Below are 144,179 nucleotides of genomic sequence, written 5' to 3'. Positions count from 1 at the left end.
AGCACCTGCCGAGCATGCCGGAAGCACCTGCTCGACTCGCCAGAACCACCTGTCGGACACGCCAAAATCACCTGCCGGCTACGCCACAGCCAGTTGGTGAACACTCCGGAAACACCTGCCGGGCTGGCTGGAACCACCTGCCAGTCACGCCAACATCACCTGCCAGCTACGCCAGAACCACTTGGCGGAGACTCCAGAAACACCTGTTGGGCCAGCCGGAACCACCTCTCAGACGTGCCAGAACCATGTGCCTGAGATGCTGGAACCACACCCCGAACAGACCGAAACCACCTGCCAGACCCAACTGAACCACCTGCCGAGCACGCAGGAACAACCTGCTCGCCTCGCCGGAACCACCTGCCGGGCGAAGCGGAAGCACCTGCGGAGCGTGCCGGAGCCACCTGCTCGCCTCGCCGGAACCACCTGCCGGGCGCAGCGGAAGCACCTGCCGGGCGCGCCGGAGCCACCTGCTCGGCTCGCCGGAACCACCTGCCGGGCCCTAACCCTAACCCTAACCCTAACCCTATCCCCAAACCCTAACCCTAACCCTAACCCCTAACCCTAAGCCTAACCCTAAACCCTAACCCAACCGTAACCCTAACCCTAACCCTACCCCTAACCCTAACCCCTAACCCCAAACCCTAAACCCTAACCCTAACCGTAACCCTAACCCTATCCCTAACCCTAACCTGACGGACAGGCTGGAACCAGCTGCTCAACTCGCCGGAACCACCTGCCAGACATGCCAGAACCACCTGCCGAGCACGCCGGAGCCACCTGCTGGACTCACCAGAACCACCTGCCTGACAGGCCAAAATCAACAGCTGGCTATGAGAGAACCACCTGGCAGACAATCCGCAATAACCTGCCAGGCATGCAGGAACCACCTCTCAGACGTAAGAGAACCACGTGCCGGACACGCTGGAACCACGTCCTGGACAGACTGGAACCACCTGCCGGACATGCCTGGACCACCTGCCGAGCACGCCGGAACCACCTGCTCGACTCGCAGGACCCATGTGCCAGACACGCCAAAATGAACTGCCGGCTACACCAGAACCACTTACCGGACACTCCGGAATAACCTGCCCGGCATGCCAGAACCACCTCTCAGAAGTGCCAGAAGCACGTGCTGGACATGCCGGAACAACCTATCGGACAGAACGGAACAACCTGCCGGACACACCAAAATCACCTGCGGGCTACGCCAGAACCACTTGGAGGACTCTCCGGGAAAACCTGCCGGGCATGCTGGAACCACCTCTCAGACGTGCCTGAACCACGTGGCGGACACTCCGGAAACGCATGTCGGGCCGGCCGGAACCACCTCTCAGACGTGCCAGAACCTCATGCCGGACACCCCGGAACCACCTGCTGGACAGACCGGAAACACCTGCCGGACACGCCGGAACCACATGTTCGACTCGCTGGAACCACATTCTGGACATGGCAAAATCACCTGCCGCCTATGCCAGAACCGCTTGGCGAACACTCCGGAATCACCTGTCAGGCATGCCGGAACCACCTCTCAGACCTGCCAGAACCACATGCCAATGACACCGGAAGCACCTGCCGAGCATGCCGGAAGCACCTGCTCGACTCGCCAGAACCACCTGTCGGACACGCCAAAATCACCTGCCGGCTACGCCACAGCCAGTTGGTGAACACTCCGGAAACACCTGCCGGGCTGGCTGGAACCACCTGCCAGTCACGCCAACATCACCTGCCAGCTACGCCAGAACCACTTGGCGGAGACTCCAGAAACACCTGTTGGGCCAGCCTGAACCACCTCTCAGACGTGCCAGAACCATGTGCCTGAGATGCTGGAACCACACCCCGAACAGACCGAAACCACCTGCCAGACCCAACTGAACCACCTGCCGAGCACGCAGGAACAACCTGCTCGCCTCGCCGGAACCACCTGCCGGGCCAGGCAGAAGCACCTGCCGAGCGCGCCGGAGCCACCTGCTCGCCTCGCCGGAACCACGTGCCGGGCCCTAACCCTAACCCTAACCCTATCCCCAAACCCTAACCCCAACCCTAACCCCTAACCCTAAGCCTAACCCTAAACCCTAACCCTACCGTAACCCTAACCCTAACCCTACCCCTAACCCTAACCCCTAACCCCAAACCCTAAACCCTAACCCTAACCGTAACCCTAACCCTATCGCTAACCCTAACCTGACGGACAGGCTGGAACCAGCTGCTCAACTCGCCGGAACCACCTGCCAGACATGCCAGAACCACCTGCCGAGCACGCCGGAGCCACCTGCTGGACTCACCAGAACCACCTGCCTGACAGGCCAAAATCAACAGCTGGCTATGAGAGAACCACCTGGCAGACAATCCGCAATAACCTGCCAGGCATGCAGGAACCACCTCTCAGACGTAAGAGAACCACGTGCCGGACACGCTGGAACCACGTCCTGGACAGACTGGAACCACCTGCCGGACATGCCTGGACCACCTGCCGAGCACGCCGGAACCACCTGCTCGACTCGCAGGACCCATGTGCCAGACACGCCAAAATGAACTGCCGGCTACACCAGAACCACTTACCGGACACTCCGGAATAACCTGCCCGGCATGCCAGAACCACCTCTCAGAAGTGCCAGAAGCACGTGCTGGACATGCCGGAACAACCTATCGGACAGAACGGAACAACCTGCCGGACACACCAAAATCACCTGCGGGCTACGCCAGAACCACTTGGAGGACTCTCCGGGAAAACCTGCCGGGCATGCTGGAACCACCTCTCAGACGTGCCTGAACCACGTGGCGGACACTCCGGAAACGCATGTCGGGCCGGCCGGAACCACCTCTCAGACGTGCCAGAACCTCATGCCGGACACCCCGGAACCACCTGCTGGACAGACCGGAAACACCTGCCGGACACGCCGGAACCACATGTTCGACTCGCTGGAACCACATTCTGGACATGGCAAAATCACCTGCCGCCTATGCCAGAACCGCTTGGCGAACACTCCGGAATCACCTGTCAGGCATGCCGGAACCACCTCTCAGACCTGCCAGAACCACATGCCAATGACACCGGAAGCACCTGCCGAGCATGCCGGAAGCACCTGCTCGACTCGCCAGAACCACCTGTCGGACACGCCAAAATCACCTGCCGGCTACGCCACAGCCAGTTGGTGAACACTCCGGAAACACCTGCCGGGCTGGCTGGAACCACCTGCCAGTCACGCCAACATCACCTGCCAGCTACGCCAGAACCACTTGGCGGAGACTCCAGAAACACCTGTTGGGCCAGCCGGAACCACCTCTCAGACGTGCCAGAACGATGTGCCTGAGATGCTGGAACCACACCCCGAACAGACCGAAACCACCTGCCAGACCCAACTGAACCACCTGCCGAGCACGCAGGAACAACCTGCTCGCCTCGCCGGAACCACCTGCCGGGCGAAGCGGAAGCACCTGCGGAGCGTGCCGGAGCCACCTGCTCGCCTCGCCGGAACCACCTGCCGGGCGCATCGGAAGCACCTGCCGGGCGCGCCGGAGCCACCTGCTCGGCTCGCCGGAACCACCTGCCGGGCCCTAACCCTAACCCTAACCCTAACCCTATCCCCAAACCCTAACCCTAGCCCTAACCCCTAACCCTAAGCCTAACCCTAAACCCTAACCCAACCGTAACCCTAACCCTAACCCTACCCCTAACCCTAACCCCTAACCCCAAACCCTAAACCCTAACCCTAACCGTAACCCTAACCCTATCCCTAACCCTAACCTGACGGACAGGCTGGAACCAGCTGCTCAACTCGCCGGAACCACCTGCCAGACATGCCAGAACCACCTGCCGAGCACGCCGGAGCCACCTGCTGGACTCACCAGAACCACCTGCCTGACAGGCCAAAATCAACAGCTGGCTATGAGAGAACCACCTGGCAGACAATCCGCAATAACCTGCCAGGCATGCAGGAACCACCTCTCAGACGTAAGAGAACCACGTGCCGGACACGCTGGAACCACGTCCTGGACAGACTGGAACCACCTGCCGGACATGCCTGGACCACCTGCCGAGCACGCCGGAACCACCTGCTCGACTCGCAGGACCCATGTGCCAGACACGCCAAAATGAACTGCCGGCTACACCAGAACCACTTACCGGACACTCCGGAATAACCTGCCCGGCATGCCAGAACCACCTCTCAGAAGTGCCAGAAGCACGTGCTGGACATGCCGGAACAACCTATCGGACAGAACGGAACAACCTGCCGGACACACCAAAATCACCTGCGGGCTACGCCAGAACCACTTGGAGGACTCTCCGGGAAAACCTGCCGGGCATGCTGGAACCACCTCTCAGACGTGCCTGAACCACGTGGCGGACACTCCGGAAACGCATGTCGGGCCGGCCGGAACCACCTCTCAGACGTGCCAGAACCTCATGCCGGACACCCCGGAACCACCTGCTGGACAGACCGGAAACACCTGCCGGACACGCCGGAACCACATGTTCGACTCGCTGGAACCACATTCTGGACATGGCAAAATCACCTGCCGCCTATGCCAGAACCGCTTGGCGAACACTCCGGAATCACCTGTCAGGCATGCCGGAACCACCTCTCAGACCTGCCAGAACCACATGCCAATGACACCGGAAGCACCTGCCGAGCATGCCGGAAGCACCTGCTCGACTCGCCAGAACCACCTGTCGGACACGCCAAAATCACCTGCCGGCTACGCCACAGCCAGTTGGTGAACACTCCGGAAACACCTGCCGGGCTGGCTGGAACCACCTGCCAGTCACGCCAACATCACCTGCCAGCTACGCCAGAACCACTTGGCGGAGACTCCAGAAACACCTGTTGGGCCAGCCGGAACCACCTCTCAGACGTGCCAGAACGATGTGCCTGAGATGCTGGAACCACACCCCGAACAGACCGAAACCACCTGCCAGACCCAACTGAACCACCTGCCGAGCACGCAGGAACAACCTGCTCGCCTCGCCGGAACCACCTGCCGGGCGAAGCGGAAGCACCTGCGGAGCGTGCCGGAGCCACCTGCTCGCCTCGCCGGAACCACCTGCCGGGCGCAGCGGAAGCACCTGCCGGGCGCGCCGGAGCCACCTGCTCGGCTCGCCGGAACCACCTGCCGGGCCCTAACCCTAACCCTAACCCTAACCCTATCCCCAAACCCTAACCCTAACCCTAACCCCTAACCCTAAGCCTAACCCTAAACCCTAACCCAACCGTAACCCTAACCCTAACCCTACCCCTAACCCTAACCCCTAACCCCAAACCCTAAACCCTAACCCTAACCGTAACCCTAACCCTATCCCTAACCCTAACCTGACGGACAGGCTGGAACCAGCTGCTCAACTCGCCGGAACCACCTGCCAGACATGCCAGAACCACCTGCCGAGCACGCCGGAGCCACCTGCTGGACTCACCAGAACCACCTGCCTGACAGGCCAAAATCAACAGCTGGCTATGAGAGAACCACCTGGCAGACAATCCGCAATAACCTGCCAGGCATGCAGGAACCACCTCTCAGACGTAAGAGAACCACGTGCCGGACACGCTGGAACCACGTCCTGGACAGACTGGAACCACCTGCCGGACATGCCTGGACCACCTGCCGAGCACGCCGGAACCACCTGCTCGACTCGCAGGACCCATGTGCCAGACACGCCAAAATGAACTGCCGGCTACACCAGAACCACTTACCGGACACTCCGGAATAACCTGCCCGGCATGCCAGAACCACCTCTCAGAAGTGCCAGAAGCACGTGCTGGACATGCCGGAACAACCTATCGGACAGAACGGAACAACCTGCCGGACACACCAAAATCACCTGCGGGCTACGCCAGAACCACTTGGAGGACTCTCCGGGAAAACCTGCCGGGCATGCTGGAACCACCTCTCAGACGTGCCTGAACCACGTGGCGGACACTCCGGAAACGCATGTCGGGCCGGCCGGAACCACCTCTCAGACGTGCCAGAACCTCATGCCGGACACCCCGGAACCACCTGCTGGACAGACCGGAAACACCTGCCGGACACGCCGGAACCACATGTTCGACTCGCTGGAACCACATTCTGGACATGGCAAAATCACCTGCCGCCTATGCCAGAACCGCTTGGCGAACACTCCGGAATCACCTGTCAGGCATGCCGGAACCACCTCTCAGACCTGCCAGAACCACATGCCAATGACACCGGAAGCACCTGCCGAGCATGCCGGAAGCACCTGCTCGACTCGCCAGAACCACCTGTCGGACACGCCAAAATCACCTGCCGGCTACGCCACAGCCAGTTGGTGAACACTCCGGAAACACCTGCCGGGCTGGCTGGAACCACCTGCCAGTCACGCCAACATCACCTGCCAGCTACGCCAGAACCACTTGGCGGAGACTCCAGAAACACCTGTTGGGCCAGCCGGAACCACCTCTCAGACGTGCCAGAACGATGTGCCTGAGATGCTGGAACCACACCCCGAACAGACCGAAACCACCTGCCAGACCCAACTGAACCACCTGCCGAGCACGCAGGAACAACCTGCTCGCCTCGCCGGAACCACCTGCCGGGCGAAGCGGAAGCACCTGCGGAGCGTGCCGGAGCCACCTGCTCGCCTCGCCGGAACCACCAGCCGGGCGCAGCGGAAGCACCTGCCGGGCGCGCCGGAGCCACCTGCTCGGCTCGCCGGAACCACCTGCCGGGCCCTAACCCTAACCCTAACCCTAACCCTATCCCCAAACCCTAACCCTAACCCTAACCCCTAACCCTAAGCCTAACCCTAAACCCTAACCCAACCGTAACCCTAACCCTAACCCTACCCCTAACCCTAACCCCTAACCCCAAACCCTAAACCCTAACCCTAACCGTAACCCTAACCCTATCCCTAACCCTAACCTGACGGACAGGCTGGAACCAGCTGCTCAACTCGCCGGAACCACCTGCCAGACATGCCAGAACCACCTGCCGAGCACGCCGGAGCCACCTGCTGGACTCACCAGAACCACCTGCCTGACAGGCCAAAATCAACAGCTGGCTATGAGAGAACCACCTGGCAGACAATCCGCAATAACCTGCCAGGCATGCAGGAACCACCTCTCAGACGTAAGAGAACCACGTGCCGGACACGCTGGAACCACGTCCTGGACAGACTGGAACCACCTGCCGGACATGCCTGGACCACCTGCCGAGCACGCCGGAACCACCTGCTCGACTCGCAGGACCCATGTGCCAGACACGCCAAAATGAACTGCCGGCTACACCAGAACCACTTACCGGACACTCCGGAATAACCTGCCCGGCATGCCAGAACCACCTCTCAGAAGTGCCAGAAGCACGTGCTGGACATGCCGGAACAACCTATCGGACAGAACGGAACAACCTGCCGGACACACCAAAATCACCTGCGGGCTACGCCAGAACCACTTGGAGGACTCTCCGGGAAAACCTGCCGGGCATGCTGGAACCACCTCTCAGACGTGCCTGAACCACGTGGCGGACACTCCGGAAACGCATGTCGGGCCGGCCGGAACCACCTCTCAGACGTGCCAGAACCTCATGCCGGACACCCCGGAACCACCTGCTGGACAGACCGGAAACACCTGCCGGACACGCCGGAACCACATGTTCGACTCGCTGGAACCACATTCTGGACATGGCAAAATCACCTGCCGCCTATGCCAGAACCGCTTGGCGAACACTCCGGAATCACCTGTCAGGCATGCCGGAACCACCTCTCAGACCTGCCAGAACCACATGCCAATGACACCGGAAGCACCTGCCGAGCATGCCGGAAGCACCTGCTCGACTCGCCAGAACCACCTGTCGGACACGCCAAAATCACCTGCCGGCTACGCCACAGCCAGTTGGTGAACACTCCGGAAACACCTGCCGGGCTGGCTGGAACCACCTGCCAGTCACGCCAACATCACCTGCCAGCTACGCCAGAACCACTTGGCGGAGACTCCAGAAACACCTGTTGGGCCAGCCGGAACCACCTCTCAGACGTGCCAGAACGATGTGCCTGAGATGCTGGAACCACACCCCGAACAGACCGAAACCACCTGCCAGACCCAACTGAACCACCTGCCGAGCACGCAGGAACAACCTGCTCGCCTCGCCGGAACCACCTGCCGGGCGAAGCGGAAGCACCTGCGGAGCGTGCCGGAGCCACCTGCTCGCCTCGCCGGAACCACCTGCCGGGCGCAGCGGAAGCACCTGCCGGGCGCGCCGGAGCCACCTGCTCGGCTCGCCGGAACCACCTGCCGGGCCCTAACCCTAACCCTAACCCTAACCCTATCCCCAAACCCTAACCCTAACCCTAACCCCTAACCCTAAGCCTAACCCTAAACCCTAACCCAACCGTAACCCTAACCCTAACCCTACCCCTAACCCTAACCCCTAACCCCAAACCCTAAACCCTAACCCTAACCGTAACCCTAACCCTATCCCTAACCCTAACCTGACGGACAGGCTGGAACCAGCTGCTCAACTCGCCGGAACCACCTGCCAGACATGCCAGAACCACCTGCCGAGCACGCCGGAGCCACCTGCTGGACTCACCAGAACCACCTGCCTGACAGGCCAAAATCAACAGCTGGCTATGAGAGAACCACCTGGCAGACAATCCGCAATAACCTGCCAGGCATGCAGGAACCACCTCTCAGACGTAAGAGAACCACGTGCCGGACACGCTGGAACCACGTCCTGGACAGACTGGAACCACCTGCCGGACATGCCTGGACCACCTGCCGAGCACGCCGGAACCACCTGCTCGACTCGCAGGACCCATGTGCCAGAAACGCCAAAATGAACTGCCGGCTACACCAGAACCACTTACCGGACACTCCGGAATAACCTGCCCGGCATGCCAGAACCACCTCTCAGAAGTGCCAGAAGCACGTGCTGGACATGCCGGAACAACCTATCGGACAGAACGGAACAACCTGCCGGACACACCAAAATCACCTGCGGGCTACGCCAGAACCACTTGGAGGACTCTCCGGGAAAACCTGCCGGGCATGCTGGAACCACCTCTCAGACGTGCCTGAACCACGTGGCGGACACTCCGGAAACGCATGTCGGGCCGGCCGGAACCACCTCTCAGACGTGCCAGAACCTCATGCCGGACACCCCGGAACCACCTGCTGGACAGACCGGAAACACCTGCCGGACACGCCGGAACCACATGTTCGACTCGCTGGAACCACATTCTGGACATGGCAAAATCACCTGCCGCCTATGCCAGAACCGCTTGGCGAACACTCCGGAATCACCTGTCAGGCATGCCGGAACCACCTCTCAGACCTGCCAGAACCACATGCCAATGACACCGGAAGCACCTGCCGAGCATGCCGGAAGCACCTGCTCGACTCGCCAGAACCACCTGTCGGACACGCCAAAATCACCTGCCGGCTACGCCACAGCCAGTTGGTGAACACTCCGGAAACACCTGCCGGGCTGGCTGGAACCACCTGCCAGTCACGCCAACATCACCTGCCAGCTACGCCAGAACCACTTGGCGGAGACTCCAGAAACACCTGTTGGGCCAGCCGGAACCACCTCTCAGACGTGCCAGAACCATGTGCCTGAGATGCTGGAACCACACCCCGAACAGACCGAAACCACCTGCCAGACCCAACTGAACCACCTGCCGAGCACGCAGGAACAACCTGCTCGCCTCGCCGGAACCACCTGCCGGGCGAAGCGGAAGCACCTGCGGAGCGTGCCGGAGCCACCTGCTCGCCTCGCCGGAACCACCTGCCGGGCGCATCGGAAGCACCTGCCGGGCGCGCCGGAGCCACCTGCTCGGCTCGCCGGAACCACCTGCCGGGCCCTAACCCTAACCCTAACCCTAACCCTATCCCCAAACCCTAACCCTAGCCCTAACCCCTAACCCTAAGCCTAACCCTAAACCCTAACCCAACCGTAACCCTAACCCTAACCCTACCCCTAACCCTAACCCCTAACCCCAAACCCTAAACCCTAACCCTAACCGTAACCCTAACCCTATCCCTAACCCTAACCTGACGGACAGGCTGGAACCAGCTGCTCAACTCGCCGGAACCACCTGCCAGACATGCCAGAACCACCTGCCGAGCACGCCAGAGCCACCTGCTGGACTCACCAGAACCACCTGCCTGACAGGCCAAAATCAACAGCTGGCTATGAGAGAACCACCTGGCAGACAATCCGCAATAACCTGCCAGGCATGCAGGAACCACCTCTCAGACGTAAGAGAACCACGTGCCGGACACGCTGGAACCACGTCCTGGACAGACTGGAACCACCTGCCGGACATGCCTGGACCACCTGCCGAGCACGCCGGAACCACCTGCTCGACTCGCAGGACCCATGTGCCAGACACGCCAAAATGAACTGCCGGCTACACCAGAACCACTTACCGGACACTCCGGAATAACCTGCCCGGCATGCCAGAACCACCTCTCAGAAGTGCCAGAAGCACGTGCTGGACATGCCGGAACAACCTATCGGACAGAACGGAACAACCTGCCGGACACACCAAAATCACCTGCGGGCTACGCCAGAACCACTTGGAGGACTCTCCGGGAAAACCTGCCGGGCATGCTGGAACCACCTCTCAGACGTGCCTGAACCACGTGGCGGACACTCCGGAAACGCATGTCGGGCCGGCCGGAACCACCTCTCAGACGTGCCAGAACCTCATGCCGGACACCCCGGAACCACCTGCTGGACAGACCGGAAACACCTGCCGGACACGCCGGAACCACATGTTCGACTCGCTGGAACCACATTCTGGACATGGCAAAATCACCTGCCGCCTATGCCAGAACCGCTTGGCGAACACTCCGGAATCACCTGTCAGGCATGCCGGAACCACCTCTCAGACCTGCCAGAACCACATGCCAATGACACCGGAAGCACCTGCCGAGCATGCCGGAAGCACCTGCTCGACTCGCCAGAACCACCTGTCGGACACGCCAAAATCACCTGCCGGCTACGCCACAGCCAGTTGGTGAACACTCCGGAAACACCTGCCGGGCTGGCTGGAACCACCTGCCAGTCACGCCAACATCACCTGCCAGCTACGCCACAACCACTTGGCGGAGACTCCAGAAACACCTGTTGGGCCAGCCGGAACCACCTCTCAGACGTGCCAGAACCATGTGCCTGAGATGCTGGAACCACACCCCGAACAGACCGAAACCACCTGCCAGACCCAACTGAACCACCTGCCGAGCACGCAGGAACAACCTGCTCGCCTCGCCGGAACCACCTGCCGGGCGAAGCGGAAGCACCTGCGGAGCGTGCCGGAGCCACCTGCTCGCCTCGCCGGAACCACCAGCCGGGCGCAGCGGAAGCACCTGCCGGGCGCGCCGGAGCCACCTGCTCGGCTCGCCGGAACCACCTGCCGGGCCCTAACCCTAACCCTAACCCTAACCCTATCCCCAAACCCTAACCCTAACCCTAACCCCTAACCCTAAGCCTAACCCTAAACCCTAACCCAACCGTAACCCTAACCCTAACCCTACCCCTAACCCTAACCCCTAACCCCAAACCCTAAACCCTAACCCTAACCGTAACCCTAACCCTATCCCTAACCCTAACCTGACGGACAGGCTGGAACCAGCTGCTCAACTCGCCGGAACCACCTGCCAGACATGCCAGAACCACCTGCCGAGCACGCCGGAGCCACCTGCTGGACTCACCAGAACCACCTGCCTGACAGGCCAAAATCAACAGCTGGCTATGAGAGAACCACCTGGCAGACAATCCGCAATAACCTGCCAGGCATGCAGGAACCACCTCTCAGACGTAAGAGAACCACGTGCCGGACACGCTGGAACCACGTCCTGGACAGACTGGAACCACCTGCCGGACATGCCTGGACCACCTGCCGAGCACGCCGGAACCACCTGCTCGACTCGCAGGACCCATGTGCCAGACACGCCAAAATGAACTGCCGGCTACACCAGAACCACTTACCGGACACTCCGGAATAACCTGCCCGGCATGCCAGAACCACCTCTCAGAAGTGCCAGAAGCACGTGCTGGACATGCCGGAACAACCTATCGGACAGAACGGAACAACCTGCCGGACACACCAAAATCACCTGCGGGCTACGCCAGAACCACTTGGAGGACTCTCCGGGAAAACCTGCCGGGCATGCTGGAACCACCTCTCAGACGTGCCTGAACCACGTGGCGGACACTCCGGAAACGCATGTCGGGCCGGCCGGAACCACCTCTCAGACGTGCCAGAACCTCATGCCGGACACCCCGGAACCACCTGCTGGACAGACCGGAAACACCTGCCGGACACGCCGGAACCACATGTTCGACTCGCTGGAACCACATTCTGGACATGGCAAAATCACCTGCCGCCTATGCCAGAACCGCTTGGCGAACACTCCGGAATCACCTGTCAGGCATGCCGGAACCACCTCTCAGACCTGCCAGAACCACATGCCAATGACACCGGAAGCACCTGCCGAGCATGCCGGAAGCACCTGCTCGACTCGCCAGAACCACCTGCCTGACAGGCCAAAATCAACAGCTGGCTATGAGAGAACCACCTGGCAGACAATCCGCAATAACCTGCCAGGCATGCAGGAACCACCTCTCAGACGTAAGAGAACCACGTGCCGGACACGCTGGAACCACGTCCTGGACAGACTGGAACCACCTGCCGGACATGCCTGGACCACCTGCCGAGCACGCCGGAACCACCTGCTCGACTCGCAGGACCCATGTGCCAGACACGCCAAAATGAACTGCCGGCTACACCAGAACCACTTACCGGACACTCCGGAATAACCTGCCCGGCATGCCAGAACCACCTCTCAGAAGTGCCAGAAGCACGTGCTGGACATGCCGGAACAACCTATCGGACAGAACGGAACAACCTGCCGGACACACCAAAATCACCTGCGGGCTACGCCAGAACCACTTGGAGGACTCTCCGGGAAAACCTGCCGGGCATGCTGGAACCACCTCTCAGACGTGCCTGAACCACGTGGCGGACACTCCGGAAACGCATGTCGGGCCGGCCGGAACCACCTCTCAGACGTGCCAGAACCTCATGCCGGACACCCCGGAACCACCTGCTGGACAGACCGGAAACACCTGCCGGACACGCCGGAACCACATGTTCGACTCGCTGGAACCACATTCTGGACATGGCAAAATCACCTGCCGCCTATGCCAGAACCGCTTGGCGAACACTCCGGAATCACCTGTCAGGCATGCCGGAACCACCTCTCAGACCTGCCAGAACCACATGCCAATGACACCGGAAGCACCTGCCGAGCATGCCGGAAGCACCTGCTCGACTCGCCAGAACCACCTGTCGGACACGCCAAAATCACCTGCCGGCTACGCCACAGCCAGTTGGTGAACACTCCGGAAACACCTGCCGGGCTGGCTGGAACCACCTGCCAGTCACGCCAACATCACCTGCCAGCTACGCCAGAACCACTTGGCGGAGACTCCAGAAACACCTGTTGGGCCAGCCGGAACCACCTCTCAGACGTGCCAGAACCATGTGCCTGAGATGCTGGAACCACACCCCGAACAGACCGAAACCACCTGCCAGACCCAACTGAACCACCTGCCGAGCACGCAGGAACAACCTGCTCGCCTCGCCGGAACCACCTGCCGGGCGAAGCGGAAGCACCTGCGGAGCGTGCCGGAGCCACCTGCTCGCCTCGCCGGAACCACCTGCCGGGCGCAGCGGAAGCACCTGCCGGGCGCGCCGGAGCCACCTGCTCGGCTCGCCGGAACCACCTGCCGGGCCCTAACCCTAACCCTAACCCTAACCCTATCCCCAAACCCTAACCCTAACCCTAACCCCTAACCCTAAGCCTAACCCTAAACCCTAACCCAACCGTAACCCTAACCCTAACCCTACCCCTAACCCTAACCCCTAACCCCAAACCCTAAACCCTAACCCTAACCGTAACCCTAACCCTATCCCTAACCCTAACCTGACGGACAGGCTGGAACCAGCTGCTCAACTCGCCGGAACCACCTGCCAGACATGCCAGAACCACCTGCCGAGCACGCCGGAGCCACCTGCTGGACTCACCAGAACCACCTGCCTGACAGGCCAAAATCAACAGCTGGCTATGAGAGAACCACCTGGCAGACAATCCGCAATAACCTGCCAGGCATGCAGGAACCACCTCTCAGACGTAAGAGAACCACGTGCCGGACACGCTGGAACCACGTCCTGGACAGACTGGAACCACCTGCCGGACATGCCTGGACCACCTGCCGAGCACGCCGGAACCACCTGCTCGACTCGCAGGACCCATGTGCCAGACACGCCAAAATGAACTGCCGGCTACACCAGAACCACTTACCGGACACTCCGGAATAACCTGCCCGGCATGCCAGAACCACCTCTCAGAAGTGCCAGAAGCACGTGCTGGACATGCCGGAACAACCTATCGGACAGAACGGAACAACCTGCCGGACACACCAAAATCACCTGCGGGCTACGCCAGAACCACTTGGAGGACTCTCCGGGAAAACCTGCCGGGCATGCTGGAACCACCTCTCAGACGTGCCTGAACCACGTGGCGGACACTCCGGAAACGCATGTCGGGCCGGCCGGAACCACCTCTCAGACGTGCCAGAACCTCATGCCGGACACCCCGGAACCACCTGCTGGACAGACCGGAAACACCTGCCGGACACGCCGGAACCACATGTTCGACTCGCTGGAACCACATTCTGGACATGGCAAAATCACCTGCCGCCTATGCCAGAACCGCTTGGCGAACACTCCGGAATCACCTGTCAGGCATGCCGGAACCACCTCTCAGACCTGCCAGAACCACATGCCAATGACACCGGAAGCACCTGCCGAGCATGCCGGAAGCACCTGCTCGACTCGCCAGAACCACCTGTCGGACACGCCAAAATCACCTGCCGGCTACGCCACAGCCAGTTGGTGAACACTCCGGAAACACCTGCCGGGCTGGCTGGAACCACCTGCCAGTCACGCCAACATCACCTGCCAGCTACGCCAGAACCACTTGGCGGAGACTCCAGAAACACCTGTTGGGCCAGCCGGAACCACCTCTCAGACGTGCCAGAACCATGTGCCTGAGATGCTGGAACCACACCCCGAACAGACCGAAACCACCTGCCAGACCCAACTGAACCACCTGCCGAGCACGCAGGAACAACCTGCTCGCCTCGCAGGAACCACCTGCTGGGCCAGGCAGAAGCACCTGCCGAGCGCGCCGGAGCCACCTGCTCGCCTCGCCGGAACCACGTGCCGGGCCCTAACCCTAACCCTAACCCTATCCCCAAACCCTAACCCCAACCCTAACCCCTAACCCTAAGCCTAACCCTAAACCCTAACCCTACCGTAACCCTAACCCTAACCCTACCCCTAACCCTAACCCCTAACCCCAAACCCTAAACCCTAACCCTAACCGTAACCCTAACCCTATCGCTAACCCTAACCTGACGGACAGGCTGGAACCAGCTGCTCAACTCGCCGGAACCACCTGCCAGACATGCCAGAACCACCTGCCGAGCACGCCGGAGCCACCTGCTGGACTCACCAGAACCACCTGCCTGACAGGCCAAAATCAACAGCTGGCTATGAGAGAACCACCTGGCAGACAATCCGCAATAACCTGCCAGGCATGCAGGAACCACCTCTCAGACGTAAGAGAACCACGTGCCGGACACGCTGGAACCACGTCCTGGACAGACTGGAACCACCTGCCGGACATGCCTGGACCACCTGCCGAGCACGCCGGAACCACCTGCTCGACTCGCAGGACCCATGTGCCAGACACGCCAAAATGAACTGCCGGCTACACCAGAACCACTTACCGGACACTCCGGAATAACCTGCCCGGCATGCCAGAACCACCTCTCAGAAGTGCCAGAAGCACGTGCTGGACATGCCGGAACAACCTATCGGACAGAACGGAACAACCTGCCGGACACACCAAAATCACCTGCGGGCTACGCCAGAACCACTTGGAGGACTCTCCGGGAAAACCTGCCGGGCATGCTGGAACCACCTCTCAGACGTGCCTGAACCACGTGGCGGACACTCCGGAAACGCATGTCGGGCCGGCCGGAACCACCTCTCAGACGTGCCAGAACCTCATGCCGGACACCCCGGAACCACCTGCTGGACAGACCGGAAACACCTGCCGGACACGCCGGAACCACATGTTCGACTCGCTGGAACCACATTCTGGACATGGCAAAATCACCTGCCGCCTATGCCAGAACCGCTTGGCGAACACTCCGGAATCACCTGTCAGGCATGCCGGAACCACCTCTCAGACCTGCCAGAACCACATGCCAATGACACCGGAAGCACCTGCCGAGCATGCCGGAAGCACCTGCTCGACTCGCCAGAACCACCTGTCGGACACGCCAAAATCACCTGCCGGCTACGCCACAGCCAGTTGGTGAACACTCCGGAAACACCTGCCGGGCTGGCTGGAACCACCTGCCAGTCACGCCAACATCACCTGCCAGCTACGCCAGAACCACTTGGCGGAGACTCCAGAAACACCTGTTGGGCCAGCCGGAACCACCTCTCAGACGTGCCAGAACCATGTGCCTGAGATGCTGGAACCACACCCCGAACAGACCGAAACCACCTGCCAGACCCAACTGAACCACCTGCCGAGCACGCAGGAACAACCTGCTCGCCTCGCCGGAACCACCTGCCGGGCGAAGCGGAAGCACCTGCGGAGCGTGCCGGAGCCACCTGCTCGCCTCGCCGGAACCACCTGCCGGGCGCATCGGAAGCACCTGCCGGGCGCGCCGGAGCCACCTGCTCGGCTCGCCGGAACCACCTGCCGGGCCCTAACCCTAACCCTAACCCTAACCCTATCCCCAAACCCTAACCCTAGCCCTAACCCCTAACCCTAAGCCTAACCCTAAACCCTAACCCAACCGTAACCCTAACCCTAACCCTACCCCTAACCCTAACCCCTAACCCCAAACCCTAAACCCTAACCCTAACCGTAACCCTAACCCTATCCCTAACCCTAACCTGACGGACAGGCTGGAACCAGCTGCTCAACTCGCCGGAACCACCTGCCAGACATGCCAGAACCACCTGCCGAGCACGCCAGAGCCACCTGCTGGACTCACCAGAACCACCTGCCTGACAGGCCAAAATCAACAGCTGGCTATGAGAGAACCACCTGGCAGACAATCCGCAATAACCTGCCAGGCATGCAGGAACCACCTCTCAGACGTAAGAGAACCACGTGCCGGACACGCTGGAACCACGTCCTGGACAGACTGGAACCACCTGCCGGACATGCCTGGACCACCTGCCGAGCACGCCGGAACCACCTGCTCGACTCGCAGGACCCATGTGCCAGACCCGCCAAAATGAACTGCCGGCTACACCAGAACCACTTACCGGACACTCCGGAATAACCTGCCCGGCATGCCAGAACCACCTCTCAGAAGTGCCAGAAGCACGTGCTGGACATGCCGGAACAACCTATCGGACAGAACGGAACAACCTGCCGGACACACCAAAATCACCTGCGGGCTACGCCAGAACCACTTGGAGGACTCTCCGGGAAAACCTGCCGGGCATGCTGGAACCACCTCTCAGACGTGCCTGAACCACGTGGCGGACACTCCGGAAACGCATGTCGGGCCGGCCGGAACCACCTCTCAGACGTGCCAGAACCTCATGCCGGACACCCCGGAACCACCTGCTGGACAGACCGGAAACACCTGCCGGACACGCCGGAACCACATGTTCGACTCGCTGGAACCACATTCTGGACATGGCAAAATCACCTGCCGCCTATGCCAGAACCGCTTGGCGAACACTCCGGAATCACCTGTCAGGCATGCCGGAACCACCTCTCAGACCTGCCAGAACCACATGCCAATGACACCGGAAGCACCTGCCGAGCATGCCGGAAGCACCTGCTCGACTCGCCAGAACCACCTGTCGGACACGCCAAAATCACCTGCCGGCTACGCCACAGCCAGTTGGTGAACACTCCGGAAACACCTGCCGGGCTGGCTGGAACCACCTGCCAGTCACGCCAACATCACCTGCCAGCTACGCCAGAACCACTTGGCGGAGACTCCAGAAACACCTGTTGGGCCAGCCGGAACCACCTCTCAGACGTGCCAGAACCATGTGCCTGAGATGCTGGAACCACACCCCGAACAGACCGAAACCACCTGCCAGACCCAACTGAACCACCTGCCGAGCACGCAGGAACAACCTGCTCGCCTCGCCGGAACCACCTGCCGGGCGAAGCGGAAGCACCTGCGGAGCGTGCCGGAGCCACCTGCTCGCCTCGCCGGAACCACCTGCCGGGCGCAGCGGAAGCACCTGCCGGGCGCGCCGGAGCCACCTGCTCGGCTCGCCGGAACCACCTGCCGGGCCCTAACCCTAACCCTAACCCTAACCCTATCCCCAAACCCTAACCCTAACCCTAACCCCTAACCCTAAGCCTAACCCTAAACCCTAACCCAACCGTAACCCTAACCCTAACCCTACCCCTAACCCTAACCCCTAACCCCAAACCCTAAACCCTAACCCTAACCGTAACCCTAACCCTATCCCTAACCCTAACCTGACGGACAGGCTGGAACCAGCTGCTCAACTCGCCGGAACCACCTGCCAGACATGCCAGAACCACCTGCCGAGCACGCCGGAGCCACCTGCTGGACTCACCAGAACCACCTGCCTGACAGGCCAAAATCAACAGCTGGCTATGAGAGAACCACCTGGCAGACAATCCGCAATAACCTGCCAGGCATGCAGGAACCACCTCTCAGACGTAAGAGAACCACGTGCCGGACACGCTGGAACCACGTCCTGGACAGACTGGAACCACCTGCCGGACATGCCTGGACCACCTGCCGAGCACGCCGGAACCACCTGCTCGACTCGCAGGACCCATGTGCCAGACACGCCAAAATGAACTGCCGGCTACACCAGAACCACTTACCGGACACTCCGGAATAACCTGCCCGGCATGCCAGAACCACCTCTCAGAAGTGCCAGAAGCACGTGCTGGACATGCCGGAACAACCTATCGGACAGAACGGAACAACCTGCCGGACACACCAAAATCACCTGCGGGCTACGCCAGAACCACTTGGAGGACTCTCCGGGAAAACCTGCCGGGCATGCTGGAACCACCTCTCAGACGTGCCTGAACCACGTGGCGGACACTCCGGAAACGCATGTCGGGCCGGCCGGAACCACCTCTCAGACGTGCCAGAACCTCATGCCGGACACCCCGGAACCACCTGCTGGACAGACCGGAAACACCTGCCGGACACGCCGGAACCACATGTTCGACTCGCTGGAACCACATTCTGGACATGGCAAAATCACCTGCCGCCTATGCCAGAACCGCTTGGCGAACACTCCGGAATCACCTGTCAGGCATGCCGGAACCACCTCTCAGACCTGCCAGAACCACATGCCAATGACACCGGAAGCACCTGCCGAGCATGCCGGAAGCACCTGCTCGACTCGCCAGAACCACCTGTCGGACACGCCAAAATCACCTGCCGGCTACGCCACAGCCAGTTGGTGAACACTCCGGAAACACCTGCCGGGCTGGCTGGAACCACCTGCCAGTCACGCCAACATCACCTGCCAGCTACGCCAGAACCACTTGGCGGAGACTCCAGAAACACCTGTTGGGCCAGCCGGAACCACCTCTCAGACGTGCCAGAACCATGTGCCTGAGATGCTGGAACCACACCCCGAACAGACCGAAACCACCTGCCAGACCCAACTGAACCACCTGCCGAGCACGCAGGAACAACCTGCTCGCCTCGCCGGAACCACCTGCCGGGCCAGGCAGAAGCACCTGCCGAGCGCGCCGGAGCCACCTGCTCGCCTCGCCGGAACCACGTGCCGGGCCCTAACCCTAACCCTAACCCTATCCCCAAACCCTAACCCCAACCCTAACCCCTAACCCTAAGCCTAACCCTAAACCCTAACCCTACCGTAACCCTAACCCTAACCCTACCCCTAACCCTAACCCCTAACCCCAAACCCTAAACCCTAACCCTAACCGTAACCCTAACCCTATCGCTAACCCTAACCTGACGGACAGGCTGGAACCAGCTGCTCAACTCGCCGGAACCACCTGCCAGACATGCCAGAACCACCTGCCGAGCACGCCGGAGCCACCTGCTGGACTCACCAGAACCACCTGCCTGACAGGCCAAAATCAACAGCTGGCTATGAGAGAACCACCTGGCAGACAATCCGCAATAACCTGCCAGGCATGCAGGAACCACCTCTCAGACGTAAGAGAACCACGTGCCGGACACGCTGGAACCACGTCCTGGACAGACTGGAACCACCTGCCGGACATGCCTGGACCACCTGCCGAGCACGCCGGAACCACCTGCTCGACTCGCAGGACCCATGTGCCAGACACGCCAAAATGAACTGCCGGCTACACCAGAACCACTTACCGGACACTCCGGAATAACCTGCCCGGCATGCCAGAACCACCTCTCAGAAGTGCCAGAAGCACGTGCTGGACATGCCGGAACAACCTATCGGACAGAACGGAACAACCTGCCGGACACACCAAAATCACCTGCGGGCTACGCCAGAACCACTTGGAGGACTCTCCGGGAAAACCTGCCGGGCATGCTGGAACCACCTCTCAGACGTGCCTGAACCACGTGGCGGACACTCCGGAAACGCATGTCGGGCCGGCCGGAACCACCTCTCAGACGTGCCAGAACCTCATGCCGGACACCCCGGAACCACCTGCTGGACAGACCGGAAACACCTGCCGGACACGCCGGAACCACATGTTCGACTCGCTGGAACCACATTCTGGACATGGCAAAATCACCTGCCGCCTATGCCAGAACCGCTTGGCGAACACTCCGGAATCACCTGTCAGGCATGCCGGAACCACCTCTCAGACCTGCCAGAACCACATGCCAATGACACCGGAAGCACCTGCCGAGCATGCCGGAAGCACCTGCTCGACTCGCCAGAACCACCTGTCGGACACGCCAAAATCACCTGCCGGCTACGCCACAGCCAGTTGGTGAACACTCCGGAAACACCTGCCGGGCTGGCTGGAACCACCTGCCAGTCACGCCAACATCACCTGCCAGCTATGCCAGAACCACTTGGCGGAGACTCCAGAAACACCTGTTGGGCCAGCCGGAACCACCTCTCAGACGTGCCAGAACGATGTGCCTGAGATGCTGGAACCACACCCCGAACAGACCGAAACCACCTGCCAGACCCAACTGAACCACCTGCCGAGCACGCAGGAACAACCTGCTCGCCTCGCCGGAACCACCTGCCGGGCGAAGCGGAAGCACCTGCGGAGCGTGCCGGAGCCACCTGCTCGCCTCGCCGGAACCACCTGCCGGGCGCAGCGGAAGCACCTGCCGGGCGCGCCGGAGCCACCTGCTCGGCTCGCCGGAACCACCTGCCGGGCCCTAACCCTAACCCTAACCCTAACCCTATCCCCAAACCCTAACCCTAGCCCTAACCCCTAACCCTAAGCCTAACCCTAAACCCTAACCCAACCGTAACCCTAACCCTAACCCTACCCCTAACCCTAACCCCTAACCCCAAACCCTAAACCCTAACCCTAACCGTAACCCTAACCCTATCCCTAACCCTAACCTGACGGACAGGCTGGAACCAGCTGCTCAACTCGCCGGAACCACCTGCCAGACATGCCAGAACCACCTGCCGAGCACGCCAGAGCCACCTGCTGGACTCACCAGAACCACCTGCCTGACAGGCCAAAATCAACAGCTGGCTATGAGAGAACCACCTGGCAGACAATCCGCAATAACCTGCCAGGCATGCAGGAACCACCTCTCAGACGTAAGAGAACCACGTGCCGGACACGCTGGAACCACGTCCTGGACAGACTGGAACCACCTGCCGGACATGCCTGGACCACCTGCCGAGCACGCCGGAACCACCTGCTCGACTCGCAGGACCCATGTGCCAGACACGCCAAAATGAACTGCCGGCTACACCAGAACCACTTACCGGACACTCCGGAATAACCTGCCCGGCATGCCAGAACCACCTCTCAGAAGTGCCAGAAGCACGTGCTGGACATGCCGGAACAACCTATCGGACAGAACGGAACAACCTGCCGGACACACCAAAATCACCTGCGGGCTACGCCAGAACCACTTGGAGGACTCTCCGGGAAAACCTGCCGGGCATGCTGGAACCACCTCTCAGACGTGCCTGAACCACGTGGCGGACACTCCGGAAACGCATGTCGGGCCGGCCGGAACCACCTCTCAGACGTGCCAGAACCTCATGCCGGACACCCCGGAACCACCTGCTGGACAGACCGGAAACACCTGCCGGACACGCCGGAACCACATGTTCGACTCGCTGGAACCACATTCTGGACATGGCAAAATCACCTGCCGCCTATGCCAGAACCGCTTGGCGAACACTCCGGAATCACCTGTCAGGCATGCCGGAACCACCTCTCAGACCTGCCAGAACCACATGCCAATGACACCGGAAGCACCTGCCGAGCATGCCGGAAGCACCTGCTCGACTCGCCAGAACCACCTGTCGGACACGCCAAAATCACCTGCCGGCTACGCCACAGCCAGTTGGTGAACACTCCGGAAACACCTGCCGGGCTGGCTGGAACCACCTGCCAGTCACGCCAACATCACCTGCCAGCTACGCCAGAACCACTTGGCGGAGACTCCAGAAACACCTGTTGGGCCAGCCGGAACCACCTCTCAGACGTGCCAGAACGATGTGCCTGAGATACTGGAACCACACCCCGAACAGACCGAAACCACCTGCCAGACCCAACTGAACCACCTGCCGAGCACGCAGGAACAACCTGCTCGCCTCGCCGGAACCACCTGCCGGGCCAGGCAGAAGCACCTGCGGAGCGCGCCGGAGCCACCTGCTCGCCTCGCCGGAACCACGTGCCGGGCCCTAACCCTAACCCTAACCCTATCCCCAAACCCTAACCCCAACCCTAACCCCTAACCCTAAGCCTAACCCTAAACCCTAACCCTACCGTAACCCTAACCCTAACCCTACCCCTAACCCTAACCCCTAACCCCAAACCCTAAACCCTAACCCTAACCGTAACCCTAACCCTATCGCTAACCCTAACCTGACGGACAGGCTGGAACCAGCTGCTCAACTCGCCGGAACCACCTGCCAGACATGCCAGAACCACCTGCCGAGCACGCCGGAGCCACCTGCTGGACTCACCAGAACCACCTGCCTGACAGGCCAAAATCAACAGCTGGCTATGAGAGAACCACCTGGCAGACAATCCGCAATAACCTGCCAGGCATGCAGGAACCACCTCTCAGACGTAAGAGAACCACGTGCCGGACACGCTGGAACCACGTCCTGGACAGACTGGAACCACCTGCCGGACATGCCTGGACCACCTGCCGAGCACGCCGGAACCACCTGCTCGACTCGCAGGACCCATGTGCCAGACACGCCAAAATGAACTGCCGGCTACACCAGAACCACTTACCGGACACTCCGGAATAACCTGCCCGGCATGCCAGAACCACCTCTCAGAAGTGCCAGAAGCACGTGCTGGACATGCCGGAACAACCTATCGGACAGAACGGAACAACCTGCCGGACACACCAAAATCACCTGCGGGCTACGCCAGAACCACTTGGAGGACTCTCCGGGAAAACCTGCCGGGCATGCTGGAACCACCTCTCAGACGTGCCTGAACCACGTGGCGGACACTCCGGAAACGCATGTCGGGCCGGCCGGAACCACCTCTCAGACGTGCCAGAACCTCATGCCGGACACCCCGGAACCACCTGCTGGACAGACCGGAAACACCTGCCGGACACGCCGGAACCACATGTTCGACTCGCTGGAACCACATTCTGGACATGGCAAAATCACCTGCCGCCTATGCCAGAACCGCTTGGCGAACACTCCGGAATCACCTGTCAGGCATGCCGGAACCACCTCTCAGACCTGCCAGAACCACATGCCAATGACACCGGAAGCACCTGCCGAGCATGCCGGAAGCACCTGCTCGACTCGCCAGAACCACCTGTCGGACACGCCAAAATCACCTGCCGGCTACGCCACAGCCAGTTGGTGAACACTCCGGAAACACCTGCCGGGCTGGCTGGAACCACCTGCCAGTCACGCCAACATCACCTGCCAGCTACGCCAGAACCACTTGGCGGAGACTCCAGAAACACCTGTTGGGCCAGCCGGAACCACCTCTCAGACGTGCCAGAACCATGTGCCTGAGATGCTGGAACCACACCCCGAACAGACCGAAACCACCTGCCAGACCCAACTGAACCACCTGCCGAGCACGCAGGAACAACCTGCTCGCCTCGCCGGAACCACCTGCCGGGCGAAGCGGAAGCACCTGCCGAGCACGCCGGAGCCACCTGCTCGCCTCGCCGGAACCACCTGCCCGGCGCGCCGGAGCCACCTGCTCGCCTCGCCGGAACCACCTGCCCGGCGCGCCGGAGCCACCTGCTCGCCTCGCCGGAACCACCTGCCGGGCGCAGCGGAAGCACCTGCCGAGCGCGCCGGAGCCACCTGCTCGCCCCTCCGGAAACACCAGCCGGGCCCAGCGGAAGCACCTGCCGAGCGCGCCGGAGCCACCTGCTCGCCTCGCCGGAACCACCTGCCCGGCGCGCCGGAGCCACCTGCTCGCCTCGCCGGAACCACTTGCCGGGCCCAGCGGAAGCACCTGCCGAGCGCGCCGGAGCCACCTGCTCGCCTCGCCGGAACCACGTGACGGGCCCTAACCCTAACCCTAACCCTAACCCTAACCCTATCCCCAAACCCTAACCCTAACCCTAACCCCTAACCCTAAGCCTAACCCAAACCCTAACCCAACCGTAACCCTAACCCTAACCCTACCCCTAACCCTAACCCCTAACCCCAAACCCTAAACCCTAACCCTAACCGTAACCCTAACCCTATCCCTAACCCTAACCTGACGGACAGGCTGGAACCAGCTGCTCAACTCGCCGGAACCACCTGCCAGACATGCCAGAACCACCTGCCGAGCACGCCGGAGCCACCTGCTGGACTCACCAGAACCACCTGCCTGACAGGCCAAAATCAACAGCTGGCTATGAGAGAACCACCTGGCAGACAATCCGCAATAACCTGCCAGGCATGCAGGAACCACCTCTCAGACGTAAGAGAACCACGTGCCGGACACGCTGGAACCACGTCCTGGACAGACTGGAACCACCTGCCGGACATGCCTGGACCACCTGCCGAGCACGCCGGAACCACCTGCTCGACTCGCAGGACCCATGTGCCAGACACGCCAAAATGAACTGCCGGCTACACCAGAACCACTTACCGGACACTCCGGAATAACCTGCCCGGCATGCCAGAACCACCTCTCAGAAGTGCCAGAAGCACGTGCTGGACATGCCGGAACAACCTATCGGACAGAACGGAACAACCTGCCGGACACACCAAAATCACCTGCGGGCTACGCCAGAACCACTTGGAGGACTCTCTGGGAAAACCTGCCGGGCATGCTGGAACCACCTCTCAGACGTGCCTGAACCACGTGGCGGACACTCCGGAAACGCATGTCGGGCCGGCCGGAACCACCTCTCAGACGTGCCAGAACCTCATGCCGGACACCCCAGAACCACCTGCTGGACAGACCGGAAACACCTGCCGGACACGCCGGAACCACATGTTCGACTCGCTGGAACCACATTCTGGACATGGCAAAATCACCTGCCGCCAATGCCAGAACCGCTTGGCGAACACTCCGGAATCACCTGTCAGGCATGCCGGAACCACCTCTCAGACATGCCAGAACCACATGCCAATGACACCGGAAGCACCTGCCGAGCATGCCGGAAGCACCTGCTCGACTCGCCAGAACCACCTGTCGGACACGCCAAAATCACCTGCCGGCTACGCCACAGCCAGTTGGTGAACACTCCGGAAACACCTGCCGGGCTGGCTGGAACCACCTGCCAGTCACGCCAACATCACCTGCCAGCTACGCCAGAACCACTTGGCGGAGACTCCAGAAACACCTGTTGGGCCAGCCGGAACCACCTCTCAGACGTGCCAGAAACATGTGCCTGAGATGCTGGAACCGCACCCCAAACAGACCGAAACCACCTGCCAGACCCAACTGAACCACCTGCCAAGCACGCAGGAACAACCTGCTCGCCTCGCCGGAACCACATGCCGGGCGCAGCGGAAGCACCTGCCGAGCACGCCGGAGCCACCTGCTCGCCTCGCCGGAACCACCTGCCCGGCGCGCCGGAGCCACCTGCTCGCCTCGCCGGAACCACCTGCCCGGCGCGCCGGAGCCACCTGCTCGCCTCGCCGGAACCACCTGCCGGGCGCAGCGGAAGCACCTGCCGAGCGCGCCGGAGCCACCTGCTCGCCCCTCCGGAAACACCAGCCGGGCCCAGCGGAAGCACCTGCCGAGCGCGCCGGAGCCACCTGCTCGCCTCGCCGGAACCACCTGCCCGGCGCGCCGGAGCCACCTGCTCGCCTCGCCGGAACCACCTGCCGGGCCCAGCGGAAGCACCTGCCGAGCGCGCCGGAGCCACCTGCTCGCCTCGCCGGAACCACGTGACGGGCCCTAACCCTAACCCTAACCCTAACCCTAACCCTATCCCCAAACCCTAACCCTAACCCTAACCCCTAACCCTAAGCCTAACCCAAACCCTAACCCAACCGTAACCCTAACCCTAACCCTACCCCTAACCCTAACCCCTAACCCCAAACCCTAAACCCTAACCCTAACCGTAACCCTAACCCTATCCCTAACCCTAACCTGACGGACAGGCTGGAACCAGCTGCTCAACTCGCCGGAACCACCTGCCAGACATGCCAGAACCACCTGCCGAGCACGCCGGAGCCACCTGCTGGACTCACCAGAACCACCTGCCTGACAGGCCAAAATCAACAGCTGGCTATGAGAGAACCACCTGGCAGACAATCCGCAATAACCTGCCAGGCATGCAGGAACCACCTCTCAGACGTAAGAGAACCACGTGCCGGACACGCTGGAACCACGTCCTGGACAGACTGGAACCACCTGCCGGACATGCCTGGACCACCTGCCGAGCACGCCGGAACCACCTGCTCGACTCGCAGGACCCATGTGCCAGACACGCCAAAATGAACTGCCGGCTACACCAGAACCACTTACCGGACACTCCGGAATAACCTGCCCGGCATGCCAGAACCACCTCTCAGAAGTGCCAGAAGCACGTGCTGGACATGCCGGAACAACCTATCGGACAGAACGGAACAACCTGCCGGACACACCAAAATCACCTGCGGGCTACGCCAGAACCACTTGGAGGACTCTCTGGGAAAACCTGCCGGGCATGCTGGAACCACCTCTCAGACGTGCCTGAACCACGTGGCGGACACTCCGGAAACGCATGTCGGGCCGGCCGGAACCACCTCTCAGACGTGCCAGAACCTCATGCCGGACACCCCAGAACCACCTGCTGGACAGACCGGAAACACCTGCCGGACACGCCGGAACCACATGTTCGACTCGCTGGAACCACATTCTGGACATGGCAAAATCACCTGCCGCCAATGCCAGAACCGCTTGGCGAACACTCCGGAATCACCTGTCAGGCATGCCGGAACCACCTCTCAGACATGCCAGAACCACATGCCAATGACACCGGAAGCACCTGCCGAGCATGCCGGAAGCACCTGCTCGACTCGCCAGAACCACCTGTCGGACACGCCAAAATCACCTGCCGGCTACGCCACAGCCAGTTGGTGAACACTCCGGAAACACCTGCCGGGCTGGCTGGAACCACCTGCCAGTCACGCCAACATCACCTGCCAGCTACGCCAGAACCACTTGGCGGAGACTCCAGAAACACCTGTTGGGCCAGCCGGAACCACCTCTCAGACGTGCCAGAACCATGTGCCTGAGATGCTGGAACCACACCCCAAACAGACCGAAACCACCTGCCAGACCCAACTGAACCACCTGCCAAGCACGCAGGAACAACCTGCTCGCCTCGCCGGAACCACATGCCGGGCGCAGCGGAAGCACCTGCCGAGCACGCCGGAGCCACCTGCTCGCCTCGCCGGAACCACCTGCCCGGCGCGCCGGAGCCACCTGCTCGCCTCGCCGGAACCACCTGCCAGGCCCAGCAGAAGCACCTGCCGGGCGCGCCGGAGCCACCTGCTCGCCTCGCCGGAACCACCTGCCGGGTGCAGCGGAAGCACCTGCCGAGCGCGCCAGAGCCACCTGCTCGCCTCGCCGGAACCACCTGCCGGGCCCAGCGGAAGCACGTGCCAAGCACGCCGGAGCCACCTGCTCGCCTCGCCGGAACCACCTGCCCGGCGCGCCGGAGCCACCTGCTCGCCTCGCCGGAACCACCTGCCGGGCGCAGCGGAAGCACCTGCCGGGCGCGCCGGAGCCACCTGCTCGGCTCGCCGGAACCACGTGCCGGGCCCAAATCTAACCCTAACCCTATCCCTATCCCCAAACCCTAACCCTAACCCTAACCCCTAACCCTAAGCCTAACCCTAAACCCTAACCCAACCGTAACCCTAACCCTAACCCTACCTCTAACCCTAACCCCTAACCCCAAACCCTAAACCCTAACCCTAACCGTAACCCTAACCCTATCCCTAACCCTAACCTGACGGACAGGCTGGAACCAGCTGCTCAACTCGCCGGAACCACCTGCCAGACATGCCAGAACCACCTGCCGAGCACGCCGGAGCCACCTGCTGGACTCACCAGAACCACCTGCCTGACAGGCCAAAATCAACAGCTGGCTATGAGAGAACCACCTGGCAGACAATCCGCAATAACCTGCCAGGCATGCAGGAACCACCTCTCAGACGTAAGAGAACCACGTGCCGGACACGCTGGAACCACGTCCTGGACAGACTGGAACCACCTGCCGGACATGCCTGGACCACCTGCCGAGCACGCCGGAACCACCTGCTCGACTCGCAGGACCCATGTGCCAGACACGCCAAAATGAACTGCCGGCTACACCAGAACCACTTACCGGACACTCCGGAATAACCTGCCCGGCATGCCAGAACCACCTCTCAGAAGTGCCAGAAGCACGTGCTGGACATGCCGGAACAACCTATCGGACAGAACGGAACAACCTGCCGGACACACCAAAATCACCTGCGGGCTACGCCAGAACCACTTGGAGGACTCTCCGGGAAAACCTGCCGGGCATGCTGGAACCACCTCTCAGACGTGCCTGAACCACGTGGCGGACACTCCGGAAACGCATGTCGGGCCGGCCGGAACCACCTCTCAGACGTGCCAGAACCTCATGCCGGACACCCCGGAACCACCTGCTGGACAGACCGGAAACACCTGCCGGACACGCCGGAACCACATGTTCGACTCGCTGGAACCACATTCTGGACATGGCAAAATCACCTGCCGCCAATGCCAGAACCGCTTGGCGAACACTCCGGAATCACCTGTCAGGCATGCCGGAACCACCTCTCAGACCTGCCAGAACCACATGCCAATGACACCGGAAGCACCTGCCGAGCATGCCGGAAGCACCTGCTCGACTCGCCAGAACCACCTGTCGGACACGCCAAAATCACCTGCCGGCTACGCCACAGCCAGTTGGTGAACACTCCGGAAACACCTGCCGGGCTGGCTGGAACCACCTGCCAGTCACGCCAACATCACCTGCCAGCTACGCCAGAACCACTTGGCGGAGACTCCAGAAACACCTGTTGGGCCAGCCGGAACCACCTCTCAGACGTGCCAGAACCATGTGCCTGAGATGCTGGAACCGCACCCCGAACAGACCGAAACCACCTGCCAGACCCAACTGAACCACCTGCCGAGCACGCAGGAACAACCTGCTCGCCTCGCCGGAACCACCTGCCGGGCGCAGCGGAAGCACCTGCCGAGCGCGCCGGAGCCACCTGCTCGCCCCTCCGGAAACACCAGCCGGGCCCAGCGGAAGCACCTGCCGAGCGCGCCGGAGCCACCTGCTCGCCTCGCCGGAACCACGTGACGGGCCCTAACCCTAACCCTAACCCTAACCCTAACCCTATCCCCAAACCCTAACCCTAACCCTAACCCCTAACCCTAAGCCTAACCCAAACCCTAACCCAACCGTAACCCTAACCCTAACCCTACCCCTAACCCTAACCCCTAACCCCAAACCCTAAACCCTAACCCTAACCGTAACCCTAACCCTATCCCTAACCCTAACCTGACGGACAGGCTGGAACCAGCTGCTCAACTCGCCGGAACCACCTGCCAGACATGCCAGAACCACCTGCCGAGCACGCCGGAGCCACCTGCTGGACTCACCAGAACCACCTGCCTGACAGGCCAAAATCAACAGCTGGCTATGAGAGAACCACCTGGCAGACAATCCGCAATAACCTGCCAGGCATGCAGGAACCACCTCTCAGACGTAAGAGAACCACGTGCCGGACACGCTGGAACCACGTCCTGGACAGACTGGAACCACCTGCCGGACATGCCTGGACCACCTGCCGAGCACGCCGGAACCACCTGCTCGACTCGCAGGACCCATGTGCCAGACACGCCAAAATGAACTGCCGGCTACACCAGAACCACTTACCGGACACTCCGGAATAACCTGCCCGGCATGCCAGAACCACCTCTCAGAAGTGCCAGAAGCACGTGCTGGACATGCCGGAACAACCTATCGGACAGAACGGAACAACCTGCCGGACACACCAAAATCACCTGCGGGCTACGCCAGAACCACTTGGAGGACTCTCTGGGAAAACCTGCCGGGCATGCTGGAACCACCTCTCAGACGTGCCTGAACCACGTGGCGGACACTCCGGAAACGCATGTCGGGCCGGCCGGAACCACCTCTCAGACGTGCCAGAACCTCATGCCGGACACCCCAGAACCACCTGCTGGACAGACCGGAAACACCTGCCGGACACGCCGGAACCACATGTTCGACTCGCTGGAACCACATTCTGGACATGGCAAAATCACCTGCCGCCAATGCCAGAACCGCTTGGCGAACACTCCGGAATCACCTGTCAGGCATGCCGGAACCACCTCTCAGACATGCCAGAACCACATGCCAATGACACCGGAAGCACCTGCCGAGCATGCCGGAAGCACCTGCTCGACTCGCCAGAACCACCTGTCGGACACGCCAAAATCACCTGCCGGCTACGCCACAGCCAGTTGGTGAACACTCCGGAAACACCTGCCGGGCTGGCTGGAACCACCTGCCAGTCACGCCAACATCACCTGCCAGCTACGCCAGAACCACTTGGCGGAGACTCCAGAAACACCTGTTGGGCCAGCCGGAACCACCTCTCAGACGTGCCAGAACCATGTGCCTGAGATGCTGGAACCACACCCCAAACAGACCGAAACCACCTGCCAGACCCAACTGAACCACCTGCCAAGCACGCAGGAACAACCTGCTCGCCTCGCCGGAACCACATGCCGGGCGCAGCGGAAGCACCTGCCGAGCACGCCGGAGCCACCTGCTCGCCTCGCCGGAACCACCTGCCCGGCGCGCCGGAGCCACCTGCTCGCCTCGCCGGAACCACCTGCCAGGCCCAGCAGAAGCACCTGCCGGGCGCGCCGGAGCCACCTGCTCGCCTCGCCGGAACCACCTGCCGGGTGCAGCGGAAGCACCTGCCGAGCGCGCCAGAGCCACCTGCTCGCCTCGCCGGAACCACCTGCCGGGCCCAGCGGAAGCACGTGCCAAGCACGCCGGAGCCACCTGCTCGCCTCGCCAGAACCACCTGCCCGGCGCGCCGGAGCCACCTGCTCGCCTCGCCGGAACCACCTGCCGGGCGCAGCGGAAGCACCTGCCGGGCGCGCCGGAGCCACCTGCTCGGCTCGCCGGAACCACCTGCCGGGCCCTAACCCTAACCCTAACCCTAACCCTATCCCCAAACCCTAACCCTAACCCTAACCCCTAACCCTAAGCCTAACCCTAAACCCTAACCCAACCGTAACCCTAACCCTAACCCTACCCCTAACCCTAACCCCTAACCCCAAACCCTAAACCCTAACCCTAACCGTAACCCTAACCCTATCCCTAACCCTAACCTGACGGACAGGCTGGATCCAGCTGCTCAACTCGCCGGAACCACCTGCCAGACATGCCAGAACCACCTGCCGAGCACGCCGGAGCCACCTGCTGGACTCACCAGAACCACCTGCCTGACAGGCCAAAATCAACAGCTGGCTATGAGAGAACCACCTGGCAGACAATCCGCAATAACCTGCCAGGCATGCAGGAACCACCTCTCAGACGTAAGAGAACCACGTGCCGGACACGCTGGAACCACGTCCTGGACAGACTGGAACCACCTGCCGGACATGCCTGGACCACCTGCCGAGCACGCCGGAACCACCTGCTCGACTCGCAGGACCCATGTGCCAGACACGCCAAAATGAACTGCCGGCTACACCAGAACCACTTACCGGACACTCCGGAATAACCTGCCCGGCATGCCAGAACCACCTCTCAGAAGTGCCAGAAGCACGTGCTGGACATGCCGGAACAACCTATCGGACAGAACGGAACAACCTGCCGGACACACCAAAATCACCTGCGGGCTACGCCAGAACCACTTGGAGGACTCTCCGGGAAAACCTGCCGGGCATGCTGGAACCACCTCTCAGACGTGCCTGAACCACGTGGCGGACACTCCGGAAACGCATGTCGGGCCGGCCGGAACCACCTCTCAGACGTGCCAGAACCTCATGCCGGACACGCCGGAACCACATGTTCGACTCGCTGGAACCACATTCTGGACATGGCAAAATCACCTGCCGCCTATGCCAGAACCGCTTGGCGAACACTCCGGAATCACCTGTCAGGCATGCCGGAACCACCTCTCAGACCTGCCAGAACCACATGCCAATGACACCGGAAGCACCTGCCGAGCATGCCGGAAGCACCTGCTCGACTCGCCAGAACCACCTGTCGGACACGCCAAAATCACCTGCCGGCTACGCCACAGCCAGTTGGTGAACACTCCGGAAACACCTGCCGGGCTGGCTGGAACCACCTGCCAGTCACGCCAACATCACCTGCCAGCTACGCCAGAACCACTTGGCGGAGACTCCAGAAACACCTGTTGGGCCAGCCGGAACCACCTCTCAGACGTGCCAGAACCATGTGCCTGAGATGCTGGAACCACACCCCGAACAGACCGAAACCACCTGCCAGACCCAACTGAACCACCTGCCGAGCACGCAGGAACAACCTGCTTGCCTCGCCGGAACCACCTGCCGGGCCCAGCGGAAGCACCTGCCGGGCGCGCCGGAGCCACCTGCTCGGCTCGCCTGAACCACCTGCCGGGCCCTAACCCTAACCCTAACCCTAACCCTATCCCCAAACCCTAACCCTAACCCTAACCCCTAACCCTAAGCCTAACCCTAAACCCTAACCCAACCGTAACCCTAACCCTAACCCTACCCCTAACCCTAACCCCTAACCCCAAACCCTAAACCCTAACCCTAACCGTAACCCTAACCCTATCCCTAACCCTAACCTGACGGACAGGCTGGAACCAGCTGCTCCACTCGCCGGAACCACCTGCCAGACATGCCAGAACCACCTGCCGAGCACGCCGGAGCCACCTGCTGGACTCACCAGAACCACCTGCCTGACAGGCCAAAATCAACAGCTGGCTATGAGAGAACCACCTGGCAGACAATCCGCAATAACCTGCCAGGCATGCAGGAACCACCTCTCAGACGTAAGAGAACCACGTGCTGGACACGCTGGAACCACGTCCTGGACAGACTGGAACCACCTGCCGGACATGCCTGGACCACCTGCCGAGCACGCCGGAACCACCTGCTCGACTCGCAGGACCCATGTGCCAGACACGCCAAAATGAACTGCCGGCTACACCAGAACCACTTACCGGACACTCCGGAATAACCTGCCCGGCATGCCAGAACCACCTCTCAGAAGTGCCAGAAGCACGTGCTGGACATGCCGGAACAACCTATCGGACAGAACGGAACAACCTGCCGGACACACCAAAATCACCTGCGGGCTACGCCAGAACAACTTGGAGGACTCTCCGGGAAAACCTGCCGGGCATGCTGGAACCACCTCTCAGACGTGCCTGAACCACGTGGCGGACACTCCGGAAACGCATGTCGGGCCGGCCGGAACCACCTCTCAGACGTGCCAGAACCTCATGCCGGACACCCCAGAACCACCTGCTGGACAGACCGGAAACACCTGCCGGACACGCCGGAACCACATGTTCGACTCGCTGGAACCACATTCTGGACATGGCAAAATCACCTGCCGCCTATGCCAGAACCGCTTGGCGAACACTCCGGAATCACCTGTCAGGCATGCCGGAACCACCTCTGAGACATGCCAGAACCACATGCCAATGACACCGGAAGCACCTGCCGAGCATGCCGGAAGCACATGCTCGACTCGCCAGAACCACCTGTCGGACACGCCAAAATCACCTGCCGGCTACGCCACAGCCAGTTGGTGAACACTCCGGAAACACCTGCCGGGCTGGCTGGAACCACCTGCCAGTCACGCCAACATCACCTGCCAGCTACGCCAGAACCACTTGGCGGAGACTCCAGAAACACCTGTTGGGCCAGCCGGAACCACCTCTCAGACGTGCCAGAACCATGTGCCTGAGATGCTGGAACCACACCCCGAACAGACCGAAACCACCTGCCAGACCCAACTGAACCACCTGCCGAGCACGCAGGAACAACCTGCTCGCCTCGCCGGAACCACCTGCCGGGCGCAGCGGAAGCACCTGCCGAGCACGCCGGAGCCACCTGCTCGCCTCGCCGGAAACACCAGCCGGGCGCAGCGGAAGCACCTGCCGAGCGCGCCGGAGCCACCTGCTCGCCTCGCCGGAACCAGTTGCCGGGTGCAGTGGAAGCACCTGCCTAGCGCGCCGGAGCCACCTGCTCGCCTCGCCGGAACCACCTGCCGGGCCCTAACCCTAACCCTAAACCTAACCCTATCCCCAAACCCTAACCCTAACCCTAACCCCTAACCCTAAGCCTAACCCTAAACCCTAACCCAACCGTAACCCTAACCCTAACCCTACCCCTAACCCTAACCCCTAACCCCAAACCCTAAACCCTAACCCTAACCGTAACCCTAACCCTATCCCTAACCCTAACCTGACGGACAGGCTGGATCCAGCTGCTCAACTCGCCGGAACCACCTGCCAGACATGCCAGAACCACCTGCCGAGCACGCCGGAGCCACCTGCTGGACTCACCAGAACCACCTGCCTGACAGGCCAAAATCAACAGCTGGCTATGAGAGAACCACCTGGCAGACAATCCGCAATAACCTGCCAGGCATGCAGGAACCACCTCTCAGACGTAAGAGAACCACGTGCCGGACACGCTGGAACCACGTCCTGGACAGACTGGAACCACCTGCCGGACATGCCTGGACCACCTGCCGAGCACGCCGGAACCACCTGCTCGACTCGCAGGACCCATGTGCCAGACACGCCAAAATGAACTGCCGGCTACACCAGAACCACTTACCGGACACTCCGGAATAACCTGCCCGGCATGCCAGAACCACCTCTCAGAAGTGCCAGAAGCACGTGCTGGACATGCCGGAACAACCTATCGGACAGAACGGAACAACCTGCCGGACACACCAAAATCACCTGCGGGCTACGCCAGAACCACTTGGAGGACTCTCCGGGAAAACCTGCCGGGCATGCTGGAACCACCTCTCAGACGTGCCTGAACCACGTGGCGGACACTCCGGAAACGCATGTCGGGCCGGCCGGAACCACCTCTCAGACGTGCCAGAACCTCATGCCGGACACGCCGGAACCACATGTTCGACTCGCTGGAACCACATTCTGGACATGGCAAAATCACCTGCCGCCTATGCCAGAACCGCTTGGCGAACACTCCGGAATCACCTGTCAGGCATGCCGGAACCACCTCTCAGACCTGCCAGAACCACATGCCAATGACACCGGAAGCACCTGCCGAGCATGCCGGAAGCACCTGCTCGACTCGCCAGAACCACCTGTCGGACACGCCAAAATCACCTGCCGGCTACGCCACAGCCAGTTGGTGAACACTCCGGAAACACCTGCCGGGCTGGCTGGAACCACCTGCCAGTCACGCCAACATCACCTGCCAGCTACGCCAGAACCACTTGGCGGAGACTCCAGAAACACCTGTTGGGCCAGCCGGAACCACCTCTCAGACGTGCCAGAACCATGTGCCTGAGATGCTGGAACCACACCCCGAACAGACCGAAACCACCTGCCAGACCCAACTGAACCACCTGCCGAGCACGCAGGAACAACCTGCTTGCCTCGCCGGAACCACCTGCCGGGCCCAGCGGAAGCACCTGCCGAGCGCGCCGGAGCCACCTGCTCGCCTCGCCGGAACCACCTGCCGGGCCCAGCGGAAGCACCTGCCGGGCGCGCCGGAGCCACCTGCTCGGCTCGCCTGAACCACCTGCCGGGCCCTAACCCTAACCCTAACCCTAACCCTATCCCCAAACCCTAACCCTAACCCTAACCCCTAACCCTAAGCCTAACCCTAAACCCTAACCCAACCGTAACCCTAACCCTAACCCTACCCCTAACCCTAACCCCTAACCCCAAACCCTAAACCCTAACCCTAACCGTAACCCTAACCCTATCCCTAACCCTAACCTGACGGACAGGCTGGAACCAGCTGCTCAACTCGCCGGAACCACCTGCCAGACATGCCAGAACCACCTGCCGAGCACGCCGGAGCCACCTGCTGGACTCACCAGAACCACCTGCCTGACAGGCCAAAATCAACAGCTGGCTATGAGAGAACCACCTGGCAGACAATCCGCAATAACCTGCCAGGCATGCAGGAACCACCTCTCAGACGTAAGAGAACCACGTGCCGGACACGCTGGAACCACGTCCTGGACAGACTGGAACCACCTGCCGGACATGCCTGGACCACCTGCCGAGCACGCCGGAACCACCTGCTCGACTCGCAGGACCCATGTGCCAGACACGCCAAAATGAACTGCCGGCTACACCAGAACCACTTACCGGACACTCCGGAATAACCTGCCCGGCATGCCAGAACCACCTCTCAGAAGTGCCAGAAGCACGTGCTGGACATGCCGGAACAACCTATCGGACAGAACGGAACAACCTGCCGGACACACCAAAATCACCTGCGGGCTACGCCAGAACCACTTGGAGGACTCTCCGGGAAAACCTGCCGGGCATGCTGGAACCACCTCTCAGACGTGCCTGAACCACGTGGCGGACACTCCGGAAACGCATGTCGGGCCGGCCGGAACCACCTCTCAGACGTGCCAGAACCTCATGCCGGACACCCCGGAACCACCTGCTGGACAGACCGGAAACACCTGCCGGACACGCCGGAACCACATGTTCGACTCGCTGGAACCACATTCTGGACATGGCAAAATCACCTGCCGCCTATGCCAGAACCGCTTGGCGAACACTCCGGAATCACCTGTCAGGCATGCCGGAACCACCTCTCAGACCTGCCAGAACCACATGCCAATGACACCGGAAGCACCTGCCGAGCATGCCGGAAGCACCTGCTCGACTCGCCAGAACCACCTGTCGGACACGCCAAAATCACCTGCCGGCTACGCCACAGCCAGTTGGTGAACACTCCGGAAACACCTGCCGGGCTGGCTGGAACCACCTGCCAGTCACGCCAACATCACCTGCCAGCTACGCCACAACCACTTGGCGGAGACTCCAGAAACACCTGTTGGGCCAGCCGGAACCACCTCTCAGACGTGCCAGAACCATGTGCCTGAGATGCTGGAACCACACCCCGAACAGACCGAAACCACCTGCCAGACCCAACTGAACCACCTGCCGAGCACGCAGGAACAACCTGCTTGCCTCGCCGGAACCACCTGCCGGGCCCAGCGGAAGCACCTGCCGAGCGCGCCGGAGCCACCTGCTCGCCTCGCCGGAACCACCTGCCGGTCCCAGCGGAAGCACCTGCCGGGCGCGCCGGAGCCACCTGCTCGGCTCGCCTGAACCACCTGCCGGGCCCTAACCCTAACCCTAACCCTAACCCTATCCCCAAACCCTAACCCTAACCCTAACCCCTAACCCTAAGCCTAACCCTAAACCCTAACCCAACCGTAACCCTAACCCTAACCCTACCCCTAACCCTAACCCCTAACCCCAAACCCTAAACCCTAACCCTAACCGTAACCCTAACCCTATCCCTAACCCTAACCTGACGGACAGGCTGGAACCAGCTGCTCAACTCGCCGGAACCACCTGCCAGACATGCCAGAACCACCTGCCGAGCACGCCGGAGCCACCTGCTGGACTCCCCAGAACCACCTGCCTGACAGGCCAAAATCAACAGCTGGCTATGAGAGAACCACCTGGCAGACAATCCGCAATAACCTGCCAGGCATGCAGGAACCACCTCTCAGACGTAAGAGAACCACGTGCTGGACACGCTGGAACCACGTCCTGGACAGACTGGAACCACCTGCCGGACATGCCTGGACCACCTGCCGAGCGCGCCGGAGCCACCTGCTCGCCTCGCCGGAAACACCAGCCGGGCGCAGCGGAAGCACCTGCCGAGCGCGCCGGAGCCACCTGCTCGCCTCGCCGGAACCAGTAGCCGGGTGCAGCGGAAGCACCTGCCTAGCGCGCCGGAGCCACCTGCTCGCCTCGCCGGAACCACCTGCCGGGCCCAGCGGAAGCACCTGCCGAGCGCGCCGGAGCCACCTGCTCGCCTCGCCGGAACCACCTGCCGGGCCGAGCGGAAGCACCTGCCGGGCGCGCCGGAGCCACCTGCTCGGCTCGCCGGAACCACCTGCCGGGCCCTAACCCTAACCCTAAACCTAACCCTATCCCCAAACCCTAACCCTAACCCTAACCCCTAACCCTAAGCCTAACCCTAAACCCTAACCCAACCGTAACCCTAACCCTAACCCTACCCCTAACCCTAACCCCTAACCCCAAACCCTAAACCCTAACCCTAACCGTAACCCTAACCCTATCCCTAACCCTAACCTGACGGACAGGCTGGATCCAGCTGCTCAACTCGCCGGAACCACCTGCCAGACATGCCAGAACCACCTGCCGAGCACGCCGGAGCCACCTGCTGGACTCACCAGAACCACCTGCCTGACAGGCCAAAATCAACAGCTGGCTATGAGAGAACCACCTGGCAGACAATCCGCAATAACCTGCCAGGCATGCAGGAACCACCTCTCAGACGTAAGAGAACCACGTGCCGGACACGCTGGAACCACGTCCTGGACAGACTGGAACCACCTGCCGGACATGCCTGGACCACCTGCCGAGCACGCCGGAACCACCTGCTCGACTCGCAGGACCCATGTGCCAGACACGCCAAAATGAACTGCCGGCTACACCAGAACCACTTACCGGACACTCCGGAATAACCTGCCCGGCATGCCAGAACCACCTCTCAGAAGTGCCAGAAGCACGTGCTGGACATGCCGGAACAACCTATCGGACAGAACGGAACAACCTGCCGGACACACCAAAATCACCTGCGGGCTACGCCAGAACCACTTGGAGGACTCTCCGGGAAAACCTGCCGGGCATGCTGGAACCACCTCTCAGACGTGCCTGAACCACGTGGCGGACACTCCGGAAACGCATGTCGGGCCGGCCGGAACCACCTCTCAGACGTGCCAGAACCTCATGCCGGACACGCCGGAACCACATGTTCGACTCGCTGGAACCACATTCTGGACATGGCAAAATCACCTGCCGCCTATGCCAGAACCGCTTGGCGAACACTCCGGAATCACCTGTCAGGCATGCCGGAACCACCTCTCAGACCTGCCAGAACCACATGCCAATGACACCGGAAGCACCTGCCGAGCATGCCGGAAGCACCTGCTCGACTCGCCAGAACCACCTGTCGGACACGCCAAAATCACCTGCCGGCTACGCCACAGCCAGTTGGTGAACACTCCGGAAACACCTGCCGGGCTGGCTGGAACCACCTGCCAGTCACGCCAACATCACTTGCCAGCTACGCCAGAACCACTTGGCGGAGACTCCAGAAACACCTGTTGGGCCAGCCGGAACCACCTCTCAGACGTGCCAGAACCATGTGCCTGAGATGCTGGAACCACACCCCGAACAGACCGAAACCACCTGCCAGACCCAACTGAACCACCTGCCGAGCACGCAGGAACAACCTGCTTGCCTCGCCGGAACCACCTGCCGGGCCCAGCGGAAGCACCTGCCGAGCGCGCCGGAGCCACCTGCTCGCCTCGCCGGAACCACCTGCCGGGCCCAGCGGAAGCACCTGCCGGGCGCGCCGGAGCCACCTGCTCGGCTCGCCTGAACCACCTGCCGGGCCCTAACCCTAACCCTAACCCTAACCCTATCCCCAAACCCTAACCCTAACCCTAACCCCTAACCCTAAGCCTAACCCTAAACCCTAACCCAACCGTAACCCTAACCCTAACCCTACCCCTAACCCTAACCCCTAACCCCAAACCCTAAACCCTAACCCTAACCGTAACCCTAACCCTATCCCTAACCCTAACCTGACGGACAGGCTGGAACCAGCTGCTCAACTCGCCGGAACCACCTGCCAGACATGCCAGAACCACCTGCCGAGCACGCCGGAGCCACCTGCTGGACTCACCAGAACCACCTGCCTGACAGGCCAAAATCAACAGCTGGCTATGAGAGAACCACCTGGCAGACAATCCGCAATAACCTGCCAGGCATGCAGGAACCACCTCTCAGACGTAAGAGAACCACGTGCCGGACACGCTGGAACCACGTCCTGGACAGACTGGAACCACCTGCCGGACATGCCTGGACCACCTGCCGAGCACGCCGGAACCACCTGCTCGACTCGCAGGACCCATGTGCCAGACACGCCAAAATGAACTGCCGGCTACACCAGAACCACTTACCGGACACTCCGGAATAACCTGCCCGGCATGCCAGAACCACCTCTCAGAAGTGCCAGAAGCACGTGCTGGACATGCCGGAACAACCTATCGGACAGAACGGAACAACCTGCCGGACACACCAAAATCACCTGCGGGCTACGCCAGAACCACTTGGAGGACTCTCCGGGAAAACCTGCCGGGCATGCTGGAACCACCTCTCAGACGTGCCTGAACCACGTGGCGGACACTCCGGAAACGCATGTCGGGCCGGCCGGAACCACCTCTCAGACGTGCCAGAACCTCATGCCGGACACCCCGGAACCACCTGCTGGACAGACCGGAAACACCTGCCGGACACGCCGGAACCACATGTTCGACTCGCTGGAACCACATTCTGGACATGGCAAAATCACCTGCCGCCTATGCCAGAACCGCTTGGCGAACACTCCGGAATCACCTGTCAGGCATGCCGGAACCACCTCTCAGACCTGCCAGAACCACATGCCAATGACACCGGAAGCACCTGCCGAGCATGCCGGAAGCACCTGCTCGACTCGCCAGAACCACCTGTCGGACACGCCAAAATCACCTGCCGGCTACGCCACAGCCAGTTGGTGAACACTCCGGAAACACCTGCCGGGCTGGCTGGAACCACCTGCCAGTCACGCCAACATCACCTGCCAGCTACGCCACAACCACTTGGCGGAGACTCCAGAAACACCTGTTGGGCCAGCCGGAACCACCTCTCAGACGTGCCAGAACCATGTGCCTGAGATGCTGGAACCACACCCCGAACAGACCGAAACCACCTGCCAGACCCAACTGAACCACCTGCCGAGCACGCAGGAACAACCTGCTTGCCTCGCCGGAACCACCTGCCGGGCCCAGCGGAAGCACCTGCCGAGCGCGCCGGAGCCACCTGCTCGCCTCGCCGGAACCACCTGCCGGTCCCAGCGGAAGCACCTGCCGGGCGCGCCGGAGCCACCTGCTCGGCTCGCCTGAACCACCTGCCGGGCCCTAACCCTAACCCTAACCCTAACCCTATCCCCAAACCCTAACCCTAACCCTAACCCCTAACCCTAAGCCTAACCCTAAACCCTAACCCAACCGTAACCCTAACCCTAACCCTACCCCTAACCCTAACCCCTAACCCCAAACCCTAAACCCTAACCCTAACCGTAACCCTAACCCTATCCCTAACCCTAACCTGACGGACAGGCTGGAACCAGCTGCTCAACTCGCCGGAACCACCTGCCAGACATGCCAGAACCACCTGCCGAGCACGCCGGAGCCACCTGCTGGACTCCCCAGAACCACCTGCCTGACAGGCCAAAATCAACAGCTGGCTATGAGAGAACCACCTGGCAGACAATCCGCAATAACCTGCCAGGCATGCAGGAACCACCTCTCAGACGTAAGAGAACCACGTGCTGGACACGCTGGAACCACGTCCTGGACAGACTGGAACCACCTGCCGGACATGCCTGGACCACCTGCCGAGCGCGCCGGAGCCACCTGCTCGCCTCGCCGGAAACACCAGCCGGGCGCAGTGGAAGCACCTGCCGAGCGCGCCGGAGCCACCTGCTCGCCTCGCCGGAACCAGTAGCCGGGTGCAGCGGAAGCACCTGCCTAGCGCGCCGGAGCCACCTGCTCGCCTCGCCGGAACCACCTGCCGGGCCCAGCGGAAGCACCTGCCGAGCGCGCCGGAGCCACCTGCTCGCCTCGCCGGAACCACCTGCCGGGCCGAGCGGAAGCACCTGCCGGGCGCGCCGGAGCCACCTGCTCGGCTCGCCGGAACCACCTGCCGGGCCCTAACCCTAACCCTAAACCTAACCCTATCCCCAAACCCTAACCCTAACCCTAACCCCTAACCCTAAGCCTAACCCTAAACCCTAACCCAACCGTAACCCTAACCCTAACCCTACCCCTAACCCTAACCCCTAACCCCAAACCCTAAACCCTAACCCTAACCGTAACCCTAACCCTATCCCTAACCCTAACCTGACGGACAGGCTGGATCCAGCTGCTCAACTCGCCGGAACCACCTGCCAGACATGCCAGAACCACCTGCCGAGCACGCCGGAGCCACCTGCTGGACTCACCAGAACCACCTGCCTGACAGGCCAAAATCAACAGCTGGCTATGAGAGAACCACCTGGCAGACAATCCGCAATAACCTGCCAGGCATGCAGGAACCACCTCTCAGACGTAAGAGAACCACGTGCCGGACACGCTGGAACCACGTCCTGGACAGACTGGAACCACCTGCCGGACATGCCTGGACCACCTGCCGAGCACGCCGGAACCACCTGCTCGACTCGCAGGACCCATGTGCCAGACACGCCAAAATGAACTGCCGGCTACACCAGAACCACTTACCGGACACTCCGGAATAACCTGCCCGGCATGCCAGAACCACCTCTCAGAAGTGCCAGAAGCACGTGCTGGACATGCCGGAACAACCTATCGGACAGAACGGAACAACCTGCCGGACACACCAAAATCACCTGCGGGCTACGCCAGAACCACTTGGAGGACTCTCCGGGAAAACCTGCCGGGCATGCTGGAACCACCTCTCAGACGTGCCTGAACCACGTGGCGGACACTCCGGAAACGCATGTCGGGCCGGCCGGAACCACCTCTCAGACGTGCCAGAACCTCATGCCGGACACGCCGGAACCACATGTTCGACTCGCTGGAACCACATTCTGGACATGGCAAAATCACCTGCCGCCTATGCCAGAACCGCTTGGCGAACACTCCGGAATCACCTGTCAGGCATGCCGGAACCACCTCTCAGACCTGCCAGAACCACATGCCAATGACACCGGAAGCACCTGCCGAGCATGCCGGAAGCACCTGCTCGACTCGCCAGAACCACCTGTCGGACACGCCAAAATCACCTGCCGGCTACGCCACAGCCAGTTGGTGAACACTCCGGAAACACCTGCCGGGCTGGCTGGAACCACCTGCCAGTCACGCCAACATCACTTGCCAGCTACGCCAGAACCACTTGGCGGAGACTCCAGAAACACCTGTTGGGCCAGCCGGAACCACCTCTCAGACGTGCCAGAACCATGTGCCTGAGATGCTGGAACCACACCCCGAACAGACCGAAACCACCTGCCAGACCCAACTGAACCACCTGCCGAGCACGCAGGAACAACCTGCTTGCCTCGCCGGAACCACCTGCCGGGCCCAGCGGAAGCACCTGCCGAGCGCGCCGGAGCCACCTGCTCGCCTCGCCGGAACCACCTGCCGGGCCCAGCGGAAGCACCTGCCGGGCGCGCCGGAGCCACCTGCTCGGCTCGCCGGAACCACCTGCCGGGCCCTAACCCTAACCCTAACCCTAACCCTATCCCCAAACCCTAACCCTAACCCTAACCCCTAACCCTAAGCCTAACCCTAAACCCTAACCCAACCGTAACCCTAACCCTAACCCTACCCCTAACCCTAACCCCTAACCCCAAACCCTAAACCCTAACCCTAACCGTAACCCTAACCCTATCCCTAACCCTAACCTGACGGACAGGCTGGAACCAGCTGCTCAACTCGCCGGAACCACCTGCCAGACATGCCAGAACCACCTGCCGAGCACGCCGGAGCCACCTGCTGGACTCACCAGAACCACCTGCCTGACAGGCCAAAATCAACAGCTGGCTATGAGAGAACCACCTGGCAGACAATCCGCAATAACCTGCCAGGCATGCAGGAACCACCTCTCAGACGTAAGAGAACCACGTGCCGGACACGCTGGAACCACGTCCTGGACAGACTGGAACCACCTGCCGGACATGCCTGGACCACCTGCCGAGCACGCCGGAACCACCTGCTCGACTCGCAGGACCCATGTGCCAGACACGCCAAAATGAACTGCCGGCTACACCAGAACCACTTACCGGACACTCCGGAATAACCTGCCCGGCATGCCAGAACCACCTCTCAGAAGTGCCAGAAGCACGTGCTGGACATGCCGGAACAACCTATCGGACAGAACGGAACAACCTGCCGGACACACCAAAATCACCTGCGGGCTACGCCAGAACCACTTGGAGGACTCTCCGGGAAAACCTGCCGGGCATGCTGGAACCACCTCTCAGACGTGCCTGAACCACGTGGCGGACACTCCGGAAACGCATGTCGGGCCGGCCGGAACCACCTCTCAGACGTGCCAGAACCTCATGCCGGACACCCCAGAACCACCTGCTGGACAGACCGGAAACACCTGCCGGACACGCCGGAACCACATTTTCGACTCGCTGGAACCACATTCTGGACATGGCAAAATCACCTGCCGCCTATGCCAGAACCGCTTGGCGAACACTCCGGAATCACCTGTCAGGCATGCCGGAACCACCTCTGAGACCTGCCAGAACCACATGCCAATGACACCGGAAGCACCTGCCGAGCATGCCGGAAGCACCTGCTCGACTCGCCAGAACCACCTGTCGGACACGCCAAAATCACCTGCCGGCTACGCCACAGCCAGTTGGTGAACACTCCGGAAACACCTGCCGGGCTGGCTGGAACCACCTGCCAGTCACGCCAACATCACCTGCCAGCTACGCCAGAACCACTTGGCGGAGACTCCAGAAACACCTGTTGGGCCAGCCGGAACCACCTCTCAGACGTGCCAGAACCATGTGCCTGAGATGCTGGAACCACACCCCGAACAGACCGAAACCACCTGCCAGACCCAACTGAACCACCTGCCGAGCACGCAGGAACAACCTGCTCGCCTCGCCGGAACCACCTGCCGGGCGCAGCGGAAGCACCTGCCGGGCGCGCCGGAGCCACCTGCTTGGCTCGCCCGAACCACCTGCCAGGCCCTAACCCTAACCCTAACCCTAACCCTATCCCCAAACCCTAACCCTAACCCTAACCCCTAACCCTAAGCCTAACCCTAAACCCTAACCCAACCGTAACCCTAACCCTAACCCTACCCCTAACCCTAACCCCTAACCCCAAACCCTAAACCCTAACCCTAACCGTAACCCTAACCCTATCCCTAACCCTAACCTGACGGACAGGCTGGAACCAGCTGCTCAACTCGCCGGAACCACCTGCCAGACATGCCAGAACCACCTGCCGAGCACGCCGGAGCCACCTGCTGGACTCACCAGAACCACCTGCCTGACAGGCCAAAATCAACAGCTGGCTATGAGAGAACCACCTGGCAGACAATCCGCAATAACCTGCCAGGCATGCAGGAACCACCTCTCAGACGTAAGAGAACCACGTGCCGGACACGCTGGAACCACGTCCTGGACAGACTGGAACCACCTGCCGGACATGCCTGGACCACCTGCCGAGCACGCCGGAACCACCTGCTCGACTCGCAGGACCCATGTGCCAGACACGCCAAAATGAACTGCCGGCTACACCAGAACCACTTACCGGACACTCCGGAATAACCTGCCCGGCATGCCAGAACCACCTCTCAGAAGTGCCAGAAGCACGTGCTGGACATGCCGGAACAACCTATCGGACAGAACGGAACAACCTGCCGGACACACCAAAATCACCTGCGGGCTACGCCAGAACCACTTGGAGGACTCTCCGGGAAAACCTGCCGGGCATGCTGGAACCACCTCTCAGACGTGCCTGAACCACGTGGCGGACACTCCGGAAACGCATGTCGGGCCGGCCGGAACCACCTCTCAGACGTGCCAGAACCTCATGCCGGACACGCCGGAACCACATGTTCGACTCGCTGGAACCACATTCTGGACATGGCAAAATCACCTGCCGCCTATGCCAGAACCGCTTGGCGAACACTCCGGAATCACCTGTCAGGCATGCCGGAACCACCTCTCAGACCTGCCAGAACCACATGCCAATGACACCGGAAGCACCTGCCGAGCATGCCGGAAGCACCTGCTCGACTCGCCAGAACCACCTGTCGGACACGCCAAAATCACCTGCCGGCTACGCCACAGCCAGTTGGTGAACACTCCGGAAACACCTGCCGGGCTGGCTGGAACCACCTGCCAGTCACGCCAACATCACCTGCCAGCTACGCCAGAACCACTTGGCGGAGACTCCAGAAACACCTGTTGGGCCAGCCGGAACCACCTCTCAGACGTGCCAGAACCATGTGCCTGAGATGCTGGAACCACACCCCGAACAGACCGAAACCACCTGCCAGACCCAACTGAACCACCTGCCGAGCACGCAGGAACAACCTGCTCGCCTCGCCGGAACCATCTGCCGGGCGCAGCGGAAGCACCTGCCGAGCGCGCCGGAGCCACCTGCTCGCCTCGCCGGAACCATCTGCCGGGCCCTAACCCTAACCCTAACCCTAACCCTATCCCCAAACCCTAACCCTAACCCTAACCCCTAACCCTAAGCCTAACCCTAAACCCTAACCCAACCGTAACCCTAACCCTAACCCTACCCCTAACCCTAACCCCTAACCCCAAACCCTAAACCCTAACCCTAACCGTAACCCTAACCCTATCCCTAACCCTAACCTGACGGACAGGCTGGAACCAGCTGCTCAACTCGCCGGAACCACCTGCCAGACATGCCAGAACCACCTGCCGAGCACGCCGGAGCCACCTGCTGGACTCACCAGAACCACCTGCCTGACAGGCCAAAATCAACAGCTGGCTATGAGAGAACCACCTGGCAGACAATCCGCAATAACCTGCCAGGCATGCAGGAACCACCTCTCAGACGTAAGAGAACCACGTGCCGGACACGCTGGAACCACGTCCTGGACAGACTGGAACCACCTGCCGGACATGCCTGGACCACCTGCCGAGCACGCCGGAACCACCTGCTCGACTCGCAGGACCCATGTGCCAGACACGCCAAAATGAACTGCTGGCTACACCAGAACCACTTACCGGACACTCCGGAATAACCTGCCCGGCATGCCAGAACCACCTCTCAGAAGTGCCAGAAGCACGTGCTGGACATGCCGGAACAACCTATCGGACAGAACGGAACAACCTGCCGGACACACCAAAATCACCTGCGGGCTACGCCAGAACCACTTGGAGGACTCTCCGGGAAAACCTGCCGGGCATGCTGGAACCACCTCTCAGACGTGCCTGAACCACGTGGCGGACACTCCGGAAACGCATGTCGGGCCGGCCGGAACCACCTCTCAGACGTGCCAGAACCTCATGCCGGACACCCCAGAACCACCTGCTGGACAGACCGGAAACACCTGCCGGACACGCCAGAACTACATTTTCGACTCGCTGGAACCACATTCTGGACATGGCAAAATCACCTGCCGCCTATGCCAGAACCGCTTGGCGAACACTCCGGAATCACCTGTCAGGCATGCCAGAACCACCTCTCAGACCTGCCAGAACCACATGCCAATGACACCGGAAGCACCTGCCGAGCATGCCGGAAGCACCTGCTCGACTCGCCAGAACCACCTGTCGGACACGCCAAAATCACCTGCCGGCTACGCCACAGCCAGTTGGTGAACACTCCGGAAACACCTGCCGGGCTGGCTGGAACCACCTGCCAGTCACGCCAACATCACCTGCCAGCTACGCCAGAACCACTTGGCGGAGACTCCAGAAACACCTGTTGGGCCAGCCGGAACCACCTCTCAGACGTGCCAGAACCATGTGCCTGAGATGCTGGAACCACACCCCGAACAGACCGAAACCACCTGCCAGACCCAACTGAACCACCTGCCGAGCACGCAGGAACAACCTGCTCGCCTCGCCGGAACCACCTGCCGGGCGCAGCGGAAGCACCTGCCGAGCGCGCCGGAGCCACCTGCTCGCCTCGCCGGAACCACCTGCCGGGCCCTAACCCTAACCCTAACCCTAACCCTATCCCCAAACCCTAACCCTAACCCTAACCCCTAACCCTAAGCCTAACCCTAAACCCTAACCCAACCGTAACCCTAACCCTAACCCTACCCCTAACCCTAACCCCTAACCCCAAACCCTAAACCCTAACCCTAACCGTAACCCTAACCCTATCCCTAACCCTAACCTGACGGACAGGCTGGAACCAGCTGCTCAACTCGCCGGAACCACCTGCCAGACATGCCAGAACCACCTGCCGAGCACGCCGGAGCCACCTGCTGGACTCACCAGAACCACCTGCCTGACAGGCCAAAATCAACAGCTGGCTAGGAGAGAACCACCTGGCAGACAATCCGCAATAACCTGCCAGGCATGCAGGAACCACCTCTCAGACGTAAGAGAACCACGTGCCGGACACGCTGGAACCACGTCCTGGACAGACTGGAACCACCTGCCGGACATGCCTGGACCACCTGCCGAGCACGCCGGAACCACCTGCTCGACTCGCAGGACCCATGTGCCAGACACGCCAAAATGAACTGCCGGCTACACCAGAACCACTTACCGGACACTCCGGAATAACCTGCCCGGCATGCCAGAACCACCTCTCAGAAGTGCCAGAAGCACGTGCTGGACATGCCGGAACAACCTATCGGACAGAACGGAACAACCTGCCGGACACACCAAAATCACCTGCGGGCTACGCCAGAACCACTTGGAGGACTCTCCGGGAAAACCTGCCGGGCATGCTGGAACCACCTCTCAGACGTGCCTGAACCACGTGGCGGACACTCCGGAAACGCATGTCGGGCCGGCCGGAACCACCTCTCAGACGTGCCAGAACCTCATGCCGGACACCCCAGAACCACCTGCTGGACAGACCGGAAACACCTGCCGGACTCGCCGGAACCACATTTTCGACTCGCTGGAACCACATTCTGGACATGGCAAAATCACCTGCCGCCTATGCCAGAACCGCTTGGCGAACACTCCGGAATCACCTGTCAGGCATGCCGGAACCACCTCTCAGACCTGCCAGAACCACATGCCAATGACACCGGAAGCACCTGCCGAGCATGCCGGAAGCACCTGCTCGACTCGCCAGAACCACCTGTCGGACACGCCAAAATCACCTGCCGGCTACGCCACAGCCAGTTGGTGAACACTCCGGAAACACCTGCCGGGCTGGCTGGAACCACCTGCCAGTCACGCCAACATCACCTGCCAGCTACGCCAGAACCACTTGGCGGAGACTCCAGAAACACCTGTTGGGCCAGCCGGAACCACCTCTCAGACGTGCCAGAACCATGTGCCTGAGATGCTGGAACCACACCCCGAACAGACCGAAACCACCTGCCAGACCCAACTGAACCACCTGCCGAGCACGCAGGAACAACCTGCTCGCCTCGCCGGAACCACCTGCCGGGCGCAGCGGAAGCACCTGCCGAGCGCGCCGGAGCCACCTGCTCGCCTCGCCGGAACCACCTGCCCGGCGCGCCGGAGCCACCTGCTCGCCTCGCCAGAACCACCTGCCAGGCCCAGCAGAAGCACCTGCCGGGCACGCCGGAGCCACCTGCTCGCCTCACCGGAACCACCTGCCGGGCCCAGCGGAAGCACGTGCCAAGCACGCCGGAGCCACCTGCTCGGCTCGCCGGAACCACCTGCCGGGCCCAGCGGAAGCACCTGCCGAGCGCGCCGGAGCCACCTGCTCGCCTCGCCGGAACCACGTGCCGGGCCCTAACCCTAACCCTAACCCTAACCCTATCCCCAAACCCTAACCCTAACCCTAACCCCTAACCCTAAGCCTAACCCTAAACCCTAACCCAACCGTAACCCTAACCCTAACCCTAACCCCTAACCCTAAGCCTAACCCAAACCCTAACCCAACCGTAACCCTAACCCTAACCCTACCCCTAACCCTAACCCCTAACCCCAAACCCTAAACCCTAACCCTAACCGTAACCCTAACCCTATCCCTAACCCTAACCTGACGGACAGGCTGGAACCAGCTGCTCAACTCGCCGGAACCACCTGCCAGACATGCCAGAACCACCTGCCGAGCACGCCGGAGCCACCTGCTGGACTCACCAGAACCACCTGCCTGACAGGCCAAAATCAACAGCTGGCTATGAGAGAACCACCTGGCAGACAATCCGCAATAACCTGCCAGGCATGCAGGAACCACCTCTCAGACGTAAGAGAACCACGTGCCGGACACGCTGGAACCACGTCCTGGACAGACTGGAACCACCTGCCGGACATGCCTGGACCACCTGCCGAGCACGCCGGAACCACCTGCTCGACTCGCAGGACCCATGTGCCAGACACGCCAAAATGAACTGCCGGCTACACCAGAACCACTTACCGGACACTCCGGAATAACCTGCCCGGCATGCCAGAACCACCTCTCAGAAGTGCCAGAAGCACGTGCTGGACATGCCGGAACAACCTATCGGACAGAACGGAACAACCTGCCGGACACACCAAAATCACCTGCGGGCTACGCCAGAACCACTTGGAGGACTCTCCGGGAAAACCTGCCGGGCATGCTGGAACCACCTCTCAGACGTGCCTGAACCACGTGGCGGACACTCCGGAAACGCATGTCGGGCCGGCCGGAACCACCTCTCAGACGTGCCAGAACCTCATGCCGGACACCCCAGAACCACCTGCTGGACAGACCGGAAACACCTGCCGGACACGCCGGAACCACATGTTCGACTCGCTGGAACCACATTCTGGACATGGCAAAATCACCTGCCGCCTATGCCAGAACCGCTTGGCGAACACTCCGGAATCACCTGTCAGGCATGCCGGAACCACCTCTCAGACCTGCCAGAACCACATGCCAATGACACCGGAAGCACCTGCCGAGCATGCCGGAAGCACCTGCTCGACTCGCCAGAACCACCTGTCGGACACGCCAAAATCACCTGCCGGCTACGCCACAGCCAGTTGGTGAACACTCCGGAAACACCTGCCGGGCTGGCTGGAACCACCTGTCAGCTACGCCAGAACCACTTGGCGGAGACTCCAGAAACACCTGTTGGGCCAGCCGGAACCACCTCTCAGACGTGCCAGAACCATGTGCCTGAGATGCTGGAACCACACCCCGAACAGACCGAAACCACCTGCCAGACCCAACTGAACCACCTGCCGAGCACGCAGGAACAACCTGCTCGCCTCGCCGGAACCACCTGCCGGGCGCAGCAGAAGCACCTGCCGAGCGCGCCGGAGCCACCTGCTCGTCTCGCCGGAACCACCTGCCGGGTGCAGCGGAAGCACCTGCCTAGCACGCCGGAGCCACCTGCTCGCCTCGCCGGAACCACCTGCCGGGCCCAGCGGAAGCATGTGCCAAGCACGCCGGAGCCACCTGCTCGCCTCGCCGGAACCACCTGCCGGTCCCAGCGGAAGCACCTGCCGAGCGCGCCGGAGCCACCTGCTCGCCTCGCCGGAACCACGTGCCGGGCCCTAACCCTAACCCTAACCCTATCCCCAAACCCTAACCCCAACCCTAACCCCTAACCCTAAGCCTAACCCTAAACCCTAACCCAACCGTAACCCTAACCCTAACCCTACCCCTAACCCTAACCCCTAACCCCAAACCCTAAACCCTAACCCTAACCGTAACCCTAACCCTATCCCTAACCCTAACCTGACGGACAGGCTGGAACCAGCTGCTCAACTCGCCGGAACCACCTGCCAGACATGCCAGAACCACCTGCCGAGCACGCCGGAGCCACCTGCTGGACTCACCAGAACCACCTGCCTGACAGGCCAAAATCAACAGCTGGCTATGAGAGAACCACCTGGCAGACAATCCGCAATAACCTGCCAGGCATGCAGGAACCACCTCTCAGACGTAAGAGAACCACGTGCCGGACACGCTGGAACCACGTCCTGGACAGACTGGAACCACCTGCCGGACATGCCTGGACCACCTGCCGAGCACGCCGGAACCACCTGCTCGACTCGCAGGACCCATGTGCCAGACACGCCAAAATGAACTGCCGGCTACACCAGAACCACTTACCGGACACTCCGGAATAACCTGCCCGGCATGCCAGAACCACCTCTCAGAAGTGCCAGAAGCACGTGCTGGACATGCCGGAACAACCTATCGGACAGAACGGAACAACCTGCCGGACACACCAAAATCACCTGCGGGCTACGCCAGAACCACTTGGAGGACTCTCCGGGAAAACCTGCCGGGCATGCTGGAACCACCTCTCAGACGTGCCTGAACCACGTGGCGGACACTCCGGAAACGCATGTCGGGCCGGCCGGAACCACCTCTCAGACGTGCCAGAACCTCATGCCGGACACCCCAGAACCACCTGCTGGACAGACCGGAAACACCTGCCGGACACGCCGGAACCACATGTTCGACTCGCTGGAACCACATTCTGGACATGGCAAAATCACCTGCCGCCTATGCCAGAACCGCTTGGCGAACACTCCGGAATCACCTGTCAGGCATGCCGGAACCACCTCTCAGACCTGCCAGAACCACATGCCAATGACACCGGAAGCACCTGCCGAGCATGCCGGAAGCACCTGCTCGACTCGCCAGAACCACCTGTCGGACACGCCAAAATCACCTGCCGGCTACGCCACAGCCAGTTGGTGAACACTCCGGAAACACCTGCCGGGCTGGCTGGAACCACCTGTCAGCTACGCCAGAACCACTTGGCGGAGACTCCAGAAACACCTGTTGGGCCAGCCGGAACCACCTCTCAGACGTGCCAGAACCATGTGCCTGAGATGCTGGAACCACACCCCGAACAGACCGAAACCACCTGCCAGACCCAACTGAACCACCTGCCGAGCACGCAGGAACAACCTGCTCGCCTCGCCGGAACCACCTGCCGGGCGCAGCAGAAGCACCTGCCGAGCGCGCCGGAGCCACCTGCTCGTCTCGCCGGAACCACCTGCCGGGTGCAGCGGAAGCACCTGCCTAGCACGCCGGAGCCACCTGCTCGCCTCGCCGGAACCACCTGCCGGGCCCAGCGGAAGCATGTGCCAAGCACGCCGGAGCCACCTGCTCGCCTCGCCGGAACCACCTGCCGGTCCCAGCGGAAGCACCTGCCGAGCGCGCCGGAGCCACCTGCTCGCCTCGCCGGAACCACGTGCCGGGCCCTAACCCTAACCCTAACCCTATCCCCAAACCCTAACCCCAACCCTAACCCCTAACCCTAAGCCTAACCCTAAACCCTAACCCAACCGTAACCCTAACCCTAACCCTACCCCTAACCCTAACCCCTAACCCCAAACCCTAAACCCTAACCCTAACCGTAACCCTAACCCTATCCCTAACCCTAACCTGACGGACAGGCTGGAACCAGCTGCTCAACTCGCCGGAACCACCTGCCAGACATGCCAGAACCACCTGCCGAGCACGCCGGAGCCACCTGCTGGACTCACCAGAACCACCTGCCTGACAGGCCAAAATCAACAGCTGGCTATGAGAGAACCACCTGGCAGACAATCCGCAATAACCTGCCAGGCATGCAGGAACCACCTCTCAGACGTAAGAGAACCACGTGCCGGACACGCTGGAACCACGTCCTGGACAGACTGGAACCACCTGCCGGACATGCCTGGACCACCTGCCGAGCACGCCGGAACCACCTGCTCGACTCGCAGGACCCATGTGCCAGACACGCCAAAATGAACTGCCGGCTACACCAGAACCACTTACCGGACACTCCGGAATAACCTGCCCGGCATGCCAGAACCACCTCTCAGAAGTGCCAGAAGCACGTGCTGGACATGCCGGAACAACCTATCGGACAGAACGGAACAACCTGCCGGACACACCAAAATCACCTGCGGGCTACGCCAGAACCACTTGGAGGACTCTCCGGGAAAACCTGCCGGGCATGCTGGAACCACCTCTCAGACGTGCCTGAACCACGTGGCGGACACTCCGGAAACGCATGTCGGGCCGGCCGGAACCACCTCTCAGACGTGCCAGAACCTCATGCCGGACACCCCAGAACCACCTGCTGGACAGACCGGAAACACCTGCCGGACACGCCGGAACCACATTTTCGACTCGCTGGAACCACATTCTGGACATGGCAAAATCACCTGCCGCCTATGCCAGAACCGCTTGGCGAACACTCCGGAATCACCTGTCAGGCATGCCGGAACCACCTCTCAGACCTGCCAGAACCACATGCCAATGACACCGGAAGCACCTGCTGAGCATGCCGGAAGCACCTGCTCGACTCGCCAGAACCACCTGTCGGACACGCCAAAATCACCTGCCGGCTACGCCACAGCCAGTTGGTGAACACTCCGGAAACACCTGCCGGGCTGGCTGGAACCACCTGCCAGTCACGCCAACATCACCTGCCAGCTACGCCAGAACCACTTGGCGGAGACTCCAGAAACACCTGTTGGGCCAGCCGGAACCACCTCTCAGACGTGCCAGAACCATGTGCCTGAGATGCTGGAACCACACCCCGAACAGACCGAAACCACCTGCCAGACCCAACTGATCCACCTGCCGAGCACGCAGGAACAACCTGCTCGCCTCGCCGGAACCACCTGCCGGGCGCAGCGGAAGCACCTGCCGAGCGCGCCGGAGCCACCTGCTCGCCTCGCCGGAACCACCTGCCGGGCCCAGCGGAAGCACCTGCCGGGCTCGCCGGAGCCACCTGCTCGGCTCGCCGGAACCACCTGCCGGGCCCTAACCCTAACCCTAACCCTAACCCTATCCCCAAACCCTAACCCTAACCCTAACCCCTAACCCTAAGCCTAACCCTAAACCCTAACCCAACCGTAACCCTAACCCTAACCCTACCCCTAACCCTAACCCCTAACCCCAAACCCTAAACCCTAACCCTAACCGTAACCCTAACCCTATCCCTAACCCTAACCTGACGGACAGGCTGGAACCAGCTGCTCAACTCGCCGGAACCACCTGCCAGACATGCCAGAACCACCTGCCGAGCACGCCGGAGCCACCTGCTGGACTCACCAGAACCACCTGCCTGACAGGCCAAAATCAACAGCTGGCTATGAGAGAACCACCTGGCAGACAATCCGCAATAACCTGCCAGGCATGCAGGAACCACCTCTCAGACGTAAGAGAACCACGTGCCGGACACGCTGGAACCACGTCCTGGACAGACTGGAACCACCTGCCGGACATGCCTGGACCACCTGCCGAGCACGCCGGAACCACCTGCTCGACTCGCAGGACCCATGTGCCAGACACGCCAAAATGAACTGCCGGCTACACCAGAACCACTTACCGGACACTCCGGAATAACCTGCCCGGCATGCCAGAACCACCTCTCAGAAGTGCCAGAAGCACGTGCTGGACATGCCGGAACAACCTATCGGACAGAACGGAACAACCTGCCGGACACACCAAAATCACCTGCGGGCTACGCCAGAACCACTTGGAGGACTCTCCGGGAAAACCTGCCGGGCATGCTGGAACCACCTCTCAGACGTGCCTGAACCACGTGGCGGACACTCCGGAAACGCATGTCGGGCCGGCCGGAACCACCTCTCAGACGTGCCAGAACCTCATGCCGGACACCCCAGAACCACCTGCTGGACAGACCGGAAACACCTGCCGGACACGCCGGAACCACATTTTCGACTCGCTGGAACCACATTCTGGACATGGCAAAATCACCTGCCGCCTATGCCAGAACCGCTTGGCGAACACTCCGGAATCACCTGTCAGGCATGCCGGAACCACCTCTCAGACCTGCCAGAACCACATGCCAATGACACCGGAAGCACCTGCTGAGCATGCCGGAAGCACCTGCTCGACTCGCCAGAACCACCTGTCGGACACGCCAAAATCACCTGCCGGCTACGCCACAGCCAGTTGGTGAACACTCCGGAAACACCTGCCGGGCTGGCTGGAACCACCTGCCAGTCACGCCAACATCACCTGCCAGCTACGCCAGAACCACTTGGCGGAGACTCCAGAAACACCTGTTGGGCCAGCCGGAACCACCTCTCAGACGTGCCAGAACCATGTGCCTGAGATGCTGGAACCACACCCCGAACAGACCGAAACCACCTGCCAGACCCAACTGATCCACCTGCCGAGCACGCAGGAACAACCTGCTCGCCTCGCCGGAACCACCTGCCGGGCGCAGCGGAAGCACCTGCCGAGCGCGCCGGAGCCACCTGCTCGCCTCGCCGGAACCACCTGCCGGGCCCAGCGGAAGCACCTGCCGGGCTCGCCGGAGCCACCTGCTCGGCTCGCCGGAACCACCTGCCGGGCCCTAACCCTAACCCTAACCCTAACCCTATCCCCAAACCCTAACCCTAACCCTAACCCCTAACCCTAAGCCTAACCCTAAACCCTAACCCAACCGTAACCCTAACCCTAACCCTACCCCTAACCCTAACCCCTAACCCCAAACCCTAAACCCTAACCCTAACCGTAACCCTAACCCTATCCCTAACCCTAACCTGACGGACAGGCTGGAACCAGCTGCTCAACTCGCCGGAACCACCTGCCAGACATGCCAGAACCACCTGCCGAGCACGCCGGAGCCACCTGCTGGACTCACCAGAACCACCTGCCTGACAGGCCAAAATCAACAGCTGGCTATGAGAGAACCACCTGGCAGACAATCCGCAATAACCTGCCAGGCATGCAGGAACCACCTCTCAGACGTAAGAGAACCACGTGCCGGACACGCTGGAACCACGTCCTGGACAGACTGGAACCACCTGCCGGACATGCCTGGACCACCTGCCGAGCACGCCGGAACCACCTGCTCGACTCGCAGGACCCATGTGCCAGACACGCCAAAATGAACTGCCGGCTACACCAGAACCACTTACCGGACACTCCGGAATAACCTGCCCGGCATGCCAGAACCACCTCTCAGAAGTGCCAGAAGCACGTGCTGGACATGCCGGAACAACCTATCGGACAGAACGGAACAACCTGCCGGACACACCAAAATCACCTGCGGGCTACGCCAGAACCACTTGGAGGACTCTCCGGGAAAACCTGCCGGGCATGCTGGAACCACCTCTCAGACGTGCCTGAACCACGTGGCGGACACTCCGGAAACGCATGTCGGGCCGGCCGGAACCACCTCTCAGACGTGCCAGAACCTCATGCCGGACACCCCAGAACCACCTGCTGGACAGACCGGAAACACCTGCCGGACACGCCGGAACCACATGTTCGACTCGCTGGAACCACATTCTGGACATGGCAAAATCACCTGCCGCCTATGCCAGAACCGCTTGGCGAACACTCCGGAATCACCTGTCAGGCATGCCGGAACCACCTCTCAGACCTGCCAGAACCACATGCCAATGACACCGGAAGCACCTGCCGAGCATGCCGGAAGCACCTGCTCGACTCGCCAGAACCACCTGTCGGACACGCCAAAATCACCTGCCGGCTACGCCACAGCCAGTTGGTGAACACTCCGGAAACACCTGCCGGGCTGGCTGGAACCACCTGTCAGCTACGCCAGAACCACTTGGCGGAGACTCCAGAAACACCTGTTGGGCCAGCCGGAACCACCTCTCAGACGTGCCAGAACCATGTGCCTGAGATGCTGGAACCACACCCCGAACAGACCGAAACCACCTGCCAGACCCAACTGAACCACCTGCCGAGCACGCAGGAACAACCTGCTCGCCTCGCCGGAACCACCTGCCCGGTGCAGCGGAAGCACCTGCCGAGCGCGCCGGAGACACCTGCTCGCCTCGCCGGAACCACCTGCCGGGTGCAGCGGAAGCACCTGCCGAGCGCGCCGGAGCCACCTGCTCGCCTCGCCGGAACCACGTGCCGGGCCCTAACCCTAACCCTAACCCTATCCCCAAACCCTAACCCTAACCCTAACCCCTAACCCTAAGCCTAACCCTAAACCCTAACCCAACCGTAACCCTAACCCTAACCCTACCCCTAACCCTAACCCCTAACCCCAAACCCTAAACCCTAACCCTAACCGTAACCCTAACCCTATCCCTAACCCTAACCTGACGGACAGGCTGGAACCAGCTGCTCAACTCGCCGGAACCACCTGCCAGACATGCCAGAACCACCTGCCGAGCACGCCGGAGCCACCTGCTGGACTCACCAGAACCACCTGCCTGACAGGCCAAAATCAACAGCTGGCTATGAGAGAACCACCTGGCAGACAATCCGCAATAACCTGCCAGGCATGCAGGAACCACCTCTCAGACGTAAGAGAACCACGTGCCGGACACGCTGGAACCACGTCCTGGACAGACTGGAACCACCTGCCGGACATGCCTGGACCACCTGCCGAGCACGCCGGAACCACCTGCTCGACTCGCAGGACCCATGTGCCAGACACGCCAAAATGAACTGCCGGCTACACCAGAACCACTTACCGGACACTCCGGAATAACCTGCCCGGCATGCCAGAACCACCTCTCAGAAGTGCCAGAAGCACGTGCTGGACATGCCGGAACAACCTATCGGACAGAACGGAACAACCTGCCGGACACACCAAAATCACCTGCGGGCTACGCCAGAACCACTTGGAGGACTCTCCGGGAAAACCTGCCGGGCATGCTGGAACCACCTCTCAGACGTGCCTGAACCACGTGGCGGACACTCCGGAAACGCATGTCGGGCCGGCCGGAACCACCTCTCAGACGTGCCAGAACCTCATGCCGGACACCCCAGAACCACCTGCTGGACAGACCGGAAACACCTGCCGGACACGCCGGAACCACATGTTCGACTCGCTGGAACCACATTCTGGACATGGCAAAATCACCTGCCGCCTATGCCAGAACCGCTTGGCGAACACTCCGGAATCACCTGTCAGGCATGCCGGAACCACCTCTCAGACCTGCCAGAACCACATGCCAATGACACCGGAAGCACCTGCCGAGCATGCCGGAAGCACCTGCTCGACTCGCCAGAACCACCTGTCGGACACGCCAAAATCACCTGCCGGCTACGCCACAGCCAGTTGGTGAACACTCCGGAAACACCTGCCGGGCTGGCTGGAACCACCTGCCAGTCACGCCAACATCACCTGCCAGCTACGCCACAACCACTTGGCGGAGACTCCAGAAACACCTGTTGGGCCAGCCGGAACCACCTCTCAGACGTGCCAGAACCATGTGCCTGAGATGCTGGAACCACACCCCGAACAGACCAAAACCACCTGCCAGACCCAACTGAACCACCTGCCGAGCACGCAGGAACAACCTGCTCGCCTCGCCGGAACCACCTGCCGGGCGCAGCGGAAGCACCTGCGGAGCGCGCCGGAGCCACCTGCTCGCCTCGCCGGAACCACGTGCCGGGCCCTAACCCTAACCCTAACCCTTACCCTATCCCCAAACCCTAACCCTAACCCTAACCCCTAACCCTAAGCCTAACCCTAAACCCTAACCCAACCGTAACCCTAACCCTAACCCTACCCCTAACCCTAACCCCTAACCCCAAACCCTAAACCCTAACCCTAACCGTAACCCTAACCCTATCCCTAACCCTAACCTGACGGACAGGCTGGAACCAGCTGCTCAACTCGCCGGAACCACCTGCCAGACATGCCAGAACCACCTGCCGAGCACGCCGGAGCCACCTGCTGGACTCACCAGAACCACCTGCCTGACAGGCCAAAATCAACAGCTGGCTATGAGAGAACCACCTGGCAGACAATCCGCAATAACCTGCCAGGCATGCAGGAACCACCTCTCAGACGTAAGAGAACCACGTGCCGGACACGCTGGAACCACGTCCTGGACAGACTGGAACCACCTGCCGGACATGCCTGGACCACCTGCCGAGCACGCCGGAACCACCTGCTCGACTCGCAGGACCCATGTGCCAGACACACCAAAATGAACTGCCGGCTACACCAGAACCACTTACCGGACACTCCGGAATAACCTGCCCGGCATGCCAGAACCACCTCTCAGAAGTGCCAGAAGCACGTGCTGGACATGCCGGAACAACCTATCGGACAGAACGGAACAACCTGCCGGACACACCAAAATCACCTGCGGGCTACGCCAGAACCACTTGGAGGACTCTCCGGGAAAACCTGCCGGGCATGCTGGAACCACCTCTCAGACGTGCCTGAACCACGTGGCGGACACTCCGGAAACGCATGTCGGGCCGGCCGGAACCACCTCTCAGACGTGCCAGAACCTCATGCCGGACACCCCGGAACCACCTGCTGGACAGACCGGAAACACCTGCCGGACACGCCGGAACCACATGTTCGACTCGCTGGAACCACATTCTGGACATGGCAAAATCACCTGCCGCCTATGCCAGAACCGCTTGGCGAACACTCCGGAATCACCTGTCAGGCATGCCGGAACCACCTCTCAGACCTGCCAGAACCACATGCCAATGACACCGGAAGCACCTGCCGAGCATGCCGGAAGCACCTGCTCGACTCGCCAGAACCACCTGTCGGACACGCCAAAATCACCTGCCGGCTACGCCACAGCCAGTTGGTGAACACTCCGGAAACACCTGCCGGGCTGGCTGGAACCACCTGCCAGTCACGCCAACATCACCTGCCAGCTACGCCAGAACCACTTGGCGGAGACTCCAGAAACACCTGTTGGGCCAGCTGGAACCACCTCTCAGACGTGCCAGAACCATGTGCCTGAGATGCTGGAACCACACCCCGAACAGACCGAAACCACCTGCCAGACCCAACTGAACCACCTGCCGAGCACGCAGGAACAACCTGCTCGCCTCGCCGGAACCACCTGCCGGGCGCAGCGGAAGCACCTGCGGAGCGCGCCGGAGCCACCTGCTCGCCTCGCCGGAACCACCTGCCGGGCCCAGCGGAAGCACCTGCCGGGCGCGCCGGAGCCACCTGCTCGGCTCGCCGGAACCACCTGCCGGGCCCTAACCCTAACCCTAACCCTAACCCTATCCCCAAACCCTAACCCTAACCCTAACCCCTAACCCTAAGCCTAACCCTAAACCCTAACCCAACCGTAACCCTAACCCTAACCCTACCCCTAACCCTAACCCCTAACCCCAAACCCTAAACCCTAACCCTAACCGTAACCCTAACCCTATCCCTAACCCTAACCTGACGGACAGGCTGGAACCAGCTGCTCAACTCGCCGGAACCACCTGCCAGACATGCCAGAACCACCTGCCGGGCACGCCGGAGCCACCTGCTGGACTCACCAGAACCACCTGCCTGACAGGCCAAAATCAACAGCTGGCTATGAGAGAACCACCTGGCAGACAATCCGCAATAACCTGCCAGGCATGCAGGAACCACCTCTCAGACGTAAGAGAACCACGTGCCGGACACGCTGGAACCACGTCCTGGACAGACTGGAACCACCTGCCGGACATGCCTGGACCACCTGCCGAGCACGCCGGAACCACCTGCTCGACTCGCAGGACCCATGTGCCAGACACGCCAAAATGAACTGCCGGCTACACCAGAACCACTTACCGGACACTCCGGAATAACCTGCCCGGCATGCCAGAACCACCTCTCAGAAGTGCCAGAAGCACGTGCTGGACATGCCGGAACAACCTATCGGACAGAACGGAACAACCTGCCGGACACACCAAAATCACCTGCGGGCTACGCCAGAACCACTTGGAGGACTCTCCGGGAAAACCTGCCGGGCATGCTGGAACCACCTCTCAGACGTGCCTGAACCACGTGGCGGACACTCCGGAAACGCATGTCGGGCCGGCCGGAACCACCTCTCAGACGTGCCAGAACCTCATGCCGGACACCCCAGAACCACCTGCTGGACAGACCGGAAACACCTGCCGGACACGCCGGAACCACATGTTCGACTCGCTGGAACCACATTCTGGACATGGCAAAATCACCTGCCGCCAATGCCAGAACCGCTTGGCGAACACTCCGGAATCACCTGTCAGGCATGCCGGAACCACCTCTCAGACCTGCCAGAACCACATGCCAATGACACCGGAAGCACCTGCCGAGCATGCCGGAAGCACCTGCTCGACTCGCCAGAACCACCTGTCGGACACGCCAAAATCACCTGCCGGCTACGCCACAGCCAGTTGGTGAACACTCCGGAAACACCTGCCGGGCTGGCTGGAACCACCTGCCAGTCACGCCAACATCACCTGCCAGCTACGCCACAACCACTTGGCGGAGACTCCAGAAACACCTGTTGGGCCAGCCGGAACCACCTCTCAGACATGCCAGAACCATGTGCCTGAGATGCTGGAACCACACCCCGAACAGACCGAAACCACCTGCCAGACCCAACTGAACCACCTGCCGAGCACGCAGGAACAACCTGCTCGCCTCGCCGGAACCACCTGCCGGGCGCAGCGGAAGCACCTGCCGAGCGCGCTGGAGCCACCTGCTCGCTTCGCCGGAACCACCTGCCAGGCCCAGTGGAAGCACCTGCCGGGCGCCCCAGAGCCACCTGCTCGCCTCGCCGGAACCACCTGACGGGCCCAGCGGAAGCACCTGCCGAGCGCGCCGGAGCCACCTGCTCGCCTCGCCGGAACCACCTGCCGGGCCCAGCGGAAGCACCTGCCGAGCGCGCCGGAGCCACCTGCTCTCCTCGCCGGAACCACCTGCCGGGCCCAGCGGAAGCACGTGCCAAGCACGCCGGAGCCACCTGCTCGCCTCGCTGGAACCACCTGCCGGGCCCAGCGGAAGCACCTGCCGAGCGCGCCGGAGCCACCTGCTCGCCTCGCCGGAACCACCTGCCGGGCCCTAACCCTAACCCTAACCCTAACCCTATCCCCAAACCCTAACCCTAACCCTAACCCCTAACCCTAAGCCTAACCCAAACCCTAACCCAACCGTAACCCTAACCCTAACCCTACCCCTAACCCTAACCCCTAACCCCAAACCCTAAACCCTAACCCTAACCGTAACCCTAACCCTATCCCTAACCCTAACCTGACGGACAGGCTGGAACCAGCTGCTCAACTCGCCGGAACCACCTGCCAGACATGCCAGAACCACCTGCCGAGCACGCCGGAGCCACCTGCTGGACTCACCAGAACCACCTGCCTGACAGGCCAAAATCAACAGCTGGCTATGAGAGAACCACCTGGCAGACAATCCGCAATAACCTGCCAGGCATGCAGGAACCACCTCTCAGACGTAAGAGAACCACGTGCCGGACACGCTGGAACCACGTCCTGGACAGACTGGAACCACCTGCCGGACATGCCTGGACCACCTGCCGAGCACGCCGGAACCACCTGCTCGACTCGCAGGACCCATGTGCCAGACACGCCAAAATGAACTGCCGGCTACACCAGAACCACTTACCGGACACTCCGGAATAACCTGCCCGGCATGCCAGAACCACCTCTCAGAAGTGCCAGAAGCACGTGCTGGACATGCCGGAACAACCTATCGGACAGAACGGAACAACCTGCCGGACACACCAAAATCACCTGCGGGCTACGCCAGAACCACTTGGAGGACTCTCCGGGAAAACCTGCCGGGCATGCTGGAACCACCTCTCAGACGTGCCTGAACCACGTGGCGGACACTCCGGAAACGCATGTCGGGCCGGCCGGAACCACCTCTCAGACGTGCCAGAACCTCATGCCGGACACGCCGGAACCACATGTTCGACTCGCTGGAACCACATTCTGGACATGGCAAAATCACCTGCCGCCTATGCCAGAACCGCTTGGCGAACACTCCGGAATCACCTGTCAGGCATGCCGGAACCACCTCTCAGACCTGCCAGAACCACATGCCAATGACACCGGAAGCACCTGCCGAGCATGCCGGAAGCACCTGCTCGACTCGCCAGAACCACCTGTCGGACACGCCAAAATCACCTGCCGGCTACGCCACAGCCAGTTGGTGAACACTCCGGAAACACCTGCCGGGCTGGCTGGAACCACCTGCCAGTCACGCCAACATCACCTGCCAGCTACGCCACAACCACTTGGCGGAGACTCCAGAAACACCTGTTGGGCCAGCCGGAACCACCTCTCAGACGTGCCAGAACCATGTGCCTGAGATGCTGGAACCACACCCCGAACAGACCGAAACCACCTGCCAGACCCAACTGAACCACCTGCCGAGCACGCAGGAACAACCTGCTCGCCTCGCCGGAACCACCTGCCGGGCGCAGCGGAAGCACCTGCCGAGCGCGCCGGAGCCACCTGCTCGCCTCGCCGGAACCACCTGCCGGGCCCTAACCCTAACCCTAACCCTAACCCTATCCCCAAACCCTAACCCTAACCCTAACCCCTAACCCTAAGCCTAACCCTAAACCCTAACCCAACCGTAACCCTAACCCTAACCCTACCCCTAACCCTAACCCCTAACCCCAAACCCTAAACCCTAACCCTAACCGTAACCCTAACCCTATCCCTAACCCTAACCTGACGGACAGGCTGGAACCAGCTGCTCAACTCGCCGGAACCACCTGCCAGACATGCCAGAACCACCTGCCGAGCACGCCGGAGCCACCTGCTGGACTCACCAGAACCACCTGCCTGACAGGCCAAAATCAACAGCTGGCTATGAGAGAACCACCTGGCAGACAATCCGCAATAACCTGCCAGGCATGCAGGAACCACCTCTCAGACGTAAGAGAACCACGTGCCGGACACGCTGGAACCACGTCCTGGACAGACTGGAACCACCTGCCGGACATGCCTGGACCACCTGCCGAGCACGCCGGAACCACCTGCTCGACTCGCAGGACCCATGTGCCAGACACGCCAAAATGAACTGCCGGCTACACCAGAACCACTTACCGGACACTCCGGAATAACCTGCCCGGCATGCCAGAACCACCTCTCAGAAGTGCCAGAAGCACGTGCTGGACATGCCGGAACAACCTATCGGACAGAACGGAACAACCTGCCGGACACACCAAAATCACCTGCGGGCTACGCCAGAACCACTTGGAGGACTCTCCGGGAAAACCTGCCGGGCATGCTGGAACCACCTCTCAGACGTGCCTGAACCACGTGGCGGACACTCCGGAAACGCATGTCGGGCCGGCCGGAACCACCTCTCAGACGTGCCAGAACCTCATGCCGGACACGCCGGAACCACATGTTCGACTCGCTGGAACCACATTCTGGACATGGCAAAATCACCTGCCGCCTATGCCAGAACCGCTTGGCGAACACTCCGGAATCACCTGTCAGGCATGCCGGAACCACCTCTCAGACCTGCCAGAACCACATGCCAATGACACCGGAAGCACCTGCCGAGCATGCCGGAAGCACCTGCTCGACTCGCCAGAACCACCTGTCGGACACGCCAAAATCACCTGCCGGCTACGCCACAGCCAGTTGGTGAACACTCCGGAAACACCTGCCGGGCTGGCTGGAACCACCTGCCAGTCACGCCAACATCACCTGCCAGCTACGCCACAACCACTTGGCGGAGACTCCAGAAACACCTGTTGGGCCAGCCGGAACCACCTCTCAGACGTGCCAGAACCATGTGCCTGAGATGCTGGAACCACACCCCGAACAGACCAAAACCACCTGCCAGACCCAACTGAACCACCTGCCGAGCACGCAGGAACAACCTGCTCGCCTCGCCGGAACCACCTGCCGGGCGCAGCGGAAGCACCTGCGGAGCGCGCCGGAGCCACCTGCTCGCCTCGCCGGAACCACGTGCCGGGCCCTAACCCTAACCCTAACCCTTACCCTATCCCCAAACCCTAACCCTAACCCTAACCCCTAACCCTAAGCCTAACCCTAAACCCTAACCCAACCGTAACCCTAACCCTAACCCTACCCCTAACCCTAACCCCTAACCCCAAACCCTAAACCCTAACCCTAACCGTAACCCTAACCCTATCCCTAACCCTAACCTGACGGACAGGCTGGAACCAGCTGCTCAACTCGCCGGAACCACCTGCCAGACATGCCAGAACCACCTGCCGAGCACGCCGGAGCCACCTGCTGGACTCACCAGAACCACCTGCCTGACAGGCCAAAATCAACAGCTGGCTATGAGAGAACCACCTGGCAGACAATCCGCAATAACCTGCCAGGCATGCAGGAACCACCTCTCAGACGTAAGAGAACCACGTGCCGGACACGCTGGAACCACGTCCTGGACAGACTGGAACCACCTGCCGGACATGCCTGGACCACCTGCCGAGCACGCCGGAACCACCTGCTCGACTCGCAGGACCCATGTGCCAGACACACCAAAATGAACTGCCGGCTACACCAGAACCACTTACCGGACACTCCGGAATAACCTGCCCGGCATGCCAGAACCACCTCTCAGAAGTGCCAGAAGCACGTGCTGGACATGCCGGAACAACCTATCGGACAGAACGGAACAACCTGCCGGACACACCAAAATCACCTGCGGGCTACGCCAGAACCACTTGGAGGACTCTCCGGGAAAACCTGCCGGGCATGCTGGAACCACCTCTCAGACGTGCCTGAACCACGTGGCGGACACTCCGGAAACGCATGTCGGGCCGGCCGGAACCACCTCTCAGACGTGCCAGAACCTCATGCCGGACACCCCGGAACCACCTGCTGGACAGACCGGAAACACCTGCCGGACACGCCGGAACCACATGTTCGACTCGCTGGAACCACATTCTGGACATGGCAAAATCACCTGCCGCCTATGCCAGAACCGCTTGGCGAACACTCCGGAATCACCTGTCAGGCATGCCGGAACCACCTCTCAGACCTGCCAGAACCACATGCCAATGACACCGGAAGCACCTGCCGAGCATGCCGGAAGCACCTGCTCGACTCGCCAGAACCACCTGTCGGACACGCCAAAATCACCTGCCGGCTACGCCACAGCCAGTTGGTGAACACTCCGGAAACACCTGCCGGGCTGGCTGGAACCACCTGCCAGTCACGCCAACATCACCTGCCAGCTACGCCAGAACCACTTGGCGGAGACTCCAGAAACACCTGTTGGGCCAGCTGGAACCACCTCTCAGACGTGCCAGAACCATGTGCCTGAGATGCTGGAACCACACCCCGAACAGACCGAAACCACCTGCCAGACCCAACTGAACCACCTGCCGAGCACGCAGGAACAACCTGCTCGCCTCGCCGGAACCACCTGCCGGGCGCAGCGGAAGCACCTGCGGAGCGCGCCGGAGCCACCTGCTCGGCTCGCCGGAACCACCTGCCGGGCCCTAACCCTAACCCTAACCCTAACCCTATCCCCAAACCCTAACCCTAACCCTAACCCCTAACCCTAAGCCTAACCCTAAACCCTAACCCAACCGTAACCCTAACCCTAACCCTACCCCTAACCCTAACCCCTAACCCCAAACCCTAAACCCTAACCCTAACCGTAACCCTAACCCTATCCCTAACCCTAACCTGACGGACAGGCTGGAACCAGCTGCTCAACTCGCCGGAACCACCTGCCAGACATGCCAGAACCACCTGCCGAGCACGCCGGAGCCACCTGCTGGACTCACCAGAACCACCTGCCTGACAGGCCAAAATCAACAGCTGGCTATGAGAGAACCACCTGGCAGACAATCCGCAATAACCTGCCAGGCATGCAGGAACCACCTCTCAGACGTAAGAGAACCACGTGCCGGACACGCTGGAACCACGTCCTGGACAGACTGGAACCACCTGCCGGACATGCCTGGACCACCTGCCGAGCACGCCGGAACCACCTGCTCGACTCGCAGGACCCATGTGCCAGACACGCCAAAATGAACTGCCGGCTACACCAGAACCACTTACCGGACACTCCGGAATAACCTGCCCGGCATGCCAGAACCACCTCTCAGAAGTGCCAGAAGCACGTGCTGGACATGCCGGAACAACCTATCGGACAGAACGGAACAACCTGCCGGACACACCAAAATCACCTGCGGGCTACGCCAGAACCACTTGGAGGACTCTCCGGGAAAACCTGCCGGGCATGCTGGAACCACCTCTCAGACGTGCCTGAACCACGTGGCGGACACTCCGGAAACGCATGTCGGGCCGGCCGGAACCACCTCTCAGACGTGCCAGAACCTCATGCCGGACACCCCAGAACCACCTGCTGGACAGACCGGAAACACCTGCCGGACACGCCGGAACCACATGTTCGACTCGCTGGAACCACATTCTGGACATGGCAAAATCACCTGCCGCCAATGCCAGAACCGCTTGGCGAACACTCCGGAATCACCTGTCAGGCATGCCGGAACCACCTCTCAGACCTGCCAGAACCACATGCCAATGACACCGGAAGCACCTGCCGAGCATGCCGGAAGCACCTGCTCGACTCGCCAGAACCACCTGTCGGACACGCCAAAATCACCTGCCGGCTACGCCACAGCCAGTTGGTGAACACTCCGGAAACACCTGCCGGGCTGGCTGGAACCACCTGCCAGTCACGCCAACATCACCTGCCAGCTACGCCAGAACCACTTGGCGGAGACTCCAGAAACACCTGTTGGGCCAGCCGGAACCACCTCTCAGACGTGCCAGAACCATGTGCCTGAGATGCTGGAACCACACCCCGAACAGACCGAAACCACCTGCCAGACCCAACTGAACCACCTGCCGAGCACGCAGGAACAACCTGCTCGCCTCGCCGGAACCACCTGCCGGGCGCAGCGGAAGCACCTGCCGAGCGCGCTGGAGCCACCTGCTCGCCTCGCCGGAACCACCTGCCAGGCCCAGTGGAAGCACCTGCCGGGCGCCCCGGAGCCACCTGCTCGCCTCGCCGGAACCACCTGACGGGCCCAGCGGAAGCACCTGCCGAGCGCGCCGGAGCCACCTGCTCGCCTCGCCGGAACCACCTGCCGGGCCCAGCGGAAGCACCTGCCGAGCGCGCCGGAGCCACCTGCTCTCCTCGCCGGAACCACCTGCCGGGCCCAGCGGAAGCACGTGCCAAGCACGCCGGAGCCACCTGCTCGCCTCGCTGGAACCACCTGCCGGGCCCAGCGGAAGCACCTGCCGAGCGCGCCGGAGCCACCTGCTCGCCTCGCCGGAACCACCTGCCGGGCCCTAACCCTAACCCTAACCCTAACCCTATCCCCAAACCCTAACCCTAACCCTAACCCCTAACCCTAAGCCTAACCCAAACCCTAACCCAACCGTAACCCTAACCCTAACCCTACCCCTAACCCTAACCCCTAACCCCAAACCCTAAACCCTAACCCTAACCGTAACCCTAACCCTATCCCTAACCCTAACCTGACGGACAGGCTGGAACCAGCTGCTCAACTCGCCGGAACCACCTGCCAGACATGCCAGAACCACCTGCCGAGCACGCCGGAGCCACCTGCTGGACTCACCAGAACCACCTGCCTGACAGGCCAAAATCAACAGCTGGCTATGAGAGAACCACCTGGCAGACAATCCGCAATAACCTGCCAGGCATGCAGGAACCACCTCTCAGACGTAAGAGAACCACGTGCCGGACACGCTGGAACCACGTCCTGGACAGACTGGAACCACCTGCCGGACATGCCTGGACCACCTGCCGAGCACGCCGGAACCACCTGCTCGACTCGCAGGACCCATGTGCCAGACACGCCAAAATGAACTGCCGGCTACACCAGAACCACTTACCGGACACTCCGGAATAACCTGCCCGGCATGCCAGAACCACCTCTCAGAAGTGCCAGAAGCACGTGCTGGACATGCCGGAACAACCTATCGGACAGAACGGAACAACCTGCCGGACACACCAAAATCACCTGCGGGCTACGCCAGAACCACTTGGAGGACTCTCCGGGAAAACCTGCCGGGCATGCTGGAACCACCTCTCAGACGTGCCTGAACCACGTGGCGGACACTCCGGAAACGCATGTCGGGCCGGCCGGAACCACCTCTCAGACGTGCCAGAACCTCATGCCGGACACCCCAGAACCACCTGCTGGACAGACCGGAAACACCTGCCGGACACGCCGGAACCACATGTTCGACTCGCTGGAACCACATTCTGGACATGGCAAAATCACCTGCCGCCAATGCCAGAACCGCTTGGCGAACACTCCGGAATCACCTGTCAGGCATGCCGGAACCACCTCTCAGACCTGCCAGAACCACATGCCAATGACACCGGAAGCACCTGCCGAGCATGCCGGAAGCACCTGCTCGACTCGCCAGAACCACCTGTCGGACACGCCAAAATCACCTGCCGGCTACGCCACAGCCAGTTGGTGAACACTCCGGAAACACCTGCCGGGCTGGCTGGAACCACCTGCCAGTCACGCCAACATCACCTGCCAGCTACGCCAGAACCACTTGGCGGAGACTCCAGAAACACCTGTTGGGCCAGCCGGAACCACCTCTCAGACGTGCCAGAACCATGTGCCTGAGATGCTGGAACCACACCCCGAACAGACCGAAACCACCTGCCAGACCCAACTGAACCACCTGCCGAGCACGCAGGAACAACCTGCTCGCCTCGCCGGAACCACCTGCCGGGCGCAGCGGAAGCACCTGCCGAGCGCGCCGGAGCCACCTGCTCGCCTCGCCGGAACCACCTGCCGGGCCCTAACCCTAACCCTAACCCTAACCCTATCCCCAAACCCTAACCCTAACCCTAACCCCTAACCCTAAGCCTAACCCTAAACCCTAACCCAACCGTAACCCTAACCCTAACCCTACCCCTAACCCTAACCCCTAACCCCAAACCCTAAACCCTAACCCTAACCGTAACCCTAACCCTATCCCTAACCCTAACCTGACGGACAGGCTGGAACCAGCTGCTCAACTCGCCGGAACCACCTGCCAGACATGCCAGAACCACCTGCCGAGCACGCCGGAGCCACCTGCTGGACTCACCAGAACCACCTGCCTGACAGGCCAAAATCAACAGCTGGCTATGAGAGAACCACCTGGCAGACAATCCGCAATAACCTGCCAGGCATGCAGGAACCACCTCTCAGACGTAAGAGAACCACGTGCCGGACACGCTGGAACCACGTCCTGGACAGACTGGAACCACCTGCCGGACATGCCTGGACCACCTGCCGAGCACGCCGGAACCACCTGCTCGACTCGCAGGACCCATGTGCCAGACACGCCAAAATGAACTGCCGGCTACACCAGAACCACTTACCGGACACTCCGGAATAACCTGCCCGGCATGCCAGAACCACCTCTCAGAAGTGCCAGAAGCACGTGCTGGACATGCCGGAACAACCTATCGGACAGAACGGAACAACCTGCCGGACACACCAAAATCACCTGCGGGCTACGCCAGAACCACTTGGAGGACTCTCCGGGAAAACCTGCCGGGCATGCTGGAACCACCTCTCAGACGTGCCTGAACCACGTGGCGGACACTCCGGAAACGCATGTCGGGCCGGCCGGAACCACCTCTCAGACGTGCCAGAACCTCATGCCGGACACGCCGGAACCACATGTTCGACTCGCTGGAACCACATTCTGGACATGGCAAAATCACCTGCCGCCTATGCCAGAACCGCTTGGCGAACACTCCGGAATCACCTGTCAGGCATGCCGGAACCACCTCTCAGACCTGCCAGAACCACATGCCAATGACACCGGAAGCACCTGCCGAGCATGCCGGAAGCACCTGCTCGACTCGCCAGAACCACCTGTCGGACACGCCAAAATCACCTGCCGGCTACGCCACAGCCAGTTGGTGAACACTCCGGAAACACCTGCCGGGCTGGCTGGAACCACCTGCCAGTCACGCCAACATCACCTGCCAGCTACGCCAGAACCACTTGGCGGAGACTCCAGAAACACCTGTTGGGCCAGCCGGAACCACCTCTCAGACGTGCCAGAACCATGTGCCTGAGATGCTGGAACCACACCCCGAACAGACCGAAACCACCTGCCAGACCCAACTGAACCACCTGCCGAGCACGCAGGAACAACCTGCTCGCCTCGCCGGAACCACCTGCCGGGCGCAGCGGAAGCACCTGCCGAGCGCGCCGGAGCCACCTGCTCGCCTCGCCGGAACCACCTGCCGGGCCCTAACCCTAACCCTAACCCTAACCCTATCCCCAAACCCTAACCCTAACCCTAACCCCTAACCCTAAGCCTAACCCTAAACCCTAACCCAACCATAACCCTAACCCTAACCCTACCCCTAACCCTAACCCCTAACCCCAAACCCTAAACCCTAACCCTAACCGTAACCCTAACCCTATCCCTAACCCTAACCTGACGGACAGGCTGGAACCAGCTGCTCAACTCGCCGGAACCACCTGCCAGACATGCCAGAACCACCTGCCGAGCACGCCGGAGCCACCTGCTGGACTCACCAGAACCACCTGCCTGACAGGCCAAAATCAACAGCTGGCTATGAGAGAACCACCTGGCAGACAATCCGCAATAACCTGCCAGGCATGCAGGAACCACCTCTCAGACGTAAGAGAACCACGTGCCGGACACGCTGGAACCACGTCCTGGACAGACTGGAACCACCTGCCGGACATGCCTGGACCACCTGCCGAGCACGCCGGAACCACCTGCTCGACTCGCAGGACCCATGTGCCAGACACGCCAAAATGAACTGCCGGCTACACCAGAACCACTTACCGGACACTCCGGAATAACCTGCCCGGCATGCCAGAACCACCTCTCAGAAGTGCCAGAAGCACGTGCTGGACATGCCGGAACAACCTATCGGACAGAACGGAACAACCTGCCGGACACACCAAAATCACCTGCGGGCTACGCCAGAACCACTTGGAGGACTCTCCGGGAAAACCTGCCGGGCATGCTGGAACCACCTCTCAGACGTGCCTGAACCACGTGGTGGACACTCCGGAAACGCATGTCGGGCCGGCCGGAACCACCTCTCAGACGTGCCAGAACCTCATGCCGGACACGCCGGAACCACATGTTCGACTCGCTGGAACCACATTCTGGACATGGCAAAATCACCTGCCGCCTATGCCAGAACCGCTTGGCGAACACTCCGGAATCACCTGTCAGGCATGCCGGAACCACCTCTCAGACCTGCCAGAACCACATGCCAATGACACCGGAAGCACCTGCCGAGCATGCCGGAAGCACCTGCTCGACTCGCCAGAACCACCTGTCGGACACGCCAAAATCACCTGCCGGCTACGCCACAGCCAGTTGGTGAACACTCCGGAAACACCTGCCGGGCTGGCTGGAACCACCTGCCAGTCACGCCAACATCACCTGCCAGCTACGCCAGAACCACTTGGCGGAGACTCCAGAAACACCTGTTGGGCCAGCCGGAACCACCTCTCAGACGTGCCAGAACCATGTGCCTGAGATGCTGGAACCACACCCCGAACAGACCGAAACCACCTGCCAGACCCAACTGAACCACCTGCCGAGCACGCAGGAACAACCTGCTCGCCTCGCCGGAACCACCTGCCGGGCGCAGCGGAAGCACCTGCCGAGCGCGCCGGAGCCACCTGCTCGCCTCGCCGGAACCACCTGCCGGGCCCTAACCCTAACCCTAACCCTAACCCTATCCCCAAACCCTAACCCTAACCCTAACCCCTAACCCTAAGCCTAACCCTAAACCCTAACCCAACCGTAACCCTAACCCTAACCCTACCCCTAACCCTAACCCCTAACCCCAAACCCTAAACCCTAACCCTAACCGTAACCCTAACCCTATCCCTAACCCTAACCTGACGGACAGGCTGGAACCAGCTGCTCAACTCGCCGGAACCACCTGCCAGACATGCCAGAACCACCTGCCGAGCACGCCGGAGCCACCTGCTGGACTCACCAGAACCACCTGCCTGACAGGCCAAAATCAACAGCTGGCTATGAGAGAACCACCTGGCAGACAATCCGCAATAACCTGCCAGGCATGCAGGAACCACCTCTCAGACGTAAGAGAACCACGTGCCGGACACGCTGGAACCACGTCCTGGACAGACTGGAACCACCTGCCGGACATGCCTGGACCACCTGCCGAGCACGCCGGAACCACCTGCTCGACTCGCAGGACCCATGTGCCAGACACGCCAAAATGAACTGCCGGCTACACCAGAACCACTTACCGGACACTCCGGAATAACCTGCCCGGCATGCCAGAACCACCTCTCAGAAGTGCCAGAAGCACGTGCTGGACATGCCGGAACAACCTATCGGACAGAACGGAACAACCTGCCGGACACACCAAAATCACCTGCGGGCTACGCCAGAACCACTTGGAGGACTCTCCGGGAAAACCTGCCGGGCATGCTGGAACCACCTCTCAGACGTGCCTGAACCACGTGGCGGACACTCCGGAAACGCATGTCGGGCCGGCCGGAACCACCTCTCAGACGTGCCAGAACCTCATGCCGGACACGCCGGAACCACATGTTCGACTCGCTGGAACCACATTCTGGACATGGCAAAATCACCTGCCGCCTATGCCAGAACCGCTTGGCGAACACTCCGGAATCACCTGTCAGGCATGCCGGAACCACCTCTCAGACCTGCCAGAACCACATGCCAATGACACCGGAAGCACCTGCCGAGCATGCCGGAAGCACCTGCTCGACTCGCCAGAACCACCTGTCGGACACGCCAAAATCACCTGCCGGCTACGCCACAGCCAGTTGGTGAACACTCCGGAAACACCTGCCGGGCTGGCTGGAACCACCTGCCAGTCACGCCAACATCACCTGCCAGCTACGCCAGAACCACTTGGCGGAGACTCCAGAAACACCTGTTGGGCCAGCCGGAACCACCTCTCAGACGTGCCAGAACCATGTGCCTGAGATGCTGGAACCACACCCCGAACAGACCGAAACCACCTGCCAGACCCAACTGAACCACCTGCCGAGCACGCAGGAACAACCTGCTCGCCTCGCCGGAACCACCTGCCGGGCGCAGCGGAAGCACCTGCCGAGCGCGCCGGAGCCACCTGCTCGCCTCGCCGGAACCACCTGCCGGGCCCTAACCCTAACCCTAACCCTAACCCTATCCCCAAACCCTAACCCTAACCCTAACCCCTAACCCTAAGCCTAACCCTAAACCCTAACCCAACCGTAACCCTAACCCTAACCCTACCCCTAACCCTAACCCCTAACCCCAAACCCTAAACCCTAACCCTAACCGTAACCCTAACCCTATCCCTAACCCTAACCTGACGGACAGGCTGGAACCAGCTGCTCAACTCGCCGGAACCACCTGCCAGACATGCCAGAACCACCTGCCGAGCACGCCGGAGCCACCTGCTGGACTCACCAGAACCACCTGCCTGACAGGCCAAAATCAACAGCTGGCTATGAGAGAACCACCTGGCAGACAATCCGCAATAACCTGCCAGGCATGCAGGAACCACCTCTCAGACGTAAGAGAACCACGTGCCGGACACGCTGGAACCACGTCCTGGACAGACTGGAACCACCTGCCGGACATGCCTGGACCACCTGCCGAGCACGCCGGAACCACCTGCTCGACTCGCAGGACCCATGTGCCAGACACGCCAAAATGAACTGCCGGCTACACCAGAACCACTTACCGGACACTCCGGAATAACCTGCCCGGCATGCCAGAACCACCTCTCAGAAGTGCCAGAAGCACGTGCTGGACATGCCGGAACAACCTATCGGACAGAACGGAACAACCTGCCGGACACACCAAAATCACCTGCGGGCTACGCCAGAACCACTTGGAGGACTCTCCGGGAAAACCTGCCGGGCATGCTGGAACCACCTCTCAGACGTGCCTGAACCACGTGGCGGACACTCCGGAAACGCATGTCGGGCCGGCCGGAACCACCTCTCAGACGTGCCAGAACCTCATGCCGGACACGCCGGAACCACATGTTCGACTCGCTGGAACCACATTCTGGACATGGCAAAATCACCTGCCGCCTATGCCAGAACCGCTTGGCGAACACTCCGGAATCACCTGTCAGGCATGCCGGAACCACCTCTCAGACCTGCCAGAACCACATGCCAATGACACCGGAAGCACCTGCCGAGCATGCCGGAAGCACCTGCTCGACTCGCCAGAACCACCTGTCGGACACGCCAAAATCACCTGCCGGCTACGCCACAGCCAGTTGGTGAACACTCCGGAAACACCTGCCGGGCTGGCTGGAACCACCTGCCAGTCACGCCAACATCACCTGCCAGCTACGCCAGAACCACTTGGCGGAGACTCCAGAAACACCTGTTGGGCCAGCCGGAACCACCTCTCAGACGTGCCAGAACCATGTGCCTGAGATGCTGGAACCACACCCCGAACAGACCGAAACCACCTGCCAGACCCAACTGAACCACCTGCCGAGCACGCAGGAACAACCTGCTCGCCTCGCCGGAACCACCTGCCGGGCGCAGCGGAAGCACCTGCCGAGCGCGCCGGAGCCACCTGCTCGCCTCGCCGGAACCACCTGCCGGGCCCTAACCCTAACCCTAACCCTAACCCTATCCCCAAACCCTAACCCTAACCCTAACCCCTAACCCTAAGCCTAACCCTAAACCCTAACCCAACCGTAACCCTAACCCTAACCCTACCCCTAACCCTAACCCCTAACCCCAAACCCTAAACCCTAACCCTAACCGTAACCCTAACCCTATCCCTAACCCTAACCTGACGGACAGGCTGGAACCAGCTGCTCAACTCGCCGGAACCACCTGCCAGACATGCCAGAACCACCTGCCGAGCACGCCGGAGCCACCTGCTGGACTCACCAGAACCACCTGCCTGACAGGCCAAAATCAACAGCTGGCTATGAGAGAACCACCTGGCAGACAATCCGCAATAACCTGCCAGGCATGCAGGAACCACCTCTCAGACGTAAGAGAACCACGTGCCGGACACGCTGGAACCACGTCCTGGACAGACTGGAACCACCTGCCGGACATGCCTGGACCACCTGCCGAGCACGCCGGAACCACCTGCTCGACTCGCAGGACCCATGTGCCAGACACGCCAAAATGAACTGCCGGCTACACCAGAACCACTTACCGGACACTCCGGAATAACCTGCCCGGCATGCCAGAACCACCTCTCAGAAGTGCCAGAAGCACGTGCTGGACATGCCGGAACAACCTATCGGACAGAACGGAACAACCTGCCGGACACACCAAAATCACCTGCGGGCTACGCCAGAACCACTTGGAGGACTCTCCGGGAAAACCTGCCGGGCATGCTGGAACCACCTCTCAGACGTGCCTGAACCACGTGGCGGACACTCCGGAAACGCATGTCGGGCCGGCCGGAACCACCTCTCAGACGTGCCAGAACCTCATGCCGGACCCGCCGGAACCACATGTTCGACTCGCTGGAACCACATTCTGGACATGGCAAAATCACCTGCCGCCTATGCCAGAACCGCTTGGCGAACACTCCGGAATCACCTGTCAGGCATGCCGGAACCACCTCTCAGACCTGCCAGAACCACATGCCAATGACACCGGAAGCACCTGCCGAGCATGCCGGAAGCACCTGCTCGACTCGCCAGAACCACCTGTCGGACACGCCAAAATCACCTGCCGGCTACGCCACAGCCAGTTGGTGAACACTCCGGAAACACCTGCCGGGCTGGCTGGAACCACCTGCCAGTCACGCCAACATCACCTGCCAGCTACGCCAGAACCACTTGGCGGAGACTCCAGAAACACCTGTTGGGCCAGCCGGAACCACCTCTCAGACGTGCCAGAACCATGTGCCTGAGATGCTGGAACCACACCCCGAACAGACCGAAACCACCTGCCAGACCCAACTGAACCACCTGCCGAGCACGCAGGAACAACCTGCTCGCCTCGCCGGAACCACCTGCCGGGCGCAGCGGAAGCACCTGCCGAGCGCGCCGGAGCCACCTGCTCGCCTCGCCGGAACCACCTGCCGGGCCCTAACCCTAACCCTAACCCTAACCCTATCCCCAAACCCTAACCCTAACCCTAACCCCTAACCCTAAGCCTAACCCTAAACCCTAACCCAACCGTAACCCTAACCCTAACCCTACCCCTAACCCTAACCCCTAACCCCAAACCCTAAACCCTAACCCTAACCGTAACCCTAACCCTATCCCTAACCCTAACCTGACGGACAGGCTGGAACCAGCTGCTCAACTCGCCGGAACCACCTGCCAGACATGCCAGAACCACCTGCCGAGCACGCCGGAGCCACCTGCTGGACTCACCAGAACCACCTGCCTGACAGGCCAAAATCAACAGCTGGCTATGAGAGAACCACCTGGCAGACAATCCGCAATAACCTGCCAGGCATGCAGGAACCACCTCTCAGACGTAAGAGAACCACGTGCCGGACACGCTGGAACCACGTCCTGGACAGACTGGAACCACCTGCCGGACATGCCTGGACCACCTGCCGAGCACGCCGGAACCACCTGCTCGACTCGCAGGACCCATGTGCCAGACACGCCAAAATGAACTGCCGGCTACACCAGAACCACTTACCGGACACTCCGGAATAACCTGCCCGGCATGCCAGAACCACCTCTCAGAAGTGCCAGAAGCACGTGCTGGACATGCCGGAACAACCTATCGGACAGAACGGAACAACCTGCCGGACACACCAAAATCACCTGCGGGCTACGCCAGAACCACTTGGAGGACTCTCCGGGAAAACCTGCCGGGCATGCTGGAACCACCTCTCAGACGTGCCTGAACCACGTGGCGGACACTCCGGAAACGCATGTCGGGCCGGCCGGAACCACCTCTCAGACGTGCCAGAACCTCATGCCGGACACGCCGGAACCACATGTTCGACTCGCTGGAACCACATTCTGGACATGGCAAAATCACCTGCCGCCTATGCCAGAACCGCTTGGCGAACACTCCGGAATCACCTGTCAGGCATGCCGGAACCACCTCTCAGACCTGCCAGAACCACATGCCAATGACACCGGAAGCACCTGCCGAGCATGCCGGAAGCACCTGCTCGACTCGCCAGAACCACCTGTCGGACACGCCAAAATCACCTGCCGGCTACGCCACAGCCAGTTGGTGAACACTCCGGAAACACCTGCCGGGCTGGCTGGAACCACCTGCCAGTCACGCCAACATCACCTGCCAGCTACGCCAGAACCACTTGGCGGAGACTCCAGAAACACCTGTTGGGCCAGCCGGAACCACCTCTCAGACGTGCCAGAACCATGTGCCTGAGATGCTGGAACCACACCCCGAACAGACCGAAACCACCTGCCAGACCCAACTGAACCACCTGCCGAGCACGCAGGAACAACCTGCTCGCCTCGCCGGAACCACCTGCCGGGCGCAGCGGAAGCACCTGCCGAGCGCGCCGGAGCCACCTGCTCGCCTCGCCGGAACCACCTGCCGGGCCCTAACCCTAACCCTAACCCTAACCCTATCCCCAAACCCTAACCCTAACCCTAACCCCTAACCCTAAGCCTAACCCTAAACCCTAACCCAACCGTAACCCTAACCCTAACCCTACCCCTAACCCTAACCCCTAACCCCAAACCCTAAACCCTAACCCTAACCGTAACCCTAACCCTATCCCTAACCCTAACCTGACGGACAGGCTGGAACCAGCTGCTCAACTCGCCGGAACCACCTGCCAGACATGCCAGAACCACCTGCCGAGCACGCCGGAGCCACCTGCTGGACTCACCAGAACCACCTGCCTGACAGGCCAAAATCAACAGCTGGCTATGAGAGAACCACCTGGCAGACAATCCGCAATAACCTGCCAGGCATGCAGGAACCACCTCTCAGACGTAAGAGAACCACGTGCCGGACACGCTGGAACCACGTCCTGGACAGACTGGAACCACCTGCCGGACATGCCTGGACCACCTGCCGAGCACGCCGGAACCACCTGCTCGACTCGCAGGACCCATGTGCCAGACACGCCAAAATGAACTGCCGGCTACACCAGAACCACTTACCGGACACTCCGGAATAACCTGCCCGGCATGCCAGAACCACCTCTCAGAAGTGCCAGAAGCACGTGCTGGACATGCCGGAACAACCTATCGGACAGAACGGAACAACCTGCCGGACACACCAAAATCACCTGCGGGCTACGCCAGAACCACTTGGAGGACTCTCCGGGAAAACCTGCCGGGCATGCTGGAACCACCTCTCAGACGTGCCTGAACCACGTGGCGGACACTCCGGAAACGCATGTCGGGCCGGCCGGAACCACCTCTCAGACGTGCCAGAACCTCATGCCGGACACGCCGGAACCACATGTTCGACTCGCTGGAACCACATTCTGGACATGGCAAAATCACCTGCCGCCTATGCCAGAACCGCTTGGCGAACACTCCGGAATCACCTGTCAGGCATGCCGGAACCACCTCTCAGACCTGCCAGAACCACATGCCAATGACACCGGAAGCACCTGCCGAGCATGCCGGAAGCACCTGCTCGACTCGCCAGAACCACCTGTCGGACACGCCAAAATCACCTGCCGGCTACGCCACAGCCAGTTGGTGAACACTCCGGAAACACCTGCCGGGCTGGCTGGAACCACCTGCCAGTCACGCCAACATCACCTGCCAGCTACGCCAGAACCACTTGGCGGAGACTCCAGAAACACCTGTTGGGCCAGCCGGAACCACCTCTCAGACGTGCCAGAACCATGTGCCTGAGATGCTGGAACCACACCCCGAACAGACCGAAACCACCTGCCAGACCCAACTGAACCACCTGCCGAGCACGCAGGAACAACCTGCTCGCCTCGCCGGAACCACCTGCCGGGCGCAGCGGAAGCACCTGCGGAGAGCGCCGGAGCCACCTGCTCGCCTCGCCGGAACCACCTGCCGGGCCCAGCGGAAGCACCTGCCGGGCGCGCCGGAGCCACCTGCTCGGCTCGCCGGAACCACCTGCCTGACAGGCCAAAATCAACAGCTGGCTATGAGAGAACCACCTGGCAGACAATCCGCAATAACCTGCCAGGCATGCAGGAACCACCTCTCAGACGTAAGAGAACCACGTGCCGGACACGCTGGAACCACGTCCTGGACAGACTGGAACCACCTGCCGGACATGCCTGGACCACCTGCCGAGCACGCCGGAACCACCTGCTCGACTCGCAGGACCCATGTGCCAGACACGCCAAAATGAACTGCCGGCTACACCAGAACCACTTACCGGACACTCCGGAATAACCTGCCCGGCATGCCAGAACCACCTCTCAGAAGTGCCAGAAGCACGTGCTGGACATGCCGGAACAACCTATCGGACAGAACGGAACAACCTGCCGGACACACCAAAATCACCTGCGGGCTACGCCAGAACCACTTGGAGGACTCTCCGGGAAAACCTGCCGGGCATGCTGGAACCACCTCTCAGACGTGCCTGAACCACGTGGCGGACACTCCGGAAACGCATGTCGGGCCGGCCGGAACCACCTCTCAGACGTGCCAGAACCTCATGCCGGACACCCCAGAACCACCTGCTGGACAGACCGGAAACACCTGCCGGACACGCCGGAACCACATGTTCGACTCGCTGGAACCACATTCTGGACATGGCAAAATCACCTGCCGCCTATGCCAGAACCGCTTGGCGAACACTCCGGAATCACCTGTCAGGCATGCCGGAACCACCTCTCAGACCTGCCAGAACCACATGCCAATGACACCGGAAGCACCTGCCGAGCATGCCGGAAGCACCTGCTCGACTCGCCAGAACCACCTGTCGGACACGCCAAAATCACCTGCCGGCTACGCCACAGCCAGTTGGTGAACACTCCGGAAACACCTGCCGGGCTGGCTGGAACCACCTGCCAGTCACGCCAACATCACCTGCCAGCTACGCCAGAACCACTTGGCGGAGACTCCAGAAACACCTGTTGGGCCAGCCGGAACCACCTCTCAGACGTGCCAGAACCATGTGCCTGAGATGCTGGAACCACACCCCGAACAGACCGAAACCACCTGCCAGACCCAACTGAACCACCTGCCGAGCACGCAGGAACAACCTGCTCGCCTCGCCGGAACCACCTGCCGGGCGCAGCGGAAGCACCTGCCGAGCGCGCCGGAGCCACCTGCTCGCCTCGCCGGAACCACCTGCCGGGCCCTAACCCTAACCCTAACCCTAACCCTATCCCCAAACCCTAACCCTAACCCTAACCCCTAACCCTAAGCCTAACCCTAAACCCTAACCCAACCGTAACCCTAACCCTAACCCTACCCCTAACCCTAACCCCTAACCCCAAACCCTAAACCCTAACCCTAACCGTAACCCTAACCCTATCCCTAACCCTAACCTGACGGACAGGCTGGAACCAGCTGCTCAACTCGCCGGAACCACCTGCCAGACATGCCAGAACCACCTGCCGAGCACGCCGGAGCCACCTGCTGGACTCACCAGAACCACCTGCCTGACAGGCCAAAATCAACAGCTGGCTATGAGAGAACCACCTGGCAGACAATCCGCAATAACCTGCCAGGCATGCAGGAACCACCTCTCAGACGTAAGAGAACCACGTGCCGGACACGCTGGAACCACGTCCTGGACAGACTGGAACCACCTGCCGGACATGCCTGGACCACCTGCCGAGCACGCCGGAACCACCTGCTCGACTCGCAGGACCCATGTGCCAGACACGCCAAAATGAACTGCCGGCTACACCAGAACCACTTACCGGACACTCCGGAATAACCTGCCCGGCATGCCAGAACCACCTCTCAGAAGTGCCAGAAGCACGTGCTGGACATGCCGGAACAACCTATCGGACAGAACGGAACAACCTGCCGGACACACCAAAATCACCTGCGGGCTACGCCAGAACCACTTGGAGGACTCTCCGGGAAAACCTGCCGGGCATGCTGGAACCACCTCTCAGACGTGCCTGAACCACGTGGCGGACACTCCGGAAACGCATGTCGGGCCGGCCGGAACCACCTCTCAGACGTGCCAGAACCTCATGCCGGACACGCCGGAACCACATGTTCGACTCGCTGGAACCACATTCTGGACATGGCAAAATCACCTGCCGCCTATGCCAGAACCGCTTGGCGAACACTCCGGAATCACCTGTCAGGCATGCCGGAACCACCTCTCAGACCTGCCAGAACCACATGCCAATGACACCGGAAGCACCTGCCGAGCATGCCGGAAGCACCTGCTCGACTCGCCAGAACCACCTGTCGGACACGCCAAAATCACCTGCCGGCTACGCCACAGCCAGTTGGTGAACACTCCGGAAACACCTGCCGGGCTGGCTGGAACCACCTGCCAGTCACGCCAACATCACCTGCCAGCTACGCCAGAACCACTTGGCGGAGACTCCAGAAACACCTGTTGGGCCAGCCGGAACCACCTCTCAGACGTGCCAGAACCATGTGCCTGAGATGCTGGAACCACACCCCGAACAGACCGAAACCACCTGCCAGACCCAACTGAACCACCTGCCGAGCACGCAGGAACAACCTGCTCGCCTCGCCGGAACCACCTGCCGGGCGCAGCGGAAGCACCTGCCGAGCGCGCCGGAGCCACCTGCTCGCCTCGCCGGAACCACCTGCCGGGCCCTAACCCTAACCCTAACCCTAACCCTATCCCCAAACCCTAACCCTAACCCTAACCCCTAACCCTAAGCCTAACCCTAAACCCTAACCCAACCGTAACCCTAACCCTAACCCTACCCCTAACCCTAACCCCTAACCCCAAACCCTAAACCCTAACCCTAACCGTAACCCTAACCCTATCCCTAACCCTAACCTGACGGACAGGCTGGAACCAGCTGCTCAACTCGCCGGAACCACCTGCCAGACATGCCAGAACCACCTGCCGAGCACGCCGGAGCCACCTGCTGGACTCACCAGAACCACCTGCCTGACAGGCCAAAATCAACAGCTGGCTATGAGAGAACCACCTGGCAGACAATCCGCAATAACCTGCCAGGCATGCAGGAACCACCTCTCAGACGTAAGAGAACCACGTGCCGGACACGCTGGAACCACGTCCTGGACAGACTGGAACCACCTGCCGGACATGCCTGGACCACCTGCCGAGCACGCCGGAACCACCTGCTCGACTCGCAGGACCCATGTGCCAGACACGCCAAAATGAACTGCCGGCTACACCAGAACCACTTACCGGACACTCCGGAATAACCTGCCCGGCATGCCAGAACCACCTCTCAGAAGTGCCAGAAGCACGTGCTGGACATGCCGGAACAACCTATCGGACAGAACGGAACAACCTGCCGGACACACCAAAATCACCTGCGGGCTACGCCAGAACCACTTGGAGGACTCTCCGGGAAAACCTGCCGGGCATGCTGGAACCACCTCTCAGACGTGCCTGAACCACGTGGCGGACACTCCGGAAACGCATGTCGGGCCGGCCGGAACCACCTCTCAGACGTGCCAGAACCTCATGCCGGACACGCCGGAACCACATGTTCGACTCGCTGGAACCACATTCTGGACATGGCAAAATCACCTGCCGCCTATGCCAGAACCGCTTGGCGAACACTCCGGAATCACCTGTCAGGCATGCCGGAACCACCTCTCAGACCTGCCAGAACCACATGCCAATGACACCGGAAGCACCTGCCGAGCATGCCGGAAGCACCTGCTCGACTCGCCAGAACCACCTGTCGGACACGCCAAAATCACCTGCCGGCTACGCCACAGCCAGTTGGTGAACACTCCGGAAACACCTGCCGGGCTGGCTGGAACCACCTGCCAGTCACGCCAACATCACCTGCCAGCTACGCCAGAACCACTTGGCGGAGACTCCAGAAACACCTGTTGGGCCAGCCGGAACCACCTCTCAGACGTGCCAGAACCATGTGCCTGAGATGCTGGAACCACACCCCGAACAGACCGAAACCACCTGCCAGACCCAACTGAACCACCTGCCGAGCACGCAGGAACAACCTGCTCGCCTCGCCGGAACCACCTGCCGGGCGCAGCGGAAGCACCTGCCGAGCGCGCCGGAGCCACCTGCTCGCCTCGCCGGAACCACCTGCCGGGCCCTAACCCTAACCCTAACCCTAACCCTATCCCCAAACCCTAACCCTAACCCTAACCCCTAACCCTAAGCCTAACCCTAAACCCTAACCCAACCGTAACCCTAACCCTAACCCTACCCCTAACCCTAACCCCTAACCCCAAACCCTAAACCCTAACCCTAACCGTAACCCTAACCCTATCCCTAACCCTAACCTGACGGACAGGCTGGAACCAGCTGCTCAACTCGCCGGAACCACCTGCCAGACATGCCAGAACCACCTGCCGAGCACGCCGGAGCCACCTGCTGGACTCACCAGAACCACCTGCCTGACAGGCCAAAATCAACAGCTGGCTATGAGAGAACCACCTGGCAGACAATCCGCAATAACCTGCCAGGCATGCAGGAACCACCTCTCAGACGTAAGAGAACCACGTGCCGGACACGCTGGAACCACGTCCTGGACAGACTGGAACCACCTGCCGGACATGCCTGGACCACCTGCCGAGCACGCCGGAACCACCTGCTCGACTCGCAGGACCCATGTGCCAGACACGCCAAAATGAACTGCCGGCTACACCAGAACCACTTACCGGACACTCCGGAATAACCTGCCCGGCATGCCAGAACCACCTCTCAGAAGTGCCAGAAGCACGTGCTGGACATGCCGGAACAACCTATCGGACAGAACGGAACAACCTGCCGGACACACCAAAATCACCTGCGGGCTACGCCAGAACCACTTGGAGGACTCTCCGGGAAAACCTGCCGGGCATGCTGGAACCACCTCTCAGACGTGCCTGAACCACGTGGCGGACACTCCGGAAACGCATGTCGGGCCGGCCGGAACCACCTCTCAGACGTGCCAGAACCTCATGCCGGACCCGCCGGAACCACATGTTCGACTCGCTGGAACCACATTCTGGACATGGCAAAATCACCTGCCGCCTATGCCAGAACCGCTTGGCGAACACTCCGGAATCACCTGTCAGGCATGCCGGAACCACCTCTCAGACCTGCCAGAACCACATGCCAATGACACCGGAAGCACCTGCCGAGCATGCCGGAAGCACCTGCTCGACTCGCCAGAACCACCTGTCGGACACGCCAAAATCACCTGCCGGCTACGCCACAGCCAGTTGGTGAACACTCCGGAAACACCTGCCGGGCTGGCTGGAACCACCTGCCAGTCACGCCAACATCACCTGCCAGCTACGCCAGAACCACTTGGCGGAGACTCCAGAAACACCTGTTGGGCCAGCCGGAACCACCTCTCAGACGTGCCAGAACCATGTGCCTGAGATGCTGGAACCACACCCCGAACAGACCGAAACCACCTGCCAGACCCAACTGAACCACCTGCCGAGCACGCAGGAACAACCTGCTCGCCTCGCCGGAACCACCTGCCGGGCGCAGCGGAAGCACCTGCCGAGCGCGCCGGAGCCACCTGCTCGCCTCGCCGGAACCACCTGCCGGGCCCTAACCCTAACCCTAACCCTAACCCTATCCCCAAACCCTAACCCTAACCCTAACCCCTAACCCTAAGCCTAACCCTAAACCCTAACCCAACCGTAACCCTAACCCTAACCCTACCCCTAACCCTAACCCCTAACCCCAAACCCTAAACCCTAACCCTAACCGTAACCCTAACCCTATCCCTAACCCTAACCTGACGGACAGGCTGGAACCAGCTGCTCAACTCGCCGGAACCACCTGCCAGACATGCCAGAACCACCTGCCGAGCACGCCGGAGCCACCTGCTGGACTCACCAGAACCACCTGCCTGACAGGCCAAAATCAACAGCTGGCTATGAGAGAACCACCTGGCAGACAATCCGCAATAACCTGCCAGGCATGCAGGAACCACCTCTCAGACGTAAGAGAACCACGTGCCGGACACGCTGGAACCACGTCCTGGACAGACTGGAACCACCTGCCGGACATGCCTGGACCACCTGCCGAGCACGCCGGAACCACCTGCTCGACTCGCAGGACCCATGTGCCAGACACGCCAAAATGAACTGCCGGCTACACCAGAACCACTTACCGGACACTCCGGAATAACCTGCCCGGCATGCCAGAACCACCTCTCAGAAGTGCCAGAAGCACGTGCTGGACATGCCGGAACAACCTATCGGACAGAACGGAACAACCTGCCGGACACACCAAAATCACCTGCGGGCTACGCCAGAACCACTTGGAGGACTCTCCGGGAAAACCTGCCGGGCATGCTGGAACCACCTCTCAGACGTGCCTGAACCACGTGGCGGACACTCCGGAAACGCATGTCGGGCCGGCCGGAACCACCTCTCAGACGTGCCAGAACCTCATGCCGGACACGCCGGAACCACATGTTCGACTCGCTGGAACCACATTCTGGACATGGCAAAATCACCTGCCGCCTATGCCAGAACCGCTTGGCGAACACTCCGGAATCACCTGTCAGGCATGCCGGAACCACCTCTCAGACCTGCCAGAACCACATGCCAATGACACCGGAAGCACCTGCCGAGCATGCCGGAAGCACCTGCTCGACTCGCCAGAACCACCTGTCGGACACGCCAAAATCACCTGCCGGCTACGCCACAGCCAGTTGGTGAACACTCCGGAAACACCTGCCGGGCTGGCTGGAACCACCTGCCAGTCACGCCAACATCACCTGCCAGCTACGCCAGAACCACTTGGCGGAGACTCCAGAAACACCTGTTGGGCCAGCCGGAACCACCTCTCAGACGTGCCAGAACCATGTGCCTGAGATGCTGGAACCACACCCCGAACAGACCGAAACCACCTGCCAGACCCAACTGAACCACCTGCCGAGCACGCAGGAACAACCTGCTCGCCTCGCCGGAACCACCTGCCGGGCGCAGCGGAAGCACCTGCCGAGCGCGCCGGAGCCACCTGCTCGCCTCGCCGGAACCACCTGCCGGGCCCTAACCCTAACCCTAACCCTAACCCTATCCCCAAACCCTAACCCTAACCCTAACCCCTAACCCTAAGCCTAACCCTAAACCCTAACCCAACCGTAACCCTAACCCTAACCCTACCCCTAACCCTAACCCCTAACCCCAAACCCTAAACCCTAACCCTAACCGTAACCCTAACCCTATCCCTAACCCTAACCTGACGGACAGGCTGGAACCAGCTGCTCAACTCGCCGGAACCACCTGCCAGACATGCCAGAACCACCTGCCGAGCACGCCGGAGCCACCTGCTGGACTCACCAGAACCACCTGCCTGACAGGCCAAAATCAACAGCTGGCTATGAGAGAACCACCTGGCAGACAATCCGCAATAACCTGCCAGGCATGCAGGAACCACCTCTCAGACGTAAGAGAACCACGTGCCGGACACGCTGGAACCACGTCCTGGACAGACTGGAACCACCTGCCGGACATGCCTGGACCACCTGCCGAGCACGCCGGAACCACCTGCTCGACTCGCAGGACCCATGTGCCAGACACGCCAAAATGAACTGCCGGCTACACCAGAACCACTTACCGGACACTCCGGAATAACCTGCCCGGCATGCCAGAACCACCTCTCAGAAGTGCCAGAAGCACGTGCTGGACATGCCGGAACAACCTATCGGACAGAACGGAACAACCTGCCGGACACACCAAAATCACCTGCGGGCTACGCCAGAACCACTTGGAGGACTCTCCGGGAAAACCTGCCGGGCATGCTGGAACCACCTCTCAGACGTGCCTGAACCACGTGGCGGACACTCCGGAAACGCATGTCGGGCCGGCCGGAACCACCTCTCAGACGTGCCAGAACCTCATGCCGGACACGCCGGAACCACATGTTCGACTCGCTGGAACCACATTCTGGACATGGCAAAATCACCTGCCGCCTATGCCAGAACCGCTTGGCGAACACTCCGGAATCACCTGTCAGGCATGCCGGAACCACCTCTCAGACCTGCCAGAACCACATGCCAATGACACCGGAAGCACCTGCCGAGCATGCCGGAAGCACCTGCTCGACTCGCCAGAACCACCTGTCGGACACGCCAAAATCACCTGCCGGCTACGCCACAGCCAGTTGGTGAACACTCCGGAAACACCTGCCGGGCTGGCTGGAACCACCTGCCAGTCACGCCAACATCACCTGCCAGCTACGCCAGAACCACTTGGCGGAGACTCCAGAAACACCTGTTGGGCCAGCCGGAACCACCTCTCAGACGTGCCAGAACCATGTGCCTGAGATGCTGGAACCACACCCCGAACAGACCGAAACCACCTGCCAGACCCAACTGAACCACCTGCCGAGCACGCAGGAACAACCTGCTCGCCTCGCCGGAACCACCTGCCGGGCGCAGCGGAAGCACCTGCGGAGAGCGCCGGAGCCACCTGCTCGCCTCGCCGGAACCACCTGCCGGGCCCAGCGGAAGCACCTGCCGGGCGCGCCGGAGCCACCTGCTCGGCTCGCCGGAACCACCTGCCTGACAGGCCAAAATCAACAGCTGGCTATGAGAGAACCACCTGGCAGACAATCCGCAATAACCTGCCAGGCATGCAGGAACCACCTCTCAGACGTAAGAGAACCACGTGCCGGACACGCTGGAACCACGTCCTGGACAGACTGGAACCACCTGCCGGACATGCCTGGACCACCTGCCGAGCACGCCGGAACCACCTGCTCGACTCGCAGGACCCATGTGCCAGACACGCCAAAATGAACTGCCGGCTACACCAGAACCACTTACCGGACACTCCGGAATAACCTGCCCGGCATGCCAGAACCACCTCTCAGAAGTGCCAGAAGCACGTGCTGGACATGCCGGAACAACCTATCGGACAGAACGGAACAACCTGCCGGACACACCAAAATCACCTGCGGGCTACGCCAGAACCACTTGGAGGACTCTCCGGGAAAACCTGCCGGGCATGCTGGAACCACCTCTCAGACGTGCCTGAACCACGTGGCGGACACTCCGGAAACGCATGTCGGGCCGGCCGGAACCACCTCTCAGACGTGCCAGAACCTCATGCCGGACACCCCAGAACCACCTGCTGGACAGACCGGAAACACCTGCCGGACACGCCGGAACCACATGTTCGACTCGCTGGAACCACATTCTGGACATGGCAAAATCACCTGCCGCCTATGCCAGAACCGCTTGGCGAACACTCCGGAATCACCTGTCAGGCATGCCGGAACCACCTCTCAGACCTGCCAGAACCACATGCCAATGACACCGGAAGCACCTGCCGAGCATGCCGGAAGCACCTGCTCGACTCGCCAGAACCACCTGTCGGACACGCCAAAATCACCTGCCGGCTACGCCACAGCCAGTTGGTGAACACTCCGGAAACACCTGCCGGGCTGGCTGGAACCACCTGCCAGTCACGCCAACATCACCTGCCAGCTACGCCAGAACCACTTGGCGGAGACTCCAGAAACACCTGTTGGGCCAGCCGGAACCACCTCTCAGACGTGCCAGAACCATGTGCCTGAGATGCTGGAACCACACCCCGAACAGACCGAAACCACCTGCCAGACCCAACTGAACCACCTGCCGAGCACGCAGGAACAACCTGCTCGCCTCGCCGGAACCACCTGCCGGGCGCAGCGGAAGCACCTGCCGAGCGCGCCGGAGCCACCTGCTCGCCTCGCCGGAACCACCTGCCGGGCCCTAACCCTAACCCTAACCCTAACCCTATCCCCAAACCCTAACCCTAACCCTAACCCCTAACCCTAAGCCTAACCCTAAACCCTAACCCAACCGTAACCCTAACCCTAACCCTACCCCTAACCCTAACCCCTAACCCCAAACCCTAAACCCTAACCCTAACCGTAACCCTAACCCTATCCCTAACCCTAACCTGACGGACAGGCTGGAACCAGCTGCTCAACTCGCCGGAACCACCTGCCAGACATGCCAGAACCACCTGCCGAGCACGCCGGAGCCACCTGCTGGACTCACCAGAACCACCTGCCTGACAGGCCAAAATCAACAGCTGGCTATGAGAGAACCACCTGGCAGACAATCCGCAATAACCTGCCAGGCATGCAGGAACCACCTCTCAGACGTAAGAGAACCACGTGCCGGACACGCTGGAACCACGTCCTGGACAGACTGGAACCACCTGCCGGACATGCCTGGACCACCTGCCGAGCACGCCGGAACCACCTGCTCGACTCGCAGGACCCATGTGCCAGACACGCCAAAATGAACTGCCGGCTACACCAGAACCACTTACCGGACACTCCGGAATAACCTGCCCGGCATGCCAGAACCACCTCTCAGAAGTGCCAGAAGCACGTGCTGGACATGCCGGAACAACCTATCGGACAGAACGGAACAACCTGCCGGACACACCAAAATCACCTGCGGGCTACGCCAGAACCACTTGGAGGACTCTCCGGGAAAACCTGCCGGGCATGCTGGAACCACCTCTCAGACGTGCCTGAACCACGTGGCGGACACTCCGGAAACGCATGTCGGGCCGGCCGGAACCACCTCTCAGACGTGCCAGAACCTCATGCCGGACACCCCAGAACCACCTGCTGGACAGACCGGAAACACCTGCCGGACACGCCGGAACCACATGTTCGACTCGCTGGAACCACATTCTGGACATGGCAAAATCACCTGCCGCCAATGCCAGAACCGCTTGGCGAACACTCCGGAATCACCTGTCAGGCATGCCGGAACCACCTCTCAGACCTGCCAGAACCACATGCCAATGACACCGGAAGCACCTGCCGAGCATGCCGGAAGCACCTGCTCGACTCGCCAGAACCACCTGTCGGACACGCCAAAATCACCTGCCGGCTACGCCACAGCCAGTTGGTGAACACTCCGGAAACACCTGCCGGGCTGGCTGGAACCACCTGCCAGTCACGCCAACATCACCTGCCAGCTACGCCAGAACCACTTGGCGGAGACTCCAGAAACACCTGTTGGGCCAGCCGGAACCACCTCTCAGACGTGCCAGAACCATGTGCCTGAGATGCTGGAACCACACCCCGAACAGACCGAAACCACCTGCCAGACCCAACTGAACCACCTGCCGAGCACGCAGGAACAACCTGCTCGCCTCGCCGGAACCACCTGCCGGGCGCAGCGGAAGCACCTGCCGAGCGCGCTGGAGCCACCTGCTCGCCTCGCCGGAACCACCTGCCAGGCCCAGTGGAAGCACCTGCCGGGCGCCCCAGAGCCACCTGCTCGCCTCGCCGGAACCACCTGCCGGGCCCAGCGGAAGCACCTGCCGAGCGCGCCGGAGCCACCTGCTCGCCTCGCCGGAACCACCTGCCGGGCCCAGCGGAAGCACGTGCCAAGCACGCCGGAGCCACCTGCTCGCCTCGCTGGAACCACCTGCCGGGCCCAGCGGAAGCACCTGCCGAGCGCGCCGGAGCCACCTGCTCGCCTCGCCGGAACCACCTGCCGGGCCCTAACCCTAACCCTAACCCTAACCCTATCCCCAAACCCTAACCCTAACCCTAACCCCTAACCCTAAGCCTAACCCAAACCCTAACCCAACCGTAACCCTAACCCTAACCCTACCCCTAACCCTAACCCCTAACCCCAAACCCTAAACCCTAACCCTAACCGTAACCCTAACCCTATCCCTAACCCTAACCTGACGGACAGGCTGGAACCAGCTGCTCAACTCGCCGGAACCACCTGCCAGACATGCCAGAACCACCTGCCGAGCACGCCGGAGCCACCTGCTGGACTCACCAGAACCACCTGCCTGACAGGCCAAAATCAACAGCTGGCTATGAGAGAACCACCTGGCAGACAATCCGCAATAACCTGCCAGGCATGCAGGAACCACCTCTCAGACGTAAGAGAACCACGTGCCGGACACGCTGGAACCACGTCCTGGACAGACTGGAACCACCTGCCGGACATGCCTGGACCACCTGCCGAGCACGCCGGAACCACCTGCTCGACTCGCAGGACCCATGTGCCAGACACGCCAAAATGAACTGCCGGCTACACCAGAACCACTTACCGGACACTCCGGAATAACCTGCCCGGCATGCCAGAACCACCTCTCAGAAGTGCCAGAAGCACGTGCTGGACATGCCGGAACAACCTATCGGACAGAACGGAACAACCTGCCGGACACACCAAAATCACCTGCGGGCTACGCCAGAACCACTTGGAGGACTCTCCGGGAAAACCTGCCGGGCATGCTGGAACCACCTCTCAGACGTGCCTGAACCACGTGGCGGACACTCCGGAAACGCATGTCGGGCCGGCCGGAACCACCTCTCAGACGTGCCAGAACCTCATGCCGGACACGCCGGAACCACATGTTCGACTCGCTGGAACCACATTCTGGACATGGCAAAATCACCTGCCGCCTATGCCAGAACCGCTTGGCGAACACTCCGGAATCACCTGTCAGGCATGCCGGAACCACCTCTCAGACCTGCCAGAACCACATGCCAATGACACCGGAAGCACCTGCCGAGCATGCCGGAAGCACCTGCTCGACTCGCCAGAACCACCTGTCGGACACGCCAAAATCACCTGCCGGCTACGCCACAGCCAGTTGGTGAACACTCCGGAAACACCTGCCGGGCTGGCTGGAACCACCTGCCAGTCAGGCCAAAATCACCTGCCAGCTACGCCAGAACCACTTGGCGGAGACTCCAGAAACACCTGTTGGGCCAGCCGGAACCACCTCTCAGACGTGCCAGAACCATGTGCCTGAGATGCTGGAACCACACCCCGAACAGACCGAAACCACCTGCCAGACCCAACTGAACCACCTGCCGAGCACGCAGGAACAACCTGCTCGCCTCGCCGGAACCACCTGCCGGGCGCAGCGGAAGCACCTGCCGAGCGCGCCGGAGCCACCTGCTCGCCTCGCCGGAACCACCTGCCGGGCCCTAACCCTAACCCTAACCCTAACCCTATCCCCAAACCCTAACCCTAACCCTAACCCCTAACCCTAAGCCTAACCCTAAACCCTAACCCAACCGTAACCCTAACCCTAACCCTACCCCTAACCCTAACCCCTAACCCCAAACCCTAAACCCTAACCCTAACCGTAACCCTAACCCTATCCCTAACCCTAACCTGACGGACAGGCTGGAACCAGCTGCTCAACTCGCCGGAACCACCTGCCAGACATGCCAGAACCACCTGCCGAGCACGCCGGAGCCACCTGCTGGACTCACCAGAACCACCTGCCTGACAGGCCAAAATCAACAGCTGGCTATGAGAGAACCACCTGGCAGACAATCCGCAATAACCTGCCAGGCATGCAGGAACCACCTCTCAGACGTAAGAGAACCACGTGCCGGACACGCTGGAACCACGTCCTGGACAGACTGGAACCACCTGCCGGACATGCCTGGACCACCTGCCGAGCACGCCGGAACCACCTGCTCGACTCGCAGGACCCATGTGCCAGACACGCCAAAATGAACTGCCGGCTACACCAGAACCACTTACCGGACACTCCGGAATAACCTGCCCGGCATGCCAGAACCACCTCTCAGAAGTGCCAGAAGCACGTGCTGGACATGCCGGAACAACCTATCGGACAGAACGGAACAACCTGCCGGACACACCAAAATCACCTGCGGGCTACGCCAGAACCACTTGGAGGACTCTCCGGGAAAACCTGCCGGGCATGCTGGAACCACCTCTCAGACGTGCCTGAACCACGTGGCGGACACTCCGGAAACGCATGTCGGGCCGGCCGGAACCACCTCTCAGACGTGCCAGAACCTCATGCCGGACACGCCGGAACCACATGTTCGACTCGCTGGAACCACATTCTGGACATGGCAAAATCACCTGCCGCCTATGCCAGAACCGCTTGGCGAACACTCCGGAATCACCTGTCAGGCATGCCGGAACCACCTCTCAGACCTGCCAGAACCACATGCCAATGACACCGGAAGCACCTGCCGAGCATGCCGGAAGCACCTGCTCGACTCGCCAGAACCACCTGTCGGACACGCCAAAATCACCTGCCGGCTACGCCACAGCCAGTTGGTGAACACTCCGGAAACACCTGCCGGGCTGGCTGGAACCACCTGCCAGTCAGGCCAACATCACCTGCCAGCTACGCCAGAACCACTTGGCGGAGACTCCAGAAACACCTGTTGGGCCAGCCGGAACCACCTCTCAGACGTGCCAGAACCATGTGCCTGAGATGCTGGAACCACACCCCGAACAGACCGAAACCACCTGCCAGACCCAACTGAACCACCTGCCGAGCACGCAGGAACAACCTGCTCGCCTCGCCGGAACCACCTGCCGGGCGCAGCGGAAGCACCTGCCGAGCGCGCCGGAGCCACCTGCTCGCCTCGCCGGAACCACCTGCCGGGCCCTAACCCTAACCCTAACCCTAACCCTATCCCCAAACCCTAACCCTAACCCTAACCCCTAACCCTAAGCCTAACCCTAAACCCTAACCCAACCGTAACCCAACCGTAACCCTAACCCTAACCCTAACCCCTAACCCCAAACCCTAAACCCTAACCCTAACCGTAACCCTAACCCTATCCCTAACCCTAACCTGACGGACAGGCTGGAACCAGCTGCTCAACTCGCCGGAACCACCTGCCAGACATGCCAGAACCACCTGCCGAGCACGCCGGAGCCACCTGCTGGACTCACCAGAACCACCTGCCTGACAGGCCAAAATCAACAGCTGGCTATGAGAGAACCACCTGGCAGACAATCCGCAATAACCTGCCAGGCATGCAGGAACCACCTCTCAGACGTAAGAGAACCACGTGCCGGACACGCTGGAACCACGTCCTGGACAGACTGGAACCACCTGCCGGACATGCCTGGACCACCTGCCGAGCACGCCGGAACCACCTGCTCGACTCGCAGGACCCATGTGCCAGACACGCCAAAATGAACTGCCGGCTACACCAGAACCACTTACCGGACACTCCGGAATAACCTGCCCGGCATGCCAGAACCACCTCTCAGAAGTGCCAGAAGCACGTGCTGGACATGCCGGAACAACCTATCGGACAGAACGGAACAACCTGCTGGACACACCAAAATCACCTGCGGGCTACGCCAGAACCACTTGGAGGACTCTCCGGGAAAACCTGCCGGGCATGCTGGAACCACCTCTCAGACGTGCCTGAACCACGTGGCGGACACTCCGGAAACGCATGTCGGGCCGGCCGGAACCACCTCTCAGACGTGCCAGAACCTCATGCCGGACACGCCGGAACCACATGTTCGACTCGCTGGAACCACATTCTGGACATGGCAAAATCACCTGCCGCCTATGCCAGAACCGCTTGGCGAACACTCCGGAATCACCTGTCAGGCATGCCGGAACCACCTCTCAGACCTGCCAGAACCACATGCCAATGACACCGGAAGCACCTGCCGAGCATGCCGGAAGCACCTGCTCGACTCGCCAGAACCACCTGTCGGACACGCCAAAATCACCTGCCGGCTACGCCACAGCCAGTTGGTGAACACTCCGGAAACACCTGCCGGGCTGGCTGGAACCACCTGCCAGTCACGCCAACATCACCTGCCAGCTACGCCAGAACCACTTGGCGGAGACTCCAGAAACACCTGTTGGGCCAGCCGGAACCACCTCTCAGACGTGCCAGAACCATGTGCCTGAGATGCTGGAACCACACCCCGAACAGACCGAAACCACCTGCCAGACCCAACTGAACCACCTGCCGAGCACGCAGGAACAACCTGCTCGCCTCGCCGGAACCACCTGCCGGGCGCAGCGGAAGCACCTGCCGAGCGCGCCGGAGCCACCTGCTCGCCTCGCCGGAACCACCTGCCGGGCCCTAACCCTAACCCTAACCCTAACCCTATCCCCAAACCCTAACCCTAACCCTAACCCCTAACCCTAAGCCTAACCCTAAACCCTAACCCAACCGTAACCCTAACCCTAACCCTACCCCTAACCCTAACCCCTAACCCCAAACCCTAAACCCTAACCCTAACCGTAACCCTAACCCTATCCCTAACCCTAACCTGACGGACAGGCTGGAACCAGCTGCTCAACTCGCCGGAACCACCTGCCAGACATGCCAGAACCACCTGCCGAGCACGCCGGAGCCACCTGCTGGACTCACCAGAACCACCTGCCTGACAGGCCAAAATCAACAGCTGGCTATGAGAGAACCACCTGGCAGACAATCCGCAATAACCTGCCAGGCATGCAGGAACCACCTCTCAGACGTAAGAGAACCACGTGCCGGACACGCTGGAACCACGTCCTGGACAGACTGGAACCACCTGCCGGACATGCCTGGACCACCTGCCGAGCACGCCGGAACCACCTGCTCGACTCGCAGGACCCATGTGCCAGACACGCCAAAATGAACTGCCGGCTACACCAGAACCACTTACCGGACACTCCGGAATAACCTGCCCGGCATGCCAGAACCACCTCTCAGAAGTGCCAGAAGCACGTGCTGGACATGCCGGAACAACCTATCGGACAGAACGGAACAACCTGCCGGACACACCAAAATCACCTGCGGGCTACGCCAGAACCACTTGGAGGACTCTCCGGGAAAACCTGCCGGGCATGCTGGAACCACCTCTCAGACGTGCCTGAACCACGTGGCGGACACTCCGGAAACGCATGTCGGGCCGGCCGGAACCACCTCTCAGACGTGCCAGAACCTCATGCCGGACACGCCGGAACCACATGTTCGACTCGCTGGAACCACATTCTGGACATGGCAAAATCACCTGCCGCCTATGCCAGAACCGCTTGGCGAACACTCCGGAATCACCTGTCAGGCATGCCGGAACCACCTCTCAGACCTGCCAGAACCACATGCCAATGACACCGGAAGCACCTGCCGAGCATGCCGGAAGCACCTGCTCGACTCGCCAGAACCACCTGTCGGACACGCCAAAATCACCTGCCGGCTACGCCACAGCCAGTTGGTGAACACTCCGGAAACACCTGCCGGGCTGGCTGGAACCACCTGCCAGTCACGCCAACATCACCTGCCAGCTACGCCACAACCACTTGGCGGAGACTCCAGAAACACCTGTTGGGCCAGCCGGAACCACCTCTCAGACGTGCCAGAACCATGTGCCTGAGATGCTGGAACCACACCCCGAACAGACCGAAACCACCTGCCAGACCCAACTGAACCACCTGCCGAGCACGCAGGAACAACCTGCTCGCCTCGCCGGAACCACCTGCCGGGCGCAGCGGAAGCACCTGCCGAGCGCGCCGGAGCCACCTGCTCGCCTCGCCGGAACCACCTGCCGGGCCCTAACCCTAACCCTAACCCTAACCCTATCCCCAAACCCTAACCCTAACCCTAACCCCTAACCCTAAGCCTAACCCTAAACCCTAACCCAACCGTAACCCTAACCCTAACCCTACCCCTAACCCTAACCCCTAACCCCAAACCCTAAACCCTAACCCTAACCGTAACCCTAACCCTATCCCTAACCCTAACCTGACGGACAGGCTGGAAACAGCTGCTCAACTCGCCGGAACCACCTGCCAGACATGCCAGAACCACCTGCCGAGCACGCCGGAGCCACCTGCTGGACTCACCAGAACCACCTGCCTGACAGGCCAAAATCAACAGCTGGCTATGAGAGAACCACCTGGCAGACAATCCGCAATAACCTGCCAGGCATGCAGGAACCACCTCTCAGACGTAAGAGAACCACGTGCCGGACACGCTGGAACCACGTCCTGGACAGACTGGAACCACCTGCCGGACATGCCTGGACCACCTGCCGAGCACGCCGGAACCACCTGCTCGACTCGCAGGACCCATGTGCCAGACACGCCAAAATGAACTGCCGGCTACACCAGAACCACTTACCGGACACTCCGGAATAACCTGCCCGGCATGCCAGAACCACCTCTCAGAAGTGCCAGAAGCACGTGCTGGACATGCCGGAACAACCTATCGGACAGAACGGAACAACCTGCCGGACACACCAAAATCACCTGCGGGCTACGCCAGAACCACTTGGAGGACTCTCCGGGAAAACCTGCCGGGCATGCTGGAACCACCTCTCAGACGTGCCTGAACCACGTGGCGGACACTCCGGAAACGCATGTCGGGCCGGCCGGAACCACCTCTCAGACGTGCCAGAACCTCATGCCGGACACGCCGGAACCACATGTTCGACTCGCTGGAACCACATTCTGGACATGGCAAAATCACCTGCCGCCTATGCCAGAACCGCTTGGCGAACACTCCGGAATCACCTGTCAGGCATGCCGGAACCACCTCTCAGACCTGCCAGAACCACATGCCAATGACACCGGAAGCACCTGCCGAGCATGCCGGAAGCACCTGCTCGACTCGCCAGAACCACCTGTCGGACACGCCAAAATCACCTGCCGGCTACGCCACAGCCAGTTGGTGAACACTCCGGAAACACCTGCCGGGCTGGCTGGAACCACCTGCCAGTCAGGCCAACATCACCTGCCAGCTACGCCAGAACCACTTGGCGGAGACTCCAGAAACACCTGTTGGGCCAGCCGGAACCACCTCTCAGACGTGCCAGAACCATGTGCCTGAGATGCTGGAACCACACCCCGAACAGACCGAAACCACCTGCCAGACCCAACTGAACCACCTGCCGAGCACGCAGGAACAACCTGCTCGCCTCGCCGGAACCACCTGCCGGGCGCAGCGGAAGCACCTGCCGAGCGCGCCGGAGCCACCTGCTCGCCTCGCCGGAACCACCTGCCGGGCCCTAACCCTAACCCTAACCCTAACCCTATCCCCAAACCCTAACCCTAACCCTAACCCCTAACCCTAAGCCTAACCCTAAACCCTAACCCAACCGTAACCCTAACCCTAACCCTACCCCTAACCCTAACCCCTAACCCCAAACCCTAAACCCTAACCCTAACCGTAACCCTAACCCTATCCCTAACCCTAACCTGACGGACAGGCTGGAACCAGCTGCTCAACTCGCCGGAACCACCTGCCAGACATGCCAGAACCACCTGCCGAGCACGCCGGAGCCACCTGCTGGACTCACCAGAACCACCTGCCTGACAGGCCAAAATCAACAGCTGGCTATGAGAGAACCACCTGGCAGACAATCCGCAATAACCTGCCAGGCATGCAGGAACCACCTCTCAGACGTAAGAGAACCACGTGCCGGACACGCTGGAACCACGTCCTGGACAGACTGGAACCACCTGCCGGACATGCCTGGACCACCTGCCGAGCACGCCGGAACCACCTGCTCGACTCGCAGGACCCATGTGCCAGACACGCCAAAATGAACTGCCGGCTACACCAGAACCACTTACCGGACACTCCGGAATAACCTGCCCGGCATGCCAGAACCACCTCTCAGAAGTGCCAGAAGCACGTGCTGGACATGCCGGAACAACCTATCGGACAGAACGGAACAACCTGCCGGACACACCAAAATCACCTGCGGGCTACGCCAGAACCACTTGGAGGACTCTCCGGGAAAACCTGCCGGGCATGCTGGAACCACCTCTCAGACGTGCCTGAACCACGTGGCGGACACTCCGGAAACGCATGTCGGGCCGGCCGGAACCACCTCTCAGACGTGCCAGAACCTCATGCCGGACACGCCGGAACCACATGTTCGACTCGCTGGAACCACATTCTGGACATGGCAAAATCACCTGCCGCCTATGCCAGAACCGCTTGGCGAACACTCCGGAATCACCTGTCAGGCATGCCGGAACCACCTCTCAGACCTGCCAGAACCACATGCCAATGACACCGGAAGCACCTGCCGAGCATGCCGGAAGCACCTGCTCGACTCGCCAGAACCACCTGTCGGACACGCCAAAATCACCTGCGGGCTACGCCACAGCCAGTTGGTGAACACTCCGGAAACACCTGCCGGGCTGGCTGGAACCACCTGCCAGTCACGCCAACATCACCTGCCAGCTACGCCAGAACCACTTGGCGGAGACTCCAGAAACACCTGTTGGGCCAGCCGGAACCACCTCTCAGACGTGCCAGAACCATGTGCCTGAGATGCTGGAACCACACCCCGAACAGACCGAAACCACCTGCCAGACCCAACTGAACCACCTGCCGAGCACGCAGGAACAACCTGCTCGCCTCGCCGGAACCACCTGCCGGGCGCAGCGGAAGCACCTGCCGAGCGCGCCGGAGCCACCTGCTCGCCTCGCCGGAACCACCTGCCGGGCCCTAACCCTAACCCTAACCCTAACCCTATCCCCAAACCCTAACCCTAAACCTAACCCCTAACCCTAAGCCTAACCCTAAACCCTAACCCAACCGTAACCCTAACCCTAACCCTACCCCTAACCCTAACCCCTAACCCCAAACCCTAAACCCTAACCCTAACCGTAACCCTAACCCTATCCCTAACCCTAACCTGACGGACAGGCTGGAACCAGCTGCTCAACTCGCCGGAACCACCTGCCAGACATGCCAGAACCACCTGCCGAGCACGCCGGAGCCACCTGCTGGACTCACCAGAACCACCTGCCTGACAGGCCAAAATCAACAGCTGGCTATGAGAGAACCACCTGGCAGACAATCCGCAATAACCTGCCAGGCATGCAGGAACCACCTCTCAGACGTAAGAGAACCACGTGCCGGACACGCTGGAACCACGTCCTGGACAGACTGGAACCACCTGCCGGACATGCCTGGACCACCTGCCGAGCACGCCGGAACCACCTGCTCGACTCGCAGGACCCATGTGCCAGACACGCCAAAATGAACTGCCGGCTACACCAGAACCACTTACCGGACACTCCGGAATAACCTGCCCGGCATGCCAGAACCACCTCTCAGAAGTGCCAGAAGCACGTGCTGGACATGCCGGAACAACCTATCGGACAGAACGGAACAACCTGCCGGACACACCAAAATCACCTGCGGGCTACGCCAGAACCACTTGGAGGACTCTCCGGGAAAACCTGCCGGGCATGCTGGAACCACCTCTCAGACGTGCCTGAACCACGTGGCGGACACTCCGGAAACGCATGTCGGGCCGGCCGGAACCACCTCTCAGACGTGCCAGAACCTCATGCCGGACACCCCAGGACCACCTGCTGGACAGACCGGAAACACCTGCCGGACACGCCGGAACCACATTTTCGACTCGCTGGAACCACATTCTGGACATGGCAAAATCACCTGCCGCCTATGCCAGAACCGCTTGGCGAACACTCCGGAATCACCTGTCAGGCATGCCGGAACCACCTCTAAGACATGCCAGAACCACATGCCAATGACACCGGAAGCACCTGCCGAGCATGCCGGAAGCACCTGCTCGACTCGCCCAAACCACCTGTCGGACACGCCAAAATCACCTGCCGGCTACGCCACAGCCAGTTGGTGAACACTCCGGAAACACCTGCCGGGCTGGCTGGAACCACCTGCCAGTCACGCCAACATCACCTGCCAGCTACGCCACAACCACTTGGCGGAGACTCCAGAAACACCTGTTGGGCCAGCCGGAACCACCTCTCAGACGTGCCAGAACCATGTGCCTGAGATGCTGGAACCACACCCCGAACAGACCGAAACCACCTGCCAGACCCAACTGAACCAGCTGCCGAGCACGCAGGAACAACCTGCTCGCCTCGCCGGAACCACCTGCCGGGCGAAGCGGAAGCACCTGCCGAGCGCGCCGGAGCCACCTGCTCACCTCGCCGGAACCACCTGCCCGGCGCGCCGGAGCAACCTGCTCGCCTCGCCGGAACCACCTGCCAGGCCTAGCAGAAGCACCTGACGGGCGCGCCGGATCCACCTGCTCGCCTCACCGGAACCACCTGCCGGGTGCAGCGGAAGCACCTGCCGAGCGCGCCGGAGCCACCTGCTCGGCTCGCCGGAACCACCTGCCGGGCCCAGCGGAAGCACGTGCCAAGCACGCCGGAGCCACCTGCTCGCCTCGCCGGAACCACCTGCCGGGCCCTAACCCTAACCCTAACCCTAACCCCTAACCCTAAGCCTAACCCTAAACCCTAACCCAACCGTAACCCTAACCCTAACCCTAACCCCTAACCCTAAGCCTAACCCAAACCCTAACCCAACCGTAACCCTAACCCTAACCCTACCCCTAACCCTAACCCCTAACCCCAAACCCTAAACCCTAACCCTAACCGTAACCCTAACCCTATCCCTAACCCTAACCTGACGGACAGGCTGGAACCAGCTGCTCAACTCGCCGGAACCACCTGCCAGACATGCCAGAACCACCTGCCGAGCACGCCGGAGCCACCTGCTGGACTCACCAGAACCACCTGCCTGACAGGCCAAAATCAACAGCTGGCTATGAGAGAACCACCTGGCAGACAATCCGCAATAACCTGCCAGGCATGCAGGAACCACCTCTCAGACGTAAGAGAACCACGTGCCGGACACGCTGGAACCACGTCCTGGACAGACTGGAACCACCTGCCGGACATGCCTGGACCACCTGCCGAGCACGCCGGAACCACCTGCTCGACTCGCAGGACCCATGTGCCAGACACGCCAAAATGAACTGCCGGCTACACCAGAACCACTTACCGGACACTCCGGAATAACCTGCCCGGCATGCCAGAACCACCTCTCAGAAGTGCCAGAAGCACGTGCTGGACATGCCGGAACAACCTATCGGACAGAACGGAACAACCTGCCGGACACACCAAAATCACCTGCGGGCTACGCCAGAACCACTTGGAGGACTCTCCGGGAAAACCTGCCGGGCATGCTGGAACCACCTCTCAGACGTGCCTGAACCACGTGGCGGACACTCCGGAAACGCATGTCGGGCCGGCCGGAACCACCTCTCAGACGTGCCAGAACCTCATGCCGGACCCGCCGGAACCACATGTTCGACTCGCTGGAACCACATTCTGGACATGGCAAAATCACCTGCCGCCTATGCCAGAACCGCTTGGCGAACACTCCGGAATCACCTGTCAGGCATGCCGGAACCACCTCTCAGACCTGCCAGAACCACATGCCAATGACACCGGAAGCACCTGCCGAGCATGCCGGAAGCACCTGCTCGACTCGCCAGAACCACCTGTCGGACACGCCAAAATCACCTGCCGGCTACGCCACAGCCAGTTGGTGAACACTCCGGAAACACCTGCCGGGCTGGCTGGAACCACCTGCCAGTCAGGCCAAAATCACCTGCCAGCTACGCCAGAACCACTTGGCGGAGACTCCAGAAACACCTGTTGGGCCAGCCGGAACCACCTCTCAGACGTGCCAGAACCATGTGCCTGAGATGCTGGAACCACACCCCGAACAGACCGAAACCACCTGCCAGACCCAACTGAACCACCTGCCGAGCACGCAGGAACAACCTGCTCGCCTCGCCGGAACCACCTGCCGGGCGCAGCGGAAGCACCTGCCGAGCGCGCCGGAGCCACCTGCTCGCCTCGCCGGAACCACCTGCCGGGCCCTAACCCTAACCCTAACCCTAACCCTATCCCCAAACCCTAACCCTAACCCTAACCCCTAACCCTAAGCCTAACCCTAAACCCTAACCCAACCGTAACCCTAACCCTAACCCTACCCCTAACCCTAACCCCTAACCCCAAACCCTAAACCCTAACCCTAACCGTAACCCTAACCCTATCCCTAACCCTAACCTGACGGACAGGCTGGAACCAGCTGCTCAACTCGCCGGAACCACCTGCCAGACATGCCAGAACCACCTGCCGAGCACGCCGGAGCCACCTGCTGGACTCACCAGAACCACCTGCCTGACAGGCCAAAATCAACAGCTGGCTATGAGAGAACCACCTGGCAGACAATCCGCAATAACCTGCCAGGCATGCAGGAACCACCTCTCAGACGTAAGAGAACCACGTGCCGGACACGCTGGAACCACGTCCTGGACAGACTGGAACCACCTGCCGGACATGCCTGGACCACCTGCCGAGCACGCCGGAACCACCTGCTCGACTCGCAGGACCCATGTGCCAGACACGCCAAAATGAACTGCCGGCTACACCAGAACCACTTACCGGACACTCCGGAATAACCTGCCCGGCATGCCAGAACCACCTCTCAGAAGTGCCAGAAGCACGTGCTGGACATGCCGGAACAACCTATCGGACAGAACGGAACAACCTGCCGGACACACCAAAATCACCTGCGGGCTACGCCAGAACCACTTGGAGGACTCTCCGGGAAAACCTGCCGGGCATGCTGGAACCACCTCTCAGACGTGCCTGAACCACGTGGCGGACACTCCGGAAACGCATGTCGGGCCGGCCGGAACCACCTCTCAGACGTGCCAGAACCTCATGCCGGACACCCCAGAACCACCTGCTGGACAGACCGGAAACACCTGCCGGACACGCCGGAACCACATGTTCGACTCGCTGGAACCACATTCTGGACATGGCAAAATCACCTGCCGCCTATGCCAGAACCGCTTGGCGAACACTCCGGAATCACCTGTCAGGCATGCCGGAACCACCTCTCAGACCTGCCAGAACCACATGCCAATGACACCGGAAGCACCTGCCGAGCATGCCGGAAGCACCTGCTCGACTCGCCAGAACCACCTGTCGGACACGCCAAAATCACCTGCCGGCTACGCCACAGCCAGTTGGTGAACACTCCGGAAACACCTGCCGGGCTGGCTGGAACCACCTGCCAGCTACGCCAGAACCACTTGGCGGAGACTCCAGAAACACCTGTTGGGCCAGCCGGAACCACCTCTCAGACGTGCCAGAACCATGTGCCTGAGATGCTGGAACCACACCCCGAACAGACCGAAACCACCTGCCAGACCCAACTGAACCACCTGCCGAGCACGCAGGAACAACCTGCTCGCCTCGCCGGAACCACCTGCCGGGCGCAGCGGAAGCACCTGCCGAGCGCGCCGGAGCCACCTGCTCGCCTCGCCGGAAACACCAGCCGGGCCCAGCGGAAGCACCTGCCGAGCGCGCCGGAGCCACCTGCTCGCCTCGCCGGAACCACCTGCCGGGCGCAGCGGAAGCACCTGCCGGGCGCGCCGGAGCCACCTGCTTGGCTCGCCCGAACCACCTGCCGGGCCCTAACCCTAACCTTAACCCTAACCCTATCCCCAAACCCTAACCCTAACTCTAACCCCTAACCCTAAGCCTAACCCTAAACCCTAACCCAACCGTAACCCTAACCCTAACCCTACCCCTAACCCTAACCCCTAACCCCAAACCCTAAACCCTAACCCTAACCGTAACCCTAACCCTATCCGTAACCCTAACCTGACGGACAGGCTGGAACCAGCTGCTCAACTCGCCGGAACCACCTGCCAGACATGCCAGAACCACCTGCCGAGCACGCCGGAGCCACCTGCTGGACTCACCAGAACCACCTGCCTGACAGGCCAAAATCAACAGCTGGCTATGAGAGAACCACTTGGCAGACAATCCGCAATAACCTGCCAGGCATGCAGGAACCACCTCTCAGACGTAAGAGAACCACGTGCCGGACACGCTGGAACCACGTCCTGGACAGACTGGAACCACCTGCCGGACATGCCTGGACCACCTGCCGAGCACGCCGGAACCACCTGCTCGACTCGCAGGACCCATGTGCCAGACACGCCAAAATGAACTGCCGGCTACACCAGAACCACTTACCGGACACTCCGGAATAACCTGCCCGGCATGCCAGAACCACCTCTCAGAAGTGCCAGAAGCACGTGCTGGACATGCCGGAACAACCTATCGGACAGAACGGAACAACCTGCCGGACACACCAAAATCACCTGCGGGCTACGCCAGAACCACTTGGAGGACTCTCCGGGAAAACCTGCCGGGCATGCTGGAACCACCTCTCAGACGTGCCTGAACCACGTGGCGGACACTCCGGAAACGCATGTCGGGCCGGCCGGAACCACCTCTCAGATGTGCCAGAACCTCATGCCGGACACCCCAGAACCACCTGCTGGACAGACCGGAAACACCTGCCGGACACGCCGGAACCACATGTTCGACTCGCTGGAACCACATTCTGGACATGGCAAAATCACCTGCCGCCTATGCCAGAACCGCTTGGCGAACACTCCGGAATCACCTGTCAGGCATGCCGGAACCACCTCTCAGACCTGCCAGAACCACATGCCAATGACACCGGAAGCACCTGCCGAGCATGCCGGAAGCACCTGCTCGACTCGCCAGAACCACCTGTCGGACACGCCAAAATCACCTGCCGGCTACGCCACAGCCAGTTGGTGAACACTCCGGAAACACCTGCCGGGCTGGCTGGAACCACCTGCCAGCTACGCCAGAACCACTTGGCGGAGACTCCAGAAACACCTGTTGGGCCAGCCGGAACCACCTCTCAGACGTGCCAGAACCATGTGCCTGAGATGCTGGAACCACACCCCGAACAGACCGAAACCACCTGCCAGACCCAACTGAACCACCTGCCGAGCACGCAGGAACAACCTGCTCGCCTCGCCGGAACCACCTGCCGGGCGCAGCGGAAGCACCTGCCGAGCGCGCCGGAGCCACCTGCTCGCCTCGCCGGAAACACCAGCCGGGCCCAGCGGAAGCACCTGCCGAGCGCGCCGGAGCCACCTGCTCGCCTCGCCGGAACCATCTGCCCGGCGCGCCGGAGCCACCTGCTCGCCTCGCCAGAACCACCTGCCGGGCGCAGCGGAAGCACCTGCCGAGCGCGCCGGAGCCACCTGCTCGCCTCGCCGGAACCACGTGCCGGGCCCTAACCCTAACCCTAACCCTATCCCCAAACCCTAACCCCAACCCTAACCCCTAACCCTAAGCCTAACCCTAAACCCTAACCCAACCGTAACCCTAACCCTAACCCTACCCCTAACCCTAACCCCTAACCCCAAACCCTAAACCCTAACCCTAACCGTAACCCTAACCCTATCCCTAACCCTAACCTGACGGACAGGCTGGAACCAGCTGCTCAACTCGCCGGAACCACCTGCCAGACATGCCAGAACCACCTGCCGAGCACGCCGGAGCCACCTGCTGGACTCACCAGAACCACCTGCCTGACAGGCCAAAATCAACAGCTGGCTATGAGAGAACCACCTGGCAGACAATCCGCAATAACCTGCCAGGCATGCAGGAACCACCTCTCAGACGTAAGAGAACCACGTGCCGGACACGCTGGAACCACGTCCTGGACAGACTGGAACCACCTGCCGGACATGCCTGGACCACCTGCCGAGCACGCCGGAACCACCTGCTCGACTCGCAGGACCCATGTGCCAGACACGCCAAAATGAACTGCCGGCTACACCAGAACCACTTACCGGACACTCCGGAATAACCTGCCCGGCATGCCAGAACCACCTCTCAGAAGTGCCAGAAGCACGTGCTGGACATGCCGGAACAACCTATCGGACAGAACGGAACAACCTGCCGGACACACCAAAATCACCTGCGGGCTACGCCAGAACCACTTGGAGGACTCTCCGGGAAAACCTGCCGGGCATGCTGGAACCACCTCTCAGACGTGCCTGAACCACGTGGCGGACACTCCGGAAACGCATGTCGGGCCGGCCGGAACCACCTCTCAGACGTGCCAGAACCTCATGCCGGACACCCCAGAACCACCTGCTGGACAGACCGGAAACACCTGCCGGACACGCCGGAACCACATGTTCGACTCGCTGGAACCACATTCTGGACATGGCAAAATCACCTGCCGCCTATGCCAGAACCGCTTGGCGAACACTCCGGAATCACCTGTCAGGCATGCCGGAACCACCTCTCAGACCTGCCAGAACCACATGCCAATGACACCGGAAGCACCTGCCGAGCATGCCGGAAGCACCTGCTCGACTCGCCAGAACCACCTGTCGGACACGCCAAAATCACCTGCCGGCTACGCCACAGCCAGTTGGTGAACACTCCGGAAACACCTGCCGGGCTGGCTGGAACCACCTGCCAGTCACGCCAACATCACCTGCCAGCTACGCCAGAACCACTTGGCGGAGACTCCAGAAACACCTGTTGGGCCAGCCGGAACCACCTCTCAGACGTGCCAGAACCATGTGCCTGAGATGCTGGAACCACACCCCGAACAGACCGAAACCACCTGCCAGACCCAACTGAACCACCTGCCAAGCACGCAGGAACAACCTGCTCGCCTCGCCGGAACCAGTTGCCGGGTGCAGCGGAAGCACCTGCCTAACGCGCTGGAGCCACCTGCTCGCCTCGCCGGAACCACCTGCCGGGCCCAGCGGAAGCACGTGCCAAGCACGCCGGAGCCACCTGCTCGCCTCGCCGGAACCACCTGCCCGGCGCGCCGGAGCCACCTGCTCGCCTCGCCGGAACCACCTGCCAGGCCCAGCAGAAGCACCTGCCGGGCACGCCGGAGCCACCTGCTCGCCTCACCGGAACCACCTGCCGGGTGCAGCGGAAGCACCTGCCGAGCGCGCCGGAGCCACCTGCTCGCCTCGCCGGAACCACCTGCCGGGCCCAGCGGAAGCACGTGCCAAGCACGCCGGAGCCACCTGCTCGCCTCGCCGGAACCACCTGCCGGGCCCAGCGGAAGCACCTGCCGAGCGCGCCGGAGCCACCTGCTCGCCTCGCCGGAACCACGTGCCGGGCCCTAACCCTAACCCTAACCCTAACCCTAACCCTATCCCCAAACCCTAACCCTAACCCTAACCCCTAACCCTAACCCTAACCCTAACCCCTAACCCTAAGCCTAACCCAAACCCTAACCCAACCGTAACCCTAACCCTAACCCTACCCCTAACCCTAACCCCTAACCCCAAACCCTAAACCCTAACCCTAACCGTAACCCTAACCCTATCCCTAACCCTAACCTGACGGACAGGCTGGAACCAGCTGCTCAACTCGCCGGAACCACCTGCCAGACATGCCAGAACCACCTGCCGAGCACGCCGGAGCCACCTGCTGGACTCACCAGAACCACCTGCCTGACAGGCCAAAATCAACAGCTGGCTATGAGAGAACCACCTGGCAGACAATCCGCAATAACCTGCCAGGCATGCAGGAACCACCTCTCAGACGTAAGAGAACCACGTGCCGGACACGCTGGAACCACGTCCTGGACAGACTGGAACCACCTGCCGGACATGCCTGGACCACCTGCCGAGCACGCCGGAACCACCTGCTCGACTCGCAGGACCCATGTGCCAGACACGCCAAAATGAACTGCCGGCTACACCAGAACCACTTACCGGACACTCTGGAATAACCTGCCCGGCATGCCAGAACCACCTCTCAGAAGTGCCAGAAGCACGTGCTGGACATGCCGGAACAACCTATCGGACAGAACGGAACAACCTGCCGGACACACCAAAATCACCTGCGGGCTACGCCAGAACCACTTGGAGGACTCTCCGGGAAAACCTGCCGGGCATGCTGGAACCACCTCTCAGACGTGCCTGAACCACGTGGCGGACACTCCGGAAACGCATGTCGGGCCGGCCGGAACCACCTCTCAGACGTGCCAGAACCTCATGCCGGACACCCCAGAACCACCTGCTGGACAGACCGGAAACACCTGCCGGACACGCCGGAACCACATGTTCGACTCGCTGGAACCACATTCTGGACATGGCAAAATCACCTGCCGCCTATGCCAGAACCGCTTGGCGAACACTCCGGAATCACCTGTCAGGCATGCCGGAACCACCTCTCAGACCTGCCAGAACCACATGCCAATGACACCGGAAGCACCTGCCGAGCATGCCGGAAGCACCTGCTCGACTCGCCAGAACCACCTGTCGGACACGCCAAAATCACCTGCCGGCTACGCCACAGCCAGTTGGTGAACACTCCGGAAACACCTGCCGGGCTGGCTGGAACCACCTGTCAGCTACGCCAGAACCACTTGGCGGAGACTCCAGAAACACCTGTTGGGCCAGCCGGAACCACCTCTCAGACGTGCCAGAACCATGTGCCTGAGATGCTGGAACCACACCCCGAACAGACCGAAACCACCTGCCAGACCCAACTGAACCACCTGCCGAGCACGCAGGAACAACCTGCTCGCCTCGCCGGAACCACCTGCCGGGCGCAGCGGAAGCACCTGCCGAGCGCGCCGGAGCCACCTGCTCGCCTCGCCGGAACCACCTGCCGGGTGCAGCGGAAGCACCTGCCTAGCGCGCCGGAGCCACCTGCTCGCCTCGCCGGAACCACCTGCCGGGCCCAGCGGAAGCACCTGCCGAGCGCGCCGGAGCCACCTGCTCGCCTCGCCGGAACCACGTGCCGGGCCCTAACCCTAACCCTAACCCTATCCCCAAACCCTAAGCCCAACCCTAACCCCTAACCCTAAGCCTAACCCTAAACCCTAACCCAACCGTAACCCTAACCCTAACCCTAACCCCTAACCCCAAACCCTAAACCCTAACCCTAACCGTAACCCTAACCCTATCCCTAACCCTAACCTGACGGACAGGCTGGAACCAGCTGCTCAACTCGCCGGAACCACCTGCCAGACATGCCAGAACCACCTGCCGAGCACGCCGGAGCCACCTGCTGGACTCACCAGAACCACCTGCCTGACAGGCCAAAATCAACAGCTGGCTATGAGAGAACCACCTGGCAGACAATCCGCAATAACCTGCCAGGCATGCAGGAACCACCTCTCAGACGTAAGAGAACCACGTGCCGGACACGCTGGAACCACGTCCTGGACAGACTGGAACCACCTGCCGGACATGCCTGGACCACCTGCCGAGCACGCCGGAACCACCTGCTCGACTCGCAGGACCCATGTGCCAGACACGCCAAAATGAACTGCCGGCTACACCAGAACCACTTACCGGACACTCCGGAATAACCTGCCCGGCATGCCAGAACCACCTCTCAGAAGTGCCAGAAGCACGTGCTGGACATGCCGGAACAACCTATCGGACAGAACGGAACAACCTGCCGGACACACCAAAATCACCTGCGGGCTACGCCAGAACCACTTGGAGGACTCTCCGGGAAAACCTGCCGGGCATGCTGGAACCACCTCTCAGACGTGCCTGAACCACGTGGCGGACACTCCGGAAACGCATGTCGGGCCGGCCGGAACCACCTCTCAGACGTGCCAGAACCTCATGCCGGACACCCCAGAACCACCTGCTGGACAGACCGGAAACACCTGCCGGACACGCCGGAACCACATGTTCGACTCGCTGGAACCACATTCTGGACATGGCAAAATCACCTGCCGCCTATGCCAGAACCGCTTGGCGAACACTCCGGAATCACCTGTCAGGCATGCCGGAACCACCTCTCAGACCTGCCAGAACCACATGCCAATGACACCGGAAGCACCTGCCGAGCATGCCGGAAGCACCTGCTCGACTCGCCAGAACCACCTGTCGGACACGCCAAAATCACCTGCCGGCTACGCCACAGCCAGTTGGTGAACACTCCGGAAACACCTGCCGGGCTGGCTGGAACCACCTGTCAGCTACGCCAGAACCACTTGGCGGAGACTCCAGAAACACCTGTTGGGCCAGCCGGAACCACCTCTCAGACGTGCCAGAACCATGTGCCTGAGATGCTGGAACCACACCCCGAACAGACCGAAACCACCTGCCAGACCCAACTGAACCACCTGCCGAGCACGCAGGAACAACCTGCTCGCCTCGCCGGAACCACCTGCCGGGTGCAGCGGAAGCACCTGCCTAGCGCGCCGGAGCCACCTGCTCGCCTCGCCGGAACCACCTGCCGGGCCCAGCGGAAGCATGTGCCAAGCACGCCGGAGCCACCTGCTCGCCTCGCCGGAACCACCTGCCGGGCCCAGCGCAAGCACCTGCCGAGCGCGCCGGAGCCACCTGCTCGCCTCGCCGGAACCACGTGCCGGGCCCTAACCCTAACCCTAACCCTATCCCCAAACCCTAACCCCAACCCTAACCCCTAACCCTAAGCCTAACCCTAAACCCTAACCCAACCGTAACCCTAACCCTAACCCTACCCCTAACCCTAACCCCTAACCCCAAACCCTAAACCCTAACCCTAACCGTAACCCTAACCCTATCCCTAACCCTAACCTGACGGACAGGCTGGAACCAGCTGCTCAACTCGCCGGAACCACCTGCCAGACATGCCAGAACCACCTGCCGAGCACGCCGGAGCCACCTGCTGGACTCACCAGAACCACCTGCCTGACAGGCCAAAATCAACAGCTGGCTATGAGAGAACCACCTGGCAGACAATCCGCAATAACCTGCCAGGCATGCAGGAACCACCTCTCAGACGTAAGAGAACCACGTGCCGGACACGCTGGAACCACGTCCTGGACAGACTGGAACCACCTGCCGGACATGCCTGGACCACCTGCCGAGCACGCCGGAACCACCTGCTCGACTCGCAGGACCCATGTGCCAGACACGCCAAAATGAACTGCCGGCTACACCAGAACCACTTACCGGACACTCCGGAATAACCTGCCCGGCATGCCAGAACCACCTCTCAGAAGTGCCAGAAGCACGTGCTGGACATGCCGGAACAACCTATCGGACAGAACGGAACAACCTGCCGGACACACCAAAATCACCTGCGGGCTACGCCAGAACCACTTGGAGGACTCTCCGGGAAAACCTGCCGGGCATGCTGGAACCACCTCTCAGACGTGCCTGAACCACGTGGCGGACACTCCGGAAACGCATGTCGGGCCGGCCGGAACCACCTCTCAGACGTGCCAGAACCTCATGCCGGACACCCCAGAACCACCTGCTGGACAGACCGGAAACACCTGCCGGACCCGCCGGAACCACATGTTCGACTCGCTGGAACCACATTCTGGACATGGCAAAATCACCTGCCGCCTATGCCAGAACCGCTTGGCGAACACTCCGGAATCACCTGTCAGGCATGCCGGAACCACCTCTCAGACCTGCCAGAACCACATGCCAATGACACCGGAAGCACCTGCCGAGCATGCCGGAAGCACCTGCTCGACTCGCCAGAACCACCTGTCGGACACGCCAAAATCACCTGCCGGCTACGCCACAGCCAGTTGGTGAACACTCCGGAAACACCTGCCGGGCTGGCTGGAACCACCTGCCAGTCACGCCAACATCACCTGCCAGCTACGCCACAACCACTTGGCGGAGACTCCAGAAACACCTGTTGGGCCAGCCGGAACCACCTCTCAGACGTGCCAGAACCATGTGCCTGAGATGCTGGAACCACACCCCGAACAGACCGAAACCACCTGCCAGACCCAACTGAACCACCTGCCGAGCACGCAGGAACAACCTGCTCGCCTCGCCGGAACCACCTGCCGGGCGCAGCGGAAGCACCTGCCGAGCGCGCCGGAGCCACCTGCTCGCCTCGCCGGAACCACCTGCCCGGCGCGCCGGAGCCACCTGCTCGCCTCGCCGGAACCACCTGCCAGGCCCAGCAGAAGCACCTGCCGGGCGCGCCGGATCCACCTGCTCGCCTCACCGGAACCACCTGCCGGGTGCAGCGGAAGCACCTGCCGAGCGCGCCGGAGCCACCTGCTCGCCTCGCCGGAACCACCTGCCGGGCCCTAACCCTAACCCTAACCCTAACCCTATCCCCAAACCCTAACCCTAACCCTAACCCCTAACCCTAAGCCTAACCCTAAACCCTAACCCAACCGTAACCCTAACCCTAACCCTAACCCCTAACCCTAAGCCTAACCCTAAACCCTAACCCAACCGTAACCCTAACCCTAACCCTACCCCTAACCCTAACCCCTAACCCCAAACCCTAAACCCTAACCCTAACCGTAACCCTAACCCTATCCCTAACCCTATCCTGACGGACAGGCTGGAACCAGCTGCTCAACTCGCCGGAACCACCTGCCAGACATGCCAGAACCACCTGCCGAGCACGCCGGAGCCACCTGCTGGACTCACCAGAACCACCTGCCTGACAGGCCAAAATCAACAGCTGGCTATGAGAGAACCACCTGGCAGACAATCCGCAATAACCTGCCAGGCATGCAGGAACCACCTCTCAGACGTAAGAGAACCACGTGCCGGACACGCTGGAACCACGTCCTGGACAGACTGGAACCACCTGCCGGACATGCCTGGACCACCTGCCGAGCACGCCGGAACCACCTGCTCGACTCGCAGGACCCATGTGCCAGACACGCCAAAATGAACTGCCGGCTACACCAGAACCACTTACCGGACACTCCGGAATAACCTGCCCGGCATGCCAGAACCACCTCTCAGAAGTGCCAGAAGCACGTGCTGGACATGCCGGAACAACCTATCGGACAGAACGGAACAACCTGCCGGACACACCAAAATCACCTGCGGGCTACGCCAGAACCACTTGGAGGACTCTCCGGGAAAACCTGCCGGGCATGCTGGAACCACCTCTCAGACGTGCCTGAACCACGTGGCGGACACTCCGGAAACGCATGTCGGGCCGGCCGGAACCAGCTCTCAGACGTGCCAGAACCTCATGCCGGACACCCCGGAACCACCTGCTGGACAGACCGGAAACACCTGCCGGACACGCCGGAACCACATGTTCGACTCGCTGGAACCACATTCTGGACATGGCAAAATCACCTGCCGCCTATGCCAGAACCGCTTGGCGAACACTCCGGAATCACCTGTCAGGCATGCCGGAACCACCTCTCAGACCTGCCAGAACCACATGCCAATGACACCGGAAGCACCTGCCGAGCATGCCGGAAGCACCTGCTCGACTCGCCAGAACCACCTGTCGGACACGCCAAAATCACCTGCCGGCTACGCCACAGCCAGTTGGTGAACACTCCGGAAACACCTGCCGGGCTGGCTGGAACCACCTGTCAGCTACGCCAGAACCACTTGGCGGAGACTCCAGAAACACCTGTTGGGCCAGCCGGAACCACCTCTCAGACGTGCCAGAACCATGTGCCTGAGATGCTGGAACCACACCCCGAACAGACCGAAACCACCTGCCAGACCCAACTGAACCACCTGCCGAGCACGCAGGAACAACCTGCTCGCCTCGCCGGAACCACCTGCCGGGTGCAGCGGAAGCACCTGCCTAGCGCGCCGGAGCCACCTGCTCGCCTCGCCGGAACCACCTGCCGGGCCCAGCGGAAGCATGTGCCAAGCACGCCGGAGCCACCTGCTCGGCTCGCCGGAACCACCTGCCGGGCCCAGCGCAAGCACCTGCCGAGCGCGCCGGAGCCACCTGCTCGCCTCGCCGGAACCACGTGCCGGGCCCTAACCCTAACCCTAACCCTATCCCCAAACCCTAACCCCAACCCTAACCCCTAACCCTAAGCCTAACCCTAAACCCTAACCCAACCGTAACCCTAACCCTAACCCTACCCCTAACCCTAACCCCTAACCCCAAACCCTAAACCCTAACCCTAACCGTAACCCTAACCCTATCCCTAACCCTAACCTGACGGACAGGCTGGAACCAGCTGCTCAACTCGCCGGAACCACCTGCCAGACATGCCAGAACCACCTGCCGAGCACGCCGGAGCCACCTGCTGGACTCACCAGAACCACCTGCCTGACAGGCCAAAATCAACAGCTGGCTATGAGAGAACCACCTGGCAGACAATCCGCAATAACCTGCCAGGCATGCAGGAACCACCTCTCAGACGTAAGAGAACCACGTGCCGGACACGCTGGAACCACGTCCTGGACAGACTGGAACCACCTGCCGGACATGCCTGGACCACCTGCCGAGCACGCCGGAACCACCTGCTCGACTCGCAGGACCCATGTGCCAGACACGCCAAAATGAACTGCCGGCTACACCAGAACCACTTACCGGACACTCCGGAATAACCTGCCCGGCATGCCAGAACCACCTCTCAGAAGTGCCAGAAGCACGTGCTGGACATGCCGGAACAACCTATCGGACAGAACGGAACAACCTGCCGGACACACCAAAATCACCTGCGGGCTACGCCAGAACCACTTGGAGGACTCTCCGGGAAAACCTGCCGGGCATGCTGGAACCACCTCTCAGACGTGCCTGAACCACGTGGCGGACACTCCGGAAACGCATGTCGGGCCGGCCGGAACCACCTCTCAGACGTGCCAGAACCTCATGCCGGACACCCCAGAACCACCTGCTGGACAGACCGGAAACACCTGCCGGACCCGCCGGAACCACATGTTCGACTCGCTGGAACCACATTCTGGACATGGCAAAATCACCTGCCGCCTATGCCAGAACCGCTTGGCGAACACTCCGGAATCACCTGTCAGGCATGCCGGAACCACCTCTCAGACCTGCCAGAACCACATGCCAATGACACCGGAAGCACCTGCCGAGCATGCCGGAAGCACCTGCTCGACTCGCCAGAACCACCTGTCGGACACGCCAAAATCACCTGCCGGCTACGCCACAGCCAGTTGGTGAACACTCCGGAAACACCTGCCGGGCTGGCTGGAACCACCTGCCAGTCACGCCAACATCACCTGCCAGCTACGCCACAACCACTTGGCGGAGACTCCAGAAACACCTGTTGGGCCAGCCGGAACCACCTCTCAGACGTGCCAGAACCATGTGCCTGAGATGCTGGAACCACACCCCGAACAGACCGAAACCACCTGCCAGACCCAACTGAACCACCTGCCGAGCACGCAGGAACAACCTGCTCGCCTCGCCGGAACCACCTGCCGGGCGCAGCGGAAGCACCTGCCGAGCGCGCCGGAGCCACCTGCTCGCCTCGCCGGAACCACCTGCCCGGCGCGCCGGAGCCACCTGCTCGCCTCGCCGGAACCACCTGCCAGGCCCAGCAGAAGCACCTGCCGGGCGCGCCGGATCCACCTGCTCGCCTCACCGGAACCACCTGCCGGGTGCAGCGGAAGCACCTGCCGAGCGCGCCGGAGCCACCTGCTCGCCTCGCCGGAACCACCTGCCGGGCCCTAACCCTAACCCTAACCCTAACCCTATCCCCAAACCCTAACCCTAACCCTAACCCCTAACCCTAAGCCTAACCCTAAACCCTAACCCAACCGTAACCCTAACCCTAACCCTAACCCCTAACCCTAAGCCTAACCCTAAACCCTAACCCAACCGTAACCCTAACCCTAACCCTACCCCTAACCCTAACCCCTAACCCCAAACCCTAAACCCTAACCCTAACCGTAACCCTAACCCTATCCCTAACCCTATCCTGACGGACAGGCTGGAACCAGCTGCTCAACTCGCCGGAACCACCTGCCAGACATGCCAGAACCACCTGCCGAGCACGCCGGAGCCACCTGCTGGACTCACCAGAACCACCTGCCTGACAGGCCAAAATCAACAGCTGGCTATGAGAGAACCACCTGGCAGACAATCCGCAATAACCTGCCAGGCATGCAGGAACCACCTCTCAGACGTAAGAGAACCACGTGCCGGACACGCTGGAACCACGTCCTGGACAGACTGGAACCACCTGCCGGACATGCCTGGACCACCTGCCGAGCACGCCGGAACCACCTGCTCGACTCGCAGGACCCATGTGCCAGACACGCCAAAATGAACTGCCGGCTACACCAGAACCACTTACCGGACACTCCGGAATAACCTGCCCGGCATGCCAGAACCACCTCTCAGAAGTGCCAGAAGCACGTGCTGGACATGCCGGAACAACCTATCGGACAGAACGGAACAACCTGCCGGACACACCAAAATCACCTGCGGGCTACGCCAGAACCACTTGGAGGACTCTCCGGGAAAACCTGCCGGGCATGCTGGAACCACCTCTCAGACGTGCCTGAACCACGTGGCGGACACTCCGGAAACGCATGTCGGGCCGGCCGGAACCAGCTCTCAGACGTGCCAGAACCTCATGCCGGACACCCCGGAACCACCTGCTGGACAGACCGGAAACACCTGCCGGACACGCCGGAACCACATGTTCGACTCGCTGGAACCACATTCTGGACATGGCAAAATCACCTGCCGCCTATGCCAGAACCGCTTGGCGAACACTCCGGAATCACCTGTCAGGCATGCCGGAACCACCTCTCAGACCTGCCAGAACCACATGCCAATGACACCGGAAGCACCTGCCGAGCATGCCGGAAGCACCTGCTCGACTCGCCAGAACCACCTGTCGGACACGCCAAAATCACCTGCCGGCTACGCCACAGCCAGTTGGTGAACACTCCGGAAACACCTGCCGGGCTGGCTGGAACCACCTGCCAGTCACGCCAACATCACCTGCCAGCTACGCCAGAACCACTTGGCGGAGACTCCAGAAACACCTGTTGGGCCAGCCGGAACCACCTCTCAGACGTGCCAGAACCATGTGCCTGAGATGCTGGAACCGCACCCCGAACAGACCGAAACCACCTGCCAGACCCAACTGAACCACCTGCCGAGCACGCAGGAACAACCTGCTCGCCTCGCCGGAACCACCTGCCGGGCGCAGCGGAAGCACCTGCGGAGCGCGCCGGAGCCACCTGCTCGCCTCGCCGGAACCACGTGCCGGGCCCTAACCCTAACCCTAACCCTAACCCTTACCCTATCCCCAAACCCTAACCCTAACCCTAACCCCTAACCCTAAGCCTAACCCTAAACCCTAACCCAACCGTAACCCTAACCCTAACCCTACCCCTAACCCTAACCCCTAACCCCAAACCCTAAACCCTAACCCTAACCGTAACCCTAACCCTATCCCTAACCCTAACCTGACGGACAGGCTGGAACCAGCTGCTCAACTCGCCGGAACCACCTGCCAGACATGCCAGAACCACCTGCCGAGCACGCCGGAGCCACCTGCTGGACTCACCAGAACCACCTGCCTGACAGGCCAAAATCAACAGCTGGCTATGAGAGAACCACCTGGCAGACAATCCGCAATAACCTGCCAGGCATGCAGGAACCACCTCTCAGACGTAAGAGAACCACGTGCCGGACACGCTGGAACCACGTCCTGGACAGACTGGAACCACCTGCCGGACATGCCTGGACCACCTGCCGAGCACGCCGGAACCACCTGCTCGACTCGCAGGACCCATGTGCCAGACACGCCAAAATGAACTGCCGGCTACACCAGAACCACTTACCGGACACTCCGGAATAACCTGCCCGGCATGCCAGAACCACCTCTCAGAAGTGCCAGAAGCACGTGCTGGACATGCCGGAACAACCTATCGGACAGAACGGAACAACCTGCCGGACACACCAAAATCACCTGCGGGCTATGCCAGAACCACTTGGAGGACTCTCCGGGAAAACCTGCCGGGCATGCTGGAACCACCTCTCAGACGTGCCTGAACCACGTGGCGGACACTCCGGAAACGCATGTCGGGCCGGCCGGAACCACCTCTCAGACGTGCCAGAACCTCATGCCGGACACCCCAGAACCACCTGCTGGACAGACCGGAAACACCTGCCGGACACGCCGGAACCACATGTTCGACTCGCTGGAACCACATTCTGGACATGGCAAAATCACCTGCCGCCTATGCCAGAACCGCTTGGCGAACACTCCGGAATCACCTGTCAGGCATGCCGGAACCACCTCTCAGACCTGCCAGAACCACATGCCAATGACACCGGAAGCACCTGCCGAGCATGCCGGAAGCACCTGCTCGACTCGCCAGAACCACCTGTCGGACACGCCAAAATCACCTGCCGGCTACGCCACAGCCAGTTGGTGAACACTCCGGAAACACCTGCCGGGCTGGCTGGAACCACCTGTCAGCTACGCCAGAACCACTTGGCGGAGACTCCAGAAACACCTGTTGGGCCAGCCGGAACCACCTCTCAGACGTGCCAGAACCATGTGCCTGAGATGCTGGAACCACACCCCGAACAGACCGAAACCACCTGCCAGACCCAACTGAACCACCTGCCGAGCACGCAGGAACAACCTGCTCGCCTCGCCGGAACCACCTGCCGGGCGCAGCGGAAGCACCTGCCGAGCGCGCCGGAGCCACCTGCTCGCCTCGCCGGAACCACCTGCCGGGTGCAGCGGAAGCACCTGCCTAGCGCGCCGGAGCCACCTGCTCGCCTCGCCGGAACCACCTGCCGGGCCCAGCGGAAGCATGTGCCAAGCACGCCGGAGCCACCTGCTCGCCTCGCCGGAACCACCTGCCGGGCCCAGCGGAAGCACCTGCCGAGCGCGCCGGAGCCACCTGCTCGCCTCGCCGGAACCACCTGCCAGGCCCTAACCCTAACCCTAACCCTATCCCCAAACCCTAACCCCAACCCTAACCCCTAACCCTAAGCCTAACCCTAAACCCTAACCCAACCGTAACCCTAACCCTAACCCTAACCCCTAACCCCAAACCCTAAACCCTAACCCTAACCGTAACCCTAACCCTATCCCTAACCCTAACCTGACGGACAGGCTGGAACCAGCTGCTCAACTCGCCGGAACCACCTGCCAGACATGCCAGAACCACCTGCCGAGCACGCCGGAGCCACCTGCTGGACTCACCAGAACCACCTGCCTGACAGGCCAAAATCAACAGCTGGCTATGAGAGAACCACCTGGCAGACAATCCGCAATAACCTGCCAGGCATGCAGGAACCACCTCTCAGACGTAAGAGAACCACGTGCCGGACACGCTGGAACCACGTCCTGGACAGACTGGAACCACCTGCCGGACATGCCTGGACCACCTGCCGAGCACGCCGGAACCACCTGCTCGACTCGCAGGACCCATGTGCCAGACACGCCAAAATGAACTGCCGGCTACACCAGAACCACTTACCGGACACTCCGGAATAACCTGCCCGGCATGCCAGAACCACCTCTCAGAAGTGCCAGAAGCACGTGCTGGACATGCCGGAACAACCTATCGGACAGAACGGAACAACCTGCCGGACACACCAAAATCACCTGCGGGCTACGCCAGAACCACTTGGAGGACTCTCCGGGAAAACCTGCCGGGCATGCTGGAACCACCTCTCAGACGTGCCTGAACCACGTGGCGGACACTCCGGAAACGCATGTCGGGCCGGCCGGAACCACCTCTCAGACGTGCCAGAACCTCATGCCGGACACCCCAGAACCACCTGCTGGACAGACCGGAAACACCTGCCGGACACGCCGGAACCACATGTTCGACTCGCTGGAACCACATTCTGGACATGGCAAAATCACCTGCCGCCTATGCCAGAACCGCTTGGCGAACACTCCGGAATCACCTGTCAGGCATGCCGGAACCACCTCTCAGACCTGCCAGAACCACATGCCAATGACACCGGAAGCACCTGCCGAGCATGCCGGAAGCACCTGCTCGACTCGCCAGAACCACCTGTCGGACACGCCAAAATCACCTGCCGGCTACGCCACAGCCAGTTGGTGAACACTCCGGAAACACCTGCCGGGCTGGCTGGAACCACCTGTCAGCTACGCCAGAACCACTTGGCGGAGACTCCAGAAACACCTGTTGGGCCAGCCGGAACCACCTCTCAGACGTGCCAGAACCATGTGCCTGAGATGCTGGAACCACACCCCGAACAGACCGAAACCACCTGCCAGACCCAACTGAACCACCTGCCGAGCACGCAGGAACAACCTGCTCGCCTCGCCGGAACCACCTGCCGGGCGCAGCGGAAGCACCTGCCGAGCGCGCCGGAGCCACCTGCTCGCCTCGCCGGAACCACCTGCCGGGTGCAGCGGAAGCACCTGCCTAGCGCGCCGGAGCCACCTGCTCGCCTCGCCGGAACCACCTGCCGGGCCCAGCGGAAGCATGTGCCAAGCACGCCGGAGCCACCTGCTCGCCTCGCCGGAACCACCTGCCGGGCCCAGCGCAAGCACCTGCCGAGCGCGCCGGAGCCACCTGCTCGCCTCGCCGGAACCACGTGCCGGGCCCTAACCCTAACCCTAACCCTATCCCCAAACCCTAACCCCAACCCTAACCCCTAACCCTAAGCCTAACCCTAAACCCTAACCCAACCGTAACCCTAACCCTAACCCTACCCCTAACCCTAACCCCTAACCCCAAACCCTAAACCCTAACCCTAACCGTAACCCTAACCCTATCCCTAACCCTAACCTGACGGACAGGCTGGAACCAGCTGCTCAACTCGCCGGAACCACCTGCCAGACATGCCAGAACCACCTGCCGAGCACGCCGGAGCCACCTGCTGGACTCACCAGAACCACCTGCCTGACAGGCCAAAATCAACAGCTGGCTATGAGAGAACCACCTGGCAGACAATCCGCAATAACCTGCCAGGCATGCAGGAACCACCTCTCAGACGTAAGAGAACCACGTGCCGGACACGCTGGAACCACGTCCTGGACAGACTGGAACCACCTGCCGGACATGCCTGGACCACCTGCCGAGCACGCCGGAACCACCTGCTCGACTCGCAGGACCCATGTGCCAGACACGCCAAAATGAACTGCCGGCTACACCAGAACCACTTACCGGACACTCCGGAATAACCTGCCCGGCATGCCAGAACCACCTCTCAGAAGTGCCAGAAGCACGTGCTGGACATGCCGGAACAACCTATCGGACAGAACGGAACAACCTGCCGGACACACCAAAATCACCTGCGGGCTACGCCAGAACCACTTGGAGGACTCTCCGGGAAAACCTGCCGGGCATGCTGGAACCACCTCTCAGACGTGCCTGAACCACGTGGCGGACACTCCGGAAACGCATGTCGGGCCGGCCGGAACCAGCTCTCAGACGTGCCAGAACCTCATGCCGGACACCCCGGAACCACATGCTGGACAGACCGGAAACACCTGCCGGACACGCCGGAACCACATGTTCGACTCGCTGGAACCACATTCTGGACATGGCAAAATCACCTGCCGCCTATGCCAGAACCGCTTGGCGAACACTCCGGAATCACCTGTCAGGCATGCCGGAACCACCTCTCAGACCTGCCAGAACCACATGCCAATGACACCGGAAGCACCTGCCGAGCATGCCGGAAGCACCTGCTCGACTCGCCAGAACCACCTGTCGGACACGCCAAAATCACCTGCCGGCTACGCCACAGCCAGTTGGTGAACACTCCGGAAACACCTGCCGGGCTGGCTGGAACCACCTGCCAGTCACGCCAACATCACCTGCCAGCTACGCCAGAACCACTTGGCGGAGACTCCAGAAACACCTGTTGGGCCAGCCGGAACCACCTCTCAGACGTGCCAGAACCATGTGCCTGAGATGCTGGAACCGCACCCCGAACAGACCGAAACCACCTGCCAGACCCAACTGAACCACCTGCCGAGCACGCAGGAACAACCTGCTCGCCTCGCCGGAACCACCTGCCGGGCGCAGCGGAAGCACCTGCGGAGCGCGCCGGAGCCACCTGCTCGCCTCGCCGGAACCACGTGCCGGGCCCTAACCCTAACCCTAACCCTAACCCTTACCCTATCCCCAAACCCTAACCCTAACCCTAACCCCTAACCCTAAGCCTAACCCTAAACCCTAACCCAACCGTAACCCTAACCCTAACCCTACCCCTAACCCTAACCCCTAACCCCAAACCCTAAACCCTAACCCTAACCGTAACCCTAACCCTATCCCTAACCCTAACCTGACGGACAGGCTGGAACCAGCTGCTCAACTCGCCGGAACCACCTGCCAGACATGCCAGAACCACCTGCCGAGCACGCCGGAGCCACCTGCTGGACTCACCAGAACCACCTGCCTGACAGGCCAAAATCAACAGCTGGCTATGAGAGAACCACCTGGCAGACAATCCGCAATAACCTGCCAGGCATGCAGGAACCACCTCTCAGACGTAAGAGAACCACGTGCCGGACACGCTGGAACCACGTCCTGGACAGACTGGAACCACCTGCCGGACATGCCTGGACCACCTGCCGAGCACGCCGGAACCACCTGCTCGACTCGCAGGACCCATGTGCCAGACACGCCAAAATGAACTGCCGGCTACACCAGAACCACTTACCGGACACTCCGGAATAACCTGCCCGGCATGCCAGAACCACCTCTCAGAAGTGCCAGAAGCACGTGCTGGACATGCCGGAACAACCTATCGGACAGAACGGAACAACCTGCCGGACACACCAAAATCACCTGCGGGCTATGCCAGAACCACTTGGAGGACTCTCCGGGAAAACCTGCCGGGCATGCTGGAACCACCTCTCAGACGTGCCTGAACCACGTGGCGGACACTCCGGAAACGCATGTCGGGCCGGCCGGAACCACCTCTCAGACGTGCCAGAACCTCATGCCGGACACCCCAGAACCACCTGCTGGACAGACCGGAAACACCTGCCGGACACGCCGGAACCACATGTTCGACTCGCTGGAACCACATTCTGGACATGGCAAAATCACCTGCCGCCTATGCCAGAACCGCTTGGCGAACACTCCGGAATCACCTGTCAGGCATGCCGGAACCACCTCTCAGACCTGCCAGAACCACATGCCAATGACACCGGAAGCACCTGCCGAGCATGCCGGAAGCACCTGCTCGACTCGCCAGAACCACCTGTCGGACACGCCAAAATCACCTGCCGGCTACGCCACAGCCAGTTGGTGAACACTCCGGAAACACCTGCCGGGCTGGCTGGAACCACCTGTCAGCTACGCCAGAACCACTTGGCGGAGACTCCAGAAACACCTGTTGGGCCAGCCGGAACCACCTCTCAGACGTGCCAGAACCATGTGCCTGAGATGCTGGAACCACACCCCGAACAGACCGAAACCACCTGCCAGACCCAACTGAACCACCTGCCGAGCACGCAGGAACAACCTGCTCGCCTCGCCGGAACCACCTGCCGGGCGCAGCGGAAGCACCTGCCGAGCGCGCCGGAGCCACCTGCTCGCCTCGCCGGAACCACCTGCCGGGTGCAGCGGAAGCACCTGCCTAGCGCGCCGGAGCCACCTGCTCGCCTCGCCGGAACCACCTGCCGGGCCCAGCGGAAGCATGTGCCAAGCACGCCGGAGCCACCTGCTCGCCTCGCCGGAACCACCTGCCGGGCCCAGCGGAAGCACCTGCCGAGCGCGCCGGAGCCACCTGCTCGCCTCGCCGGAACCACCTGCCAGGCCCTAACCCTAACCCTAACCCTATCCCCAAACCCTAACCCCAACCCTAACCCCTAACCCTAAGCCTAACCCTAAACCCTAACCCAACCGTAACCCTAACCCTAACCCTAACCCCTAACCCCAAACCCTAAACCCTAACCCTAACCGTAACCCTAACCCTATCCCTAACCCTAACCTGACGGACAGGCTGGAACCAGCTGCTCAACTCGCCGGAACCACCTGCCAGACATGCCAGAACCACCTGCCGAGCACGCCGGAGCCACCTGCTGGACTCACCAGAACCACCTGCCTGACAGGCCAAAATCAACAGCTGGCTATGAGAGAACCACCTGGCAGACAATCCGCAATAACCTGCCAGGCATGCAGGAACCACCTCTCAGACGTAAGAGAACCACGTGCCGGACACGCTGGAACCACGTCCTGGACAGACTGGAACCACCTGCCGGACATGCCTGGACCACCTGCCGAGCACGCCGGAACCACCTGCTCGACTCGCAGGACCCATGTGCCAGACACGCCAAAATGAACTGCCGGCTACACCAGAACCACTTACCGGACACTCCGGAATAACCTGCCCGGCATGCCAGAACCACCTCTCAGAAGTGCCAGAAGCACGTGCTGGACATGCCGGAACAACCTATCGGACAGAACGGAACAACCTGCCGGACACACCAAAATCACCTGCGGGCTACGCCAGAACCACTTGGAGGACTCTCCGGGAAAACCTGCCGGGCATGCTGGAACCACCTCTCAGACGTGCCTGAACCACGTGGCGGACACTCCGGAAACGCATGTCGGGCCGGCCGGAACCACCTCTCAGACGTGCCAGAACCTCATGCCGGACACCCCAGAACCACCTGCTGGACAGACCGGAAACACCTGCCGGACACGCCGGAACCACATGTTCGACTCGCTGGAACCACATTCTGGACATGGCAAAATCACCTGCCGCCTATGCCAGAACCGCTTGGCGAACACTCCGGAATCACCTGTCAGGCATGCCGGAACCACCTCTCAGACCTGCCAGAACCACATGCCAATGACACCGGAAGCACCTGCCGAGCATGCCGGAAGCACCTGCTCGACTCGCCAGAACCACCTGTCGGACACGCCAAAATCACCTGCCGGCTACGCCACAGCCAGTTGGTGAACACTCCGGAAACACCTGCCGGGCTGGCTGGAACCACCTGTCAGCTACGCCAGAACCACTTGGCGGAGACTCCAGAAACACCTGTTGGGCCAGCCGGAACCACCTCTCAGACGTGCCAGAACCATGTGCCTGAGATGCTGGAACCACACCCCGAACAGACCGAAACCACCTGCCAGACCCAACTGAACCACCTGCCGAGCACGCAGGAACAACCTGCTCGCCTCGCCGGAACCACCTGCCGGGCGCAGCGGAAGCACCTGCCGAGCGCGCCGGAGCCACCTGCTCGCCTCGCCGGAACCACCTGCCCGGCGCGCCGGAGCCACCTGCTCGCCTCGCCGGAACCACCTGCCAGGCCCAGCAGAAGCACCTGCCGGGCGCGCCGGATCCACCTGCTCGCCTCACCGGAACCACCTGCCGGGTGCAGCGGAAGCACCTGCCGAGCGCGCCGGAGCCACCTGCTCGCCTCGCCGGAACCACCTGCCGGGCCCAGCGGAAGCACGTGCCAAGCACGCCGGAGCCACATGCTCGCCTCGCCGGAACCACCTGCCGGGCCCAGCGGAAGCACCTGCCGAGCGCGCCGGAGCCACCTGCTCGCCTCGCCGGAACCACGTGCCGGGCCCTAACCCTAACCCTAACCCTAACCCTATCCCCAAACCCTAACCCTAACCCTAACCCCTAACCCTAAGCCTAACCCTAAACCCTAACCCAACCGTAACCCTAACCCTAACCCTAACCCCTAACCCTAAGCCTAACCCTAAACCCTAACCCAACCGTAACCCTAACCCTAACCCTACCCCTAACCCTAACCCCTAACCCCAAACCCTAAACCCTAACCCTAACCGTAACCCTAACCCTATCCCTAACCCTATCCTGACGGACAGGCTGGAACCAGCTGCTCAACTCGCCGGAACCACCTGCCAGACATGCCAGAACCACCTGCCGAGCACGCCGGAGCCACCTGCTGGACTCACCAGAACCACCTGCCTGACAGGCCAAAATCAACAGCTGGCTATGAGAGAACCACCTGGCAGACAATCCGCAATAACCTGCCAGGCATGCAGGAACCACCTCTCAGACGTAAGAGAACCACGTGCCGGACACGCTGGAACCACGTCCTGGACAGACTGGAACCACCTGCCGGACATGCCTGGACCACCTGCCGAGCACGCCGGAACCACCTGCTCGACTCGCAGGACCCATGTGCCAGACACGCCAAAATGAACTGCCGGCTACACCAGAACCACTTACCGGACACTCCGGAATAACCTGCCCGGCATGCCAGAACCACCTCTCAGAAGTGCCAGAAGCACGTGCTGGACATGCCGGAACAACCTATCGGACAGAACGGAACAACCTGCCGGACACACCAAAATCACCTGCGGGCTACGCCAGAACCACTTGGAGGACTCTCCGGGAAAACCTGCCGGGCATGCTGGAACCACCTCTCAGACGTGCCTGAACCACGTGGCGGACACTCCGGAAACGCATGTCGGGCCGGCCGGAACCACCTCTCAGACGTGCCAGAACCTCATGCCGGACACGCCGGAACCACATGTTCGACTCGCTGGAACCACATTCTGGACATGGCAAAATCACCTGCCGCCTATGCCAGAACCGCTTGGCGAACACTCCGGAATCACCTGTCAGGCATGCCGGAACCACCTCTCAGACCTGCCAGAACCACATGCCAATGACACCGGAAGCACCTGCCGAGCATGCCGGAAGCACCTGCTCGACTCGCCAGAACCACCTGTCGGACACGCCAAAATCACCTGCCGGCTACGCCACAGGAGGTTGGTGAACACTCCGGAAACACCTGCCGGGCTGGCTGGAACCACCTGCCAGTCACGCCAACATCACCTGCCAGCTACGCCAGAACCACTTGGCGGAGACTCCAGAAACACCTGTTGGGCCAGCCGGAACCACCTCTCAGACGTGCCAGAACCATGTGCCTGAGATGCTGGAACCACACCCCGAACAGACCGAAACCACCTGCCAGACCCAACTGAACCACCTGCCGAGCACGCAGGAACAACCTGCTCGCCTCGCCGGAACCACCTGCCGGGCGCAGCGGAAGCACCTGCCGAGCGCGCCGGAGCCACCTGCTCGCCTCGCCGGAACCACCTGCCGGGCCCTAACCCTAACCCTAACCCTAACCCTATCCCCAAACCCTAACCCTAACCCTAACCCCTAACCCTAAGCCTAACCCTAAACCCTAACCCAACCGTAACCCTAACCCTAACCCTACCCCTAACCCTAACCCCTAACCCCAAACCCTAAACCCTAACCCTAACCGTAACCCTAACCCTATCCCTAACCCTAACCTGACGGACAGGCTGGAACCAGCTGCTCAACTCGCCGGAACCACCTGCCAGACATGCCAGAACCACCTGCCGAGCACGCCGGAGCCACCTGCTGGACTCACCAGAACCACCTGCCTGACAGGCCAAAATCAACAGCTGGCTATGAGAGAACCACCTGGCAGACAATCCGCAATAACCTGCCAGGCATGCAGGAACCACCTCTCAGACGTAAGAGAACCACGTGCCGGACACGCTGGAACCACGTCCTGGACAGACTGGAACCACCTGCCGGACATGCCTGGACCACCTGCCGAGCACGCCGGAACCACCTGCTCGACTCGCAGGACCCATGTGCCAGACACGCCAAAATGAACTGCCGGCTACACCAGAACCACTTACCGGACACTCCGGAATAACCTGCCCGGCATGCCAGAACCACCTCTCAGAAGTGCCAGAAGCACGTGCTGGACATGCCGGAACAACCTATCGGACAGAACGGAACAACCTGCCGGACACACCAAAATCACCTGCGGGCTATGCCAGAACCACTTGGAGGACTCTCCGGGAAAACCTGCCGGGCATGCTGGAACCACCTCTCAGACGTGCCTGAACCACGTGGCGGACACTCCGGAAACGCATGTCGGGCCGGCCGGAACCACCTCTCAGACGTGCCAGAACCTCATGCCGGACACCCCAGAACCACCTGCTGGACAGACCGGAAACACCTGCCGGACACGCCGGAACCACATGTTCGACTCGCTGGAACCACATTCTGGACATGGCAAAATCACCTGCCGCCTATGCCAGAACCGCTTGGCGAACACTCCGGAATCACCTGTCAGGCATGCCGGAACCACCTCTCAGACCTGCCAGAACCACATGCCAATGACACCGGAAGCACCTGCCGAGCATGCCGGAAGCACCTGCTCGACTCGCCAGAACCACCTGTCGGACACGCCAAAATCACCTGCCGGCTACGCCACAGCCAGTTGGTGAACACTCCGGAAACACCTGCCGGGCTGGCTGGAACCACCTGTCAGCTACGCCAGAACCACTTGGCGGAGACTCCAGAAACACCTGTTGGGCCAGCCGGAACCACCTCTCAGACGTGCCAGAACCATGTGCCTGAGATGCTGGAACCACACCCCGAACAGACCGAAACCACCTGCCAGACCCAACTGAACCACCTGCCGAGCACGCAGGAACAACCTGCTCGCCTCGCCGGAACCACCTGCCGGGCGCAGCGGAAGCACCTGCCGAGCGCGCCGGAGCCACCTGCTCGCCTCGCCGGAACCACCTGCCGGGTGCAGCGGAAGCACCTGCCTAGCGCGCCGGAGCCACCTGCTCGCCTCGCCGGAACCACCTGCCGGGCCCAGCGGAAGCATGTGCCAAGCACGCCGGAGCCACCTGCTCGCCTCGCCGGAACCACCTGCCGGGCCCAGCGGAAGCACCTGCCGAGCGCGCCGGAGCCACCTGCTCGCCTCGCCGGAACCACGTGCCGGGCCCTAACCCTAACCCTAACCCTATCCCCAAACCCTAACCCCAACCCTAACCCCTAACCCTAAGCCTAACCCTAAACCCTAACCCAACCGTAACCCTAACCCTAACCCTACCCCTAACCCTAACCCCTAACCCCAAACCCTAAACCCTAACCCTAACCGTAACCCTAACCCTATCCCTAACCCTAACCTGACGGACAGGCTGGAACCAGCTGCTCAACTCGCCGGAACCACCTGCCAGACATGCCAGAACCACCTGCCGAGCACGCCGGAGCCACCTGCTGGACTCACCAGAACCACCTGCCTGACAGGCCAAAATCAACAGCTGGCTATGAGAGAACCACCTGGCAGACAATCCGCAATAACCTGCCAGGCATGCAGGAACCACCTCTCAGACGTAAGAGAACCACGTGCCGGACACGCTGGAACCACGTCCTGGACAGACTGGAACCACCTGCCGGACATGCCTGGACCACCTGCCGAGCACGCCGGAACCACCTGCTCGACTCGCAGGACCCATGTGCCAGACACGCCAAAATGAACTGCCGGCTACACCAGAACCACTTACCGGACACTCCGGAATAACCTGCCCGGCATGCCAGAACCACCTCTCAGAAGTGCCAGAAGCACGTGCTGGACATGCCGGAACAACCTATCGGACAGAACGGAACAACCTGCCGGACACACCAAAATCACCTGCGGGCTACGCCAGAACCACTTGGAGGACTCTCCGGGAAAACCTGCCGGGCATGCTGGAACCACCTCTCAGACGTGCCTGAACCACGTGGCGGACACTCCGGAAACGCATGTCGGGCCGGCCGGAACCACCTCTCAGACGTGCCAGAACCTCATGCCGGACACCCCAGAACCACCTGCTGGACAGACCGGAAACACCTGCCGGACACGCCGGAACCACATGTTCGACTCGCTGGAACCACATTCTGGACATGGCAAAATCACCTGCCGCCTATGCCAGAACCGCTTGGCGAACACTCCGGAATCACCTGTCAGGCATGCCGGAACCACCTCTCAGACCTGCCAGAACCACATGCCAATGACACCGGAAGCACCTGCCGAGCATGCCGGAAGCACCTGCTCGACTCGCCAGAACCACCTGTCGGACACGCCAAAATCACCTGCCGGCTACGCCACAGCCAGTTGGTGAACACTCCGGAAACACCTGCCGGGCTGGCTGGAACCACCTGTCAGCTACGCCAGAACCACTTGGCGGAGACTCCAGAAACACCTGTTGGGCCAGCCGGAACCACCTCTCAGACGTGCCAGAACCATGTGCCTGAGATGCTGGAACCACACCCCGAACAGACCGAAACCACCTGCCAGACCCAACTGAACCACCTGCCGAGCACGCAGGAACAACCTGCTCGCCTCGCCGGAACCACCTGCCGGGCGCAGCGGAAGCACCTGCCGAGCGCGCCGGAGCCACCTGCTCGCCTCGCCGGAACCACCTGCCGGGTGCAGCGGAAGCACCTGCCTAGCGCGCCGGAGCCACCTGCTCGCCTCGCCGGAACCACCTGCCGGGCCCAGCGGAAGCATGTGCCAAGCACGCCGGAGCCACCTGCTCGCCTCGCCGGAACCACCTGCCGGGCCCAGCGGAAGCACCTGCCGAGCGCGCCGGAGCCACCTGCTCGCCTCGCCGGAACCACGTGCCTGGCCCTAACCCTAACCCTAACCCTATCCCCAAACCCTAACCCCAACCCTAACCCCTAACCCTAAGCCTAACCCTAAACCCTAACCCAACCGTAACCCTAACCCTAACCCTACCCCTAACCCTAACCCCTAACCCCAAACCCTAAACCCTAACCCTAACCGTAACCCTAACCCTATCCCTAACCCTAACCTGACGGACAGGCTGGAACCAGCTGCTCAACTCGCCGGAACCACCTGCCAGACATGCCAGAACCACCTGCCGAGCACGCCGGAGCCACCTGCTGGACTCACCAGAACCACCTGCCTGACAGGCCAAAATCAACAGCTGGCTAGGAGAGAACCACCTGGCAGACAATCCGCAATAACCTGCCAGGCATGCAGGAACCACCTCTCAGACGTAAGAGAACCACGTGCCGGACACGCTGGAACCACGTCCTGGACAGACTGGAACCACCTGCCGGACATGCCTGGACCACCTGCCGAGCACGCCGGAACCACCTGCTCGACTCGCAGGACCCATGTGCCAGACACGCCAAAATGAACTGCCGGCTACACCAGAACCACTTACCGGACACTCCGGAATAACCTGCCCGGCATGCCAGAACCACCTCTCAGAAGTGCCAGAAGCACGTGCTGGACATGCCGGAACAACCTATCGGACAGAACGGAACAACCTGCCGGACACACCAAAATCACCTGCGGGCTACGCCAGAACCACTTGGAGGACTCTCCGGGAAAACCTGCCGGGCATGCTGGAACCACCTCTCAGACGTGCCTGAACCACGTGGCGGACACTCCGGAAACGCATGTCGGGCCGGCCGGAACCACCTCTCAGACGTGCCAGAACCTCATGCCGGACACCCCAGAACCACCTGCTGGACAGACCGGAAACACCTGCCGGACACGCCGGAACCACATGTTCGACTCGCTGGAACCACATTCTGGACATGGCAAAATCACCTGCCGCCTATGCCAGAACCGCTTGGCGAACACTCCGGAATCACCTGTCAGGCATGCCGGAACCACCTCTCAGACCTGCCAGAACCACATGCCAATGACACCGGAAGCACCTGCCGAGCATGCCGGAAGCACCTGCTCGACTCGCCAGAACCACCTGTCGGACACGCCAAAATCACCTGCCGGCTACGCCACAGCCAGTTGGTGAACACTCCGGAAACACCTGCCGGGCTGGCTGGAACCACCTGCCAGTCACGCCAACATCACCTGCCAGCTACGCCAGAACCACTTGGCGGAGACTCCAGAAACACCTGTTGGGCCAGCCGGAACCACCTCTCAGACGTGCCAGAACCATGTGCCTGAGATGCTGGAACCGCACCCCGAACAGACCGAAACCACCTGCCAGACCCAACTGAACCACCTGCCGAGCACGCAGGAACAACCTGCTCGCCTCGCCGGAACCACCTGCCGGGCGCAGCGGAAGCACCTGCCGAGCGCGCCGGAGCCACCTGCTCGCCTCGCCGGAACCACCTGCCGGGTGCAGCGGAAGCACCTGCCTAGCGCGCCGGAGCCACCTGCTCGCCTCGCCGGAACCACCTGACGGGCCCAGCGGAAGCACGTGCCAAGCACGCCGGAGCCACCTGCTCGCCTCGCCGGAACCACCTGCCGGGCCCAGCGCAAGCACATGCCGAGCGCGCCGGAGCCACCTGCTCGCCTCGCCGGAACCACGTGCCGGGCCCTAACCCTAACCCTAACCCTATCCCCAAACTCTAACCCCAACCCTAACCCCTAACCCTAAGCCTAACCCTAAACCCTAACCCAACCGTAACCCTAACCCTAACCCTACCCCTAACCCTAACCCCTAACCCCAAACCCTAAACCCTAACCCTAACCGTAACCCTAACCCTATCCCTAACCCTAACCTGACGGACAGGCTGGAACCAGCTGCTCAACTCGCCGGAACCACCTGCCAGACATGCCAGAACCACCTGCCGAGCACGCCGGAGCCACCTGCTGGACTCACCAGAACCACCTGCCTGACAGGCCAAAATCAACAGCTGGCTATGAGAGAACCACCTGGCAGACAATCCGCAATAACCTGCCAGGCATGCAGGAACCACCTCTCAGACGTAAGAGAACCACGTGCCGGACACGCTGGAACCACGTCCTGGACAGACTGGAACCACCTGCCGGACATGCCTGGACCACCTGCCGAGCACGCCGGAACCACCTGCTCGACTCGCAGGACCCATGTGCCAGACACGCCAAAATGAACTGCCGGCTACACCAGAACCACTTACCGGACACTCCGGAATAACCTGCCCGGCATGCCAGAACCACCTCTCAGAAGTGCCAGAAGCACGTGCTGGACATGCCGGAACAACCTATCGGACAGAACGGAACAACCTGCCGGACACACCAAAATCACCTGCGGGCTACGCCAGAACCACTTGGAGGACTCTCCGGGAAAACCTGCCGGGCATGCTGGAACCACCTCTCAGACGTGCCTGAACCACGTGGCGGACACTCCGGAAACGCATGTCGGGCCGGCCGGAACCACCTCTCAGACGTGCCAGAACCTCATGCCGGACACGCCGGAACCACATGTTCGACTCGCTGGAACCACATTCTGGACATGGCAAAATCACCTGCCGCCTATGCCAGAACCGCTTGGCGAACACTCCGGAATCACCTGTCAGGCATGCCGGAACCACCTCTCAGACCTGCCAGAACCACATGCCAATGACACCGGAAGCACCTGCCGAGCATGCCGGAAGCACCTGCTCGACTCGCCAGAACCACCTGTCGGACACGCCAAAATCACCTGCCGGCTACGCCACAGCCAGTTGGTGAACACTCCGGAAACACCTGCCGGGCTGGCTGGAACCACCTGCCAGTCAGGCCAACATCACCTGCCAGCTACGCCAGAACCACTTGGCGGAGACTCCAGAAACACCTGTTGGGCCAGCCGGAACCACCTCTCAGACGTGCCAGAACCATGTGCCTGAGATGCTGGAACCACACCCCGAACAGACCGAAACCACCTGCCAGACCCAACTGAACCACCTGCCGAGCACGCAGGAACAACCTGCTCGCCTCGCCGGAACCACCTGCCGGGCGCAGCGGAAGCACCTGCCGAGCGCGCCGGAGCCACCTGCTCGCCTCGCCGGAACCACCTGCCGGGCCCTAACCCTAACCCTAACCCTAACCCTATCCCCAAACCCTAACCCTAACCCTAACCCCTAACCCTAAGCCTAACCCTAAACCCTAACCCAACCGTAACCCTAACCCTAACCCTACCCCTAACCCTAACCCCTAACCCCAAACCCTAAACCCTAACCCTAACCGTAACCCTAACCCTATCCCTAACCCTAACCTGACGGACAGGCTGGAACCAGCTGCTCAACTCGCCGGAACCACCTGCCAGACATGCCAGAACCACCTGCCGAGCACGCCGGAGCCACCTGCTGGACTCACCAGAACCACCTGCCTGACAGGCCAAAATCAACAGCTGGCTATGAGAGAACCACCTGGCAGACAATCCGCAATAACCTGCCAGGCATGCAGGAACCACCTCTCAGACGTAAGAGAACCACGTGCCGGACACGCTGGAACCACGTCCTGGACAGACTGGAACCACCTGCCGGACATGCCTGGACCACCTGCCGAGCACGCCGGAACCACCTGCTCGACTCGCAGGACCCATGTGCCAGACACGCCAAAATGAACTGCCGGCTACACCAGAACCACTTACCGGACACTCCGGAATAACCTGCCCGGCATGCCAGAACCACCTCTCAGAAGTGCCAGAAGCACGTGCTGGACATGCCGGAACAACCTATCGGACAGAACGGAACAACCTGCCGGACACACCAAAATCACCTGCGGGCTATGCCAGAACCACTTGGAGGACTCTCCGGGAAAACCTGCCGGGCATGCTGGAACCACCTCTCAGACGTGCCTGAACCACGTGGCGGACACTCCGGAAACGCATGTCGGGCCGGCCGGAACCACCTCTCAGACGTGCCAGAACCTCATGCCGGACACCCCAGAACCACCTGCTGGACAGACCGGAAACACCTGCCGGACACGCCGGAACCACATGTTCGACTCGCTGGAACCACATTCTGGACATGGCAAAATCACCTGCCGCCTATGCCAGAACCGCTTGGCGAACACTCCGGAATCACCTGTCAGGCATGCCGGAACCACCTCTCAGACCTGCCAGAACCACATGCCAATGACACCGGAAGCACCTGCCGAGCATGCCGGAAGCACCTGCTCGACTCGCCAGAACCACCTGTCGGACACGCCAAAATCACCTGCCGGCTACGCCACAGCCAGTTGGTGAACACTCCGGAAACACCTGCCGGGCTGGCTGGAACCACCTGTCAGCTACGCCAGAACCACTTGGCGGAGACTCCAGAAACACCTGTTGGGCCAGCCGGAACCACCTCTCAGACGTGCCAGAACCATGTGCCTGAGATGCTGGAACCACACCCCGAACAGACCGAAACCACCTGCCAGACCCAACTGAACCACCTGCCGAGCACGCAGGAACAACCTGCTCGCCTCGCCGGAACCACCTGCCGGGCGCAGCGGAAGCACCTGCCGAGCGCGCCGGAGCCACCTGCTCGCCTCGCCGGAACCACCTGCCGGGTGCAGCGGAAGCACCTGCCTAGCGCGCCGGAGCCACCTGCTCGCCTCGCCGGAACCACCTGCCGGGCCCAGCGGAAGCATGTGCCAAGCACGCCGGAGCCACCTGCTCGCCTCGCCGGAACCACCTGCCGGGCCCAGCGGAAGCACCTGCCGAGCGCGCCGGAGCCACCTGCTCGCCTCGCCGGAACCACGTGCCGGGCCCTAACCCTAACCCTAACCCTATCCCCAAACCCTAACCCCAACCCTAACCCCTAACCCTAAGCCTAACCCTAAACCCTAACCCAACCGTAACCCTAACCCTAACCCTACCCCTAACCCTAACCCCTAACCCCAAACCCTAAACCCTAACCCTAACCGTAACCCTAACCCTATCCCTAACCCTAACCTGACGGACAGGCTGGAACCAGCTGCTCAACTCGCCGGAACCACCTGCCAGACATGCCAGAACCACCTGCCGAGCACGCCGGAGCCACCTGCTGGACTCACCAGAACCACCTGCCTGACAGGCCAAAATCAACAGCTGGCTATGAGAGAACCACCTGGCAGACAATCCGCAATAACCTGCCAGGCATGCAGGAACCACCTCTCAGACGTAAGAGAACCACGTGCCGGACACGCTGGAACCACGTCCTGGACAGACTGGAACCACCTGCCGGACATGCCTGGACCACCTGCCGAGCACGCCGGAACCACCTGCTCGACTCGCAGGACCCATGTGCCAGACACGCCAAAATGAACTGCCGGCTACACCAGAACCACTTACCGGACACTCCGGAATAACCTGCCCGGCATGCCAGAACCACCTCTCAGAAGTGCCAGAAGCACGTGCTGGACATGCCGGAACAACCTATCGGACAGAACGGAACAACCTGCCGGACACACCAAAATCACCTGCGGGCTACGCCAGAACCACTTGGAGGACTCTCCGGGAAAACCTGCCGGGCATGCTGGAACCACCTCTCAGACGTGCCTGAACCACGTGGCGGACACTCCGGAAACGCATGTCGGGCCGGCCGGAACCACCTCTCAGACGTGCCAGAACCTCATGCCGGACACCCCAGAACCACCTGCTGGACAGACCGGAAACACCTGCCGGACACGCCGGAACCACATGTTCGACTCGCTGGAACCACATTCTGGACATGGCAAAATCACCTGCCGCCTATGCCAGAACCGCTTGGCGAACACTCCGGAATCACCTGTCAGGCATGCCGGAACCACCTCTCAGACCTGCCAGAACCACATGCCAATGACACCGGAAGCACCTGCCGAGCATGCCGGAAGCACCTGCTCGACTCGCCAGAACCACCTGTCGGACACGCCAAAATCACCTGCCGGCTACGCCACAGCCAGTTGGTGAACACTCCGGAAACACCTGCCGGGCTGGCTGGAACCACCTGTCAGCTACGCCAGAACCACTTGGCGGAGACTCCAGAAACACCTGTTGGGCCAGCCGGAACCACCTCTCAGACGTGCCAGAACCATGTGCCTGAGATGCTGGAACCACACCCCGAACAGACCGAAACCACCTGCCAGACCCAACTGAACCACCTGCCGAGCACGCAGGAACAACCTGCTCGCCTCGCCGGAACCACCTGCCGGGCGCAGCGGAACCACCTGCCGAGCGCGCCGGAGCCACCTGCTCGCCTCGCCGGAACCACCTGCCGGGTGCAGCGGAAGCACCTGCCTAGCGCGCCGGAGCCACCTGCTCGCCTCGCCGGAACCACCTGCCGGGCCCAGCGGAAGCACGTGCCAAGCACGCCGGAGCCACCTGCTCGCCTCGCCGGAACCACCTGCCGGGTGCAGCGGAAGCACCTGCCTAGCGCGCCGGAGCCACCTGCTCGCCTCGCCGGAACCACCTGCCGGGCCCAGCGGAAGCATGTGCCAAGCACGCCGGAGCCACCTGCTCGCCTCGCCGGAACCACCTGCCGGGCCCAGCGCAAGCACATGCCGAGCGCGCCGGAGCCACCTGCTCGCCTCGCCGGAACCACGTGCCGGGCCCTAACCCTAACCCTAACCCTATCCCCAAACTCTAACCCCAACCCTAACCCCTAACCCTAAGCCTAACCCTAAACCCTAACCCAACCGTAACCCTAACCCTAACCCTACCCCTAACCCTAACCCCTAACCCCAAACCCTAAACCCTAACCCTAACCGTAACCCTAACCCTATCCCTAACCCTAACCTGACGGACAGGCTGGAACCAGCTGCTCAACTCGCCGGAACCACCTGCCAGACATGCCAGAACCACCTGCCGAGCACGCCGGAGCCACCTGCTGGACTCACCAGAACCACCTGCCTGACAGGCCAAAATCAACAGCTGGCTATGAGAGAACCACCTGGCAGACAATCCGCAATAACCTGCCAGGCATGCAGGAACCACCTCTCAGACGTAAGAGAACCACGTGCCGGACACGCTGGAACCACGTCCTGGACAGACTGGAACCACCTGCCGGACATGCCTGGACCACCTGCCGAGCACGCCGGAACCACCTGCTCGACTCGCAGGACCCATGTGCCAGACACGCCAAAATGAACTGCCGGCTACACCAGAACCACTTACCGGACACTCCGGAATAACCTGCCCGGCATGCCAGAACCACCTCTCAGAAGTGCCAGAAGCACGTGCTGGACATGCCGGAACAACCTATCGGACAGAACGGAACAACCTGCCGGACACACCAAAATCACCTGCGGGCTACGCCAGAACCACTTGGAGGACTCTCCGGGAAAACCTGCCGGGCATGCTGGAACCACCTCTCAGACGTGCCTGAACCACGTGGCGGACACTCCGGAAACGCATGTCGGGCCGGCCGGAACCACCTCTCAGACGTGCCAGAACCTCATGCCGGACACGCCGGAACCACATGTTCGACTCGCTGGAACCACATTCTGGACATGGCAAAATCACCTGCCGCCTATGCCAGAACCGCTTGGCGAACACTCCGGAATCACCTGTCAGGCATGCCGGAACCACCTCTCAGACCTGCCAGAACCACATGCCAATGACACCGGAAGCACCTGCCGAGCATGCCGGAAGCACCTGCTCGACTCGCCAGAACCACCTGTCGGACACGCCAAAATCACCTGCCGGCTACGCCACAGCCAGTTGGTGAACACTCCGGAAACACCTGCCGGGCTGGCTGGAACCACCTGTCAGCTACGCCAGAACCACTTGGCGGAGACTCCAGAAACACCTGTTGGGCCAGCCGGAACCACCTCTCAGACGTGCCAGAACCATGTGCCTGAGATGCTGGAACCACACCCCGAACAGACCGAAACCACCTGCCAGACCCAACTGAACCACCTGCCGAGCACGCAGGAACAACCTGCTCGCCTCGCCGGAACCACCTGCCGGGCGCAGCGGAAGCACCTGCCGAGCGCGCCGGAGCCACCTGCTCGCCTCGCCGGAACCACCTGCCGGGTGCAGCGGAAGCACCTGCCTAGCGCGCCGGAGCCACCTGCTCGCCTCGCCGGAACCACCTGCCGGGCCCAGCGGAAGCATGTGCCAAGCACGCCGGAGCCACCTGCTCGCCTCGCCGGAACCACCTGCCGGGCCCAGCGCAAGCACATGCCGAGCGCGCCGGAGCCACCTGCTCGCCTCGCCGGAACCACGTGCCGGGCCCTAACCCTAACCCTAACCCTATCCCCAAACTCTAACCCCAACCCTAACCCCTAACCCTAAGCCTAACCCTAAACCCTAACCCAACCGTAACCCTAACCCTAACCCTACCCCTAACCCTAACCCCTAACCCCAAACCCTAAACCCTAACCCTAACCGTAACCCTAACCCTATCCCTAACCCTAACCTGACGGACAGGCTGGAACCAGCTGCTCAACTCGCCGGAACCACCTGCCAGACATGCGAGAACCACCTGCCGAGCACGCCGGAGCCACCTGCTGGACTCACCAGAACCACCTGCCTGACAGGCCAAAATCAACAGCTGGCTATGAGAGAACCACCTGGCAGACAATCCGCAATAACCTGCCAGGCATGCAGGAACCACCTCTCAGACGTAAGAGAACCACGTGCCGGACACGCTGGAACCACGTCCTGGACAGACTGGAACCACCTGCCGGACATGCCTGGACCACCTGCCGAGCACGCCGGAACCACCTGCTCGACTCGCAGGACCCATGTGCCAGACACGCCAAAATGAACTGCCGGCTACACCAGAACCACTTACCGGACACTCCGGAATAACCTGCCCGGCATGCCAGAACCACCTCTCAGAAGTGCCAGAAGCACGTGCTGGACATGCCGGAACAACCTATCGGACAGAACGGAACAACCTGCCGGACACACCAAAATCACCTGCGGGCTACGCCAGAACCACTTGGAGGACTCTCCGGGAAAACCTGCCGGGCATGCTGGAACCACCTCTCAGACGTGCCTGAACCACGTGGCGGACACTCCGGAAACGCATGTCGGGCCGGCCGGAACCACCTCTCAGACGTGCCAGAACCTCATGCCGGACACGCCGGAACCACATGTTCGACTCGCTGGAACCACATTCTGGACATGGCAAAATCACCTGCCGCCTATGCCAGAACCGCTTGGCGAACACTCCGGAATCACCTGTCAGGCATGCCGGAACCACCTCTCAGACCTGCCAGAACCACATGCCAATGACACCGGAAGCACCTGCCGAGCATGCCGGAAGCACCTGCTCGACTCGCCAGAACCACCTGTCGGACACGCCAAAATCACCTGCCGGCTACGCCACAGCCAGTTGGTGAACACTCCGGAAACACCTGCCGGGCTGGCTGGAACCACCTGTCAGCTACGCCAGAACCACTTGGCGGAGACTCCAGAAACACCTGTTGGGCCAGCCGGAACCACCTCTCAGACGTGCCAGAACCATGTGCCTGAGATGCTGGAACCACACCCCGAACAGACCGAAACCACCTGCCAGACCCAACTGAACCACCTGCCGAGCACGCAGGAACAACCTGCTCGCCTCGCCGGAACCACCTGCCGGGCGCAGCGGAAGCACCTGCCGAGCGCGCCGGAGCCACCTGCTCGCCTCGCCGGAACCACCTGCCGGGTGCAGCGGAAGCACCTGCCTAGCGCGCCGGAGCCACCTGCTCGCCTCGCCGGAACCACCTGCCGGGCCCAGCGGAAGCATGTGCCAAGCACGCCGGAGCCACCTGCTCGCCTCGCCGGAACCACCTGCCGGGCCCAGCGCAAGCACATGCCGAGCGCGCCGGAGCCACCTGCTCGCCTCGCCGGAACCACGTGCCGGGCCCTAACCCTAACCCTAACCCTATCCCCAAACTCTAACCCCAACCCTAACCCCTAACCCTAAGCCTAACCCTAAACCCTAACCCAACCGTAACCCTAACCCTAACCCTACCCCTAACCCTAACCCCTAACCCCAAACCCTAAACCCTAACCCTAACCGTAACCCTAACCCTATCCCTAACCCTAACCTGACGGACAGGCTGGAACCAGCTGCTCAACTCGCCGGAACCACCTGCCAGACATGCGAGAACCACCTGCCGAGCACGCCGGAGCCACCTGCTGGACTCACCAGAACCACCTGCCTGACAGGCCAAAATCAACAGCTGGCTATGAGAGAACCACCTGGCAGACAATCCGCAATAACCTGCCAGGCATGCAGGAACCACCTCTCAGACGTAAGAGAACCACGTGCCGGACACGCTGGAACCACGTCCTGGACAGACTGGAACCACCTGCCGGACATGCCTGGACCACCTGCCGAGCACGCCGGAACCACCTGCTCGACTCGCAGGACCCATGTGCCAGACACGCCAAAATGAACTGCCGGCTACACCAGAACCACTTACCGGACACTCCGGAATAACCTGCCCGGCATGCCAGAACCACCTCTCAGAAGTGCCAGAAGCACGTGCTGGACATGCCGGAACAACCTATCGGACAGAACGGAACAACCTGCCGGACACACCAAAATCACCTGCGGGCTACGCCAGAACCACTTGGAGGACTCTCCGGGAAAACCTGCCGGGCATGCTGGAACCACCTCTCAGACGTGCCTGAACCACGTGGCGGACACTCCGGAAACGCATGTCGGGCCGGCCGGAACCACCTCTCAGACGTGCCAGAACCTCATGCCGGACACGCCGGAACCACATGTTCGACTCGCTGGAACCACATTCTGGACATGGCAAAATCACCTGCCGCCTATGCCAGAACCGCTTGGCGAACACTCCGGAATCACCTGTCAGGCATGCCGGAACCACCTCTCAGACCTGCCAGAACCACATGCCAATGACACCGGAAGCACCTGCCGAGCATGCCGGAAGCACCTGCTCGACTCGCCAGAACCACCTGTCGGACACGCCAAAATCACCTGCCGGCTACGCCACAGCCAGTTGGTGAACACTCCGGAAACACCTGCCGGGCTGGCTGGAACCACCTGCCAGTCACGCCAACATCACCTGCCAGCTACGCCAGAACCACTTGGCGGAGACTCCAGAAACACCTGTTGGGCCAGCCGGAACCACCTCTCAGACGTGCCAGAACCATGTGCCTGAGATGCTGGAACCACACCCCGAACAGACCGAAACCACCTGCCAGACCCAACTGAACCACCTGCCGAGCACGCAGGAACAACCTGCTCGCCTCGCCGGAACCACCTGCCGGGCGCAGCGGAAGCACCTGCGGAGCGCGCCGGAGCCACCTGCTTGCCTCGCCGGAACCACCTGCCGGGCCCAGCGGAAGCACCTGCCGGGCGCGCCGGAGCCACCTGCCCGGCTCGCCGGAACCACCTGCCGGGCCCTAACCCT

The sequence above is a fragment of the Equus asinus genome, chromosome 19, assembly GCF_041296235.1.
Source record: "Equus asinus isolate D_3611 breed Donkey chromosome 19, EquAss-T2T_v2, whole genome shotgun sequence".
NCBI classification, from domain to species: domain Eukaryota; kingdom Metazoa; phylum Chordata; class Mammalia; order Perissodactyla; family Equidae; genus Equus; species Equus asinus.
Note: the sequence above shows the minus strand (reverse complement) of the source record.